General features: G+C 35.6%; 3 protein-coding genes across 16 annotated transcripts; 1 reads left to right on the top strand and 2 right to left on the bottom strand.

The window, feature by feature from the left end:
• Positions 1-35897: 35897 nt before the first annotated feature.
• On the bottom strand, positions 35898-59278 carry armc1 (armadillo repeat containing 1). The gene is made up of 7 exons (XM_056450561.1): positions 59061-59278; positions 55725-55933; positions 51010-51101; positions 43862-44051; positions 43657-43773; positions 43153-43227; positions 35898-40619 (listed from the first exon to the last, which is right to left on the bottom strand). The coding sequence occupies exons 2-7, from the start codon at positions 55884-55886 to the stop codon at positions 40428-40430; spliced, it is 828 nt and encodes a 275-aa protein (XP_056306536.1). The 5' UTR covers positions 55887-55933; positions 59061-59278; the 3' UTR covers positions 35898-40427.
• A 1556-nt stretch (positions 59279-60834) lies between these two features.
• On the top strand, positions 60835-68964 carry mtfr1 (mitochondrial fission regulator 1). 2 transcript variants are annotated; one of them, XM_056451050.1, is made up of 8 exons: positions 60835-60922; positions 61344-61442; positions 61520-61621; positions 62494-62612; positions 62701-62927; positions 66655-66910; positions 66994-67168; positions 67239-68964. In XM_056451050.1, exons 2-8 carry the CDS (start codon positions 61407-61409, stop codon positions 67284-67286), a joined length of 963 nt encoding a protein of 320 aa, XP_056307025.1. In that variant the 5' UTR covers positions 60835-60922; positions 61344-61406; the 3' UTR covers positions 67287-68964. The 2 variants fall into 2 exon arrangements, with proteins under 2 accessions (XP_056307025.1, XP_056307026.1); XM_056451051.1 differs by lacking the exon at positions 60835-60922 and adding an exon at positions 62115-62152 and having other exon boundaries at positions 61352-61442; positions 62513-62612.
• Positions 68965-69020: 56 nt separating this feature from the next.
• pde7a (phosphodiesterase 7A) lies at positions 69021-134206 on the bottom strand. Of its 13 annotated transcripts, none has more exons than XM_056451041.1 (15): positions 133160-134206; positions 87533-87593; positions 84675-84719; positions 84134-84166; positions 83502-83591; positions 78750-78901; positions 78595-78658; positions 77815-77910; positions 77180-77280; positions 76963-77094; positions 76784-76875; positions 74756-74900; positions 73945-74041; positions 73782-73862; positions 69021-70727 (listed from the first exon to the last, which is right to left on the bottom strand). In XM_056451041.1, the coding sequence occupies exons 1-15, from the start codon at positions 133295-133297 to the stop codon at positions 70504-70506; spliced, it is 1551 nt and encodes a 516-aa protein (XP_056307016.1). In that variant the 5' UTR covers positions 133298-134206; the 3' UTR covers positions 69021-70503. The 13 variants fall into 13 exon arrangements, with proteins under 13 accessions (XP_056307016.1, XP_056307021.1, XP_056307011.1 ...); XM_056451046.1 differs by lacking the exon at positions 133160-134206 and adding an exon at positions 117630-117731; XM_056451036.1 differs by lacking the exon at positions 133160-134206 and adding an exon at positions 105509-105662.
• Positions 134207-144179: the final 9973 nt, after the last annotated feature.

Below are 144179 nucleotides of genomic sequence, written 5' to 3'. Positions count from 1 at the left end.
AAGTGATGACAAAACAGGTGATTTTGCTCACATTTTAAGATTAAAATGCTGTTCACACCAGACATGGTACGCACTGATAAATTGCACAATTCGCACATAAATAGACACGTGAACATTTTCAGTTTACTCGCTTCATTTGCATGTCAAATTCACTTCACAATAGACACGGTCATAGGTGGGGCTTCTGTCTGCCCGGTGATGCTAGCTTTGTTGCTAAATGGCTAACATGGATTTTATTGAGAGAATAGCCATGTTTATGTGCTTTAGGAGGACTAAAAAACAGCATTGATTCGTTTGGAGCCGTGTCTGAGTCCACTAGATCCATTCAGAGGTGCACCCAGCACTGTGAGTTCATAAACTCCTCCAGAAACTATACCTGGATCTTGGAAGCTTTCAGCAGTGCTTCTGACTGAGCCGAGCCCAGTTTGATGAACTGTTGTCGTTGTTGGCAGGAGGATTTTCGCCAACAACAGGCGCTACGTCATAATCATGCCCCCACAAGAGCAAGCTCCTGATTGGTTAACGTGGCGCGAATGTCAGCTGAAGCTCAGTTTTTTGGACTCGGGCGTTTTGCGCGAAACATGCGATACGCGTGTTAAGCACATCAATCATGCAAAACGCTCAATTCACGCCGCCTCATCCGCCTGAATCTTGTCATTCGTGCCACCTCATTCGCACATATCGTGCCGCAGGATGTCTATTCGCGCTTTGCATTAACTTAACATGTAAATCACTCGTGCTTGATGCATCTTCCGTGTCTGGTGTGAACACTACAGAGATACAGAGATATCTCCCAGTATTTCTTTGTTGCAATCGGGAGATCACAATATTACTATGGTATAAATACAGCACTTCAACATACAAAAGAGAGAGATCGACTTAGAAAGTCATTTACCTGTTTAATAATGATTTGATCAGCTGTAGTTTGAAATTACGCTGTTTTTCTTTTAGGGCTTATTATGCGGTCTCTTTTGTCATCTTGTGGATGAACATAGTCAACCGTCTTTGCTCAAAGACAAGCTAATGGTCGCTGAGGCGCTGTCTCTCAGAAATTATAAATATTTTAAAATAGACACTAACCTCATAAACAAACTGCATAGCTGCAATCTAAACGACATTCTCGACTAAAAAAAGTCTTAAAAGTAGATTAGTGCCCAACAGCAGCAATATTTGTCAGTGTCCTCTGCTTGTTACTGTATGTGGGTGTAGTAACACACTAGGGTGAAGGGTTAAGAGGCAGTGCTGTTACTGGCAGAATATGGCACAGCTATCAGCCAATCAGATTCAAGAACCAGACAGAACTGTTGTATAAAAAATAATACAATATAATACAATATAATATAATATAATATAATATAAAATAATATAATATAATATAATATAATATAATATAATATAATATAATATAATATAATATAATATAATATAATATAATATAAAATAATATAATATAATATAATATAATATAATATAATATAATATTAATATAATATAATATAATATTAATATAATATAAAATAATATAATATAATATAATATAATATAATATAATATAATATAATATAATATAATATAAAATAATATAATATATTACAAATGAGCAATTATCTAAAATAAACAAAATCAAATAGTCAATTAAAAAAATCTTTGCACATTATACAAATTAGGACATTACATTATTACATTAATATAATATAAAAAAAAAAAACATTTTCTCATTACTTGTAATAAGGAATAGCCTGTCATGAATCTGAAATAATATTATTATTATCTCACTGCAAGCATGAGCATTTGTATTTTGCTGTGCTTTTAACCCGCCTGCTTTAATGATTTCCCCCATTGCTGTGCTCATCTGCAGTCTCTCTCAAGCATAGCGGGACCGTCTCTGTCCTGCCAATCAAAATGACATGCTTCAGATATTTCTCTCCATCTCACACCGAGCATCTGAAGCCATCAGGCCATGCTGAGAACAATCAAAAGGTCACATTTGTTACCAATAATCTCCTTTATTTGCAATCAGAAAATTAGACTTTATTTCTATTGTTTGTTTTTCAGAAATTCCAGAGTGTGTATGTTGAATGCAGAGGCACGTTTTCGCTCTTGAAGGTAATCTGTAAGCGAGTTGGGCCATGACAAATGGGGACAGCTGGCCTAATTGAATCATTTGAGCTAAGACAGCTCAACTTGGTTATCCTCTCCGCTGGCCATAGTGATATTAGCGCAGGAATCATTAGCCATGAAATCATGTCTGCGTTCTGGCTCTGCATTCTTTATGACACGACAGCCACTGGGTTTTTTTTTTTTTTTTTACACCAATGAGAGCCTTTAAGCACAAAGCGTCTGAGTAGATGAGCTGAATTCATCCATCATGCTAACAAACGAGCTATGTGATATCATGTGCACATCAAACGTGTTTTTGGAAATGTTTGCATTGCATTTACTTAGTTTGTTCGCTGGAATAAGAAGATTGAGATATATATTCTCATTTACAGCTGTTTGCATTTACATTTTTCTTTAGTATGCAGATTGACTTACATTTTATGTCTGTGGTTCTGTATATGCTGTACATGTTTGTTGTATTGTTTTTATTTGTTGACATTTTTTATTACTATTATTTTTTTAAAGCCTAACCAGGGACTAGGGCTGCAAATTAGCTTCATGCTATTTGCCCTATGTGCGTGGCATCGGCTGTCTTTGTATAACAACGACTATGTTTACATGAACATCAGCAAATTATTTTCCCTTATCTGAATATGACAATAATATGATTAAGGTGTTTACATGAGTTGCTTTATGAATGTTCCTTTCATGATTCCATTTTAAATGTTAAAGCACATAATTTGATTAACGTCATTGCGTCACCGCGCTATCCACATTTCCACTGAAATGGAACGCTGTATGGGAAAAAAACTTGCATGCATTTCATGATGCAGGTGTCTGTGGTCCTTTACTGATTCGGTAGGTGCAGAGAATAGTGTATAGACTAAAGTGTTGCAAAATGCAGTGAAAATCCTACACGACGGTAATAGTTTGATTGCGATGTTTACATGTCTGTACTGCACTTCAATAATGCGACTAAATCAACATACTCTACGTCTTAATTCTATTTCTGTTTAGTTTGATTCAAATCAAAATCCCTAATTTCAAAATCATTAACTTCATTAATCAAAATTCATTAATCAAAAATCACTGCTTATGGTAGACTCTTATTCAGATTATTGTCTTAATCGTATTAAAATCGCATTGTCAAATATAAAACTGTCAAATGTATTGTCCCTGTTAAATAAACAAACAAATAAACACACAAAAAAATTGTTATTTATTCAAAGTACTGATGTAAAATGAGCTGAGACAACATAATTCTTGATTTTATTTTGGAACAACTTAATTGAGTTATGTTCAATCCACTTAAATTTGTAAAAAAAGATTAAGCTTACTTAATACCTTCATGTTGTCTCAACACAAATCGATAGTGTGGAACCCAGAGTTTTTTACAGTGTAGAGTATCATTCTTTTAGCGGAGCCAGTTACTTAATTTGACTATTTTAGTATTGTTATATTATGTTTTAGTGAAGTTTTTGAAATTTTGTTTTAAAAAAAAATAATTTTTCAATGTGTATTTCCATTTCTAGATTAATTTAAACAAAAAAAAAGTTTAAGAAATTGATAAATTACGCAGATTTACTGATTGTAGAGTATTTATAGATTTATTATTGAAAATATTGTAAAAAATGTTTGTTAACTATATTGTGTGCTTTTGTTTTCTTAATTTTTTAAAATTAATCTGCATTTTCTACTTAAACCAAAAAAAAAATGTAGAAGTTAAATTAAGCAGATTATCTATTTCAGTAAATACAGTATATTGTGTATTGGAATTGTATTTACAGTTATTTCTATCATTCTGTATTACCACACTGTAAACAATTATGGGTTCCACACAATTTATTCATGTTGTCCCAACACAAATTGATTAGGTTAACTTAACAAATTTAAGTGGATTAAACATAAAACAATAAAGTTTTCCACAAAAAATCTCAAGAATTGTGTTGTTTCAGCTTATTTTACACAAGTAGAACAAGCAGCAAAAAAGTGAAAAAAGTGCATTTTTACATTAATTTAAACAAAAATGTAGAAATAAAAATGCTTTTGCATCAGTACACACTAAGATACATTTAGATATTTTGTCTTTATTGTAAGATTACGCAAATTAAGTATAGAACAGACTAAAATAAAACATTTTAAAAATTGAATTTACTAAAATCAACTTTTGTGAGTTAAAAGGTTCTCTTTAATTTGAAGGATTATGAAAAAAATTCAATAAATTAAACACACACACACACACACAAACACACACATACACATGCAATGAATATCATTTTACATTTTCTTTCTAATGGACCCAAAAAAAAAAAACAAGGCTGTGTTTTTGCCAATATTTGACATTTCACAGCTGCCATTAATGCTTTTTAAATTAGCAAATGTGTTATGAATTATTGTTAAAATGATGTGATTTTTAGAAATATTACAGATACTATTAATATCTGTATTACTACAACAAATAATAAATATAATTTATTTTTGATTTTACATTAAACCTTGATTGAATAATAAGAAAGGCATTCTGTGATCACAGAATTATTTGCCAAAAAGACCATTTCTCATTGCCTTGATTGATAGAATGGCTTTAGACAGAGTTGTGGATATGGGTGAAAATGTAATCTCCTTTAACCACGTCACACTCCAGAGCTCATAATGAGCTACAACTACATTGATTCCTGCAGATCATTTGCTAGTAATGTAATCAGGTGCGTTTCATATGCTGTTTCCAGACCTCTCGTATCTCCAGGCCAGCTCTCACTCAGAACACCAATAGTCTGATATTAACACGATAAAGACAATACTCTGATTAAGAATCTAACATAAAAACAGAGATTTGTGAATAACTTAATCTGGCTAAAGTCACAATTATATGTAATCATACAAAGCTGTAACCATACGAACACATTTGTGTGCCAAAAAAATGGTAAAAACAGTTTTGGCGAATAGCGTTGCTCACTAATGTCTCTCTTTGACTGCATTAGGTACCGGTGGATGTTTACTACGAGCAATATTATGCTTGCATGTTGCACTGGTGACTATAATGGCGATTAATCAGATTGCATATTAACGCCCACCATACATCCATATGAAGAGGAGAAAACATAGGCGAAAAAGTAATTTTTACTTTTACTTGAATGTTTTTGGTTCCTTTTCTAGATTTTGAATGTCTCATGACTATTATAGATGGTCAGAGAGCTCCCAGATTTCATCTAAACTATCTTAATTTGTGTTCCAAAGATGAACGAAGGTCTTGGGGGATTGGAATCAAGGTTATTTTAGCAAACTGAATCTAAAAATAAGAGTAAAACTATTGGTCAAAAACATTTTCATTAACTGAACTAACATTTTTAAAAATTACAAATTAAAAAGTAAAACTAACAGCAGTCACTGAAAAAAACTAACTGAAATAAAAAATAGTTAATAATTAGAAAAAGTAATAATCATTTTCAGAATAAATAATCACTCAAAAAAATCTAACTTATGGCAGAAGAAGTCCCTGTAAATATGCTTTTACAGCTAAACACATTTTCTTCATTTGCCTAAAAATGTCAACTAGGCATGATAAAGTACTTTACATCTTTAATTCAAAGAGGTTTATCTTTACCCTTCATTATTTTTACATTTTTTTATTTGTTCAAGTTTCATTCGTATGGTTTTGGGTTCAGTGTCTGTTTAAATGAGGTTAATGAAAGTTGTGCAAACACTAAACTTTACTTTGGTGTATTCTGGACGTGTTCTGTTAAAGGGGTGGTCCAGAGTGTATTTTTAAGGCTTGGTTGTGTTTATAAGATCCAAAGCAATGTGTGCTCATGCTTCATTTGTAAAAAAATCACGTTATTTTTTCATATATCTTACTTCAGTTATATATTGTTACTCAGCTAACATGAAAACGACATATGTCCTAGTTCCTCTGAAAGGTCTGCCCTCAAGAGGCTCTGATTGGATTAGCGAACTGCATAAAGAGACACTGCAGTGCTGGTGAAGATTATGGGTGTTTACAGCAGTTTGACTGATAAATATGAATTTGTAGCTAAATTGTTAGCAGTGCTAAACAGCATTTTCTGCTGTTTACATCCTTGTTTATGTCCTCGCTATCACATCCCATTAACGCTAGACACTGTGCATGTCATAGATCAATTTTTGTGATCTCACTAACCCGAATGTATTTTTTTTTGTCATCCCCACACTTTATTCGCTCTAGGCTTTGCTAAGCTAACTCTGTAAAACCCAACGTCTCCCTTTGCATTGAACTTTGAGCGTATTACATTCAGAGATGTTGTTTATGTTCACACAGCTACATTACACATCAACTAAAGTTTAAAATATGATATCAAAGTGGACCACCCCTTTAACTAGAATTACTAAAACTGAAAATTAATATAAAAAACTAAATTAAAATGCGTTTACAAAATAAAAACTACATCTAACAAAACTATTAGGGAAACAAACTAAAATTAAACTGAAATTTACAGGAAATTTAAATGTAGTATAAAAATAAAATACATCTAAAAATGCAAAACTATATGATGCAAAACTAAAAATAAAATCTAAAAAATGCAAATCTATAATAACCTTAATTTGAATGATAAAAGGGTGAGTAATTATTAGCAGAATTAAATTTTTTGAGTGAACTAACCCTTTAATTGTAATATTGTAAATAATTAGATTACTGATTATTCATTGGATTTACAATTTTTTTTAATTGAAAAAATAGTTGAACGTTACAAATTCGTAACAATCTGTTTAAATTCAGCCCATATAAATTGTTTGCAACCACTTTCCTTAACCTTAACACTTTCCTTTCCTTTCCTTAAAAGATTTAGTAAATCCAATGAGTAAATTTTTTTCAGTGCATGTAAATGTTCTTAATTCTTCCCTGCCTTCATTTCGGCCACAAAACTGCATCCACAGCATCTCCAATCCCCAACACACAGAGTCTGGGATCTAGCTAGTACGTCAAGAGCTACAGTGATAACTGAGGACGCACAAACCCATACAGTGTGGCCCTCAGTGGAAGTTCACTCATGACAGAGTGATTTAACGGTCCCATGTGTGGGATCCCCTGCCACGTTCAGGTCAATTTCCATTTGGAGGGTGCGACGTGACCCCAATGAGACGCCTGCTTTAGCAGCGTAGCATTAAATGATGTCCCAGATTCCCCTGAGCAGTGCTGTGCAGAGACCTCAATCTCACGGGTGAGCTTGACTGAAGACGCGGTCGACGAGGGACGCACACCAACACGCCGCCCCTGGGCACACTCAAGCAAAATTTGCCATGAGCAATTATCAAGAGTTTTAACATGACAGGTCTATTCCAGGTTTAAACCCGGGGTAAAAGCGTACTGACAGTCATGCGAAAAGAGGGAATTACAGCCATTCCTCTTTTCTATTCTCCTTCCTGCCCACTGGGCTTCAGTGTACAGTGTGACTTTTGTGTGTTTGCACATCATTACCAGCATCTCTGTCACACAGCGCTGTAAAATTCAGACGTGCACCAACAGCAGAAGAGGAATCAAGCGTGAGTGAGTGAGACTCGTGGTGTAAAGCTTGTTTATTGAAGATGATACACCGCCTGACAGAGACTCATCAGGGCGTTCAATGTCAAAGAGTCACTGCAACATTATTATAGGGTAAATCTCTGTGTACAAGGAGACGTTCAAATGTTCTGTGTCTTTTGCATGTTTAAAGGAATAGTTCACCCAAAAATGAAAAGATGTCATTATTAACTTCTTTCTTGTGAGTATCTTTCTTCTGTTTTCCCCTATATGGTCTATCCACTTGTTAAGGTGTGACATATGAAATACTGTTTCCGGCGTCAAGCCACAACTCATTTAAATTGAGAAAATATTTGTTTATGACCACTTTTTAGTCATATCACACATTAAAGTGAACTTTATATAAAATCACAATGTACACAACAGTCTCTAGACATCATAGATACCAATTTATATAAAAAAAATGAATCACTTTCTATCATGAACGCTCTCGGGATTTAGTATGGCAATGTGTATGACAATTTTGATGTATTCGGTCATAGTGGTGTAGATCTGCTGCTTTGATTATTATGGCAGAGCAAGTACCGAGACCTGTTACTGCCAGTATATACACAGACATGCCGTCTGAGAATATAACACGCTGCTGCTGCAAACATAATACATAGGTAACCCCCCGTAGCAGATCTAAACACAGGTGGAGCTATGGTGGAGGAGGGTCTCCGAAAACGTGCCTCAGCTTAACAGCGTAAAATGACACGGGGCATTTAAACTGATGAGGAGCAAGCTCATTTGCTGCCAAGGTGACCACAACACATCTCCTATATACCATGTAGTTATTGATGCAGGAGGAGATCAGGTAAACCTATCAGATCGCAGTTTTTCGATAGATCGATAGATTTTCTATCGTTACATACATACATAAACATTTATTATTGCCATTTGATCAGCCTCACCATACAGTTTGATATGGCGCTTGGACCCGGAAGTCACTTTGCGCGAAGTCACACTTAACAAGTATAATGTTTTTTTCCAACATTCTTCAGAATATCTTCCATTGTGTTCAACCGAAGAAAGACATTGCTAAAAGTTTATCCAATCATTCATTTTCTTTTCGGCTAAGTCCCTTTAGTAATCAGGGGTCGCCACAGCGGCCGCCAGCATATGTTTACGCAGCGGATGCCCTTCTAGCTGCAACCCATTACTGGAAAACACCCATACACTCTCATTCACACACATACACTATGAACAATTTAGCTTACCCAATTCACCTACAGTCTTTGGACTGTGGGGGAAACCAGAACACCCGAAGAAAACACACGCAAACGCGAGGAGAACATGCAAACTCCAGACAGAAATTGCAGCTGACCCAGCCAAGGCTTGAATCCGTGACCTTCTTGCTGTGAGGTGATAGCGCCACGGCGCCACCCATTCCTGAAAGTTTAGAACTTAAATATGAGTGAATGATAAGGATTTTTTCATTTTTGTGTTTAACTGTCAACCCAGGCTCATTGAAAAAATGTGGGTGGGGGGAGGGGTGGTGTCGTGCAGTGGTGTGGATGTCTAGGTGTCTGTACCAGTACTGTGTAGAGATTTTCCAAAGGGCATGTGCTGGAAATTCCGAAAGGCAGCCGCTGCTGTTAGATATTATACCAAAGTTGGGGATCTGGCGGTGTTATGGATTGTACCCAAAAGCGGGGTTGGGGTGGGTAAGAGGGTAAGCTGGTAAGAGGAGCGCGGTTAAGAATATTGTGGCTCAAATGGATGTCAACAGAGAGGAACCACCACTCCAAAAGTGAAAGCAAATGGTCAGATTTTGATTGAAAATTACCAAAACATTTTTTTTTTTCTGTGAATTATCTGATCAGAGCGCTAGCAAAATAAACATAGGAAATTTTAATTTCTCATGGACAAGGTCATTCTAAGGTGATGGATTTAAATATGTAAAAAAAAAAAAAAAAAAGATTTTTGCAATATATCATTAAAGACTCAAAGAAAATATTTCCCTTCAAAATATCAGAGCTGAGGAACTGAGAGAAAGACAGAGAGAGAGAAAGAGAGAGTCTGGTGGGCTGCAGACACGTTAGACAACAGTGGCAATGAAGCATTGGCAGAAAGTGATAATTATTTTAATTAATGATAATGGTTTTAATGATTCAACATTTTGGCTAATTGATTATGATTGATTGCACATTACTGAACAAGGAAAGTGAATCAGGGAGGTAATCAGGGATATGACAGCACAGGTCAACACTGCAGCATGAGAGAACATACAGTACACATGCTAATCAGGCCCACAGAGATGGCAGACACCACCACTGTCTGTCTGTCGGACTGTCTGTCTGTCTGTCTGCTCGACACCTATTCTGTCTGATCACCTGTATATTTGTTGTATATCAGTCGGCCAGGAAAATGTATGTTCAGATTATCACCACTGGGCACAACTTTAAAAAAATAATAATAAAATGATGACGATAAAAATTATAACAATTCATTCATTTTCTTTTCGGCTTAATCCCTCTAGTATTTCGGGGTTGCCACAGCAGAATGAACCGCCAACTTATCCAGCACGTTTTACGCAGTGGTTTAATCTTTCAAGGCCATTTGTACAATTTCTAAACATTTCAAGCACCAAGATTGCGCAAATTGATTATTTAAATTTGCTCCTGTTTAAAAAGTAAGACAACGACGACAGTATTGACAATTATTTGTGAATATCTGATGTCAGCGCCATGGCTGACCAATAAAAAGGCAATATTCAGTAATACATATCTGCATTATGAATTTAAACACCCATATTTGACACTACAAGTAAAATTGGTCACTTAAAATAGACTTTTACACACCTGAAACTTGTCTATAGCGCTTGTTCACTGCTGCTCTTATAGTTGTGTAAATTGCTTCCTTGTCCTCATTTGTAAGTCGCTTTGGATAAAAGCGTCTGCTAAATGACTAAATGTAAATGTAAACGTAAAATACATTCAGCTAAGTTCTAACATCTAGTTAACATCAATGTTTAATGTTTACAATGATTACTTTTATAGTTTTTTTCTCACAAATAGTTGGACTAAGAAGCAAGTACTCAAAAATCACTATGAAAGTATAGTTTGTCTACTAAAGTAAAGTATAAAGCTTTGAAGTGGGAAACCTGAACTGTTTAACACCAACAAAACAATGTTTTAACTAAAGAATATCAGTGATCCGTTTTTTCCTATTTCTCTCATAATTAGTAGGTTAAGGCAGTTCATTGCGTGATATTTTAATTGTGATCTATGCTGCCGCAGTTGGGATGCTCATTATAAAAACCTTAACACTGCTGCCACATCTCTAAGGTGTTAAAATTTAGAGTATCATAACATCTATTACAAAATATTTGTGGATAAACACACCAAAAACTGTTGGCAAACACCAGCCTCATTTTCACATTCCTTCTAATAAGACGCACATAGACTTTTTAGCATTTACTGTTTGTGCAATTTTTCTCTGCTTTGCATGAAGATATAGTTTGTTGATGTGTCGCACATGACAAAATTTAATATAATCATTTCTCATCATTTTAAACTGAGCAAATTATACATTTCTTTGTATTGCATGGACCTCTTTAAAAAAAAAAAAAACAGCCCTATGGTGTGACTGTCTCAAGCATAATAAGTAAATTACAATTTTATAATTTAAAATTAAGGGCGACACAGTGGCTCAGTGGTTAGCACTGTCACCTCACAGCAAAAAGTTCACTGGTTCAAAGGGCATCCGCTGTGTAAAACATATGCTAGATAAGTTGCCGAATGGCTAAGACGAAGGAAAATGATTGAATAATTCCAAACCAAAATAACTTTTGTAAATGTCAATCTTTTTTCATTCATAAATTTCTAGAAACATAGAAACTTGATGCTGTTACTGAAAACCATGTCCTCTGGTGTGACATTTATGCTAACTTTTTTCAGGCAAAACCATGGAAAAATTTTAATTAGTTGAAGAACCCCGTTCAAGATCATGTGACTGAAGCCCTTTGTGAAGGCCATGTTTTAACTATCTTCATCCTCTCCAGCAGCCAGCTCTCTGAAGCTAAGCAGGGCTGTGCCCGGTCAGTACCTAGATGGGAGACTAAATGGGAAAGCTTGGTTGCGGCCGGATATGGTGTTAGTGAGGTCAGCAGGTGGTGCTTAACCTGTGGACTGTGTGGGTCCTAATGCCCCAGTATATTGAAGGGGACATTTTACTGCTCAGTGAACGCTGTCTTCTGGATGAAAACCGAGGTCTCTGTGGTTGTTAAAAATCCCAAGATGTTCTTCAGGGTTTAACCCTGGCATCCTGGCCAAATTTGTCCACTGGCCTCTGTCTTTCATGGCTTCCTAACCATCCCCATATCCATCCCCTAACCACCCCCTTCATCACTTTGTCTCTGCTTGACCGATCAGCTGGTGTGCGGTGTGCAGTCTGGTGCAATATGGCTGCCGTCGCGTCATCCAGGTGGATGCTGCACACTGGTGGTGGATGAGGAAAGTCCCCGCAATGTGTAAAGTGCTTTGAGTGTCCAGAAAACGCTATATAAAATGTATGGAATTATTTTAAAGGGCTCCAATTTTGGTGTTTTTACAAGATTATTGTAAAACATAATTGAAGTCATTTGTGTCTCCAGAATGTGTCTGTAAAGTTTCAGCTCAAAATATCCATCAGATGATTTATTCTTCCCTGCTGAAAATGTCGATTTCTGGGTCAGGGGGAATCGTAGCTGTTTTGGTGCCTGTGCCTTTAAATGTAAATGAGCTGGTTTGTGAGCTGGCTATAAAAACGTAGCCCTATATACGTTTCTGGAGACTGTGAATTATGTAGTCAGAAGTATGTATGGCTGCATTTCATCTTTAAAACGAATGCTACAGGGCGGTATGACGATGTTCCTTTTCTCGCTTACCAGCTGACCGCTTACCTTCGTATGGACAGCTTGTCCGCTGTTACCAGTTTGTTAGCTCGCCTTGAGATGCAGAGAGGAGTTGACCACAACAATGGGGTTTGAGTCCGGTAAGGAACGGTTCCAGAAAGCAGGTAAGACAAAAACAGAATCCAAAAAAAATCTAATAAATAAGTAAATATCAGGGTGAGAATGTGGTAAAATTTGAAAACGTGCTAGAAATCAGACGAGGGCTTTTTGTTTTTGGATTGCTTTTGAAAATTGTTGGTTGGGTTTTTGGAAGTGGGTGGGCAGGCCAATCAATAAAATTGGTTGGCTTTAGGGGAGGAGGAGGGTGGGTCAGTCAATCGGTCAGTCTGTCAGTCAAACAGTCAGTCAACAGCGGCCTCTGGTGAATTTACGCGAGAACAGCAGGCGCGAATAGCACTCGCAAGAGAAATTAGAGATCTAAAAAAGGATACACAGCGCCCTCTAGTGAATTCGTAATAACAAAAACTGCAAAAAAAAACATACCCCCTGGAACGTATTTCACTGTCTTTTATGTTTTCAGAATGAGCCTGGGTTGTAAGTTTTTGACAACCCGATTCATTGAATATGTGCAAAAAGTCTGACAAGTCATGAATAAAAACCAAATATTATTCATAATTCCATATTATATTATTAAGAGTTATTTTATATTTGCAATGTCACAGCATATGACATATTTAAGGTACAGTTCTGGAAAAAAAAATGTGAAACCAGTAAAATAAAGTTAGTGACTTCTTATATTTTCTCAAACATCAGACTTCAAACTACATAAATATATCTATTTGTTGCATGTACAGTAGTTACCAGTGCAAAGCTAGCTGTGATAATTGCAGTTGTTTGTATACTTGAGAAAATAGCCATCTTGGTGCAATAAATGGGGGGCATTGAGGGCATTCTAGAAAGAGCCACACTTTAAGCATCCTCACATCGGTGTCCATGACAGGTACCACTCATCCAGGCCACTCTACGTTAATTTGGGGGGAAACAGAGGAGTTGTCTGAGCCTTGTTGTCCTATGTCATGGCTGACCCAGGAGGTAATTGTCCCTTCACCTGTTCCTCAGATCTGCCCGCAGTTAGAGGACTCTCATCAGGAGAGGAACCCATCAAAACCTGCCCGCCGGAGTTGCCTCAAAAGCCCTGGACATGCAAATATCGCACCCTTTTTATGTCACGTTGGAGAGCCGGGGCGACCTCTGACTTCTGCCCTCCACTTTCAACTACTTATCCCTTCCTCTTTCCCCCTCAGAGTAGCTTGACTGGGTTAGACTTTAATTAATGAAATGTATGATAATGTGATTTCTGTAATAGAATGACATAGTCTAATGGTGTTGTGTGATTATGATTAATACAGCACTTAAAACATGGGAAATCAAGCCAAGGGCTAAATGACGGCCCCTTTTGATTCCCGACCCCCGTCCCTCCGACATAACTGGACAGACTGACCCGATCAGAACGAGTCCAATAATGTTGGTTTGATATTTATGCAGTGAAACAGCACAAATGTTCATATGTATGATCACTAAAATCGCTCTCTCTTTTTTTCTCCTTTATTTTATGCGAAGGTTATGCCAAGGAGACTTGCAAACCTGCTCCAGGAGGAACGCAGAACTTTCACAGGTGTCTGCGGAGGAGCGTTAGTCACCCTCATACCTTGTGAATTTGATAATTAATACCGTAATTCAACTAAAACCACTCGGCATGAGCTGTAATGAAAACTGATGTAGCTACTCAGCACAGCGAGCATCACAGGTGGGCCCAAATTAATGTGCAAATAGAGCTAAATTGCCTGTGCTTAGTGTTTTCGTCAGCACCATTTCAGTTTGTTGGAAATATCAGTAATTAATTCTGATATAACAAAGTCGTAAATTTAAGGTTAAACACCGGCGTTACCTTCTGATGCGGCTCATTTAGGAGTCCCAGCTGGGATCCAACATCTCACCATTACTGAGAGATCAGACGAGCCCTTCGAGACAAAGAACAACTATAAGGTTGTCAGCTGTGGTTAGTGCTCTAAAATACTCAAATGCCCATGGAAATGAGCAACGGCTTTAGAAAATATCACTGCTGCCTTTAAAACCGTCTTTGGAATACGTGACATGAAAGGTTAATTGTGTTTAAGTTCTGTGCGAATGACGCGAATCAAAACATTTTTATTCTGCTTGGCCTTTTTTTTCTTTCTCGCAAGCAAAGCATCTCATTTATTGAAAATGGTGTCTGAAAACAAACCGCAGACAAATCAGAAAAATAATCACACATTTATGAATATTTAATATCACAGTCATGGCAAATAAGGCGAGTAATTAGTGGTTTCCATAAATTTGCAAATTGTTATTTCATGTTGATGAAAGAGGTTCGGTTTGGCTCATGAATTATTCATGCATCAACAAAAGTTTAGCGGAAAAGAAATGAAAAGGAATGAAAAGTGAAAATTGCAGGACTCTGTGAATGCACACACACTCACATACACATGCAAGACACTATATTTGACAATGAACGCTAATGCTAAGCTCAATGCAACAGTGTTTATCATAGAAATGCAATGCAGCAGATTTATATATTAACATTGTTTAAAGCTGTTTAATGAAGTACAACGCATAAAATGAAATTAAAATCTAGCAAAAAAAATGTACAATTACAATAAAACCTAAAATTCCCTACAAAATGGAGATCAGCTAACAGCTTTTAAGACTAAAATGTGTAGAAACAATTAAAATCTATAGCAAAAAACAAATGTACAATCACAATAAAACCTAAAATCACCTACAAATGGGGATAACAGTTTCTAAGACAAAAACCTTGTTGAAAAAATGAAAATCAAGCACAAAAATAAAAGAAAATATACAACCACAGTAAAACCTAAAATCACCTACAAAATGGGGATCAGCTAACAGCTTCTAAGACACAAATGTGTTAAAAAATGAAAATCAAGCAAAAAAATAAATGTACAACCACAGTAAAACCTCAAATGACCTACTAACATGGAGATCAGCTAACAGCTTTTAAGACTAAAATGTGTTAAAAAAATGAAAATCAAGCAAAAAAATAAATGTACAACCATAGTAAAACCTCAAATGACCTACTAAAATGGAGATCAGCTAACAGCTTCTAAGACACAAATGTGTTAAAAAATTTAAATCAAACAAAGAACAAAGTACAAGCAAAGTAAAACCTAAAAAACAAACAAAAAAACGTCAAAATCTAGAAAAGAAAGCACAAGCACCGTAAAACCTATAATCACCTACAAAATGGGGATCAGTCAACAGCTTCTAAGACACAAATGTGGTAAATAAACTGAAAATCTAGCAAAAAGTACAATCACAGTAAAACCTAAAATCACCAACAAAACGAGGACCAGCTAACAGCTTCCAAGACAAAAACATGTAAAAAAAATTTGAAAATTTAGCAAAAAAAAAAAAAAAGTACAAAAAAAAAAAAAAAAATCACCTACAAAATGGAGACCAGCCAACAGTTTCTCAGACAAAAATGTGTTTTAAAAAACTGTAAATAAACATTTAGCATCACAAAAATTGGGGAAAAAGATAACTAGCTCAATATAAAAACTCTACATATTTGGATCCAAATCTTTACATTTTCACCAGGCCAGGTTGCCAATCATCTCCACATCCTCTGCAGTAACTCATCCACAAATATGGAACACTAACAAAAAGAGGCGCTTTGTGATAATAAACGTGTGTGCGCCCGTTTAGCGGGCGGGGTGCAGGGGTTAATGTTTCGGTGGAGCCGAGAGACGCAGCGAGTCAGAAAACAAGAGCAAAACAAATCTGTGATCTGGAACTTCCCAAGCACCCACTCAGGAGGGATTAATGAGGAGTACACTGCTGTGAAATTACGTGCCCTTTGAGTCAAGAAAATGGCCTTAGTGGTGCATGACCTTGAAATGAGGTGAGACAAACCTCACCTGAACCACAATTAACAACGTTACATGGGCCGAGGTTGACATTAGCAGACAAAAGAATACAAACATCAAGATTTAACGTGGAAAATTTCTCTTTCAAGGCACATCGGGACTCATTTTCAATGGCTGAATACTTTAAAAATATCCATTCACAACAAAGACTGTAATTATAGTCATCATTCATAATATAAAAAATAGCATCGTAAAGGGGAATATGCACAAGTATGCAGAAAGACTTTTCATTTTTCTGTAACCTGGGTCAAATGCTTCTGTGTTACGAACTGTTTGCAGTTGTAAAATCTGCGCATTGACAGTCTGTTTTCTTCAAAAATCAACGATCTTCACTGCCTGATTGATATAGGATATAAAGTGGGTCTCAGAATGTACAAGTAGCACTGCAGTAAATTTTTCCAGACCATGTATTTAAAATATGAAGAATGTATTTTACTCCAGTTTTTCAGTGGAGTTTCTGCGCTAGCCTGCTAATCCTGATGGGCGTGTGCATGTAAACGGCTTTTCATCTCACTTTACACTTAAACAACTAAATAAATGCTGAAGTCTACTTAATTGATTATATTTTAATGGCATTACAACATCAATGCTGTAAAAGGAACTGTATAAAATAAAATAAAGTCACATTTACCGTTCACCAGAAGTTTATCGGTATGGGAAGAAACACTAGCTGTGCATATACCCTATTATAACGAATGCAGCATAGAAAAACAATATGTAGAAACTCCTTTTAGAACTGTTTTTTTGGTCGCAATTTAAGTTAAGGTCAATTCTTGCTTTTAACAAACCATTGACTAACACTTTTAGCTCAATAAACTACTAATTTGCTGCTTATTAATAGTTAAGACAGTATGGTTTAGGTATTTGGGCAGGAAGGGATGTAGAGTAAGACCATACATTATAAGTACCAATAAACAATCGTTTAATAGGTAGGTAATAATTCAGTAGTTTATAGTAGGAATTGGTTTTAAACTATAGTATTACATTGCATTTTTCTGTTGATGAATGATAAAACCATTGATAGCCAATAAGAATCATTTAAATAGAATTCAAAGTGGTTTAAATTTTATAAAAACTGTGGCTAAGGCTTTGTAAACAGAAAAATATTGTGTGATAGCTAGGGTTAGGTGATGTCGACCAATTTGGCATCGTACGATGTCTAATGTGAAACATCGTGATGAACGATGGCAGCGTTGACGTAAGCGGCGGTGAATTAATTATTTATGAATAATTAATGAATTCTTAACAAATTAATTATTTGTAGCCTACCGTTTTAACTACCTAACCCGCATGATCTTTGTTTTACCCATAACTAAATCATAAATAAATAAATATAAGTTACACACAAATTACCACCTGTCAATCACTTTATCCGTGGACTCTGGCATGAATAGGCAGAGTGATCAGTGTCGTTATAATGGCATCGACGAACGTGGTTGGTAAGAAAAGTGCACAACCAACAGTATCTGAGGTTTTCCCTAAAATTATCAAGTATAAGCGTGAAAGTGAAAGATTGAAGCAGCGTACTGACACTGTGACTGACTGCTGGAGCTCAGGCGCGCGCATACGCTGCAGCGTGACAGAGTGTGTGTGTGTGCGTGGTCACGTGATGTGTATTTTCAGCGGTATAGTGTGGAAGGAGGGCTTTTCAGAAATGCTAGGTGAAATGCCACTGTGGTCATGGATCGTTTTCGTTCGAAAATGCCATTTTAAGACTAAGACGTAGAAATGCAAACGGGCCTAACTGTGTATTTTTTGTGAGCGGGTTGCCACTGCGACGGGGGCGGGGCAGAGGATTGCGATGCTGGCTCAGCATCGTGATGTCTATTGGCCATCAGTGATGGATGATGGCATCGTCTATCGACACAACCCTAGTGAGAGCGTAGATGCTACAAATATTATATATCAAAGATTAATAGTGGTTACTAATGTACTGTAAAAACGCTTGGTTCTACTCAATTCCTTGCTTCCTTCCTTGCAAATCAATTAAGTTAACTTATTTTTTATTATGCAAATTTAAGTGGATTGAACATAAAAAAATTGAGTTCTTTGCTATGATGAGAGTAAATAATATTTTACTAGACATTTTTCAAGACACTTCTATACAGCTTAAAGTGATATTTAAAGGCTTAACTAGGTTAATTAGGTTAACTAGGCAGGTTAGGGTAATTAGGCAAGTTATTGTATAATGATGGTTTGTTCTGTAGACTATCAAAAAAATATAGAACTTTAAGGGGCTAATAACTTTGACCTTAAAATGGTTTTTAAAAAATTAAAAACTGCTTTTATTCTAGCCAAAATAAAACAAACAAGACTTTCTCCAGAAGAAAAATATTATCAGACATAATGTGAAAATGTCCTTGCTCTGTTAAACATCATTTGGGAAAATTTCAAAAAATGTTTAAATAATTCAAAGGGGGGCTAATAATTCTGACTTCAACTGTATGTAGTTTGAACAACCATCAAAAATCCTTTGAGTGTGCTAAACGCAGGTCGGTTCAACAACAATCAATTCTGTTCTGATGGCGCATATGAAATACACTCAAAAATCACATTGTTTTCTCATTCGAATTTGATTCTGAGTAACAATTGCCTGCACTGGCCGACATGAACCTGTCACTGATGGGATTATTACTGTTTAAGCATGACACTGGTTTTCAGATTAATTTAGTGTGTTTATACGTCTCTCTTTTTTTGTTCTTTCAAGCAGAGAGAGGTGGATTAAACCAAGTACAGAGTGTACAAAACAAATCATTTCAAATAAACAAAACAAGCAGCTGAGGTAAACAGAAATTCAAAAAACACAAGAAATATTAACTGTAAAAATGAAATGTCTCAATATTAATTACTGATAAAACAATAAAATATTCTAAAATAAAAGTAACATTCTTTATTGTATTCTGCACTCTGACAAAACTACAATAAAAAAAATAACAGAGACATGATTTTTTTTTAAAGTTCATTTATTATAAGGCTTGTTGTATTTATATTTATAAAGCTTGTTGTAAATGCTCTTATTTTGCTTATTGTTATTCTTACCATGATATAAACTGTTTAAATCAAAATAAAAAGACTTTTCTATTCCGAAGTCCATTTCATGTATAATGTGACAATGATTAAGCAATTAATATGATGATTCTGATTGGCTGATGCTTTATAAATGGAATGATGTCATCTGCTGGTCTGCAATATATATATATATATATATATATATATATATATATATATATATATATATATATATATATATATATATATATATATATATATATATATATATATATATATATATATATATATATATATATATATATATATATATATATCTTTTTAATTGATATTTTTAATAGGAAGCTATACAATATTATATCTGTGCATATATATTACATTAATCAGTACTGAAGCCAAATCTGGAGCTTACCTAACAAAATGACTTACGATAACGGTCCAAAAAAATAGTACACACAAATTTATATGTTATAGAAAAATATTAAATGCAAAATGAACAGAGGAAAAATCAAGAGAAGCAAAAAAAAAATTTATTTAGTTGAAATGGTGACTAAAATACTATTTTAATAAATATATCTGTTAAATAAATCTGTTTTGTTTAAACACACCAAAATACATTCCCTATATTCACTGAGAAATTGGTAAAAATCTTCATTTTTAAAATGGAGTGTACTCAATTTTTTTGTATACTTCTTAGTGCATTTTTTGCAACCAATAATGTGAGATGCATTATAACAGATATAACCGAATAAAAAATGAAAAGATGCATGAAATAATTCATGTAGAGATGCGGGTTTTAAAAAGTTTTTAGCCTTCTTTAAACTTGAAAGCTTTTTAGAATAGTACGTTATATCCCAAAGACCCAAGCCAGTCGATCAAGGGCATGTTTATCTAGCAAAACATTGGAGAAGTAGCGTGGTGGAGAGGAAAAGCACGTTCTGCATGTACAGCCGCTAAGACCGCGTTTGATTAAAAGGTATTATGGAATAGGAACACTTGCTCGCCAAGCGGATGTTTGTTTGCCTTTGTCGTCCGGTGGCCGCTTTTATCTTTTGTGTAATTCTCTGTCTGCTGAAATGTGTTTAAAGAGATGAATTGGGATTGGAGGAGCCGTCCTGACATGATTATGAAGGATTCATCGAGAGCCATCTGCCATCGTTATGAAAGGGGGTGAGGGTGTGGAGAGACAGCGGACCTTCTGTTCAGCAGTCTTCCTACTATCACACAATAGACGAGCCTTTAGCGTGTGGAATTAACACGCTCGCGCATCCAGCTCGCCTTCGCAAGGGACAGTTGTGGGGTCGGGCAGACGCGTTGAAGGTACGAATTCCTTCTCCAAGACGGATGCGGCCAAACGGGCAGCCAACACTGCGATGCTTTCCCAGAGCGAAGTCCAGGTAACAGAAGGACGAGGGTTCTCGCTGAACATATAGTCGACGTCATATTCACACACCAGTTGGAGGAATTTAAGGGAGCAGATGGGTTCTATTGCTCATCAAAACGTCCAGTTGCTCTTCAAAAAGGACGAGGCCGGAAACCAAGCCAGCGTGAGCCTGTTCTGATGGCACATAAGAGATATGCTTGAAAAATCACACCATTGTTTTCTCTCGCTATTTAAATTCATCTTTGGACAACGGCTGACTGCACAGGCCAATATAAACCTGTCACCAATGGGATTTTCAAGTACGATTTTCCATTTTAAAGAAACGGTACACCCAAAAATAAAGATTATCCCATCATTTACTCACCCTCAAGACATCCTAGGTGCACATGCCTGTCTTCTTTTAAACTAGCTTAACAGGTTTTAAACTACTCATTCAAATTGAATTGAAACAACACAATTCTTAAGTTTTTTGGGGGACAACTTAATTGTTTTATGTTCAAACCACTTAAATTTGTAAAAACGACTAAAGTTACCTCAATCGATTTGTGTTGGGACAACATGAGAGAACTGTGTGGAATCCAGAATTGTTTACGGTGTAGAAAAAAACATAACTTTGCTTCATGAATTAATTTATTAACCCACGGGAATTGATTGGATAACTTTTAATACTAGATGGATGGATGTTCTTTTTGGAGTAAAAAAAACCAACTTGGGTACCATTTACTGCCATTGCAAAGTTGGGAATAGAATTTATTCTAAATAGTATGAACGTGCATTAAACAGTTATATTAAGCAGTTTACATGTGTTCGTTGGCTCATTACAAACATGTGGCAAATATACACATTAAGCCAGTGCTCCCCAAACTTTTTATCACTGCAGTCAACGCCCGTCAATGCAGACCGGGGGGGTGGGGAGGGGGCGGTGGTTCATAGGTTGCTAGGCAACCATCAACAATTTTCTCAGTGAATGACAAGCAGACAAAATAATGCTGTCACTCTGATGCAAGTTTTATTTATGAAGAAATTACAAAGCACTGCAGTGTTTGGGTGTTCCGTGTTTGTCTGAGATAATAAGTCTACCGAAAGGTGTTAATTCCATACAAGCTGTAGCTGATTGGTCAGTTCTTGTCACGTGACTCGTGATTCACTAGCGGCATTCATTCAACTGGATTGATCTGGAAGGCGCAAGCATGTCACACCGCTTGTACGCGCAAGCTGCACCTTCATAGGAAATAACGAACTTGCGCAAACTCTAGAAAAGACACGATATGCGAACGGCCCCTAAAAGGCTGCCGTTATTTGCGATCTCCAGCAGTTGATCTTCTTGAACAGACATGCTGGATTCACCTGATTTGTTGACAAATGGGTTTTGGATCCATTCCTTGGCAGTTCGTGGGTCCTTCACTAGGCCTTTTCCCCTTAGCAAATAAACTTTCTAAAGACGCCTGTTTCTTACTCATTTTGCTGCTTGTGGGTTAAATTTGGGCGCTCAAGTGACCGAGATGTAAGCGAGAAAATATATTCATTTTTCAAAATAAAAGACCGTTCAAACTCAGATAAATAAAATGGAAATAATTTATGATTTCTTATGCGGCCCGGTGGTTGAGGACGACTGCGTTAAACTAACATAAGATACAATTAAAAATATCTTTTTTGGATGGGGGTGTGCTGAATAAATTTATAATCTGTATATCCCACATTTTGCCTTCTGACACACTATGAACAGATAAGACTCTATGGTCATGAATGGCTGCCATACTGTACATAGTAAGTAGAATACAAACGTAGAATAAAAAATAAGGGGGGGAATTAAAATTGTTATAATATCATTATGAAACTTTGTGGCCATCAAATGTTTTGTTCCAAATGGTTTGTTTTTCACTGAAAATTTTTAACAAAACAGTGGTGTTCGAGGTTTTCCATGTACTGTACCATGTATATGTACTGTTCCATGTTCTTTTCTATGGTACCTACAGTATAATATGACGCATGTTTTGATTGCTAAAAATCCACACTGATAGACCAGTTGCAAAATATAGATTTTAAACATCAAAACCAAGCTAGCAAGATGGATGTAGAAGCAGATTTACTTACACAATCCTTTAGAAGCATTAGTCCACAATTTTTATAGCAACTTTAGTGAACATATGAGACTCTGTGGTCATGCATGGCTGCCTACTTCACAAAACTGCTTACTCTCCCTTAAAGCCTGTCTCATTATCAAAACAAGAGTCCCACATACATAGTAAGTATAACACAAGGGGAAAAATTAGCATTGTTGTAATCTCATTATGAAACTTTGTGGTCAATCAAATGCTCAAATGCAAAAGTTTGGTCCAACTGGTTTGTTTTTCACCAAGATTTTATACTCACAGGATTTACATAAGAAAAAGGAAACAATGGCATTTAAGGCTTACCATAAAATGAATACATATTATTCATCTATGCCTAGGTATATCCAGATTTCCATTCTATGGCACCTTTGACTGTTGAAAACCCATACTGATCGATCAATCATAAAATATAGATTTTAAACATCATAACCAAACTAGCAAGACGCTGGATATAGAAGCAGATTTACTGACACAATTCTATTGAAGCAATAGACCACAACCTTTATTGCTACTTTAGTCAGTTCTCAACCGAACAGTTTCTTTTTTTACCACAGCGTTTGACTTGCCTGCGAATGCGGTGCACATAAAATCTCACTATAAAAAGATTTATATCGCTCTCTTTAAAGCTGATTTACACTACACATCTTTACACAATTTCTCCTCTAAAAAAGTCAGCGGTGTGCACACAATAGACAGGACGATCATTACCACAGTAAAAGGTAGTCGCGGCAAGTCTTTTCATCCTTGTAGGAGAATTAAATCTCACATGAGTGCGCCTTAAAAATTCAATTGAATCATATATCGTCAAGCAAGCTCTGCGTCCAAAGTGATCATAACTGTGGTGAATTGCAGCCCGTAACCTCGGTCAGAAATCTCAAAGCCATCCGGCCATCTTTTTGACAGCCCGTTAGCAAGATAAACCCGAGGAAAATCAGAAGCAAATACTCCTGAGTGAACCGCTCTCCACCCTGCATTGTTTTAACATAGTGCCGCTTTCATTCCACCTATTATAATCCTGCCATCACTTCACATTACAGGTCAAAGTTATGGTGCTTAATTACATGCCGCCTGCTCCCCGCTTCTAATAACCTGTCATTTGGGGGGAATTTGAATGTCACACCATATTGTGGAGCCGTAATGGCGTCCGGCAGATCCACTGATGGGACGTTTTAGGACAATTATAGCAGATATTCAAATCGCAGGTGGGATATTGAGTGACCCGCAGCATACACAGATTTTCTGTCACTGAAACACACACACACACACTTGACCCTGCGATCCCGCGCACTTGACATTGACAAAATGAACGCCTCCGCCGCCGAAATAGTTTAACTGTAGCCTGATCGCTTTTATTATCCTTCTAATCCAGATATCAGCTATTTCATCAGGCTGGAAGATATGCATGTCATGAATTATTTTGACACGGGGACCTTTTAATTTTCTCCAGCAATATTTCATCCCACCAATCAGCGGCTGAAGTCAGCGGTGGCGCGCGGCCGTGCCGGTGTTAGAGGACAGTGCTCTGCCGACGGCTTCAAATCATCTGGGAGCTGTAATGAGCTATGGACACAATTATTATCATCTCCGGTGCTCACACATTTCATCAGCAGCCCCGAGGGGGGGGCAGATGCAAGATCACACACACATACACACACACTGGGTGCCTAAAATATAACACAAGCTATTCTATGGATAAGGTTACTTTATACTACAGGACTTTATTACTACAGGAGTTTAATTGGCACCTTCTGTTACAGTTTGTGTTTACAGTTATGCACTATGAAAGTCTAAGGAGTGACATTTTTAGTGTAGCAATACAGTGCAGAAATGGCATTTCGTATGTGAAAATGTTATTCATTTCTTGTATAGAGAAATAAATTTTGAATAAGTGCTAAATCTTTAAAGACTGACCTGTTGAGGGTGTTATTCAATCGTCTATGCTTTGAACCCATTTGCAAAAATTATAGAATGATGTTTAATAGTACAATTTGTACAGAAAACTACATTACCCATGATGCTGTACAATTCCACCAATCAGAGAATTACCTTTTCTTTTTTTGCAGCTGTTTCACATACATAAGCCGAAATCGCATACTTCCATACTATATAGTACGCTAAAAACAATATGTGAGTCGAGTAGTATGTCCAAAATCATAGAATTCGACAGTACGCAAGAAGTACCCGGATGAGCTGCTAGAGAATTCATGAATGGGAGTGAAGCGACACCAACTGGAGTGGGTAGGTCACCTGATGACGACAAAATGGAGGATGTAATACGTCCGAGTTTCATTCATACTACTCACATTCATATGTCTGTATAAAACGTACTTTTCTGACGACCGAGTAATGTAATGTGTATTTATGTAATATGTATTTATATAGCGCATTTATTGTGTATGGCCATACACCCAAAGCGCTTCACAATCATGAGGGAGGTCTCTCCACACCACCGCCAGTAGTACATTTAAATTCAAATGCAGTACGTACTGAGTAGTAGGCGGTTTCAGACACAGCCATAGTCTTGTTCCTCTGTCTTTTTGTCTGATTTTTATTTGGGATCCTCCTCATGATTGGTAGGTTTGGTTTATGTACTATAATGCTTAAAGGTCCCATGAAATTAAAATAAAAAAATTTGATGTTAGTTTCAGTCTGTTAGTTTTAAGCACATCTATTAGCTTGTGTGCTCTAAAACAGAAACGATATTGGCATTTAGAAAATATGAAACTGATATAAACATCCAAACCTTGCAGTTTGTCACTTCAGCATAAATGGATCAATGTTTTTTTTTCACATCACTTCAAACTTTTAGTTTGTGAGATCCAGCCTGATCTCAACAGGAATCGAAACAATTTTTTTAAGTTTTGTCAGTTTAGTGGCTAATTCGTTTGGGTTCAGTCATACAAAAAATGTAAAACGGTTGTAAAAAAGAGGCTTGGCACCCAACCCTGCCCCTAAACTTAACCGTCATTGCGAGATACGCAAATCGTACAAAATTGTACGAATGAGATCATACAAATTCATACGAATAAGCCACTAAATTAAAAAGTTACGAATTGCCATGAGATTGTGTTGGTTTAGCATTAAATTTTGACCAATCGAATACTCTCTAGTATCTAACATGCCCCGCCCCCTTGTAGACATTTCTCATTTCCATTTGATGTATTTGAGCTCAATGACTCTCACTGGCAGAGCTATGATAAAAAACAAAATGCTTTTGGCTGTTTTTTAATGTTTGCTTTTTTCTCTTAATTTTTCAATTGAGATTACATTTAATTCCCATTAAGATTTTGTAATGGGAAAAAATTTCATAGACCAGCACTGCTTCAAAATCTATAAAACCAAAGACGTAATAAAAATGAGTACACCAAATCTACAAAAAAATAATAAGAAAGAAAAAAAACTCTTAGAAACCATAACATTTGGTATGCCGGTTATATAAACGTATAAAGTCCTGGCATATAGTTAAAAGTAGTGATAAACCATTTCAAAGTACTCGTGCATTTATTACATCAGTACATATTTAGTACTCCCACATTTAACAACATTTAAAATTAAACAATACAGTATTTATCTTCACCAAAGAACCTTCCCCCATATTCTATAAATAATTTTTATTTTATTTTATTTTATTTACTATTTATAATAATGCACTGTAAAACCCAATAGTTAACTTTCTCACATGAAATGAGTGTAGTTAACTCAAAATTCACTGAAAGTTAATTCTACTCATTTGAAAAGAGTTTTGAACTCAGCGTTGAAGGTAATGAGTAAATTAAATACCTTAATTAACTTAAATGGAGTAAGTTCACAGTACTCATATAGATTCGTTTTTTAACTCAAATGGTTTGTAGCAATCAGTTACCTTAAACGATTTGAGTTACCTTAACTAATTGGGTTTTACAGTACTCAGTTGGTTTAAGTTTTCTTGATTTATTGGGTTTTACTGTGCTCAAATTGCTTCGTTTACTCAAATTGATTAAGTTCACAGTACTCATTAGGATTGGTTTTTGAACTTAAATGGTTTGTTGCAGTTGGTTTCCTCAAATGGTTTGAGTCACCTTAACTTACTGGGTTTTACAGTGTAATTTTAATTATTATTAAATTAATTTATTAAATATAATATATACATAGCTTATATTCTCTTGTAGTGCTAGGCAAAAATTCATCTCATTCAAAATAGAAGTTTGTACTGTGAATATTTATTATGATGATTATATATGAACACACCCACATGGATATATTTCAGAAAAAAATTTATCTATATTTAGATATAAAATATATATGCATATAATACAAATTATATATAAATATAAGTTTTAAAAAAATGTTCATTTTTTATGTACATGTTTTATACAGTTGAAGTCAGAATTATGAAACCCCCTGAATTATTAGCCCCCTTGTTTCCCCAATTAACTAACTTTCCTCAATTTCTGTTCAATGGAGAGAAGATTTATTAACACATTTCTAAACATAATAGTTTTAATAACCCCTCTCTAATAACTGATTCATATTATCTTCGTCATGATGACAGTAAATAATTTTTTACTAGATATGTTTCTAGACACTTCTATACAGCTTAAAGTGACATTTAAAGGCTTAACTAGGTTAATTAGGCAGGTTAGGGTAATTAGGCAAGTTATTGTATAATGATGATTCTGTAGACTATTGAAAAAATATATTTAAAAAAATATTGCTTAAAGGGGCTAATAACTTTGACCTTAAAATGTTTTTTAAACAATTAAAAACTGCTTTTATTCTAGCCGAAATAAAACAAGTTAGACTTTCTCCAAAAAATATTTTCAGACATACTGTGAAAATGTCCTTACTCTGTTAAAAATCATTTGGGAAGTATTTAAAAAAAGAAAAGAAATTCAAGGGGGTTTAATTATTCTGATTTCAACTGTACCTAATAAATGTGTATATAAAACACACACATATCTTGTATCAAAACAAACTTTTATTTTGATGTGATTAATCTTTGCCCAGCACTAATAAATTGTAATATATATTGCAATTGATAGATTATTAATGAAATAATTAAGAAACAAACTGCCCACAAAAACTAGATTTACATCAAGTTTAGACCATTTGTTAAAACTAACCTCATCCATCTATCTCCAGACTTCAGGATACACTGGAAAAGCTGCTTTAATTTCTGGATCTGGAAATCTTTGACCTTCTTGTGTCCAGGTAACGACTCTAGATTTAAAACAAAACATTACAGCGCATTAAACAACAAGAAGCCATTCCATCAGCCTTTGAGGAAAAGAAAAATGTTTCAATTAAATCTCCAGTATCAGCAGCCATGCTGATTACACAGACACACACTCTCTCACATCCTCAAAAAGTTATTTGACATAAATTACGGGTGTCACATCATTTTCCTGCACATAGAATGTAATTTACGGCCGATCCCATTGACTGGGAGCTGAACCTCAAATAAAATCGTCAAACTGCCCGGGCAATAAGATGCACCTTTCTCTCCCATCAGCACACAATCAGCTTGCCGGCCGCAGGCAGATTAACAATGCAAATACTACTCATGATAGTAACGACACATTTATGCACAAATACGGAGCTGTGCTTGATATCTTTGAGCGCCAGGGAGCTTTGGAGGCATTGGCTTTATCTGCTTCCCTCTTCATATAAAATGAACTGCCTGGCGAGAAGAGGGAAGAGATGTAGATGTAATACTCAATAAATTAAAACATGTTTTAGTGGAATTCAACACATCATTGCTATTTGTCTTCAAGGTGAGTTTAAAGGTCTTCGGGGCAGTTTGATTTTCTTTCAGTGACAGTAAAATTAAAAATAGATTCATGAGTATGATGATTATGCATAGTACATGAGGAGTAAACGATTAAGATATTTCAAAGAATGTCTTGGCTTCTTTTTCGAACTTAGTATAGGGCTGCACAATATTGGAAAAATCTAACATTGCGATATTTTTTAATTTTGCGATATACATTGCAATATGAATACAATTTCACTTCGTTTTATCGCTTGTCTTATCATATTGAAGTTCAGTAACTTAATGATGAAATAAAAATAATTCAATAAAATGAATCGTAGTTAATGTTACAAATGGTACAATTTTTTAAACCTGAATGCTTTTAAAGTCATTATACAGTTACGGCATCAAAAACACATGCAAATAACAAATTATAATACAAAAATCAACATTGCTATCGATGCTTAAATGATATATATTGCAGCCCTATCTTAGTAAATCGCATTTATTAACCAAGTTCATTTACAAGGAAATTAAATAATCTGTCATTATGTGTATATTCTTTCTTTAACAAAAAAACTTAAAATATTATAAACAAATTTCTAGAATCCACATTTGTTAATTTAGCCACCTGTACTGTTTTAACACCATAAGTCTACAACATTAAATACCTTAATTTATCTGTATTCACCCAAAATACCTTATTTTTGAGCAAAATATTGATAAATACTGAATAAAATAAAATATTTTATAAATATTTTTATTTTGCAATATTGTGATATGAATACAATTTCACCATATGACTTCATATCTCTATTTGGAAAGAATTTATAATGTTAGAGTGATTGGGATGATTCTGCTGTGGGAATGCATCACCCCAAAATCTAATAAACAATCTATACAATTTTTGGGGCCCCCGACACATTTTTGTTGTTGTCTGTGCTACTTACTGTGCGATTCTGTATTTGCATGTGTTGCTTGTGAGTATTTTCATGCACATTTTTAGTCATAGACCAATTACTATTTGCCTCTCCATAAAATCTAATAAACAATCTATAAACTATTTTGGGTCTCCCGACACATTATTTTAATTAATTTATTTATTTATTTGTGGTCTGTGCTATTTGCAGTGCACTTCAGTATTTGCATGTGTTGTGAACATTTTCATTCATAATAATCTATAAATACAATTAAGAAAAAGATACAATTGAAATAAAGTGTTTTATTGTTTCCCCGAGTCTAACAGTGTTCAAATACAGTAACTGAATGATAAAAATACAAATAATTCAATAAAATAAATCATACTTAAGGTCACAAATGGTACAATTTTTCACACCTGGATGCTTTTAAAGTAAATCACAGGCATCAAAAACACATGCAAATGATAAATTATGATACAAAATCAACATTGCATTCCCTGCGATGTGATTATTGCCATAGATCACATTGCGATATTGATGTGAAATGATATATAGTGCAGTCCTATCTTAGTAAATTGCATTTATTAACCAAGTTCAGTAACAAAGAAATGTAATAATCTGTCATAATGTTTATATTATTCCATTAATAAAAAGAGATATAATACTCTAAACAAATCTCATTTGTGTATTTAGCCAGATGTGCCATGTTTTAACAACATAATTCTACAACATTAAAGGCCTTAATTTATCTGTTCACTCAAACTTTATTTTTGAGCAGTAAGCACAAAATATTGAATATAAACTATATATTCGTCAAACTCATATGTTAAATTTGTTTAAGGTTTTGAAAAATATTTAACTGTTTGTTAATGTTTATTATTTATTTAACTTAATTATTATTGTTTATTAGTGTTTAACAGTTAAAAACCTTTCATGTTTCATGGAACTTCTCTCATAATTTGAAAAATTGATATAGAGAAAACTATCCTATGGCTACCAAAAATTCTATGCAAAAATCAAATGTCTGTATATTTATCTCAATATCACATTTCTATTTACTTGTTCTAACTCACGGGTCTCCAAACTCGATCCTGGAGGGTCGATGTCCTGCACAGTTTAGTTCTAACTTTCTTCAACACACCTCCCTGTTTCTAGTATAAGTTACGTTACCTATAAAAAGCTTGATTAGCTTGTTCAGGTGTGTCTAATCGGGGTTGCAGGACTTTGCAGGACACCGGCCCTCCAGGACCGAGTTTGGACACCTTTGTCTAACTCATACAACTCATAACCTATTTTAATATGAGGTGATACAATGATATATGTCACATTAAACAACATAAGATACTAGCTCAGATATTAGATAATTTTGATGTTACCATGTTGTGAACCACATTTCAGTTTACCTGAAAAACACTTTTTCGATGCACCATCCGTCCGTTGATTCCCTTAGCACCTTTTAGGGTTATTGGTTCAAAAGTATGACAGAAAATCCATCCTTTTCCTGTTCAGAAGGTGTGTGGACGAGTCGACGTGGGTCTCCAGCGGCAGGGGCGGCGGGAGAATTTGTTTTAAATCAATCAGGGTCTCATTGAGTCTTTTGCAAACGGCCCTCACAAAGCTGTCATCAAACACTTAAGCACATGACAAGGCAAAACATGCACTTTGTCCTTAAACGTGATCGTTTAGTTAGGAAGCATCGCTTTACCCACACTGCGTAAAATACATGCGATTCAAAGCCAATCAGCGCCCCCTAGTGTCAGGACTGATATAGTCACTCTAATAAAAGTGTCAGAGATTCACCAGAGGCTTTAAAAGGTCTCACTAGGAACTTCTAGCCTTTGAAAGCCAAAATCTATAGAGTCACATCACACTAAGACAATTACCCTGAGCTAGAGCTGCCATATGAGCACAGTATGGCCACCATATGCGCGTCTTCCAGGCCTGTGGCCCAGTTGAAGTAACTGACCCACTTCACATCACTATTGTGCCATTAGGGTCTTTCAGACAGACGGATGAAGGTGTATGTTGGGTAAGGTACAGTGTGATGATTGATGAGGTTTCCTGCAGCTTTCTCTTTGCATAGGTTTCTAGAGAAGCAAAGCAGTATGACTTTGTCCTGATGTCTCCCTATATGGGCAGCATGCTAATTCGGCTACACTTGTCTTTAAGCATCTACCACTGGACTGGGAACTGGGAATCGCTGGTGTAGAATCAGAGTTGGTTGGAGGCTGGCGTCGCTCACGGCTGTTTACACCCATCATCATGAACAGATTTCTTGCCCTTGACTCTGTTTCTCTTCTGCCGCTGCTGGCTACAGCAGTTCAGCTGGCACAGTGACGCTGGCAGAGGCCCCTGGGCTGGAGGCTGGACCCTCATTTTACTACCCAGCAATCTGGATCTGCTCAGAATCTATATTGCCTGAGCATAGGGACCTTGTCTATGCATGTAACTGCATACACACATGCTAAGATCACATGACAGTAACTCAGTGCATTTAAAGATGGTCAGAATGATCTGCTTAAGTTCAAAGTGAGCATCAAAATGGAGAGGAAACATGATTCAAAAGACCTTATATGGTTGTTGGTGCGGTTCATAAACTACTGATCTACTGGGATTTGTATGCATTACCATCCCTACTCTGTAAAAATGTTACTGTAAAAAATATTTAACCTTGTTAACAGTAAGTTTACTTAATATACATATGTGGAATAACTGTAAATGAACTTTTTCAGAATTTCCTGCATGGCATTTCTATTTTTGTTGTTGTTGACATTACTATGGTTGTTTTAATTTTTTTTTTCTAATCAGTTATTTAAATTAGAGTTCAGTAATTATGATAAATAGTGTTTATTGTATTACTTTAGGGCAGCATGGTTGCGAAGTGGTTAGCACAATTGCCTCACAGGAAGAAGGTCGCTGGTTCGGTTAGTTGGAATTTCTGTGTGGAGTTTGCATGTTCTCCCCGTGTTCATATGGGTTTCCCCCACAATCCCAATACTTGCGCTATAGGAGAATTGGGTAAGCTGAAATTGTCTGTTGTGTATGTGTGTGAATGAGCGTGTACAGATGTTTCCGAGTGATGGGTTGCAGCTGGAAGGGCATCCGCTGCGTAAAATATATGCGGGATAAGCTGGCGGTTCATTCCGCTGTGGTGACCCCAGATTAATAAGGGACTAAGCCAAAAAGAAAATTAATGTATTACTTTAATTTAATGTGTATTACCGTGATAGTGTTTAATGAATGACACTGGATATATATATATATATATATATATATATATATATATATATATATATATATATATATATATATATATACCTACAAAGGTAGGCCTATGTAAATGTTACTTCAAAAACATTGGTGTATAATGCTAAAAAATGAATGAAATATGCTAGTTTACTGTAAAATATTTTATTTTTGGTTCTACCGTATTTTTAACAGCTAAATTCTGGCACCACAGTTTACAGATACATGTTTTTTTATCGTAAATTTAACAGATTTTATTTATAGTTCTGTGGTTTTAAAAATTGTTGATCTCAGAGGTCAGAGGAGAATGGCCAGACTGGTTTGAACCTCTTTTTATACAGTCTATGGTCTATTTCTCAGAAAGACATCTCAGAAAAGCATCTCTGAACACACAACATGTCCTACCTTAGCAGATGAGCTCCAACACTGGAAGAACCACACTGGTGCCAGTGTCTCAGCTACAGGAAACTAATGCAACTATTCAGACAGACTTGCTAAAATTGAAAAACAGGAAAGTGGAAAACTCTGGCCTGATGAGTCTTGATTTCGGCTGTGATGTTTGAATGGTAGAGTCAGAATTGGTGTAAACATCAGGCTTTGAAATAACAGCTCAGGCTAATGGTGGTGTCATGGCATGAGGGATTGTTTTGTTTAATTTTTTTCCACACCATTTACTCACACTCAAATGGTTCTAAACTTCTTTCAATTTCTTTCTTTTGTTGAAGAGAAGAAACTCTAACAGTTTTTGAACAAGTTAAAACTGCAAATGACAGAGTTGTCATTTTTGGGCCGACTATTCCTTTAAGTCTAATGAATCATTGTTTAAATGCCACAATCTACCTGAGTATTGTTGGAGATCATTCTTTGAACACAGTGTCTATCTTGTAAAGGCTACTTTTTAGTGGGAAAAGCATCATTGGTGTTTATCTGTTTACTAAACTAAAATGTCTTTCACAGTCATCACATATCAGTAAAATAGAGCACCTAGAGATTCACAACATGGATGTACAGCTGACAAATAATTAAAGCATTGTGATTCTGTAATGTCAACATGGACCAAAATCTCTGAGAAATGTCTTCAACACCTTGTTGAATCAATGTCACACAGAATTAAGATAATCCTGAAGCCAAAACAACTGAAAATATGTGTTTACTATTCGTTAACAAAACTGTCAGTATAACAAAGCTGTTAATAAAACACATATATGGACCAAGTAGACATTTTAGCTAATAATGTCAATCCCATAATGGACAAATATCAATTGATGAATCACCCTAGCCAACATCTTTTATTTTTGTCATAAATAATGTAATTCAAGTAGTGTAAATGCTATTTTTTTAACAAACTTAGATCAGAGTCAAACTGATTAACTGTCAATTTAAATGGATAGTTCACCCCAAAAAGTGAAACTTACCTTATCATTTACTCTCTTAAACCTTATTGAGTTTCTTTCTTCTGCTGAACACATAAAAAAAGATGTTTTGCAGAATGCTGCTGGTGTAACCCCGCTGATCCTACACCACCTAACCCGATCTTAGCTGGGATCAAAGCGGCGACTTTCCACATGGGAGTCAGTTGCTCTACCAAGGAGGCTAAAGACCATGGCCTCTAGTATCTCTCTAGCACCTTTTTTTAAAGGTCAGAGGAGTGAGGTTTACCAACACAATCTCACGGCATAACTTTTTGATTTAGTGGCTAATTCGTATGAATTCGTACAATCTAATTTGTACAATTTTGTACGATTTGCTCATCCCCCAATGACGGTTGGGTTTAGGGGTGGGGTTAGGTGCCACGTCTCCTATTTAAAAATCGTACAATTTCATACAACTGAACTTGTTTTGAATTTGTATGAATTAGCCGCTAAATAGACAAAACGTATAATACTTATGTTTTTTCGTGAGATTCAGGCTTTTACCTGCACAGCACTTCACTAGCTGGCTTCTGCTACACTCACACCCCAAACCTCACTTCCATCCGGGTCACGGCACCAATGTAACCTGCTGGTCCTACACCACCTAACCCACTCTGACCTAGGATCGAACCAGTGATTTTTCGCATGGGAGTCGGTTGCTCTACCAAGAAGGCTAAAAACCATGGCCTCTAGCATTTGTCACTAGAGCACTTTTTTTTTTTTAGGTCAGAGGAGTGAGGTTTACCTGCACAGCACTTGACTAGCTGGTCTCTGCTACATTCACCACCCTAAACCTCACTCTTATCTGGGTCACAGCACCAATTTAATCCTGCTGGTCCTACACCACCTAACCCACGGTGAGCTGGGATCAAACCAGTGACTTTCCGCATGAGAGTTGGTTGCTGTACCAAGGAGGCTAAAGACCATGACCTCTAGCATCTGTCACTAGAGCACTTTTTTTTGAGGTTAGAGGAGTGAGGTTTACCTGCACAGCACAGCTGGCTTCTGCTACACTCACCCCTCTAAACCTCACTCCCATCTGGGTCACGGCACCAACGTAACCCCCGCAGGGAGTCGGTTGCTCTACCAGGGAGGCTAAAAACCATGGCCTAAAAACGACAGCACTTCTCTAGCTGGTCTCTGCTAAACTTGTTGGTACCATCCATGTCCATAGTAGGGAAAACAATTACTCAACGGGTGGCCAGCTACTAACATTTTTCAAAATATCTTCTTTTTTGTTCAGTCTTTGGACTCTCCCTAGTGATTATTAAACCACACTGAACTGAGCTAAACTGAACTGAACTTAAACTCTGAAAACTGAATTACACTATTTCAATTTACTATGATCTTCTATGTGAAGCTGCTTTGACACAGAAGGAAGAAACTCAAACAGGTTTGGAACAAGTGAAGGACAAGTAAATGATTTGTGAACTATCTCCCTTAAACATCATTCGAAAGATATATTCTATACCATCACCCTTAATTTATAGTAAGAAACTTAATTGTCATATTTTGAGCACTTATTAGCAGCAGTCATGAACATTCAGCTCCAAAATCACAACAAAAATTAACAGAAAGCAATATTAAAAGAAACACATTTTCAGGGAAAACAAAACAAACACAAATGACATTTATTTTCTGTATTTAATAATCCTTGTCATTACTGTGAACAGCCAAGAATCGAATGTCCTAAAACTCTTCGTATATAACAGCGAATATGCACTGTACATGAGAAGCTACTAAAATCTACCACTCGCCGTGGGCTCTGACTTTGCGTTCTTAACAGTGAACAGTAGCTTAAAACGCTTCTAGGAAGGGTAAATGTACAGAAAAAGAGGAGAAAAAAAATTTTAATGACTGAAAACCTTTAGATTTTGTTCATAAATATAACACTGATGGCCTCATCTTGCACGAAGCTCGCCACTGTGTATGGTGATTCAATTTTAGTACATTTAATGTGAACGTTTTCTTTAAAAAAACAGTCTTAAAGCATTGATTAAATAGTCAAATATGAGAAAAAAAGAATACAAACACTGATGCTTTACAATGACCCATGTTTTCCAGCATGATAAAAATAATAATGTGAGAAATGAAACAGGATTTAGTAAAAGGACGTTTACTAGTTTATATATGATCGACGTGTGCAGGTCTCCTTTTGAATTAAATCACATACTGTGACGTACACCATCAAGACCATCAGTTTCGGGAAACACACACACACACACACACATCCCTGAGCATCCAGAATGTGATATGTGAGGTCAGTCGATCATCTAAACTGTTAAAAAAATAAAAATAAAATTTAAAAAAAGACACCGTTGGTCAGGGAGATCTCAGAGGAAGAGGTGAAAGGTGACGTTCATGCACATTTGACTTGTGGCAGGCATATTTCAGGCCAAAAACAGACCCGATCATGCATTTGGCTAGCAGGTGAATCCCACACTTAACGAAAAATCATCAAAAATAAAAGTAATATATGAAAGGCCCTGAACAAAACATTTAGATTAATGGTGTTCAGGAATACACAGAAGAGAGAATGTAGGTAAATAGTAAGCATGTGATAAAAGGAAATTAGTTTGGATTCTATTCTTCTCTTCTATAAAAGGAAAATTTGCTGTGAATTTATACACCCTCAGATGACATTTTGTCCTTGAGTAGAACAATAAAGAACACTGAAAAAATGATTCAAAGATGATTCCTTGGGTTTACTAATTCATTACAAAATTAAAGTGTTTGCAAACAATTTATTTGGACTGAACATCGCTTGATTTAATTTGTTGGTTTATATTCAACACACTTAAATTGTTTGCAACAATTTTGCAGAAATCAATTTTTCGTTGAAGATTTTAAGCTGAAACTGTGATGCTTGGCGATACATAAAATTCAAGTCGACCAGCACTGCAAAAATGCTTTTCTTATTCAGACATTTGGACTAGAATCAAGACAAAATAGTTTTTTAAAAATTCTTAAATCAAGAAGCATATTCTAGACAAGCAAAGCATTGTCTTGTTTTAAGATATAATCTGGCAAAATTAAGTCAGTTTTTTGCAAAACCAAGCAAAATTATCTTGTTTTGCCTTTTGACATGAGATTATTTTGCTTGTTTTAAGGAAAAACTCTTAATTTTAACATTTTATTTCCTAAAAGAAGACTATATGTTTTGTTCTTGCTTTAAGAATTTAAGATATTTGGACTAGAAATCAGAAAAAAAAATCTTTTTGAGAGATTTGAGAGCCAAAGAAGCACAAAAGAAAATAAAACAAATACTTATGAATCAAAATGGTGAGTCTGTGAATGAACAAAACTATTTTAAAAATTATTAACTTTAGTGCCAAGTCTAATCAAATTGTCTTAAGTGTCTTTATTAGTCTGGAGCCGTTTATAATGGAGGTGGCAAAATGGTGGTTGTGCTTATACTGAATACGGCAATTTTAAAAATACGGCTATTTAAAAAAATTGGGTATCACTTTATTTTGATGGTCTCTTAAACGCATTTAGTTAAATTTAAGTTAAATTGCATCTACATGCCAACTAATTCTCAACAGATTATTAGTAGACTTGGGGTTGGGGTTAGTGTAAATTGACTTGCAAAGTTTCTTATAGTCAGTTAAATGTCTGTTGAAGGAGCAGTATCAACAGATAATGCCAAGTAATTGGCATGGCACTTTTAGTCAACAAAATGTGCAATAGGGACCATCAAAAAAATGTATGTGACAGGAACTCTAGACTAGGCTGTAAATGTACACGGGATCATTTTTAGAGGCTGTGGATTAAAGGTAATAATGTTGTAAATGTTCAGTGTCACAGATAGGGAGCCAAGAGAACCTCAAATGTGCAGCAATTTAACAAAAGCAAACAGAAAAACACTAACAATTTGAGAAAACATCTACATGTGCCCGCAACTTCTCACAACACCTGCAAATAGAAAAGCGCACTGCAAATAGTGCAGACCGAAATAGAAATGTGTCGGGGACATTTTCTTCTACTATATTTACCCATATTTTTTATTTCTTCTTATTATTTATTTATTTATTTATATATTTATTTTTTAATTGGTTTATTATTTATTTATCTGCATCTTGATTCATCTTTGAATACTTACTGAAAGCCTCAGGAAATAGGGAGGGGTGGGAGATGGAAGGAATCGTGCTTAGAAGGGGGTAGAAAAGTTTAAGTTTGATTTAAGAGTTCTACAGTTTTCTAGTTTTTGTTGTTGCTGTATATTTGATGTCATCTCTTTGCTGATAGGATTTCTATTTGTCATATACATTTATGTGTTTGTATTATCTGGAAAAAACACAATAAAAATATTGAAATACAGAAATGTGTCAGGGGACAGCAAAAATTGACGAATTCGGCTGCTATTTAGAGTCAGCAGTATTGTCAGACTGACTACAAAATCTGTGTATTTTAATGCGTGTATTAATGTGTATTTTTCCTGGTTTATTGTTGTTTGTATTTTTCTTCGACCAAATAATCTGATGAATTGCATAATATTAACTGAAATGTTATTTTAATGTCATGTTAGCAGGAGTAACTCTCGGAACTAAAATATATTAAATTTGTGTGTGCGTGTTGTCAAATCGATGACGTTTTCTAGTGTTTTCCTAACTTGCAGTGCATTTTTGTACTTGCATAAGTACATAAGAGAATTTGTGCACACGTGTGTTGTCAAACTGATTATGATGTTTGTTAATCAATTTTCTTAAAATTGCAGTGAGTTTTGAGCTCTCTCAGTCACCATATATACGACCCCTTCAGATCCTAATATGTTATCAGGAGACTCAGGTAATAATTTGAGGTTTCCTTTATGTGTTTTTTTAACTCTCAAAGTTGATTGCTGGTAGCCATTGACTTGCATTTAGCATCCTTTTTTGGTCCCACTTTATTTTGATGGTCCATTTGTTCAATTTAAGTTGCATTGCATCAATATGCCAACTAATTCTCAATAGATTACAAGTAGACTGTTAGGTTGGGGTTGGGGTTAGTGTAAGTTGACATGTACTTACAAAGTTTCTTATAGTCAGTTAAATGTCTGTTGAAGAAGCAGTATCAGCAGATATCAAGCAGACAGTCTACTAATACTCAAATGGACCATCAAAATAAAGTGTTACCCTCTTTTTTTTAGTCTCCAATTGATTTTCATTGAAATGGCATACATCTTAGGCTGAGGGTGAGTAAATTAAACACAATTTTAATTTAGGGGTGAACTATCACGTTAAGGAAGGTACAAAAAAGCTAACAATATCAATTCCTAAAGGATTCAAGCTATTTTTCAACAGCATGAAGAAGGTTATCTGGTGTTTGGCACATGCTGTAACAAAAACAGGTTGGTACTACACACAAAGTAACAGCTATTCCATGGTCGCCTCACTTATCTGGAGGCATCAAACCGTTATTTATTTATCAAATTAATATTAATCGCACACCAGCCAGTGCTGGAGCGTGAACGATTTATCATATGGAATAATTTCCCTGATCCATCATCAACACATTTCAAACCTAAAACTCATGTCTTCAGTCGAAGCAGATGAAGATCATTTAAAACCAAGAAAACAAGCTACGTAATATATAAAGGCACACACAGAAGGAACGTGGTTCTCAAAAAAAAAAAAAAGAAAAAAAGAAAATAGGCATCATGCTTTGAAAAGATGAATTAATAAAGTAATATTAGGATATCAAAGGCTTTTGGGAAAGAAAAAAAAGAAATGTTGTATAAAATGTACAAGAAAGCTGAGATGAAGTGTTAGAACACATCCGAAAGCACCCCAAAAAATCGTAGAAATTTAGAAAACGTCGACCCAGCGGCGAAACCCGTTTAGTGTCAACAAACGCAGATCTTTCGAGAACCTTCTCCTGACCAAACAAGCAAACAAACAAACAAATACGGTGAGTAGGAGAGAGCAAATAGACACAAAATACTTTCTGTGAACGTCTCCCGGCTGCTCTCTGGTTTTAGTGTCTGGTGTAGTTTGTATGCAGCGCTAAATGCGAGTTTCAGGAGCAGGTTTGATCGTGTACCGTTTACTGCCGCCGCTCGTGGCGTTTTTTTGTGAAGTTGGAACAGTGTTGTAAGTTTATTGCGAGATGCACTCGGCAGTCTTGCGCGTGGAGGCAGGGTTGTAAAATGAGCGGGTCATGCGGGAGCCGTGGGGTCACCAGTAAAACGAGCGGGACAGGAAATTAGCGGCTGTGTTTAGCCAGCTCACGCCATCCTGCACGGAGCCCAGGCGCGTCACTGCCTTGTGCTGCTCCTGAGACGGGCTCTCGTCCTCCGGCAGATAATCTGGCAAATTCAGATTCTGCTCCACAACCACATCTGAGTCCTCCTGGAATGGGATTACAAGCTGGATGGGGGAAAGAATGTTGGGAACAATGAAGCATATTATTTCAATGTACAGTGCTCAGCATATATGGGTATACCCCTCACAAATCTAGATTTAAAATTCATATTTTTAATAGGAAGCTATACAATATTATTTTTGTCCATATACATTAGGTTAGTCAGTACTAAAGCCAAATCTGGAGCTTATCTTACAAAATTACTTACGGTACCGGTCCAAAAACTAGTACACCCAAATTTATGTTACAGAAAAATATTAAATACATTTTTTTTTTTTAAAAGATGGACATTTTTTTAAAAAAATTGACAAATTTTGTAGGTTGTCGTTTTTTTTTAAAATCTTTTTATTTTATGTATTATCTTTTTCAAAATTTTATTTATTATCTTTTTTTAAATGGGGTGTCCTCAATTATGCTGAGCACTGTAAATATATAAAGTACAAAAATATATATTATTATTATTATTATTATTATTTCGGGTGTATAAATATACGGTATATAAAAAAGCAATCTAACCATCTGAATAAGCATTATGATATGATGTTAAAAAGTTAAAATAATCTCAATTATTTTAAAGGTAAAAGATTCAAATATAAAGGAAATTAAGATACATTAATCTATACACAATGTTTTGGTAAAGGGATTACCATGGTTCATCAAAATGTTAAAATGATAACAGTGATAAGAGTCAACTCTTTTAACCTTCACACGCTGTGTATTATCTTAAAACTATGATGCAGCAATCTTTTTGCAGCGTCAAAAAAATTGACATTTTAATGTATTAAATCTAGGTTATAGAATAAAAAACAAAGTACTAAAAAACACAAAGTATTAAAATTATTTATTATTAATAAATTATTATTGTAGTTGATTATCATTATTGTTATTTATTTATTAGGTTCTATATGAAAGAGTAGTCCCAGTAGTAGAAGTAATAATAAAATAGTAGTAGTAGTAGTAATAATAATAATAATAATAATAAAGTTATTATTGTTGTTGTTGATTTTCATTATTGTTATTTATTTATTAGGTTCTATATTAAATAGTAGTAGAAGTAGCAGTAATAATAATATTAAAGTTGTTGTTGTTGACTTCAATAAAATAATAATAATAATAATAATAATAATAATTATTATTATTATTATTATTATTATTATTATTATTATTATTATTATTATTATTATTGTTGTTGTTGTTATTATTATTATTATTAAAGTTCTATATCAAATAGTAATAATAATAATAAAGTTCTTTATTGCGCACTAATTGTTTTAATAATTTTTTAAATATTTATAATTTCATAAACATCTTTACAAAAATATTATCAAATAAAAATAAATTTCTGTTATTGTTGTTGTTGATTTTCATTATTGTTATTTATTTATTAGGTTCTATATTAAAGAGTAGTCCTAGTAGTAGTAGTAGTAGTAGTAATAGTAAAATAGTAGTCGTAGTAGTAATAATAAAATTGTAGTAGTATTAGTGGTAGTAGTAATAATTATAATAATAATAATAAAGTTATTATTGTTGTTGTTTATCATTATTGTTATTTATTTATTAGGTTCTTTATTAAATTGTAGTAGTAGTAGTAGTAGTAGTAATAATAATAAAGTTACTGTTGATTTTTATAATAATAATAATAATAATAATAATAATAATAATGATTATTATTATTATTATTAAAGTTCTATATTAAATAGTAATAATAATATTAAAGTTATTATTGTTGTTGTTGTGGTTGATTTTCATTTTAATAATTATTATTATTATTAATATTATTATTAACTTCTACATTAAATAGCAATAATAATAATAATAATAATAATAATAAGTTATTTATTGTGCACTAATTGTGCTAAAAACTTTTAATAATTTTTTATATTTATCATCTCATTAACATCTTTACAAAAATATTGGCCAATAAAAATACATTTCTATAATTATTATTGTTCTTAATAACAATAATAATAATAATAATAATAATAATAATAATAATAATAATAATAATAATAATAATAATAATAATGCATTTTCTGCTTTTATAGTGAAAGGTATATAGTATTAAGAGGTTTTAGTATAAAAAGGTGAACAGATAATAAATATTTTTTTTTTATTGTGATTAATCTTCTACTCTTTTACAGAAGAAAAAAAACAAGCTAAGTGTTTAATGTCATCATTTCTAGTTCTTCCATTCAGCACTTTAATTCTTAGTCAATTGTGCCACCTGCTGGTCAATAATGAAAGTGTATGATAAAGAGGTGTCCCAAAGGTGTTGTTCTGCAGGCCACTACGGGTCACAACTGCACAACTTTTCAGAGGCAGGGTCCTGTCCTGAGTGATCATGTGATAGGAGGAATATGAGTAACTCTTAGCAGTGTTTAGCCATCACAGACAGCATCACATAAAACATCATCAGGTAACGGAAGTGCAGTATGTGTCAAATGGATAACTTATCTAGACTGAACAGTGTATTTCTAAATCTAGTATTTCTGGTGTGCATGCGTTTTGGTTTTGTCAATGTTTGTTTGTTTGACTGACCTCTGCTCCATCTTCCCCTTTCACAACCTGCTGTGCCTTCATGACTTTGGTTGAAGCTATAGCAGTTCCCAAGGCCTGAAGAATAAAGAAAAGATGGAAGGAGGAAAATGAGTTTCTATTAAGTATGATCTATTTAGGTATGATTTGTTGTGAAATGGTTCAATTGATTTACATTTTTTTAAATAATAAAAAAACTAAAAAACTACTGTCATCATGGCAAAGATAAAAGAAATTATTATTATTATTACAAGTTATTAAAAATAAGTTATTAAAATTATTATGCTTAGAAATGCGTTTTAAAAAAATCTTCTTCTGTTAAACAGAAATTGGGGAAACAATATAAAAATTATGAAGGCTAATCCTTTTTATATCCATTCTAATATAAATCATTCTTTAAAATGTGAAAATAGTTTAAAGTAAATTAAAATAGATGATAATAATATAAGAAATAATGAATTCTCAGATGTGTTCTTCTATATGGACTGTGTTCGATTGGGAACTGACCTCTGCCTTCAGGTCTGAGCGAATTCTGACCACGCATCTCTTCACAGCCATCTGAAAGGTAAAACTGATGACTCCTTTAATCTTCAGCAGAGCCTCCTCACAAAGACTCCTCCGAGACTGACAAAAAACACAGAGATAGGATCGTCACATTGAGCCAAAACCAAATCTCTCAATGCTCCATCACAAAGCGTTTGCCTGCACTTACCGAATCATCAAGCCCGTCGATTTGAAGCACCACCGTTTTGGCCCGTTTGTTGGTTGCACCCAGGAAAAACTGGGCTTTTCTTCTGCAGGAGGCTCCGGCTTCTGCTTGTTCAGCCTCTGCACTATTGGAGTTCTGCAGGATCTCGTAGATCTCAGAGGCCAGCAGCTTGGTTTCTCCTGGAGACGTGCCTCTGTACAAATACATCACAGGACTCAAACACTAGCCTTTATAAGCTTAAGTTGTGATGTATAGAATAGCGTTTTCAGGTTCAAACCTCTACTCGTCTGAACTGAGAAATAACACAGTAGCCATTTCTGATCACTGTTTAGTAACATCACACAGTTCCTTTCAAACCGTCATCAGTGAAATGGTTCAAATAATTCAACTTATTTTATAATACTTCTAAAATGTTTTGACACCAAACAAGGATTTTTTTTAAGTTCATTCATTCATTCATTTTCCTTCAGCTTAGTCTTTCAGAGGTCGCCACAGCAGAATGTACCACCAACTATTCTAGCATATGTTTTACGCAGCGGTTGAACTTCCAGCTGCAACCTTTTACTGGGAAACACCCATACACACTCATTCACACACAGTCTTTGGACTGTGGGGGAAACCGGAGCACCCAGAGGAAACCCACGCAAACACAGGGAGAACATGCAAACTCCACACAGATATCCCAACTGACCCAGCCAGGACTAGACCTAGCGACCTTTTTGCTGTGAGGCAACAGTGCTAACCACTGAGCCATCGTGCCACCTTTTTAAGTTTATGTTGTTCATTTATTTATTTTTTTACATTTCAAGTTAAACATTATTTAACATTTATTTATATGTAGGGTTTGCTGAATTTTTTGATAAATTTGACTGTTTGTTCAAAAGAAAGAAATACATTTTTGTTACAAGATTTTTAATAGACATAACCCTAAGCCTAACCAACCAAAAAACCAATCCATGTTCAGGTGATTTTGGACCAGTACATGTATCCTCAAAATAAATGATCTTTTCTATAAAAGATTTAAACTGCTTAATCATACGTCTTTAAATAGACATAAACATTTAAACAAACAAACTCTCAAGTTCAGGTTATTTTGAACCCAGGTATGTATCCTCAAAATACTTTTTTTCCCAGATTATCTACAGTAAATTTAAATGGTTTAATCCAATCACAAACTCAAAAAAACTGACTTTTGCTGCTTGTTTAAATTACTTATTAAAATTGTTGTTTTAACTCATTTTAAACGTGTTTTTTTAAGAGAATTTAATTGTTTTATGCTCAACTCACTTTTCCTTTAGATTATTCCCTTATTTATCAGGGGTCACCACAGCGGAATGAACCGCCAACTATTCCAGCATATGTTTTACACAGCGGATGCCCTTCCAGCTGCAACCCAGTAATGGGAAACCCCCATACACTCTCACATTCATACACATTTATACACTGCTGCCAATTTTTGTTTACCCAATTCACTCATAGCACGTCTTTGGACTGTGGGGCAAACCAGAGCAACCAGAAGCGTGAACACAGGGAGAACACAGAAATGGTGGGAGTTGAACCAGCAACCTTTTTGCTGTGAGGTGACAGTGCTAACCACTGAGCTATCATGCCACCCCCACTTAAATTGGTAAAAACAGTTAACTCATTTTGTGTTAGGACAAAATGAAGTATTTGTGTGGAACCCAGCATTTTTTACAGTGCGCTTCAATGTGAATCATGAAAAATCATGACGTTACTACAGCTTCTGCATCCCAGAAAACAATATGTTGACAACTGATAAAAGATGAACCTCTGTCTATCTGTTTATCATAAATTAGACCTGGATATAAACATTCCAATCATAATTTTCAACAGTAATACAGCACACTGTGATATATTACTACCATTAACTTGTTCTCTTTTAATATCCGATAGAAATTGTGAGGTTATTGAATGGCCACAGTGGATGAACAAAAAATTAATAGTGAAAATATGCTCATCTAAAAAGAGCATGTATTGTGCATTTCAGTGCTTGTCAGTGCTGATATCTGAAAAGGTCAGCACTCCAGCAGACACGGAGATATGAGACGGAGAGCAATCTGACAGCATGAGGTCGGAGAAAAGTCAGCCTGATGGGGCTTGAACCAACTAACCTTTAATACTGATACAATAATCTAATTCATCTAGAGCTGTGCATTTAGTATGGCTTTACATGACGATTACACATAAATCGAGTCTGGAAAGAAAAGGTTTCTGGAGAAACAGCCAAATGACAATTTACTGTTTCTAAACATTCTTTATCAGAGGCACTACAGTAATGTTAGAAAGGGAAGACAAATAGAAAAAAAAAGATGCAAATGTAACGCACTAAACATCTGCAGACAAGTTAAATGACAACACAAATGAATTAAAACAAATGAATCTGAGGCTGCTGTGACAGAAAAGCATGGCAATTTGTGAACGATAACTGAAAAACGATAACTTTATACATGCAAAAATAAATATTTAAAGCTTTTCGGTGCTGCAAATTTATATAAATAAATATATAAATAAAGCATAGGACACACAAAGTGGTTTTCAAAAAACTAGCGTTAACTCTGTTGTCACCTCGCGTCCAGTGGGTCTGGTTCGATCTGGACCAAAAGGCCAACTGAAAGGAGAACGTATGTTCTGCGTATGCTGCAGTATAGCTGCATTTGAAAATCGACTACTACTCAGTAGGTACTGCATACGAATTTAAAATGTACTTCTTGGCCGTTAACAAAGTACGGTCTATACAGTATGAATGTCAGTAGTATGAATGGAACTCGGACAAACTACAAACGCCATTTTGTCATCATCACTTGACCTACCCACATCAGTTGCTTTGCTTCACTCCCATTCATGAATTCTCTCACTGTGTATCATGGGATAGTGTAGCGTCTATCCGATGCACACTTCAGAGTCTCACTGGAAGTAGTAGGTCATCCGGGTACACTCACACCGTTTTTGGAATTTTATGAATTCTGACATACTACTTGACTTGCATACTGTTTTTAGCATGCTATATAGTATGGAATAGTATGCAATTTCAGTTGCAGCATATGTTTGATAATCTGATAATCCATATCCAGGTTTCTAATATCCAACATCCAGGTTTCTTGACTAACCGCATCTGTTTAATGTTTATTATTTTTATTTTTATTTTATTTTTTGTTCATATTTATTTTGTGTTGTCACTTGTCACTTTATGTACACTGGAAGCTTCTGTAGCCAAAACAAATTCCTTGTGTGTGTGAAGCACACTTGGCAATAAAATTGATTCTGATTCTGATATCGTTTGCAAATATTTTAGAAATACAACAAAATGACTGCTGACTTATTTGTGTTCCCTCTTGACTTTCATTTTTGCTCTTACTAATGCTGATTCTACATTACAATTTAGATAAACTCCCTCCAACGCGAACCCAACAAGAAGCGTTGTGTAAAACACACCAAACAAAATAGCCTGACAGGTGCTCATTGATGACCTAATGTTGCCCAAATGACTGTCAGCTTGGTGTGTCTTGGCCTTAAAGAGATAGTTCACCCAAAAATTAAATCTCTGTCTTCTTTTACGTTCACTTTCTCTAAACCTGTTTGAGTTTCTTTCTTCTGTTGAATGAAAAATGCTGGTTGATGGTACCCATTGACCTCTATAGTAGGAAGTCAATGCGTTTTATCAACCAGCTTTTTTTCAAAATAACTTCTACAGTGTTCAACAGTAGAAAAAAGTAAATGATAAGGTAATCGCTTTAAAAAGAATATATCAGCCAAAAAAAAAAAAAAAAAAAAAAAAAAACTCCAAGAATTTTTAAAAGTTTCAAGCGGATAAAGAAAAACTCTATTCTCATCCAAAAAAAATTAATTAATAAAAAATTTTGATGTATTTTAAGTATTTTGAGAAGAAAACCCAAAGTTTTTACCAAGGGTTCCATTAATATTGGAGGGCTCTGTATATTAACCACGTAATGTACAACTGCATAAGATCTTTGCATAAACAAAGGCCAGGAATCTCTTTAATTGGATTAAAAAAGTAAACAGATTTGTAAACACGCAAGCGTGAGTAAATTTTAATTTTTAGGTCAACTAACCCTTCAATTTGTAAGCATTAGCATAGCTTGCTTGTGAGCTCTGCCGTGTCATGAGGGGTGATGAAGGATTCCTTCACTTCCTCCAGCCATAAGACTTCACAGACTGGGGCGATGCACGACCTCTACCCAAAGTCGCGGTGCCGCAAATAGTGACGGGCAGCTTGTGGAACTGCAGGGCACTCCTTGATGGCGTCTGTGCAAACCAAAGTGACTGGTGAATTGAAGGAGGCGGGCAGAGAGTCGCCCTGAGAGAAGGATACGCTGCTCTCTGCCAACCATTGGCACTTCTGTCGGTGCGGCTCCATGTAAACAGAAGGCACTCGCCGTCTAAAAGCCTGCAGACTTTCGCACTCCAAATAAGGCCGAATTGTGGCAAATATACACACGTACGTGGATCCTGTGCCTCTATACTTAGCCTTGGGGGTGTCAAAAACAAGCAGTTGTATGAATATTTAGAGCATCAGTTGCCATCTACATAAGAGCTGTTTGACATGAGGTAAAAGAAACACCAAGGCTGGATTGTTATCAGGGATTATCCAACAAGTGCATGCAAGGATTTATTTTCTGCACTAAGACCAATGTGCCAAGCCATTATTTATTATTAATTACACTATTACATAGTGATGACTCTAGCAACAGTTATATTTTAAATAATAATAAATAGTTATATAATAATAATAATAATAATAATAATAATAATAACAATAATAATAATAATAATAATATGTATATACAGTATTTATTGTTTTATTATTAATATTTAAATAATAGTACATAACTTAAACAGTAATTTAATACTAAATTATAATTGTTCTTTAAGAAAATATCCAATAAACATTTATTACTATTTATTATAATGTTTAAATGTATAAGTATTAAATATAATAATAAAAATAATTTATTAGAAGTAGTAAGAACAACATTTCCAATAACACTATTTTTATTTGTGACAAATTTTGTTATTATTATTATTATTATTTTCCCAGAGATGGGCTGCGGCTGGAAAAGCATTCGCTGCGTAAAACATGTGCTGGATAAGTTGGTGGTTCATTCCGCTGTGGCGACCCCGGATTAATAAAGGGACTAAGCCGAAAAGAAAATGAATGAATGTATTATTGTTATGTTCTGTTTTTACATTATTGATATTTCTGATCAAACACATACATAACAACAACTACACAAACTTTGTCACATAAATATTGACATTTATATAGAATTTGTATTATATACATATTTTTATTTTGAGTTTTATAAATAAATATTTTCTCAAATTTATGCATGCACGTGTGTATTTATATATACAAAAGTAAATATACACAGCGCACATCCATATATGTAAAAAAAAACTAAAGGCTTATTTTGGATGCGATTAATCATGATATATTTTTTTACTCAGCACTACTGAAAATCTATAAAAAAAATTGACAAAAAAAATTTTAAATATTAAAAAATAGCAATATTGATTAAGTTTTTTTGTAACAAATAGTAACAATTTCAGTAAGAAATATTGTAGGTATTTTTTATTTAAATGTCATGTCAGTAACCAAGGCTGTTTTCATGGCAAGAACATTTCAATAATAAATACACAATTAAAATCAACAAGCAAATAAATACATAAATTAAATAAGATTTTTAGTATTAATACATGATAGAAATTCTACTATTTTTCCTGGTGTCACTTTGCTAAACATGTCCTTAAGAGAGTTCATTTAATAGAAAAGTCTTCTGTAATCATTAAAAGCAGGACAGTCCAGTAAAACGTGCTTTACTGTGAGAGGAATTGTGCAGAACTAACAATGAGTAGGGTCTTCACCTTTGAGCAAAGAAGCATAGGTTAATCCTACGTCCAATACGACATCTGGTAAAAATCACCTGTTCAAATCTAGTCTTAAAATGACTTTAAACTCTGTTTGAGAAAGCAGGTTGTATTTTATACAATTTATTATTTTCCAATGCATTCCACTTCACTTGCCACTTATTTAAAAAGTAAACATTGATAAAAGGTCTCATCTCTGAAGGAGGAATTTGGCATATTTACACCACTTGCTTCAAAGCATCTACTAACAAATATTACATTTGATTGAATTCATTTTATTGTAATTCTAGAGGCATTAAAAATGCCATGTTGTAACTGCATGGTAGCAAGCCAGCCTGCAAAACATATGTCAAATATACTATGCACAGAACAAAATATTTATTATCTATAAGAGTAAGAACAGGGCGAAAAAGTGGCTCAGTGCACTATAGTCTCACAGTAAGAAGGTCGCTGGTTCGAGTCCCAGCTGGATCAGTTGGCATTTCTGTGTGGAGTTTGCATGTTCTCCCTGTGTTCGTGTGGGTTTCCTCTGGGTACAGGTGAATTAAATAAACTAAATTGGCCATAGTGCATGTGTATGAATGAGTGTGTATAGATGTTTCCCAGTACTGGGTTGCAGCTGGAAGCGCATTCGCTGTGTAAAACATACGCTGGATAAGTTGGCGGTTCAATCCGCTGTGGTGACCCCTGATAAATAAAGGGACTAAGCCGAAGGAAAATGAATGAATGAAAGAGTAAGAACAGGAAACCCATCATTGTTCTGCACAGAGCAAGTCACAATGCTGTCAACTGGCCCTAAACACTGGCTATTAGGTCATCCTTTCTCTTCATGGTGTAACAGATGTCATTTGATGTCATTTCCCTGCTTGAAAGGTACTCATTTAAGAACTGCTTATTATAAACTGCATACAGATTGACCAACATGGACACTGAAGTCTCATCAGTGGTACAGCTAACTCTGACATCAAAGACTGACCTCTGCTGGACATGAACCCTCAACAGGCAAAACAAATGCAATTGTGCAAAAAAAAAAAAAAAAAATCAGGTTGCTTGACGGTTCGCATTAAGCTTGCATCATCAGACCAGTTTAGCGTCAAAACAGAGAAATCTGCATCTGACAGGACGACCTTCTCAAATCTGCCCAGCACACACATTCACTAAAGCTGCAGGATGAGGGGTTTGTTTTCTGCAGGAAAGTGCAAAGCGAGCTTGTGTTGGCTTCATGTTTTGTGGCAGCGACTTACTTCTGCATGACGTTCTGCAGGCTCAGCATCATTCCCAGCTCGCCCTTCATCTTCTCCCGGTTGGCACGGCATTCTGCCAGGTAACGCACCGCCTGTAGGACACAAAGCCATTCAGGGTCATGCAGGGCCATTACAGAGACACACCGCTGAGATAACAAAGCTGATAAATGAACCCTAAGAATTACTCGGTCAGAGTTAGAGAGAAAACGCTGTTGAGATTTTCTGCATATCTCTCCACAGGTTTGATGGCCTTCTGAAGCATGACTGAAAATCTGGGGTTCAAAATTGAAAGGAACTTTTAAAGAATCACTCCACATTTTTTTGAAAATAGGCTCATTGTACAACCCCTAGGGTTAAGTTTTACAGTTTTTTTAATTCATTCACACAATCACCGGGTCCACCGTGGAGCACTTTAAGCTTAGCTTAGCATAAATCATTGAATCAGAATAGACCATTAGCATTTGTTCAAAAATGACCAAAGACTTGAAGCAAGCAGTAAAGGCTTAATCTCTAAATGAATCTGTATTTTTGTCAATTTACAGTCTTTTCCAGCTGACAGTCTCCGCACCAGCTGGTCTGCGGACCTTAATATTGAAACAGATCAAGATACATGGGAAGCAGCTCTGGACAGGGTTTATTCCTCATCTATATGTGCACGTCACCGCCTCAGTGTAAAGTGGTTCACAGAGTACACTGGTCGAAATGTAGACCCGCATGGATCGACCCAACTATTGATCCAGAGTGTGACAGGTGTCATTCGGCTTTAGGAACCCATTAGTTTGGGACATGCCCAGCTCTTTTCTCATTTTAGGGTTCAGTATTATTTTCATTTATTTATTATTATTTTTTTTTCTATTATTATTTCTATAAGGGTTGTTTGACATGTTTGTAAAATGTAAAAATGTTAAATAAATCATAAACAAACAAACAAACAAAAAAAAGAAAAAAAGAAATAAATAAATAAAATAAAAAAATAAAATTAAAAAAAAAAAAAAAAAAAAAAAAAAAAAAAAAATCACCAAAGAGTTTTGATAATTTTTTTCTATTTACAGCTCGACTCTTCTGTAGTTACATTGTGTACTAAGACTGATGGAAAATGATGCAGCAGGCACAATGATATTGCAAATGGCCAGTAAATTATTAGTATAACTACAGTCACACTGAAAGTTGCCTAGCTGGGGACTATTTTCAGGCGCTGTGTAATAACATTTCACCTGCTACAGCCATGGTACTACAGCAAATTACTAAAAAAATTATTACATTGAATCAAAAGTATTGTTCCTAGGCATATAGGCCTTGTAAATAGCAACTTTTCATTTTCTGTTGGTCTTAGTATATAAATGTAAAAAAAGAGTCAAGCTTTAAAAATAATAATAAAATATTAGTTCATTTTTGAGTGAGATGCTAATGGTCTAATCTGACTACATCGCCTTCATTTCTCTCAAACTAGATTAAGTAAAATATTTTCAATCTGTATCTCCTAAATGTGACACATGTGGTGGGGCAGAAGGGACTTTGGCATTCATAAGGTTAGGTCCAGCATTTTTTTTTAATTGTTTTCCAGTGTTTTTGGAACTAATATCCAACCTAACTACAATTTGGCTATTTTTGGATATTCTAATATAATGGACACCTTTCCATTAACCCAACAGCAAGCCCCGATGGTTGGCATGATTGCAGCTAAAAAGATGATCTTTCTTAAAGGCTCCCTGTTATAAAAGATGGTTGAACGAGTTGCTTTATGTCATTCAAATGGAACAACATCTTGAAACTTTACAGAAAAACAGCTGAAACCACATGGAGACCTATCTTAAGACTCTTGGAAATTTTGCACTTTAAGTTTGTACATTTTCAGCTCTAACCTATACATTCATGACACTGGCTTTGTAAAAATGTGAATATTGTCATCTTCAAATATAATACTGCACATTCAAAAGATCCACAGATATGCATCTCATGATAGACAAAAATAAAGCACAAATCAGTCACTACATGGAGAAAATGTGGATATGTCAGTAATGAAATAGGGGGATCTGCGACATGTAAATCATGTACTGGGTTCTCATTTATAAAATTCTAAAAATTAACGCATGCACACCAGAATCAATTTTCATTTACTTTTACATAATTATGGCTCCCGTGATAATTCACAGTGGTTCAATTAAGTCAATATGCAAGTTTAGTATGTTTACTTAAAGGTGCGCGCATTCTCTCATTGAGTTTGTTTTCTATAAATCTCAACTTTTTGCATGGGAAGTGATGTATGCACTTTCCCCCCTATTTTGTGCATATGCCTTGTTTATAAATGAGACCCCAGATGTCTTTGTCTGTGTTGAAGAGGAACACTTTGCCATTCCTGTGGATCTTTGACTAAGCTTTGTGACAGTACTGCATGGAGATTGAGTGATCTGATGATCTGTTGAATTAAATGCAGGAAAAAATGATGCAGATAATAATAATAATAATAATAATAATAATAATAATAATTTAAAAAATGTACATACAATACCAATGACAAACCAGCTGCCCATAATTTGCCACTGTTTATTTTTGTAATTAGTAAAAATAAATACATAAGCAAGAATATCACTACTACTACTACTACTACAACTAATAATAATAATAATAATAATAATAATAGAAAACCTTTATTATATTATTAATTATAGATTTATATATTAATTAGTAATAATTGTCAATTGCAAAATAAAACTAAAAAAATCATCAAAATGGTTAATTTATTTGAATTGTGTTATTAATTATGGAATTAGTTAAGATAATCCTCTTAATATTAAAATATTTTGTAATATTACATTAATAAATTATAATAATAAATGTAATATTAATAATAATGTTTTTATTAATTATATAATAGCAATAGAAGTAATATAATGAAACTTATAATTTAGCATTTATTATTTTATTTACAAATATATTATTGTTATTATCATTTAATGGCATATTAAAAAAATATTCAAATGTTTTTTTAAAGACAAGACACCTAATATCATTTGAAAAGGAACAATTCATTAAAAATACATTATACTGAATAGCTATCATTAAAAGACATTATAAATAGTGAATATACATTTCAGTAAATGGAAAGTCTTGAATGACCAGTTAAACTCATTTACTTTTAAGATAACAATTTACTTTTAGTACTGGGGTCACCTCATACATTTTTATTGCAATTATTAATCAATCATATTCAATGATAGTTAATAACAATATCAACAATCACCATTATACATAATACCATTAGTAATTATTGTTATTATTATTATTATTATTATTATTATTATTATTATTACTAGTTACAAATATAGCAGGTGGCAATCATGTGAGATACCAAAAATATGTAAGATACAAACAGAAAAACTTTCATGTTGGAACAACATCATCATCATTTGAGTTTATAAAAGCTCCCGATTTGAACCTTTATATGAGGGGTGTCCAAACTACGGCCCGCAATCAGGTTTGTGGCGGCCCGCGAGGCTTTTTATAAATATTAATAAAATCTGGCCCGCTATACAAAAATGAACGTAATTTAATAAATGACCACCGGGTGTCGCTATGACATGCCTTCAATTAGGCAGCAGTTCCTGTTGTGAAGTAAAACGAACCAAACAAACTGAAGGAAACATAATTGATAATCACATTTTGGCGAGCCATGGCACAACCAAGAAAAACAACAGTGAGTGAAAAAAACTAAATTCATTTACTTGTTTATATATGCATGTCTGTGTGATGTATATAAAATTTGGCCCGGGACAACGTTTTGTTTTTTTGCATCTGGCCCTCGGCCCAAAAAGTTTGGACACCCCTGCTTTATATACTCTTAAACATAATAGCACACACAAGTCAGCAATTTTCCCTTCAATACAGCTATACTGCCTACCGAAACTTTAAAGGAATCCTTTATTACGATTTGTTTAACTTTAGTTAGTGTGTAATGTTGCTTTTTGAGTTACACAATACCCAAAGTTCAATGCAAAATGTAACTTTTTATGTTAATTGCAAGGGGCAACACAATGGCGCAGTGGGTAGCTTAATCGTTTCACAGTAAGAAGGTTGCTGATTCGAGCCCTGGCTGGGTCAGTTGGCGTTTGTGTGTGTGGAGTTTCCCCCACAGTCCAAAGACATGTGGTATGGGGGAATTAGGCAAGCTAAATCGACCATTGTGTATGCGAGTGTTTCCCGGTATTGGGTTGCAGTTTGAAGGGCATCCGCTGCGCATAAGCTGGATAAGTTGGCAGATCATTCCGCTGTGGTGACCCCTGATTATTAAAGGGACTAAGACGAAAAGAAAATGAATGAATGTTAATTGCAAGTACAGTTAACATTTGAAGTGGATTAAAAAAAAGATTATCTTAAAAAAAAAAACTGTCCAAAGACAAGAATTTTTTTTAATAGTTTAAGAACTTTAAACTTTGATTAAATAAAATGATTCAAATAAAATCCTTTTTTTTTTGTTCCTGGGATTGTGACCTCACGAACACCACATTTGCATAAACCACACCCCCAGGTGTGACATTTACATCATTGTGCACTAAGTGGATAGACAACCGGAAAACCCAGAGCCAACTGACCAATTATGTATTTCCGAGGAAGGGGCATCATTGAACAAGAAATAAAATCATTTTACACCCCATAAACATAACCATGTCATCAAAAATAGCTGATGGACCACCCATTTAACAGCAAATAGACCTTACCAAGAGTGCGGAGTAGACGACTTGAGGATTGGGATGGTCGAGAAAGAGGATGAGGCCGGAGAAGCAGCCCTGATCTTCAACTATAACTCTCCTGTTGAGGGGGTCGGCAGCTAAGTCCCTCAGCTGATTCACCACAGCCAAGGCATCAGGCTCCCCGCTCATGCTGCTCCCACTCCAAGGGCCATGCACAGAAAACACACCGCTCCAAGCTGAGGTGGATAAAAAAAAATTATATTATAAAACAGCTTGATTATTGCTGTAAACATGGAGTTTTTAATAATAACAGATTGCACACTAAAATTTGTCTTAAAATATACAAGTTAGTATAAACTAGTTTGCCTGAAGCATTTATCAAGTTTTTTATGATAATAATAATAATAACAAGAATAATAATATTTTAATGAAAGCCTTAAAATCAGATATCTGATGATGGTGATAATAAAATAACAGCAATAAACTGGATTGCTTTGAAATAATTATCTTATATAAATATATTAGAAAAAGATAAAGTACAAACATTCTCTTTCATTGATTTCATATGTACACTATAGGGCTGGGCAATAATTCGAAAAGTTATCGAAATTGACATTCAGAACCTATAATCGATCTAATTTTTCCTGGTCAATATTTTCAAATTACTTTTCCAAGTTCTTTTTTGGCAGTGTTTGTTTTAATTTCAGTTGTTCAACACTGATGTTCAATAACTAATCATTGATAGATAGAGTGCATTTCCTTCAGTTATTTTAAAATCAAGTAATATGTGGGCATATTTACTGTACAAAACCTGTCAGTGAACTATGAGGGCAAAAGAAATAAAATAAATAAATAAAACAATCGTTAATTAAATCATAATCGAGTTCAAATGTTCAATTAATTGAGATTTAAATTTCCAAATCATGCCAAATCGCCTAACATTTTGTTTAAAAACAGCGCTAACATAAACAAAATTATAAATGTATTTACAGGATTTATCTAACTCCAATTCACCTCCATAGAATATTTCCCAAATGTTCTCAGTTATGTTTCAAATGCAAGATAGACACTGCCAATGTATTTTGGGACTGTGACAAAATCAAAATGTACTGGAAAGAGATTCACAAAATTATTCAAAAAAATAATTGGAAAAACTTTTGCTTTGCCACCAAAAGTATACCCTTTGAATTGTACAGTGGAATTGTGTCTTGATTGTGATAAAGAATGTGTATTAATTTTTCTGTATATACTTGGCCAAAAAAATGTATATTATTATTATGGTCAACTGCTCAGATACCTTCAGTCAATACGTGGCCAAGTCAGGCGACCACACTTCTACCACAGTGTAAAACACAACAATCAACTTTATTAATAAAAAAATGTGTGTAGTTAACTCAAAATTTAATGATAGTTAATTCTACTCATTTAAAAAGAGTTTTGAACTCAGTGTTGAATGTAATAAGTTAATTAAATACTTCATTAATTCAACTCAAATGAAGCTCACAGTACTCATATAGATTACTTTTTAGCTCAAATGGTTTGTAGCAATCGGTTTCCTCAAACGGTTTGAGTTGCCTTAACTTATTGGGTTTAACAGTACTCAGTTGGTTTGAGTTCTCTTTATTCATCTGGTTTTACTGTGCTCAAATTGCTTTATTTACTCAAATGGATTAATTTCCTAGTACTCATTAGGATTAGTTTTTGAACGTAAATGGTTTGTTGCAATCGGTTTCCTCAAATGGTTTGAGTAACCTTAACGTATTGGGTTTGAAAATACTTAGATGGTTTGAGTTCTCTTCATTTATCGGGTTTTATTTTGCTCAAATTGCTTCATATAATCAACTGGATTAAGTTCACAGTACTCATTTGGATTCGTTTTTGAACTTAAATGGTTTGTTGCAATCGGTTTTCTCATACGGTTCGAGTTACCTTAACTTTTTGGGTTTTACAGAGCACTCGAAAAAATAACCTACGATTTACTTCAGAGATCTGAGGTGTTCTGGCGCATTTGGTGCTCCCTCTGGAATTTTCCTGAGGGTACTCAGTGACTGTGTCTTTCTAAATTTGGTTTTATAATTTCATTTAATTTCTGCCTTTGCTTTCAAGAATTTGTATGATGGACATAAATTGATGTACTTTGCATCACGAGATACCACAACCACTATTGTTATGTTGAAAAAAAATAATAATAATTATTATTATTATTATTATTATTAATATATATATATATATATATATATATATATATATATATATATATATATATATATATATATATATATATATATATATATATATATATATTGTATTATTTTTTTTAACAGCGCTAACCTTTTTCTTTTTTCAGGATTCTGTGATGGATAGAAAGTTGAATAACAGCATTCTGTTGAAATAGAGTTTTTAGTAATATTATTAATTATTCACTGTCACTTTACTCAATTTAATTTAATGTTCTTTCTAGTTTCACTTTGAAAAAAATGTTTTTTTAAATAAAATATGCAACTTGTCAAATTATTTTTAAGCAATTCCTTACATTATATTAATTATTAAATACACATTGTCAACAAAATGCTTGTCCAAAAACCTTAAATTAACTAAATTGTTCATCATATTAAAATGATTTCTGAAGGATCACGCGACACTGACGTCTGGAGCAAAGATTAAAATTCAGGTTTTCACCACAAGTATAAATTACATGTCATAATATACTAAATAAAATAATAATAATTTTAGTATTTCACAAATTTACGTTACCATATTTGAAAAGAAATGCATCATTGGTGCGCACAATAGAATTTTAACACCAAACATTTGCATTTATCGCCAATATTTTTGCCTGACGTCACTCAGTCAACACACATTTGTTTTCGTGTGTCCTTTCCTATCGATTGACCGCTGATCTTGAAACACGTGGCTTGTTATTGGCTTTCCTGGTAAACTGAGTGACCCATCATGGTCATGATGTCTGATTCACCCAGTACAACACAGCTAAGCGAGGCCTTTAAACGGGCCTGTGTTGCTAACCGGCTAACGTTAACACGGCATCATCAAGACAATGACAATCCGAGCTTCCATGCGAGACACTATCCAGACTATAAAAGCAAACATTCGGCATTCGTTCTCCATTCATATTTAGACCACAAAACATCAATGCACGTGATTATAAAGGTATTTCTATGAACAATAACAATGCTAGAAGACAGAAAGAGAATGTATAATCTGTTTCCATCAGAACAAATGTAAATATGTGCTATCGTCTGCTAGTAAATGTTTAGTCGGTGTGTTTAGGTTTAAAGTGATTGTCTCTATCTAGTTAACCTTGTGTGTGTTGTGACAGTGAGTGTTGTCCACGCATAACCTTACAGCAAACACGCCCAGGACGCTCCTTGCTTCGGATGATTCCTGTCCGGTTGCTGGACTCAAACCGCCGACAAACCAACTGCTGACGGAAACCAGACTGGGTGTGAGGACGACAGTAAACGAAGTTAAAATTCTGTGTGACCAGCTGTTCTGGTTAGGTTTATTTGGCCATTATACGCGGAGCTTTTTTAGCAGACCGTGTAACACTTCCTGGATTTAGACCAGCTGATTGGAGGAGGTGGGGTATGACGTCGTGCGGTTTTGACTAATCCGAATGGGTTTTACTAAAGGATACATTATATCTCATTATAAAGCTGAAAAAAAGAATAACATAAGTATAAATATATCATAAAAACAATAAGTATAAATTTGTATTATTTAACAACATGACAAATTAACGATATGCATTATGTGAAATATACTACACAATGCTACTCGACAATTCTACTGTTAGATGCATATAGATGAATGCTTTTGTTATTTTAGATTTAATTTTATCAAATAAATAGATAAATTTGCAATAGATACAATGCATTAAAATAATAAATATATATGCCTGTCGTTTAATTTTGTCATTAAATTTAATTTAATGACATTGCATTTTGTTCAGTTATATACATATATTTAATTCTAATTAATCAAGTTTTAACAAATTAGAGCTAATAGTTTCCTAAATAAATGGCTGTTTTATTTGTGTTATATAGGATAATATAAATAAATAAATAACTGTTACAAATGAATAGTACAATATATACAATTTATTAATAATTTAATGACTTCTAGGCTAGAGTACTGTAATGCTCTGTTCGCTGGTTGCCCAGCATACTCTGTTAATAAACTTCAAGTTAGTGCAAAATGCATCCAGTTTTTACCCAGGTCTAGAAAATATGACAATATCACTGCAATTTTGTCCTCCTTATACTGGCTGCCTGTTAAGTTTCGTATTGATCATAAAATATTACTTCTTACCTATAAAGTTTTAAATAATCTAGCTCCTGTTTATCTAACCAACCTTCTGTCTTGCTACAATCCAACTCGTTCTTTAAGATCTAAAAACTCAGGGCTTCTGGTAGTACCTAGAATAGCAAAGTCTACTAAAAGAGGTCAAGCCTTCTCGTGTATGGCTCCTAAACTCTGGAATATCCTTCCTGGTAATGTCCGAGGCTCAGGCACAATCTCTCAGTTCAAAACTAGATAAGTTAGAGGGGTGTTTGGGGTGGTTTCGCCCAGGGTGCCATCTAAACTAGAATCACCACTATACAGTATGTGTGTTTATTGGACTTTAGTAAAACTCATTTGCTTTATAAAATATTACAAAACGAAACAAATTCAAATAGACAAAACATAAAGATGACAACGCAGGTGTTTTCTCTTTAAACTGAAGACAAATAGTTTTAAAGTTCCCAGTTATTGAACGAAATGATGCTGACATCTGGACAAACGGGAAAAACAGATAAACGGATAAACCCCTTATATACAACAACAAACGATATAGCATCAAATCAATAAAGTACATGTGTGATACTTTTTAAAATATATACATATAATCTTTTATAAAAATATTTTAAGTCAAGCACAAGCATACCAACGCATGCCTCGTGTATGTGAGTCATAACTATGCTCTGATTGGCCAGCTGAATTGCCTATCCATCACTCTTAACCAGTGGTTTACTCGGTAATTCTAGGGCCCACCCATTTATGGAATGCCTCAGATTTCATAGGCCAATTCCAAAAATCCCGCCCCTTTTCCAAGCGACTGCTCCCGCACTGTGGGAAGAACACACGGGACACCGCTGGTCTGGATAGCTTTAGCATAGCACAGCTAGGACTCTACTAGAAAACTCTGTTACGCTACAGTTTACACGGTAAGACCTCGATTTGTCCTATTAGATATATTGTAACCAACCAAAAGCGCGATATTGCCACATTGAAACAATGGCGTCAAGGTTTTAACCTTTGTAAATTAAGTTTTGTGTAAAGTTTCAAGATCGCTGTTTGTGTTCTGACATTAATGTGTTTCAAGTTAGAAACAACTAGAAAAATGTGTAGTACCTCAGTGTTTTCTGGCAGATTTCAGTGTCAACAATATCACTTTAAACAATGGATGTTTGTCAAAGTTTTGGGAACTGGGAATGGAGACGTGCGAAATGTGAGAGTGACTAATAATAATCATAAGATTTTATGTTGAAAAGCACTGTTCGGTATAGCATTAGTTTAAAATGAATCGTGAAATTAAAAAAAAAAAAGATTATCAAGATTGGGTTCTGATACTGTTTTTTTTTTTAGGTTTTGATCTGAAGATGATCATTTATGAGCCAGATCTATGACTGAAGATACTTCAATGTCAAGATGATTGGAAATCATAGACGGATAGAAATGGACCTGGTAAATTCATATACATGCTTATTTCATAATATTCAATCCTTTGACGAAAAGAATGATCATATTTGTGTCACTCTTAGGCTGTAGGATCATCATCAAAGCATTATGGGTCATCCAGAAGTATTGTCAGAAGAATTGCCACAAATCTTCCCCTGGCCCCTTGTCCTCGTGTACATTTTCAGGTAATAGAAGCGAAATTATTTTATTATTTAAATATAAACTGATTAAAACAGGCTAATAAACCATTTTTGTCCTCTAAACACTCATATGTTTTATTGTGTTAGCCTTTAGTCTGTTCATTTTATTCTATTCATATCAATTTTATTTGTATCTAAAAACTTTTAAACACCTTCCATCTTTCACAGGATAGTTCACCCAAAACCAAAATATTGTTCAAAGTGGCATCACACAATTTAGTTCTTGAAGTGTTCGGTGCCTTCCTACCTTTCATTAACTTTCATTTCCAGTTCCACATATCCTCATTTCTGTCCTCTTCTGTTATGATTACATTAGTGTGCTGACCATAAACACTCATGAATCACGGGATGGGAATCAGCTCGTATCTAATCCAACCTTTTCCTTCAGTCTAACCTTTAAAATTAAAGTATGATGACTTTAAACCCAACTTGAAACTTTTATTGCTGTCTGTTTTCTCTTCTCTGTTCTTCCTTCCAGCTGTCCTGTATGTCAGGAATGCAGCATGTCTGCTTTAGGTCAGTCCTTCGGTTCATTCTTAAAAAATGTAGGCCAAAAGCACTATAAATAAACAATAAATAAAGCTTGCCACTAATAATGTACAATTTATAAAGAGCTGATTGACATTGTAATGTTCTAAATGTTCAAGTCATTAAACATTGGGTGAACATTTAAACTGGTTTTCCTGGTGATATTTATGTTACAGTGGCTGTGAAAACATTTGCTGCTTGCTCTGTTGTTGTAGTTCTTGAAATGCTTCCAGTGTTTGTGTGTCTGTTTGTCTTTAGACTTGTAAAGCGCCCTAAAGTCAGGTGTTGTAATTATTAACTTTCCTTCAAACTGTCTTCGGGTCACGTAGCTTCATCCGTTTGCTTCAGGAGCGAGTTTCCTCAACAGCCCAAATGGGCCAAACGTGGCCACGCTCGCTGACGTTGCCTGGATCGACAGAGAAGAGAGCGATGGTCCTAGGAGAATCAGGTGAAAAAACATTTAAAGTTCTAAAACATGAATGTGGATGTGAAGTTCGTATCATGTTTGTGTATGTTTGTATCTGTATGTTTTACAGATGTGAGGCAGATTCAGGGTTGGTTTTTCGCACTCAGGAGCGGCGGCCCCTGAGACGTCAGCGGTCATTACCCAGCATTCACCAGGTTGAACCCGCGAAACAGAGCCAGACTGTTATCAATGATGAAGCTATTCAGAAGATCAGCGTTCTGGAGACGGAGCTGGCCAAACTAAGAGCGCAAATCGCACAGATTGTCCAGGCACAGGAGCAAAGCGCTCAGTCCCCAGGTTAGCTGCTGTTACTTTACTATTGTTAATAAACTATTACAGCATTGATACTTTTTTATTTCTAGTTTTAGTGCTTTAGAAATTATTTTGATAATGATTTTCCAAAATTAACCGTTGTACCTTTTGCTTTGTATTTATGACATGTTAACGCTTAAAGAGCCACAATTATGCATTAAAAAAGGTCATATTTTGGTTTTGGGGGTATCCAACAACAGGCTGATATGCATGCAAGGTCAAAAAACACTTTTAATGTCTTATAACAGGGGTCACCAATCTCGTTCCTGGAGGTCCGGTGCCCTGCAGGGTTTAGCTCTAACTTGCCTCAACACACCTGCCTGGGTGTTTCAAGAATACCTAGTAAGACCTTGATTAGCTTGTTCAGGTGTGTTTGATTAGGGCTGGAGCTAAAATCTGCAAGACACCGGACCTCCAGGAACATGTTTGGTTATCCGTGTCTAATAATATGCATTTTTTTTAACCTAATTATCCCAACGACTTCCGTAGGATTTGTTCAGTGATTCATTTGTTCCCAAACCCCTCTTTAGCGCAATGCTAATCTGTGCTGATTGGTTCGATGACCCAGTCTGATGTGATTGGTCGACTGCGTTCAGCATAAAGCTGCGGTCACACTGGGCTTTGTATGTGCGAAATTCTGTCGTGCGGCGCTGCGAAAAGGGGCGGGATTAAACAAGATGATTACACATTTAAAAAAGCTAGCGATTGCTTCATGTTTTAAATATCTGTCCAGAGAGGTCCTGTTTTGATCCTCAATTGGTCTCACGCAGTCAAGTGATGCGATTTCTTAGGTCAGAGTCCACCAAGCTTGAACTTTGCACCGCAGCGAACTGCGAAACTTAACGCATGACCCTGCGTTTCCGGTCTGACGCATTCGCTTGCGCATGAATGGAAGTCTATGGGAGGAAAAGCCTAGTGTGACCGCAGCCTAAGACAGAGAGAAATGCCCAGATGGCTTATAAACAAGTAGTCGGAGTGCAAATGCAGCAATGCAGTTTACCACCAGCATATTGCTCTATTGTTAACCATAAGTAAAAACAGTGACACACATTCAGTATTAATCCACACACTGGCAAAAGCTGAACTGTTTTGAAACTTGACGACCGCACGTATGTAGGAACAGCTGACGGTGGCCATAGCAACGATAAACGGCAGTGAATTGCGAGCTCACAAATGCGTTTAAATCCGTAAACAAAGCGGCACACGGCGCGTTTTCAAAGTGATTTTAGACATGATATGAGAATATAATAGTTTACCAGATACACTACAAGCAGTTACAAGTAACAAAACACAATTAAATACATAATTTGCAAGCTAGAGAAAACAAGGAGGCAACCATTTTAATCATACTTATGTTAATTAAACTTGTAAAATGGAGGAAGAAACTGATCCATGAACTGTGTACTGTAAAGTTCCTGTCAAGCTATGACAGAGTCCCATACATCAATAGTCTTTTCTGATGCTTCCTTTAACAAACGGCTGATGAATCTCCCATTGTAAGCGTGTAGATTGCTGAAGCAGTCATCAGAAAAATTACGGGAATACAGCACATGGCTGGGGCTATAATGCTGAGATATTTTTGCCTTATCTTTGGGTAGGGAAAATAACACTAACTTTCCCTCACACTTCAGAGCACAGCATCTCGCTACATGATTCAGCCGGGATCTGCTGCAGTGTCTGCATTAATATAGCTGCAACAAATGGGCGGGGCTTGAGTTCCGTATCGACGTCACGCTGGCTCGGCTAAAGACTCGTTACAGCAGCGATTCATCCGAACCACTATGAGTTGACTCTTATAGATAAATTAATGGTTTTAACATGGTGGACTTTCAGATATAAGCATTAGCTGGATTTTTTTCACATAGCATAGAAGGTCATTATCAAAAACCCATCATAGGGGCTCTTTAAGGACAACACACACTATTGAACATAGACACATTGACATCACCTATATGCTATATAACTGCAGGTTAACTATATATATATATATATATATATATAACATAAACTGATAAAAGCTAGTAGTTAACTTTATTAGTTACTAAACTAGTAACTAAAACTAATTATGGTAACTAATAACTCTAACCTTTTCCGAATTTGACTGTGTGCTTAACAACGCAATAGCGTGCACCTTTTGTAAAGCTGCTTTGAAACAGTCATTGTGAAAAGCGCTATACAAATAAACTTGAAGTGAAAAAAAAAACACTTTTGAATGTTTCAGACCACATTTTGTGATGTTTCACAAATGTTGTCAGGCTTGACAAGGTGGCACCCACTTCCAAATCATCATTTCTAAACCACATGCAATTGTGTTACATTCTGAAAATGTCAGCTAGTTTAAACAGTTGCAGGTTTTAAGCTAAGAATTTTCAAGCTTACATCTCACAATTCAAAGGAAAGTAGAAATGCAGGTGAAAATGTGGGTTAATATCCAACTCTTGACTATTTTGCATGTAATTCTGTCTTTTTCCCTCTCAATTACAAGTTTATCTGTTTATCTGTTTAATCATGTTTATCTCACAGTTCAATCCTAATAGATAGCAAATGTGAGTTTGTATCATGCAGTTCTGAGGAAAAAAGGTCAGATTAAGTGCGTTGCTGCGTCCCAATTCTCATTCTATCCGTCTTAAATAGTATTTGAAAATATAATTAGCATGTCCCAAATCGTAGTATTTTGAAAAGAGTATGCCAAAGGTTCCCGGATGGTTTACTATTTCCGGTAAAAATTTTAAGTGTAGAACTGTAAACTCTAATCGCTGATATTGCCCAAAGTGTAAATAAACTACAAACATGTAGTATGACTGTTAATTAATATCTAGCCCACTGGAAAATATTTTAATCGCATTTTCTGTTACATTTCATCTGCAACAACAATACTGAACTTCTATAAAGACGTGTTTAGACATTAACATCTGAATGCAGAATTATCCAAACACCTGAGGAGATTTCTCTGCATGAAAGACTCATGAATAGCAGATTATCCTGCTGCTGCTTCTCACGTAAGGTAGAAATTAAATACGACAGAAATCTGGATGATGTGTGGATGACTGACAGAGCTCATAACTAAGCAACACAATGATCTGTTAATGAGGAAGTAGTGTGTCCTAAAGCTTGCATACTCTTCTCTTACACACTCAAAAGTATATATTTTTCCTTCACAAAAAAAGTATACTTTTAGGGTGCAGTATAAGTATGCGAATTGGGATGCAGCACATGTGTAAATGTCAATTGCAATTATGTGGAGAAAACAAGTTAATATTTACAAGTTAATATCTTTTTCTAATCTTTTTTTTAGTGGCAGAAATGGGATTTCATTGAATAATGTTGTGCAAGTATAAATTCCATGATTATGAATTAAGAGATTCATAAATAATTAAGGAATTTGCATGATGAAACTCAGGAAAAATCTTAATTTTAATGGAGCTGACTATTTTTTATTTTATTTTACATGACTATTAAACGAGCACAAACTATTCTATAGCGCCTTACTCGTTTTCATTCACTCCAACTATCAGTGAACTAACTGTGGAGACGGTTTCACCTTTAGGTATGCACAATGTGTGCTTGTCTATTAAAAAAAACTGGTCTCAAAATTATATTTAATTTCTAAATACAGTTGTAAAAATGAGCATATAGCATTCTGCAAATATTTATTTTGCCACTTTAGCAGTAAAAACTACTAATATCAATTTTGTAATTGTTTCGGCTCCAGCACCAGGTGGTCCTCCTGTACCTCCACCAATGGCTCCAGTTCCTCCTCCACCACCACCACCACCACCTCCTCCTCCTCCGTGTCCCACTCCCAGCATGCAGAGAAGCTATTCCGCTATTGACCTCATCCGAGAGCGCCGTGGAAAAAAGGCTGAGCAGAACACAGTATTGGACTCGGCCACTAAAAAGCCAGAGCTTCCCAACATGCTCGATGTGCTGAAAGACATGGGCAAAGTCAAGCTGCGCTCAGTTAAGAGGCGAGTGTGTTTCTGTGGATTATAAAAACAAAGCTTCTCTTAACACTTACCAAATAAGTGTTCATTTATCCTTTCCCTCACAGCCATCAAGAGGATGGAAATGTGAAAGCCAAACCTGTTGAACCCACAGATGCAGCGGCAATGATCGCAGAAGCCCTGAAACGCAAGTTCGCTCACCGCTTTCGAAATGACAGCGAATGTGACGGCGCTTTTACCTTCACTGCTTCTGAGAATAAACCCCATGTGGAAACACCGCTGGTAGGTGAAGTCACTTTTAAAAATATATCTGATGTATATTCTCTTATTGCAGTATAATTATCTTTTGCAGTTTGGACAGCACATGCTGAAATCGACTGGAAGGAGGAAAATGCATTAGGACGGAGTTACTCATCTAAATGGGTAAAAACCTGACGACTTCATTTTGAAACACCAGCTAACCTTTTCTGTTAGCTCTCAAAATATTGTTTTTGAATATGCCAAACGCTACGCTGTCGATCTGGTTTCTCAATTGAACATCGTTGTATTTTTGCACTTTAAATAGTTCAACTCTACCAGTACATTTCGTACCACAGCCAGTTCCACCATTAATGCCAGTTCCAGAATTGTTGGGTTTTATAATATTATGTTTGTGGTTTTAGTTGGATTTAAGCTCAAAAGTGCAGATAGTTGACCCTTCTTTCTGAAGGGATGAAGCACCAGTATATGGATTGTTGTTTTTCGGTTTTTAAATCAGTCATTTTGTGTATTTCAACACTTGTTTGTACGATTCATAGCTGCTGGAAAATCACTTTATTTTATCATGAGCATTTTTTTATAATGTTGTGAACATGAATAGTGCATAGACTGTGCTGTAGGTAGTATTTGCTCACTAATGTTGAGAGCTAATTTAAAAAGCTTTTTTTAGGTTGTAATTTATTATTTGGGGACATTTCTATTATGTGGTTTTAACCAGTTTAGCAAATCACTTGAATAATGGAGTTTTGTTTCATTTGAAATACTAACATATTTAAGGCTGCTATAGTCTGTTGCTTTTTAAAGGGATAGTTCTCCCAAAGTTGAAAATTTGCTGTTAATTCATTCAGTCTCAGGCCATACAAGTTGTAGAAAAATTGGTTTCTTCAGTAAAAAAACATAAATAAGATTTTTAGCTGAAACTGTGGTAGCAAGTCAGTGGCTGCCAGCACTTTGAGAGTCAAAAAACAGGTACAGTGAAAACAGAACTGTGGTTCCTCATTCATTTATGTCTGATGAGACCGTATTAAATGATGGATCCTGCAAGCCCTGTGATTTCAGCTAATAATCATTTTTATTGTTCTACTGAAGAAAATTTGTCATGAGGGTGTGTTAAAAGCAGTTTCTTTTTGTTGTTGTTTTGTGAACTTTCTCTCTGTTGAGTATGGTATGACAGTGTTTGTACCTTTTAAAGGTTTGTTCTTTTGCACATTGTGCAGCAGAAGCATTATATTGCAATATAGGATTTCTCATTTCAACAGTGTATACTGGAACTAATGGCCAGCACGTAGAAGCATTACCTCAGAACAAAAGGTACACTACCTGTCAAAAGTTTGGGGTCAGTTTTTTTTCCATGTTTTTTTTTTTTAAGAAAATTATTCGGTTTCTCAACGTGGCATTTATTAAATGTAAAATATTTGTTAAAATTAAGTAACTGCTTATTGTATGTAGTTTCAAATGAAATCATAACTTCAGTCATTGTTGCTTTTATTACTAATAATTAAGAGTGATTTCTGAAGGAATGTGTGACTCTGAAGCTGAAAATCTATCTTTTAAATAATAATGTATTAAATTTTAAACAACTTTCAAACAGTTATTGTGTAGTACAATAATATTTCACAATTTGTACTCTATTTTTGATTAAATAAATGCAGCTTTAGTGAGCAGGAGCTCATTTAAAAACATGTAAAAATCCTACTGATCCCAAATTTTAACCGGTAGTGTATATTTTTGTTTTAAATTCTGATCAGAATGGCCTGATTTCATCCCACTACAGAACTGTTGAATGGATTTTGAATGTCTTGAATAAACCAACTTGTGTAATGAGGTTTGTGTGTTCCATTTGGACCACAGAACAGCATGAGCTCATGCCATCCAGTAGAGAAACATTTTGTGAAGTTTTATTCATCAAAAATGCAACTGCAACAGGTATGTATCAAAAAGGTTATACGGCAAAGCCTTTACAAAATGGCTTGACACATAGGTCGTCTCCCCAAAATGGCTGTTACAACAAACTGTAAACAGTTTTTTTTTTCTTCTTAAATCAACAGTCTTACAGCACTTACAACAAAAATACAAATCACCTAAAATAAAGCACCTCTTCTCTTTTCCGAACATCAAGAGAAGCACAAAAAAAACCTCTCCAATTCTGTACAGAATCCAAAACGATACACAAAAATGGAATGTTCAATGTTAAAAATCAACTCATTAAACCAAATCTCCTCCATACTAAAACAAAAAAACCCCAAAACACTCCACGACAAAAAGGCAAAGGGTCAGACAGTGCACTAAATGGACAATGTGATGAGTTTTAAAATGAAAACGACAGCTGGTTTGGTCACTTAGCTTTGTGCATAGTTTTAAGGCATTGTGTTGCAGTCTTCCGAAGAGACGAGAGTGGCTTCGACACATTCCGAGATCTTTCTTTACAAAATACAGAAGAGAAAGACAGAGAAAAGAGAGTGTGGGCTACCTACAAAAGGCACCTTTACTTCCACGTTTCTCCAAAGAAGCAGGTTGGTGAAACCCTGAGCAAAATCCACGGAGGGTCTTGTTGAGCTACACGAAATTCCTTCTTCCATGCTCCAAAGGGTTCGTCATCTCTGCCACCTTACACTGCGCGACGTTCCTTCAAAAACGGGGAGGGGGTCTGAAATACAAGAAAGGGATGCAATGTAGAACAAATGGCGGGTTTGCAGTCCAACAAAGATTTCGTTGATCATCAGCAGTAGGCTTCCAAACAAAAATGTACAAGTGGTTCTTCACATCTGTGCTTCGAAGGCAATAAATCACAGAACTAACATGATTCGTATAGAAAAAAACGACGTGTGTAAACAGTCTTCAGAGGCAGCAAAAGGACTGGGCTCTTCACATTTTGTACACAAGGAGGAAGATTGATTTGCAGAAGCACTAGCGCACACAAACGCACTCGCTCGCAATGCATTCACACATCGTCTCTTTTTTTTGTTGATGCGGTTGTCTTATAAATACTCAAGGTGACTTTCAGAGCAATTCAATGTTTCGAAATGGCACTTTAAAGCCACAGGAGGGGTGGGATTCATCCAACCCCATTTTCCCTTACAGTCTTTATTCAAAGCATCGTTGAATTAGTAACGCCCAAAAATAAGGTTAAATAAATACATCACAATCATTAAAAGAAAGAAGAAAACAAACGAAAAACTTGCAGCAGTAGCCAAATGAGGTATCTATGTATTGCTGTATGTCGAAGGAGAAATGAGAGAGTTTAAAATGAAATAAATTAAATCAAATGAAGAGAAGAGGAGAATGATCAGTGGTTGTTTTTTTGGGGATGGGTGGCGCTGTTTGTGTGTGTGTGTGTTTGGCTGAGGGCAGTGGAGGTGTCATGACTCTGGGCTTCCCTGAGTTAAGGCTCTGGAACTGGGCTCTTCTGAGGCTCGAGCCGGATCTGATTCTCCGTCCTCTGAGCTGCCCGACGCTTCGGGCTCCATGGTGCTCCAGCTGGCCTTGTTCAGGCCCAAGTGGCCGAGCATCGTCTGAGAGAGCCGCGTGTCTGAAAAACGAGCCCACTCGGCGAACAGAGGCTCCACTACGTACGTCATGAAACCTGGTGGGAGAGAGAGAATCTTAAATGATTAACGGCAATATTTATAAATATACGCACACACATGATGACAACTAATTAAGAAACAGTTAAAGGTGAAATTAATTATTAGCCATCCTATAAATATTTATTCTTTTTAAAAATATTTTCCAAGTGCTGTTTGACAGAGCAAGGACGTTTTCAGTTTATTATTTAATATTTTTCTTCTGAAGAAAGTCTCATTTCTTTCAGTTAGGCTTTAGGGGTTTAAAAAAGCATTTTAAAGGGTCACGAAACACCAAAACACATTTTTTGAGATGTTGACAGTCATATATGTGGTGCCACTCAGCTAAAAACACTATTAGAACACACATATTTCACTAGATGAAAATGGGTTGTTTTTGCGTTATTTCGAGCCAATTTGTTCTTCGTTCTTCTTCGAAAAGAAAATGTAGAAGCTGCATCACGGTGATGAGATAGTTGTCGACTTGATGTCTGTACCGGTGGGTACGTGACGTCTTTGAGCTTTCATCATTAATTCAAGAGAGAAGACTTGGTTCGAACTGATCAGCGCGCTCTATTGTAAATGGTGTGCAAATTCATTAATATGCATGATAGCTTTGAGTGACGCCAAGTTGTGTTGCCAACTGTATTTAAAACAAGTGGAAGACGAAGAATTGTTCGGAGACATGGGTCGGCAGTGTTGCGTTTATAAATGTGCCGCAACTAAAGTTTTGTTTTCAGTTCCTCGCTATGAGAGCACAGCTGGACTCGTGTGTGGATTATCCGGATTTGCCGCTCATCTCCTTTTAAATAAGACGCGGTTTCAGTTCGCGTTGATTGTCCTGTCTCTACAGATTTGGTAAGTGTGTGATCAGTGTTCTTTGTTTATGGTTATTCAGAGGCAAAGTTGAAAGATCGGCTGTAAATGCTGCACTCCGAATGTAAACATGTAAAAACCTAAATCAAACTTACCATTGTGTAGGACATCTGCCGCATTTTGTGACAGGATAGTCTATACACAGATGGCTTTCTGATGCTACCTACCAAGTGCATCTAAGTTACCGAGAAATGCGTAGGTTTTCTTTTCTCCCACAAGGCGTGCAGTATCAAACATTCCATTAAAACTACACTCTTCCAGCAGTTCCTCGCATCCAATATCTTGTTTGTCATGAGGGGCATGATTGAAATGTACCTCAATGAAAGTGAAAGTGTCAAACTGCAGTTAAATTCGATAAATTAAGAATTTGGCAAATAATTTGATTACTGATGTCCATGTAAACGTTGTCACTGTCTTTTCTCCCCTGCGTCTGTGTGTTGTTTTGCCTCTGTGAAAATCAGCAGGTGCTCGAACTGAAACTTTTCATGCAATCCCTTCACTCTTTCGCCACTTGACACTCCCACCTAAATAAATTGGACTCACCCACTTTCCTGACTTTTTTTAAACTAGAGATGTGAAAACACAGTGCTGGCCCTTTAAGGTCAATAAGTTTTTTTTTCCTACTGGCTACAGAACAAACCTCTGATATCCAATGACTTCACTAATTTTACCTAACTTGCCTAGTAACCCTTTAACCCATTTAAAATGGCAATTAAACTAAATATTAGTATCTTGCAAAATAACCAGAAAAATCTTTTATTACGTCATATATTCATTCTTTTTTTTGGGGCTTAGTCACTTTAATCAGGGGTCGCCACAACTGAATGAACCACCAACTTATCCAGCATATGTTTTACGCAGCGGATAGGGGTGTAACAAATCACGGTTGATTCGTACAAAATCACAACCCACGGTTAGGAACACACTTGACCCTTACATTTTATTTTTACTTTCCTAATTTGCAACAAATCACAGAGAAATCGCATCTCGCATCATTCAAATCACATGCATGAAAGCATTTAGGCCGTCCTGTACAACATAATGATGATGGAAGAAGTTGTGGTGGGTTATTCACGATGTGGTGGGTTTCTTAGGTTATTAAAGGTGTTTTCTGTCACTACTTGTTTAGCCTGCATTAATGAATTCAATGTAAGCTGCACGATTAATCATTAAAAGATCGGGATCTCAAAAACCACGCAACAAGTTATAAATGATGGTGATTTGCATATATTTATTAATCTTTCGTATTACTGGATTCAAATCTGAAAACGTAAAAATCAATGAAGAGATTCAGTCTTTAGTTTACAAACAGTCAAATAACAGAGAAGTACTGTGAGAACTGTTAACAGTTTAGATAAAACCACTAATGATTATGGTAAAGATTAAAATCAACGTCATATGTGTTTAACTTGACGCTCAAAAATGAAAGTTGTATGCAGCAATTACATTACTTAATTATTAGGTGACGACAACCAGCCATCAAAAATATGCCACTAATTAATTCTTCAAAAATGATCATCCAGCAACGAAACATGAAGTTTTAATAGTGAATAACTGAATCATTTATTGAAAATAAAACTAAAAATAAATATGGGTTGTACAAATTATAATGTTAGATTTCTACATTTAGCGTTATCAGCAATAGTAGTAACAGTGAATTTTTCACAGAACTGAATATTTTAATATTTATTTAAATTCAGCTGATTATTTCTTCATTTTATTTTTCATAAAATCATAGGTTGTAAGTTCTATTTGTTAAAACCAAAAGTGTCTTGCAGAGCTGTTTTTGTAATAAACCGAAAGCGAATGACGTTTGTCTTCTCCCTTTTTATCTGATCCGAAAAATACTCTGATCTGTGACAAAAAAAAACAATGTGATCCGAACCGGGAGATTTGTGATCTGTTACACCACTAGCAGTGGATGCCCTTCCAGCCGAAACCCAGCACTGGGAAACACCCATACACTCTTGCATTGTTCTGTTATTATGACAAAGATAAAAGTTAGTTATATTAGTTATTATAAATTAGGTAAGAGTTATGAAACATTATTTATGCAATATTTTAAGCTGAAAAGTCACACACTCTAGGGACATCAGAGACTTATTTTACATCTTGTGGCAAAATAGGCCCCCTGTAATGGAGGAAAGCAAGAGAAAAGCAAATATCTAATGGACACTTATAAACAAGGATGTTCTTACCAATTTGAACACTGGCTATGGTGTTGGCTTCACTATCACACAGTGGACTGATTTCAAGTTTATGCTTCTTCTCAATGTCACCTAAATGAGAAAATGAAAGCATTCTGATCAACAGGACAAATAAAATAACATAAAATAAGCATCATACGCTGATCTGGAGTACCTTGATGGAAGAACTCCTCTGTGACTTTCTCACTCCACTGTTTGCTGAGCTCCCACGGCCGACACGGGTTACAGATATCAGCACACTTTAGCGCCATCTAGAAACAGCAATAACACACATGTGGTTGTTTTAGACTGCTCACTTCAATTACGAGTGCATTATCACAGCCCTGATCCACTTAAAGGGGTAGTACACCCAAAAATGTCAATTTCATCATTTTGTCACCCTCAAATGGTTCTAAACGTTTAGGAATGTCTTTCTTCTGTTGAACACACAACAAGAAATTTTGAAGAATGTTAGGAAAAAGCCTTGACATCCAGAGTAGGAACAAATAAAATACAATGGAAATAAATGGCAGTTTTTTACCAACATTCTTCAAAATATTGGTGTTCAACAGAACAAATGAAATCAAACTAGTTTGGAATAAGTGGAGGATGAGCTATTGATGACAGATTTTTCACTTTTGAGTGAACTATACCTTTAAAAACAGGACCTTTATGCATATAAACTGAACAGAGTGAAGAAAAAAAAATTAAGCTGAATTTAATGATATAAAAAAATAATACATTAAATATTACTGTAATAAAGGTGCTTGTTTTGACTGCTAGCTTTATTTAAAAAAAAAGCAGCCTGATTAACTTAAAAACAACTTCATGCATAATTAACTTAATATTAAGCAATATAAAAATTTGAATGACAAGCTAAATTTAGTCATTTTACTTATTAAAAAGCCACATTGTAAATAAAAGTTATAGTAGCACATAAATTGTTATTCTTATTTCCTAATTCATATTGAGTTCCAGATTTGCACCTGCAGAACGAAGTGTCGATGAGAAGCGTTTCCTAAGTTCAGGTCGTTCTCGTCCAGATGTGTCCTGAAGCGGGACAGGTACTCATTCTGTCGGCTGATATCTGTGGCCAGAATCAGGGATCCCAGCTGCCTCTCAATACTCAAACTGTCAGAGACAAAGATTCAAGCCAGCCAATCGTAGCGGAGGTCATTTACATACACAAGCCTTAAAGAAATAGTCGGGAGCCTTAACTAACATTAACTAGAGCACTTTGTAAAAATTCTAATACTTTTACAGTATAATAATAATGATAATAATAATAATTTTGACTAATAATAGTAATAAGTATTATTATTCTTTTTTTAAATTATTATCCTTAATAATACTACTAATAATAATAATATAATTATAATTATACTATTACACTATTAAGAATTATTATTAATATTGATAATACTAATATTAATAACACTAATAGTAATAATACTATTCATTGTTACATTATTATTATTATTAATACTACTTCTACTATATAAGAATATACTGCTAATAAGAATAACAACAATACTACTAGTAATAACTATTGTTGTTACTACTACTAATAATAATAATACTAAATAGTCTAATAATACAATCAATTTTACTACTACTACTGCCACTACTACTAATAATAATAATAATAATAGTAATATCTATTGTTATTGTTATTAAAATTATTCTTAATATGTCTACTACTACTACTACTAATTCTACTAAGTAGAATACTATTTATTGTTACTACTGATAATAATACTACTACTAATGATAATAATAATAATAATAATAACATTATGTAGTAGATTATTTTTATATTATATTATTATTACTATAGATACTACTAATACTTATAACACTAATAGTAATAATACTATTTGTTATTAAATTATTTTAATTCTTATTACTACCACTATTATATAAGAATATATGGCTAATAAGAATAACAATACTACTAGTAATAATAACTATTGTTGTTGTTACTACTACTAATAATAAAAATATTAAATAGAATATTTATTATTACTATCGATAATACTACTACTACTACTACTACTACTAATAATAATAATAATATTAATATGTATTATTATTGTTATTAAGATTATTCTTAATATGACTACTACTAATAATAATAATAATACTAAGTAGAATAATATTTATTATTATTACTATTGATACTACTACTACTAATAATAATAATATTGAGTAGAATATTTATTATTATTACTATTGACTATATTTTTACTATATTATTACTATTTACTATATGACTACTTCTAATATTAAAAACACTATTAGTAATAATACTATTTATTGTTATATTATTATTATTGATACTACTACAACATAAGAATATACTGCTACTAAGAATACTACTAGTAATAATAACTATTACTAATCATTATTAATACGAATAATAGTAATGTGTATTATTGTTATTAAAATTATTCTTAATTCTTCTACTAATAATATTTTAAGTAGAATAATGTTTAATATTACTATAGATAATACAACTACAACTAATAATAATTAGAACATTTATTATTATTACTATCAATACTAATAACACTAATAGTAATAATACTGTTTATTGTTATGTTACTATTATTTCTACTTAATAATATACTGCTAATAAGAATAATACTTTTAGTAATAATAACTACTGATTTTACTACTACTACTACTAACAATAATTATTATAATAATTATTATTGTTAAAAGTACCTTGAATAAATGATAAATGATGCATTTTTTTTACACTTGAAAAATTTTTTTGTCTTTTAAGAAGCAGAAAAATCTCATTTTTAGAAAATTTTTATTTTAAAATAAGTTTAATAAATATAATAAAGTATAATTAAACATTTTAAAATATTGCTTAAAGTTTCGTCCGTAATTTTTCTCTTATTTTTAAACAATTTTGACAGTCAACCTTTTTTTATATTATTATAAAAAAATAACTTATATGTGCCATAAGGGGAGTTAAACAAAAATAAAAAGCACCAGAGGCTGACCTGTCCTCAGCAGGAAGATGAGAAAAGAGTTCGGTCTCTCTGAGCAAACCCACTGCTGACCTCCAGTGATGATTCTCCAGAACTGAGGTATTCTACAAACACACACAAAACATCACACTCATCCACACCATCCCACATACAAACACACTCCTTCACCAACGTTCCCCTAAATCTCTTACCCGGTACAAAGCTGCAAGGTAATGGTTGGTTTTGATGAGGAAAGGCTGGTTGACTCCAGGATGGTCCAGGTCGTGTGTGGCCGCCGCCAGCAGCCCTAATAGGATGTCGAATGAAGTGAGGGACTGGGCGAGCTTTGGAGAAACACAAAAAGAGAGAGAGAGGGTGCAAAAGAGCTCGTTGTAAGGTAATTATGTGTCATTCCAGCTGTAATCACACCTTGGGTTCTCTCAGGTAACAGTGCATGGCCTGGGTGACATCAGCAGCATGAACTGCATTATGGTAAGGGTTCTGATTGTGGTAGTCTTCTTGAACCAGAACTAAAAAACAAATAAAAATAAAGTACAGCATTTATTCTAAAATGTAATTAGCAGTACTTTTTTTGACATTACAGCAAACTTCTGCTGTTTAAAATACAGATTTCTTTCTAACAACAGAAACAGGACTGATATGATTATTGAAAAATCTGAGAAATACATATCCATAGTATTAAATATCCATAGAATACATATCCATAGTATTAAATATCCATAGAATACATATCCATAGCATTAAATATCCATAGAATACATATCCATAGTATTAAATAGCCATAGAATACATATCCATAGTATTTCCATTTTGCAAAAAGACAAAAAAAGCATCTATAGATTTATATATACACATTTATTTAGTGTTAATGAAGTTATATTATTTCCAACTTGGAAACAATTAATAACTAATACATGAATAACAAAAACGCAAACCTTTGCAATGATTATAAAATAGATTGGATTTACATTCTGCTTCCAAATAGTAGATAAATTTGGATAAACAATACAACAACGATAATTGTATTAATGAAAACCACTTGCCTAAAAATCTCCGCACTTTAACCATGTCTAACTGGAAGAGCTCGATGAGGCCGTACTGGCTCAGCAAATGAAATGTCAAGAAGACGAGACTGTTTCCTTAAAAAAAAACAATCATCAACACAAAAGAAATGAGAACTTTGAGCAAATAGATGCTCAAACCTTCACCCTGCACATGCAGGACTCCACCAGCAGGTGGCAGCATTGACCGCAACTGCATGTAGACTATTTAACAGTAGAAGAACCAAACACAAACACACATAAGTTGCATCCCAAATGACACAATATTCTCTTATACACTCAACCATGTACCATACACACACATAGACTTGTTCCTATACACAAGTGGGGACTCAAACAATGATATTCCTACTGTACATTCTATCCCCCTACACCAACCTTCAAAGGAAACGATCTGTATAATCAAAACTGTTCATTCTGTCATTCAATTTATGTTACACAAGTCTCCATGAGCCTGTGTGCATTCAGGTTTACTTCCTTACAGTGATATAAAAACAAGTATACACAAAGGTGTAGTTTAATGTCCTTGTGAGGACTTTTGATTTTTATAAACTATACGCTATATCCTTTTCCTCTTAAACATACCCCTTACCCCTTTACGTTTAAAAAATACCCCATTCTGTTTGATTTTTAACCTCGTTTACCCATGGAGACCTCAATTAAGTCCCCATGAGTCTGTGTGCATTCAGGTTTAAGTCCCCACTGGGATGTAAACACATGCACACACACACACTGAATAGTCTTCAGAATCAAAATATTTACCATTTGTAAGTCGGTCAAAGAGGAAAATGTCAAAATTCCAGCTTCCAACCTTTTCAAGCATACACTGAGAAAAATCGACAAAAAAAAATGAACAATTGCTTTCAAAAGCACACCACACAGAGTATCGAATGCTTTGTGAGTGTGTGTGTCCACACCTTGGCCTGACCGCAGTAGTCCTCGTCCAGGATGTGGAGGGGGTTGAGGTGTGGCGCTCCTCTCAGCAGACGGGACGAGAGCAGGTGTCGCTGGAAACTGAACAGCCTCCGGATCCTCCGAGCTGGAATCGACCCTGCTGACTCAGCACGTGCTGCACACACAAACATGAGGAGGAAAAACATGGGAAATCCATAATGCAACATGCTGGAGTTAATCAGTCTGCTCACAAATTAAGCATTAGTTATTTTCAAATAACATGATTTTGTTAGTAATAAGCTTCCTCATTGGAGATCCCGCTGTTTAAAAGTTCGGTTGTTATTGATTCCACTGAGCTTCAGTTTAAGTCATGCCTAACTGAAGCACATTCATTTTACCACAATACAAACATACTATTGATTTTTCTAACTTTTTGCGCTGAATCAAATACTGTAATAATTAATTTTCCAGCTTGCTTGCTTTCCTGTTTGTTACATGAAGGCTCTGATATACTTAAACTGAATTCATAGAACAGGTGGATCATTTCAAACTAAACCAGACCGACATAAGTTTGCTACAGGAATTCACAACAGCTTGCCAAAGAAAACCTTTCAGAAAAAGTTTGCTCCAGCTGATTAACACCGTCAAGCTACCGTTGGTCCATGGTGATGACAAGTGAACATTTGAGAGCTGATTCATAGTTGTGACTTAAATTGTTACTCTAAATGAAAGTGAAAGTGCTTTCTTAAATGCTGCTTACTGTCATTTTCGTGTTTGTTCCATGCTAAGAGGTTTTTTTTTTTTTTTTACATATTCATTGAATTGGATCGTTCACCCAAAAATGAAAATTCTGTCAACATTTACTCTACCTCCACTTGTTCCAAACCCATTTCTTTCTTACACTGAATGCAAAGAAGAATATTAAAAACCTGTAGCTATTGACTTTCATAGTAATATTTACTAAACATTTCATGCTATAGATGTCAATGGCTACCTACAGTATTTACAAATTCTTCACAATATAACAAAACAAAGAAATTCAGACATGTTTAGAACCATCTAAAAATCAGTAAACAATGGGTAAATTTTAACGGTTTTATTAACAAAAATGTTATGCTAACTAAAAGTATACCAATGAACAAGTTTTTAAATTGTATCAAAGTAGAGATGCACTGAAATAAAAATTCTTTGAGCAACTTTGAACTTTGACAGCGGTATGAGGCAAGCTAGTCAACAGTGCTCTAAACTACTCGTGCTTTGGTTGGTGCAGCAACAAACCTTGCCTGGCATAAGTCATTGAACTGAATGTGTTTCAAAGCGCAGCACTTTCCACGTCCAGTGTGAAAGCTACTTCACACCACACAGTAGCTATGTTTCCATCCAAAAATGCTAATTAACTTTATGCGCAAAACCGGATTGCATAGAAGACAAATAAATAATAAATATAATAATAAGCAAATAAAGCAGCGTTTCTAAAACGAGTCAAATCGAACAAAATTGTCACTTCCTGAATATCTAGTGCCAAATATCAACAGTAAAAACAGAATTTGCTGCGGTAGAAGAAGCTGCGCGAATGTTTTCTTTATTTAATAAATGACTTGTGCCTCAGAAGCCAATCCTGACACGCAGTGAATGCGCGGTGACGTTTGAAGGCGTAAGACGCGGAGTACAGATGCACTTGATTCTAGAGGTCATTAATAATATAATAACACTAGTACTGAAATGGTTAAGGCATTTTAGAATGACCAAAACAACATTTCAGATGTTTTAAAATGTGCTCAGCCTGCTGGTTTGTCCATTCGCACGCATTTTCATCATCACATGATTTTATAACAAAATCACATGACCTTTTTTAATGCGCATACTGGAATTTGTTTAATAAAAGTGTTTCTATCGCAGCTTATGCACATCTTTTCCTTCCGAATAAAAAGTTTATCCTACTCAGTTATGCACAAACAATTTATATGCGCAATTTCTAAATTTATGCACATCTTGGCATTTTCATCAACCGTTTTTTTATGTGCAAATCCAAAATGCGCATAAAAATAGGTGGATGGAAACGGAGCTAGTGATGATGGCTGGAGGTAGAGTGAAACAGCATATTTTCAGACTTCAAAATCAAAAATGCCATTTTCAGCTGATAATTTGTAATTGACGAAATTCCAAGATGTCTTCGCTGCAGTCTGTATCACATCGACGTACTGGACCAGGTGCAATACATAGTGGACATTGTACCTGCACGGGTCCTTTTTGGTAAACCTGCACACGCAATAAGTAAAAGAACACCCGACTCGTCACCCGACAGCAGCACAAATATCATTCCGTACCCAACCCTACCCGTTTGACATACACACCCCGACCCGCAGCGCACCCACATGAGCCGTAGATGTGCATGTATTTATTTTCTCATGCCATAATAAAATAGATAAAATTATAATAATAAAAGGTAAAAATAAGATAAAATAATAAAAATAATAATAAAAAGATAAAAAAAAGAAAAAAGATAACTAATGTTACATGTCTGTGACAGACAGAATATCACATATTACATAATAATATTACATCAGAGTTTTGTTGCCGGAAATTTTATTTTATCTGCAATTAATTGCATTAATCACATCTAAAAAGCTAATAGCTACTAGCTAACAATATTGGATCATTTTTGGTTGTCTTTCTCGAAATCTGCAACATGCTAGAAGGTAAGCTGCCATCAAAGCTTAAGTGCAAAGGAAAGGAAAGGAAAGGAAAGAGACCGGTAGCACCATGATGAGCTCAACCCTTTACTGCACGCATTATGATAAATCTATTAAAACATATATTTGACTGTTTTTATTTTCTTAAAATGGCTTAACTTGAAGTGCTGTAAAAACTATTTTGGAAAAATTAATTTAAGGTACTTTATGAAATGTTGCCATATGGCAACAACGTCCAACAATGGATCTAGCTTAGAAATTTCTAATTTAAAACTTTCCTTATAATTAATAATGTTGTTTGAAATGATTTAATTCGTATTGCAGTATTATAAACTTTAACACAGAACTTATAAATGACACCTTATACATACTTTAACAACTCGTATTCCAACAGCTTTCATTTATTCCATTCTTTTTTGCTGAACATTATTGAAAACAAACATAATATTGTATTATGTATACAACACAGTAAATATAAATATTTTCTCCAGTAAATATTATAATAAATAAATAAGTCTAGTATATCCAGATGCATCAGAATAATGTAGCTACTAGCTAACAATGTTTATATATATTATACTATATACTATACTACGCCCGTCTTATCTGCCTCTGAGCTAACTTACCTGAACTGTCTCTATCAAATGTCCAGTCTGCATCATTCTCATGCTCACTAAAAACCCATTTCATCCTCTCTTTCATCTGCAGGAAAAGCCAGTTCTGTTCTTTTCTTCTTTCACTTACCATAGAACATGGTGGTGCTCGCTAATACACTGTTCCCTGTATTCATATCTATTCAAAAGTAGTATTGCCATTAAAACTAGATTTTATCCATAATGCAAATGTCATTAACATACAAGTAATCAACATAATATTACTAGCTTTTATGTTGTTATTGTTACAACTTAAAAGTTCACAGCTGACCTTGCTAGCTAGCTAACCCATTGCAATATTGCACGTTCCACTATTGCACACTGTTGTCATTTGGCAACACACATTTGATCGATTTACAAAAAACTAACTTGATTAAATTTTTTTTATTGTGAATATGTCATAATAACTTACTGGAGATGATGTCTCAGACTTTTTTGTGGATCTGACATAATTTGATTCTTTGTTTTCATTGATGTTTACATTTGCATTCAGCAACTACTCACAATAAACGTCAGTCTGTAAGAAATCGCGCTACAGAAAAACACAGCATGTCATGTGACTTAACCAAAGCACATCATTGGCTACTCTAAGGTCTTCTCTTTCCAACAAAAAAAATGTAATGTTGGTCTTTAAGGGGGAATTAACATAAGAACCATGTTGCCATATGGTGACACCATGCAGTAGTGGGTTAAATCTTTATTCAAGTTGTGATCAAAGCATAGAGTCGAGTGCTCACTGTCCATCAGATGCCACACGATTGACTACTGGACCCACCATCTGCCCTCACCTTTTTATTACTGACCCAAACCTGAACCGCAAATGACTCTTGAATAATTATTCTACCCGTTACATCCAATATTAGTGGTTAACCCAGGTGCAGGACTGTTGTTCCACCCACGCCCATAGTACAGTGACAGTTGGGTTTGGGTTGGAGAAGGTGTAGGGCAGGGGTGTCCAAACTCGGTCCTGGAGGGCCGGTGTCCTGCAGATTTTAGCTCCAACTTGCCTCAACACACCTGCACGGATGTTTCTAGAAAGCCTAGTAAGTGCTTGATTAGCTAGCCCAGGTGTGTCTGATTGGGGTTGGAACTAAACTTTGCAGGACACCGGCCCTCCAGGACCGAGCTTGGACATGCCTGGTGTAGGCAATCATCCATTACGTAGTGGACCTGGTCCAGTATGTCATCCAGTACGCAGGGTTGCAGCGAGGACTGTCTCGAAAATTCGGTGCATCCTAAAATAAAGTCCATCAAGGCCTTAAAATGTCTAGGAACTAAAGTGGAAATATCAAAAAGATAATAGTTCCTTTTTTGGGTGAATGGCTGTGTTTGTTTTGGTGCGTTCAAACATCACTGTCATTTGATAGAAATTCACCTGTACACCTTTAATAGCAAGCAATGAGTGCAAATGCTGGGTCTTATTACTTACAGTGCAAAGTGCGGAAATCGACGCCAAGGTATGGGTGCGAGCCTCTTCGTTCAGGTTCAAAGCCTACCTGACTTCTCACTCTCACATCTCCTAGAAGGCATCAACACACAAGTCCTCAAGAGATTTGTTAGCAAACGCAACGTGCGGCAAGTAGCAGCGGGACAAAGAGGCGACAGACATACACACACCGCCGATGGACAGGGAAAGGGGAGGACAGGAGACAGACCATGCATCGCCATGCCAGAGGGACTTATGCATTAGTATTCAGACGGCTAGGAGCAAAGGAGGACGCATGGAAGAAAGACAAGCTTGTGCTTCAGCCCAGGACAGAATGGAGAGGAAATCAGAGGGACTTCAACGAGGCTGGCCAAAGCTCTAAAGTCACACATCTGTTAAAAAGTCATTCAATAGGCCTTTTCATCAAACTCTGGCTGTGTATGTGAAAGTGTGTATTTGCATGAAGAGGGAGCAGGAGGAGGGGGGGGACGCATAAACTTTTTCTGAGTAATGGCAGCCTCCAACATGTCAGTCACTACTGATTGGAGTTCATGTGCAGTAAAAAAAAGTAGTCAACGTGTAGATAAGTCAATAAACAAGTAATAAAACAGCCTCCCACCAGTACATTTACTTACTTGAAAACAGCTGTTTGAATATTACACAAGCCCCTATCAAAATACCAAAACTGTGAATTACAATTACATAAAAAACACTATTGAAATGAAAATGACAGACATGAGCTTCAAAATGGACACCACCAAAAAAAAACATTATAGATTTGGATCGACCATACAAGAGTGTAGCACAATGTAACACATGCAACAAGCGTATCAGACAAAAAACCAAAATAAATAAATATAGACTGAAGCTATTCGGTCATGCAGAAGAAAAGCCGCCGAGTCGAGAAAAAAAGCAAGACCACATCCAAATTATAAAACCAAAAAGTGCGCTCTGAATGTCCTGGTCTTTCGCTCATTTACATTTGCCGCCTCTCGAAAACGCAATTCCACAAATATCATCAGAAGATATCTGAACGTGAGAAAATGCCACTGATTAGACTGTGCCCACTGATGCAGGTCTTTAAGGAGGAATGGTGTGGAAGAGTTATTAAAGGGAAAGGCCGTGAAAGCGAGTGAGCGGGTTTGGTCTCTCCTGGTGAGATGTGCTGGTTCATACCTGGTGTAAACACGAATGAGGATTTGATTGTTTTGTTTGTCACAGCTTCAAAACAAAACAAAAAAAAAAGAAATTACGAACAAATATTAGGTCAGTGTTAGCTTTACTGGGCTTTTTTGCTGGCTACATGCTTGTTTAGGAAGTGATGTTACTGAACGTGTAGAAACTCCAGGTTGTTATAATGTTCTAGCGTATTGCTTATTCATGGTACAGTGACAAAGGAAGGTAATGATACTTGGACATGATGACATTGTGTAAATGCCAATAGGATTTGAAGAACGAAACACCAAGAACGATAACTACATTAGTGTCCACACTATAGCAATTATTTAGTCCTGATTAGGCAAGGGCCGGTATAAGTTTCTGACAGAATGATAACCTTGAATAAAAAATACCATGATACATTTTCAAGGTATAACGGTATTGAGATTACTGCTCTAAAAGAACTTATTTTTAAATAAAATTTTTTGGGTAAAAAAAAAAAACAAAAGCTTCTTCCCATTGAACACAGTTTATTTTATTTTAAGAAACATTTATGATACTTTGTAACAGTAAACACGTCAGGCTAAATAGTTTAAATAAATCATTGATCTCTGCTCTATTCATTCATTTCAAAAACAAAGATTTCTTTATAACAAATAAAAAATACATTTAAAAATCCTTACATATACCTTGAAACAGTATAACAGAACATTTTAGCGGTACTAAAACCTTGACTTCTCCAAACTGCGGTAAACCTTGAAACCGGTTATCGTCCCATGCCTAGTTCTGATTGGCTTATGATTTTGTTGTTGCTGTGGTGTGGACTCTGCTATTCCTTTAAATAAAACATAATTTAAGAACTTTATCTTATTCATTGTAGTTATCATCCGTGGTGAGGACCGGTTGGTAATGAACTCATATGTGAAGGCAACCCCTTTTTTGGGACGAGTCATTACGTTGTGTAAAATTACTGACAGCACAGATCTGGGGCCTCATGTATAAAATACTCTGATTATTTCCACAATATTTGGTGCATATAAATTAAGGCTTTTCAGATTTACTAGGAATGTACCTTCATTTGAATTCTATCCAATCATGCCTGACACTGTTTTCTGATTATTTTCATGTTACACGACAAATTATATAAACAATATTGTTTATTATTTTGCAACAGCTACATTCCAACATGCTCTTTCACATTACTAGTTAAACAGGTGGAAAACGATTGGCTCTTATGTGATTGAAACACTTTTAATCAAATGTTTTTGATTCTTTCGTAAATTTAACAATGTTGCAAACCTTTAACAATCGATTTCCATAGTATTTGCTTTTCCTGCTATAAAAGTCAATAATTAAAGTTTTCCAACGTTCTTTAATTCAGTAAGTATGTTTACATGGACACCAATAATCTGATTTTAATACGATCAAGACAATACTTTGATTAATAGTCTACCACGTAAACAGTGAATTTTGATTACCTTAATCCGACTAAAGTCATAATCGAACTAAACAGAAATCGAATTAAGACATGTAAACACGGCAATCAAACAACTACCATCCAGTAGGATTTTCGCCGCATTTTGCGACATAGTCTATACACACACAGCTGTTTGACACTATTCTCTGCACCTACCATGTCACACATCACGAAATGCAGAGGTTTTTTTCCATACACCATGCAGAATCAAATTCTATTAAAACTACTCTTTTAGCAGTTTATACTCGCATCCAATATCTCATTTGTCACGGCGGGCATGCATGAAATTTTCCTGAATAGAAGTAAAAGTGCCAAACTGCAGTTAAAGTCGACAAATTAAAAATGAAACACCCAAAATTGCATGAAACTCTGAAGGAAACGTGGATAGCGCGGTGATGTTGGTGACATTAATCGAACTATGTGTTGTAACATGTAAAAGGGGTCATGAAAGGAACATTCAAAAAGCAACTCATGTAAACATCTTAATCATATTGTTGTCTTATATAGATTAAGGCAAATAATTCCATTACTGATGTCCATGTAAACGTAGTCAGTGTTTTTCAACCATGTTCCTGAAGGACCACCAGCACTGCATGTTTTGGATGTCTCCTTTGTCCGTCACACCCATTACAGGTCTTTTAGTCTCTGCTAATGAGCTGATGACCTGAATCAGGTGTGTTTAGTTAAGGAGATAATGAAAATGTACCGAGCTGATGGTCCTCCACGAACATGGTTGAGAAACACTGCACTTTAAATTATATTCCTTTGTATTCAACAGAATAATAATAATAATAATTAAAAAAACTCAACCCTCTTGAAACTGAGTAAATAACAGTATAATTGTAAATTTTGGAATAACTATCTCTTTAAAATTAGTCTTAGTGAGTTTCATTTTCATTTTAAAAACCAAACCTAAACTGCACACTAGATTAATGTGACATGACTTTGCTTTGGTTTGCTCATACACAACATTTCAACATCAGGCCCTTTCAGATCATTCGGCGCTGTCCTATGAAGTCAAAGGGTTACGGATAGAACCCAAAAAGGTCCCTGGGGTCAATAACCAGGCCAAGTCGGGGGCTTGATAAGTATTAAATCAAAGGAAATTTCAGGGAAACGCTAAGCAATTCCCAGTTGAGAAATGACTTAAGCTGTGGATGTAATGAAGAGATTATCAGAGGCTTTTTGACTGATGGTTGAGGCTCCCTATCCCCTCTGTTACACAATCTGTTGTATAATGTGCTGCGCTTGGTAACTTCCAGTGCGAAGTGCTACATCTAGCCTGTGTGTCTGTATTTGTTTGCAGGTTGAGTGTGTTTGCGTATGTTGTGTGTGTGTGTGTGTGTGTGTGTGTGTGTGTGTGTGTGTGTGTGTGTTAAGCAGGGAAGATGGTGCTTACCTAGCATGCGAATATACAGAGCGGTTTGATCAGAGCTGTCATAGGAGATTGCTCCACGTCTCTGCGGGGGAAGAGATGCATACAAACATCAGTATTTGCATTTCCTCAAACAAGCAGGAAAAAAACAACAACTCGCATACAAGCCAAATGCTCAGCAGTGTATATTCAAATAAGGCCCAGACAACACCACAACTTCAAGAAAGAAAACCAGCATGTATATGTTTTTATCGTTTATTTTCTTTTAGCATGTTTTGCTGTGCATTTTGGAGCCATCTAAAACCCAATAATAGGGAGAAAAAAATGTTAACATGCTAAACATTTTAAAGATAGAAAAGAAGAAAAAACAAAACCATTTTGCAGGTACACCAACCTACAAATTCAAACTTCCTAATTTAAAGATGTACGGTGACATATACAGTTAAAGTCAGAATTATTAGCCCCCCCTGTACATTTTTTCCCCAACTTACTGTATATTTTCCCCCCATTTCATTTTCAACAGATAGAAGATTAACACATTTTTAAACATAATAGTTTTAATAACTCATTCTTAAAAACTGATTTGGTTTAAGGTGGCAGTTGGGATTTCTGTATGGAGTTTGCATGTTCTCCCTATGTTCGTGTTTGTTTTCTCCGGGTGCTCCGGTTTCCCCCACAGTCCAAAGACATGCGGTATAGGTGAATTGAATAAACTAAATTGTCCATGGTGTATGGCTGCCCAATGTATTATTTTAGCATTGATATCGAAATGTGCTCATCCGCAATAGTCACATCGCAAAGATATGCAGTGTCCATTCTAAATTTTAGTTGACCAGGAGCTACAGAATTGTATTTAATCACAATATATATATATATATATATATATATATATATATATATATATATATATATATATATATATATATATATATATATATATATATGGAATTTATATGATTTACATTAAAAAAAAACATTGCTTACTTTGAAATGTTGATATTTGGACTAGAAACAACAACATTTCAAAGTGAAAACTATTATTTCACTAACCCCACTGGCAGATAATTTCCTTAAAACAAGCAAAAAACTCTTTTGAAGGAACTCTTTCAGATGACACTCTTATTTCTTCTGACAGTGAAAATTAAATATTTTCACTTGGTTTCAATTTTATATATATATATATATATATATATATATATATATATATATATATATATATATATATATATATATATATATATATATATATATATATATATATATATATATATATATATATATATATTTGGACTAGAAACAAGACAAAAAGTAAGAAAAGCATTTTCGGTGTCAAAATTAATTGTTTCTTTTATTAATTAATGCACCGAAATGCAGATGCGGACAATTCTGTATCGGTTCAGTAATAAGCATAACCAGTTATTATGTACTGACGTCATTTATCACATGTGTTATATGGCAGTAGCATACTATAGCGAGGGAGGCGAGCAAGAGTAATTAAAATGCTCCAACTACTTAAATACAGATAACTGTGCACAATTCACTGCTTGTGAGTTTACTGGACTGTCTTTCGCTGACAAAAAATGCAGTAAATTCTCTCGCTCTCTATGGCCCCTTTGACCTGTTGGCGGGTTCATGAGGTAACGTTTTATCTCCTCTCCCAGCTGTTACAACAATAATGTTACTTGTGGATCCAGACTAGGTATGCTCATAATAACTGATTACCCATTAACCGAAAAGGCGCAATTTTAACCGATTAATGGTATCAGTTAAATGATTTAAAAAACATTACTATATATATATTTTAAATTTGGCTGCATAAGGGGCCGATCACATCGAACGCGCTTTTTGCGTTAAGAGGGGCATCTTTTGAATTTACTAATGGCCACAAGCGTTTTGCCGTTGCTCACTGTGTGCTCGCAGTTGAAAAAAAGTCAAATCTGAGCGGAAAGCATGCTACATCAGTTGAGTATTTTTCATTCTTCAATCAAATGAAAACAGAGGCAGGGTTTCTGTTGGTAAATGCATATGTTCCGGAGTGATTGTTTTGAGGTAGCCTGCTATCTTTATTTGACAGGTAGAAAAAAAAAACATATGATTGGACAAACAGCATATGCCTGTTCTTAAAAAGGATTCAGTCAGTGTTTTCGTTTTGTAATCTAACCTTGTCGCTTGAGTGAAAAATATCTAGGGCAGGATTTTATTTATTTTATTATTTTTATTTAGTTTATTCTGTTTTTCTATGCTGTTGAAAATGTTCCAGGTGCCTGAAGATGTGCGGCGGTTAATATGTTCTGTATGTTGTTGTTTACATGTTAAAATAAAACGTGCGTATCTGCAGAGCAAGTTCTCCACCGCATCGGCGTCTATAATGGATCAACTGACCGCTGCAGCAGTTTATATTAGTGTCCGTGTCACTGTTTGTTGAGCAGTGCAATAGTTGCACTGACCGTTAAAGCCAATCGTAGCCTTTTCTGTTTAGCGTGTGATCAATCATAGGCGTCTAGAACTCGCTCAACAATTATCAAGAAGCAAGCAGGATAATATTTACGTTTGTTTATTTGCTATAAATGTTTATCTTATTCTGTGAATGTACTTTAGTTTTGTTTGATGCATTCAAAAGAGTGTTTTGAAGCAGGTAAAATTAAAGATACATTACATCTATCTGACTGCACGTTTTAAAGGACAAAGTTGATTTACAAATAATATATAAATATGCCATGATCCCAATATGCCATGATGACAGTACATAACATTTCCCCAGTTATTTTTCAACATACTAGTATAGCATACAATAGTATAGCTTATAGTGCAATTTAAAGGCGTAACCTGCGTTAATTAGGTTAACTAGGCAAGTTAGAGTATTTAGGCAAATCATTGTATAACAGTGGTTTGATTTGTAGACAATGGAAAACAAATATTGCTTGAGGGGGGCTAAAAATATTGACCTTAAAATGGTTTTGAAAAAAAAAATGCTTTTATTCTAGCCGAAATAAAACAAATAAGACTTTGTTCAGAAGAAAAAATATTATAGGAAATACTGTGAAAAATTCCTTGCTGTTAAACATCATTTGGGAAAGAATTAAAAAAAGAAAAAGCTAATGATTTTGACTTCACCTGTATATATACATCATATACATGCATGCATATATGTATAAATACACACAAACACACATACTGTCCAGTGACTTTAAAATTCAACTCCACGTGAATGACGCGAGACAAACGCACAAATGCTGGAGGGCTGAACGTGCGCTCAACTCTTTTAGCAGCGCAGTCTCTAGTGAACACAAACTCACACTGCAATTTCCCATCAGCGGGAGGAAGTGGGAGAGGAGAAGCTGCTTCACCGAATTAAACATGCATCATCTGTCCGGCGTAATCTGCTCTCCTGTCCATTACACTTTCCATACTGGGCCATTCAGAGATTAATTCAAGAACAGACACCCGCGCCGCTGCTCATTATGCTGAGGGCCGGCGTGATTGGTTGCCTAAGAGTGGTGGGGGGAGCTTTTCCATGAGCATAGCACTCGAATGAGGCCTTTGTGTTCTGAACATACTGGCAGTTTCTTAAGGCAAGACACTGCAGGCCAAAACACTGCCTACTTGTCATGCACCTGTCAATTTTAAAGAGATGGTTCACCCTGAAATGAAGATTTATTCACTATTTACACACCCTCGAGTGGTTTCAAACCTTTTGTTTCTTTGGAGTTGAACACAAAAGCAGATTCTTTTTCAGACACAAAAGCAAAATAGAGTAACAACTGACACCCATAGTAGGACAAAAAAAAAATACAAATGGAAGTCAATGGTTACTGGTTTCCAGCATTCTTCAAAATATCTTCTTCAGAAATTTTCAGTTTTATGTGATCCATCCCTTTAAAATCCTGTATTTGTACTGTTTTTTAGTCTAATGTAAAAGAAAATATACTTTTTGTGTTTCTTTTGTTACACTTTTATCATTTTGATTCATATATTTCAATTATAATACATTTTAAAGGTTGTTTTCTCCTCTACGGAGCCATAAACGTACATTTAAACAGAGCTTACATACCCCAAACTACAGAATTTTATTCATATCTATATTCTGAAGGTTTTTACAAAGGGACATATTCATAAATAACATGGATAATTATACAAAACATTTTATTTAATTATTGTTTTCATTATTTTACTGAATTATGATAGTGGTAAGAATAAATTCCTCACATCTCCTCAGTAAAATCCTTATTTTTGAATGTGTCAGAAAAGAAAATCTTGAACCTGAATGAATCCAGTGACTTTTGTGCTAAAAATGCATGCAAATTAGTGCATAATATAGCAGCATTAAACAAAATATTTGTGATTTTCTATGTTGTCCTATGATAACTATTAGTCTTTTTTAAACCCTATTCACCTGCATTGTCTTCTCTTAAAGGGATAGTTCACCAAAAAATAAAATTCTGACTTGTTTCATGGAAGGGAATACAAATCCTATGTAAGGTAATAGTTACAGGTTTCCAACATTCTTCAAAATATCTTCTTTTGTGCTCAACAAAAACAAGTATTGAGAACAGAAGTTTAATTTTTTGGGTGAACTATCCCTTTGACGCAGCACAGGTTTATTTCTAATAGATGTTACAGGCGCAGAACACGAGCACAAGGGCTTGCTACAAAATGCTTTGCAAGAGAAAAAGTCTACTTGCTCAACACGACAACCTTCATATTTTCTTTGTCTCTGGTAAGCACTCGTCCGCCATAAAGGGGATCCTGATGAGAAGAAAGTGTTCACAGTGAAAACACAGGAGCAGGCACGTCTTGTGCGCCATAAACCCAAAAAGAAGCTGTGCTCCCCCAGACAAAGACGAGCACTTGAGTGCAGATTTTCGATAGCTGGTCAGGTTGTCCCCAGATGGCATACAATTCAGTCTCTGACGTCAATGGACTGAACCAATTTGCATACTTGATTTTTATCCATTAACAGCCCTCTCGCGCCTCGAGCCTCTGCCCAATAACTGAAAATGCACAAAACTAGGCCTGTCACTACAAGGGCGAAAATTCAGCAGCTAAATAATGCCTCTAATATCTGCTGTTCTGTAGAAATAATTCATAACATATGAGTAATAATATATAATAAGAAGCTATTATAATATATTTTTTTGTATGATATTCTATAAATATGATGATATTCTTTTATAGCTATAATATTTTACAATAGATTTATATTTGTTCAAATAGGTTTTATTTTTTTTTATAAATTTATTATATTTTTATACAAACTGACAATAAAATACAAACTAATCAATTTATATATAAAGCTATTATATTTTTAAGTTATTTTTAATGATATGATGTTATTCTATTAGTTATAATAATATAAAAATAATTTATATTTTTTTAAATATGTTTTATATTTTAATAAATTGATTATATTTTTACGGAGACCCGGAAGGGAAGTGATGGTGGCTAAAAAATGTGTGGTACAAAAAAAAATGTTTTTTTTTTTAAAAGAGTGCAAGGAAGATATATTTTTTTAAAGTTTTCGGTTCCCTCGCAAAACTGTTTTTCCACAAACACTTCCTGTTCACTTCATACTTCTAACATGTCAATCTCCTAGTTTTTGCCAGGATTCTCCCATATTTTACCATTCTATCCCGCTATCATCCTATCATTAAGTATTTTCCCATAATTCTCATGTATTTGTAAACTTGAAAGCACGCTGAAATTAATATTAAAAATTTAAAAATGTCTGCATTCACTTTCCATCAAAGCTGTGCGTCCATCATCACCATTCTTATGCAACGTGACTGACCGATGTGCTCTGTATGATAAACTGATCCCAGATCAGCTTTTGAAGTGCAGGATATTTTGGGATTCGGGTGTGTTTAAACAGACAAATACACTTAATAATATGTAAACATGACCGTCCTGTGTGTTTTATTTTTAACACAACTAATTTTCTCTTAAATGTGCACAAACAGTTACTAAAGTAATGGAATGCTTTCATTAAAGATCTGTGCATTCTTACAGAGACACCTCTGCTATCAAACTAAAAACGAGAGATTCATTTGCTGCTCTTTACTAGTTTTATAATAGAGGTGTCTAATCTGCGATCAGTTTATCATATGGAGCGCCTCCGTCAGTCAGCGCTTATACATACATTATACATGATCGACGCACAGCTTTAATGGAAAGAAAGTGAATGCAGACATTGTATTAATTTCAGCGTGCTTTCAAGATTAAAAAATATGAGAAATATGGGAAAATACTTGGATGATAGCGGGATAGAATAGTAAAATATGGGAGAATCCTGGCAAAAACGGGATGGTTGACATGTTACAGGTATGAAGTGAACGGGAAGTGTTCATGAAAAAACAGTTTTGCGAGGTAACACAAAACATCTTTGCATTCCCTCGCAAAACAATTTTGCGAGATAACGCAAAACATCTTTGCGAGGGAACGCAAAAACTTTATAAAAAAATATCTTCCTATCACTCTGTTTTTTTTCTCACACCCATTTTTTTATTTATTCCACCTGTTTTTTTTCCCCACCATCACGTCCCTTCCGGGTCTCTGTATATTTTCATATAAACTGACAATGAATTACAAATTAATCCATTAATTAATCCATGTGTGTTATTGTATAATATGATATTATTCTATTTAGTTCTAATAGCTTTTTATATATTTATTTGTTGAAATGTTTTATATTTTTAAATAAATTATTTAAATTTTCAAATAAACTGACAAATTACAAACAAATCAATTTTTATATGAAGCTATTATAATATTTTGTGTTATTGTATAATATGATAATTCTATTAGTTATAATATTATAAAACGTATTTATATTTGTTATAATGTTTATATTTTAATAAACTTATTATATTTTCATATAAACATACAATAAATTACAAGTTAATACATTTTTAAATAAAAGCTATTAAAATATTTTTTGTGCTATTATTATTATTATTATTATATAATGCTATTCTATTATATAGTTATAATATTGTTAAAATAAATTTATATTTGTTCAAATGGGTTTCATATTTTTAATAAATTGATTACATTTTTTATATTAACTGACAATAAATTACAAATTAATCAATTTTTTTAATAAAGCTATTATAATATTTTTGCTTTATTTTATAATATGCTATTCTATTAATTAGTTATAATATTTTAAAATATATTTAAATTTGTTAAAATATGTTTTATATTTTTAAATGAATTGATTATATTTTCATATAAACTGACAATAAATTACAATTACTATTATTATATAATGTTGATATATTTATTGTAGACTCATTAATGCAATGTTATAAGATCTATGATCAATTTAATAAATATATCATTAGAAAGTACAACATATTATTGTATAAAAAATAGAATAACTAAAATAACTAATGTCATTTTATTACATTATTATGCTTATTAGTAAATTAATGAATGAATAACGTTTCAGATTAGGGCTGCACAATATGTAGTTTCCTCAATAATATGACCTTAGTCACATCACAGGATATGCAATGTTGAGTGAGCCTATTTATTATTATATAAGTAATCAGTTTCAGGTGTTTGAGGCCTGTGACTCTATAACAATTTTAAAAGCATTTACAAATGAGACATTTTCCCGTAACTTCAATAATGATGCATTTTATTGAATTACTTTTATTTTGATTATTTCAACAATAAATTCAATTTTATTTGATTATTTTTGTCAATTAAATATTTATTTATATTTATATTTTGTATTTTTTTTATATTTCAATTAATACGATTAATAGTATTTAACCTGAATACTGTTAAACTTGGAAAACAATAATACATTGTTTATTTCAATTGTGTCTTTTTATTTTATATTATTTGGTTTATTATGTTCTATTTAAATGTACTTCTCTATAGAATCATCCCAACCAATCTAAAATTAATTAAAGTTTTTTCAAAATAGAGATGTTTACATCAGATGCCACACTATTTCCACATACTAAATATATTTAATAACATATTACCATTATTGTAAAGTCTTAACAAGATTTCACACATCACCTTACTACAACACCTAAAATTAATACGCTAAAGGAGATTCAGTTCAACTTTAAAACTTCATAGAAATATCAACCAAACTGCAGCGATGGCCTATAGCTGTTAAAATTCCCACACATGACTGCGGAAGATGATTTTAGTGCAATACGCACATGTAATCCTGTGGCACGTGCATTTATTAAAAATGAAGGACACGGGGGTCCGCTAATCTCCAGGCGGGCATTATTCGCTCAGGGTATTAGCATTGCTGGAGGCTGGTCTGCAGTTTAAGAGGCAAACAGGCCTGAACTGATGGCAGCGTTTTGAGTAAATTAATAACCAGCAGAACAGATGACCTGTAAAACCGACAAGCAAACAGACACGTGCCAATATTCAATTACACAGTATATCATGATAATAAACAGGCATGATGTTTATTATTGTAGGCACTACGAAATAGATACATTTTTTTACTATTAGTATGCGTTAAAACTCCTAAATAGATTAAAAGAATTAAATATAAATGCTTGAACATTTTATATATATATAAATAAATAATACAATACATAAAATTCTCAATCTGACGTGACAAACACGAGGTATTGATTGAAAATATTCTCTGATTGATGGAAAATGACTCTTTATAGGACTACTGTTCGTTAACACTTTATATTAAGGACTCATCATCTATTAGCGTTAATTAATAAACTACACCGACAATGAAAACTACTTGTGAAGCATTTATTATTATTACATTATCTCAAGTTAAATTTAATAACTAAATAAAATAAGTTGAAACTATTTTATGTAATGGAGTTAATAAGTTTTATATCAGCTGTATTTTTTTAAACAAAAATTAACATAGCTCCTGTTAAGTTAATGTATCAATAATGGTATACTAATGAGACCTTACTGTAAAGCGATACCTACTGTAACTACTGTATAATCCTTTTGCAATGTAATTAGTTTGAAACAATTGTTTATTATGAACATATACAAATGATTTTTGTTAAATACAAATAAAGACTTGCATTCAGAAAATGCTGATTTTTAACCAATTCACAGAAGAAGAAAAATTATACAAATAAAATTAAGGAATAGTATATAGCATAGATTCATTATAAGTTATAAGATCTACTATAAATATGCATAAAATATTAGTAACAATTAATCATAAACTATTTTATATACCATATATCTCAGCAATTATCACCAGAAAATGTTATGAGTCATATTTCTAGAGAATATAAGTGAATTTAGCACTTTATCAGCACCATCAGGCCTCCAGTCATCCGCTACTGCCGCAGCAATATTTTAGTATCAACAAACGCAGTGTTTACACACAGTACTTGGTGTTTTTGCATGTGAGTAATTTGTACCAGGGGGCCGAATGGGGCATGATGAACCACCCCAGTCATGCCCATATGGGCTGAGCACACGAGCGGCAGCAGCGCAGCCGGACACGCAGAGCCAACAGAGGAGCTGATTCTCATGGAGACGGCAAACGCTGCTTGTGCTTCAATGAGGCGTGACGGCCTGTCCTGTTTCACTGACTTTCAGAGAGGCAGTTTAAAAGAAATATACATAAATTACTAATAATACAATCAGCAGATATGAAAAAGAGATATTTCCAGTGGGCAAATTTCAAATCTGTATCAAAGCAATTCCCTGAATTTCCCTCACAGCAGATGGAAAAATAAAAGGTCAGTAATCATTGCTTAAAAAAAAAAAAAAAGAGCATTTACAATCCACAACAGACTATAAATTCTTTTTTTTATTTTTGGAGAGACTTTAAACGACTGGCTAATTAGTTTTATAATATAATAAATAACCTTAAAGAAAAGTTTTTAAATAATTAAATTACTATTGTTTCATTTATATTTTATTTAAAAAACTGTTGTTGTTTTACTCATTTTGTTTTAGCTTTTTTATTTTTCATTTAATAAAAAATATCTTTGTTTGTTTTTATTACTATTATTATTATTATTAATTTAAAGAAACTAATTCCAGTTTTTGGTTTCAGCTTTATTTTTTCAAATATACAAATAAATAAACAAATAAATAAAATATAATATTAAAAAAGATGCATCTGGCCCTTTATCTCATTATCTAGAACGGTCTCAAAAAACTTTTAGATTTTAAATGAAGTGAGTGAGTGAGTGTGTGTGTGTGTGTGTGTGTGTGTGTGTGTGGTCTAGTCTAAATAAAAATCAACAAATGATATTTGTTTAGCAACGAGTCTATTAAATAATTAAATTACTATATAAATCTATATAATTAAATTACTATTGTTTAATTTATATTTTATTTTTTAAAATTGTTGTTTTTTTACTCAAATTGTTTTAACTTTGATTTTTTTATTTTTCTTCTAATAAAAAATATTTATTTATTTGTTTATTATTATTATTATAATTATTATTATTATTATTTAATTTAAGAAACAAAATTTCAACAAATTGTTTTTAAATAATTAAATTATTATTGTATAAATTTTATTATTTCATTTTTTAAAAACAATTTTTTTACTACTGTTATTTTAATTTTAGTTTTTGTCTAATAAAATATAATATTTTTTATTTGTTTGTTTTTATTACTACTATTATTATTATTATTATATTTTTTAATATTATTAATTTTAAGAAACAAAATTTCTGTTTTATGGTTTCAGTTCAAACCCTGATACTGAAATATCTCTAAATGATACCAGCATTCATACACAACTAATACAAAACAAAAGAAAAACACGCCCATCTGGCCCTTAATTTCACCTCATTGCCTAGTATAGTCTCAAAAACTGCTTCATATAACAACTAACTACTTTTTTGTGATAAAAAAAACACACAAACAATAGCCTTTTCAGCAATCACATATTTTTAGCAACTTTGTATCACCAGATCTAGATGACCAAATGTAAAACTTCAACTTCTCAATGTTACACGTCAGAATACATTTTAGCCACAAAAATTCAGTCGCAACTGAATTAAGTTGGGTCTCATTTCTAATTGCTCAAAATCTCACAGTCGTGTAAACACTGTTGCGTCTGTCAGACACAAGACTCTCCGTAGCCCGAGGCAAACCTGAAACTCAAACCCATCCGGTTAGTTTGCTCAACAATTCAGCCTTTTATGTGTCATTCACTGATCTCTCTTAAATACCTCATTGAGACATCATGTTCACCTAAACTATTTTAACAATCAACATCTCGCCTCTCAAAAATGCATTAGGTCACACCTGACTTGCAATTTCCAATGCAAATGAATGGCTTTAACTAGCTGAATTAAAACAGCGCATATTCTCAGGACAGGACGAGCAGTCAAGAAAATGAGATCTGAGGATGTCTGCTATTTATCTACAATTACATGAAAGCAAAACATTTTAGCATTTTATCTCTAGAATGGATCCTGGGTGTGCGACTCTCTGTTTACAAGATGGATCGTTCTGATATGTTTGCCTTCGCAATGAGGACAAACAACTGCTGTCGCCATTTACGCACATCTCATATGCAACCGTCGAATGATTGACATTCACCATTTAGGAGGAGTTTACACTTTCTGAACTGATCTGAACTCCTGCCACTGTAAATGTTTTTTCCTTTTCATGCAGGAATGTGTAATATGCTCAGACTGGGTTTTAAACCAATTGTGGTTGGTCAGGATCTGAAAGCAAATTATTAGCAGATTGACTGTTCAACTTCAAAATATCGTCTTTCACTTTGATGAAATCAGGGTAAAGTCTTAAACATGTTCAACGTCAAGCTAACGTAAGCAGTTGTGAAGGAAAATCAGATGTGTAACATTATGCTGAATTATTAATGTTTATAAAAACAAAAAATGGGAGAATTACTCATTTGATTACATTAGATTTTTATTTTATTTTTAAAATAATATATTTATATATTTATATTTTATGTTATTTTGGTTGGTCTGACAAAAAATAAACAACTGTTTTGTATTATATGTTATAAATTTTAAATCAATTATTAAAGATACAACGATTATAGATTTTGGTTGTACGATTATAGCCTGAGGAATAATCACAGTTTCAGGGTTATCACGATTATTATGCATTCATTCATTTCAAAACACTACTAGTTTAGTAAATTACATGAAATTTCCTTATATTTTAAAGTGTTTTTATTGCTGCTCAGTAACTAATTAATACAGCACAAAATTATAATAAAAACAATAGTCCATTTCTGTTTTGACTTAGAAATAAGTGAAAAACGTTTTTGCCATTTAAACAAGTAATAATTTTACACTGAAAATAAATGACAGAACTATGAATAAATAAATAAATAAATAAATAAATAAATAAATAAAAATTTGAATAAATACAAAAAAAATTTTTGTCTAATGTAAATCTAAGCTACATATTAGCCAAGTATTTCTCTTTTAAATAGAACAAATGTAGTCAATGGCTGCTGAACCCCTGTCTGAAAGTATATTATGAACTTGTTTGGTATTTTCATTTTGTATTTTTTTTTCTCTATGGTGAAATGTGTACATTAGCCAGCAGCTAGCTCTCTGCAACTCTCACATGGTCACCCACTGAAGCTAAGCAGGGATGCGCTTGGTCAGTACCTGGATGGGAGACCACATGGGAAAGCTAGGTTGTTGCCGGAAGTGGTGTTAGTGAGGCCAGAAGGGGGTGCCCCACCTGCAGTCTGTGTGGGTCCTAACGCCCCAGTATAGTGAAGGGGCCGTCTTTCAGATGAGACGATAGGTTGTTAAAAATCCCAGCATGTCCTTCGAAAAAGAGTAGGGGTTTAACTTAAATTGGCCCACTATCATCATGGCCTCCTAACCATCCCCATATCACTCGGTCTCCTCTCCACCAATCAGCTGGTGTGTGTCATCCAGGTGGATGCTACACACTGGTGGTGGATGAGGAGATTCTCCCCATTGTGTAGAACGCTTTGAGTGTCTAGAAAAGTGCTATATAAATGTAAGGAATTATTATTATTATTATTATTATTATTATATTTCATACAAAGTATGGTTCTAGTGACTCAGTGATTCTAGTGCACTAGCACCATTCTTTCAACTAGGAACATGGAAAGCGTGAGCACGTCATGCGAATCAATCTTGATATGTGCGCAAGAAAAGAAATGCCAAACTTGCACACGCAAAAGACGCAATATGTGAAGTTAATAGCCTCAGCCATATTTAATCCAGTGTGTGTGTATTAGCCTCGGTGTACAAGCTCGGAACTTTAAACTAGCGCACAGTTGGCATAACTTTGTTTAATTGCAACAGTTTTGATCCATGCAGAAATGCAGTGTTGAGAAGCCTTTACGTCTAAATAACCGTGACGAATTAAATCGGTTAATCGCTGCATCCCTACAATTAATAAGTTAATTATTACAAACAATTACTTAAATAGTTTGTTCATTTGAATTTGTTAGAAGATTTGGTCGCATATTTGATTTTAGTTAAAAAGAAATAAATTAGAAAGTAAATGCTATTGGTCCTCTCTTTTTTCCAATCTACTCCATGACTCAAAAAAAAATCTCAATTTTGATCTAAACCACGAGTTTTGTAATCATCAGTAATGGAAATTTTTTTTTTACTGGTATCAGCTGATATTAGATATAAATTTTCTTTGTATTTATGCGACATGAAGCTTGTTCCCCAGACTCTCATGAATGCACTCAAGATAAACCTGTCAACATTGGAATATAAAAATTCAGAATTCACTTTAAAAATAGACGGATCTAAAATGAAAGCATTCGATTACTTTCATCACTGTTTGTGCTCATTTAAGACAAAATTAATTGTGTTTAAAATAAAAGACACCAGGACGAACATGTTTACATATTAAGTGTATCTGTCTTTAAACAGACAGATACACTTAATAATATGTAAACATGTTCATTTACATATCCCACACACACCCAAATCCCAAAATGCCCACTTTGCGTGTACAGAAGCTGATCTGGGAACTGTATCTTTATCACTACAGAACGCGTCTGTCAGTCAGCAGTCACATGGATTGTCTGAGGTTCAGAGGTTGCATAGGAAGTGTGACGATCAACACATACCTTTAAATGGAAAGGGAGTGAATGCGGCCATTTTTATATTAATTTCAACGTTATTTCAAGCCACAATAAAGCAAAAGCATAATTAAAGCATAAATAAAAAGCATAATGTTTGAACAGCTCTTGCAACTAAATCACATTTGGGCTCGACTCTTTGACGCTACTTTCAGTTTTCATATAAAGATTAAAAATACAGGAGAAATATGGCAAAAACGGGAGGGCTGACAGGCATGACTCAAGACCATTCAGCTGTAGATTAAAGGCTATAATGTTGTAAATAATGTTCAGTCTCACTTCTGAAATTTGATTCATAAGAACTCAATGCATCACTTATTAATTTAGATTTAATTTTACCTATTGTATTTTTGCATTTTATGAATGATCAACGACCATATTTTCAGCTAAAATACATCTGAAGATGAATAAATAATAAGCTAATTGACTTTTATTTTGGTGAACTACTCTTTTCAGTGCTTTCCTCAAAATAACTGAAGCTTTAACCTATTAGCCAAACTATGTCCAACTGCAAATAATTCAATGTGTTTTGCTACAGCCAACCTAAGCCAGCTTTGATGGCGGTAAAAGGCACGATCGCCACCTTTTATGAAGCTCCTGAGGAATTTTAGAAATGCTTTGAGGGGTCTATTTGAACAGGTTAGCAGGCCTACAAGCCAATTATTGACACAGCGTTTGGATGCGAAACAAGTTAAAGGCTTGTGTGAAGAGAGACGGAGCCCAATCAATTCACCAGGAGACTTCACAGTAACACGACACAACCACAGCGCCGAGGCCTTCAGACAGGGGAAAAACACCAGCGCCACTTCCTTTTAACTAATCCAGGAAAACAGCAGTGGGAAAATTATTCTGCACTTTCTTCCTATTTGTTTACCGTAGTGAAACAAACACAAGATTAACTTTTTAATCAAATCATATTCGAATATCTATTTAGACCAGACCCACATGGGTGTATGTCTATAAATCGAGACTTCACTACATAAACGGTTTCGTTTGTTTGAAATGTTTACAGTCACAGGCCTTAAAAACCCACACAAATAATAAACCTCCAGTCTATTAGCGTAAATTTGCAATGACTCCAGGAATAACAATACTGACTCGACAAGCACATCCTGTAATGTGACTATTGCAGAAGAACACACTGCAAAGTCTATGCTTAATCTATATATTGTGCAGCCTTAGTGTGCGGTATAAATCAACTTGGCCAAAATAATGAATGATCCAATGCGGTAAATATGCTTTGAGTCAAAAACTCACCCAGTCTATTTGTAAATGCATGTTATTAACCTTATCAACCATATTTTGTGAAGTATGCAAGACATCTCCAATTATTTTACCCACTCAAAACCTGTAGCTCTTAGGAATCAACCACAAGCTCACATTCAAATATGCCTCCCATCCAATTAATAATCAATGTACATGGACTTATGCTGTGTTCACACCAGACGTGGAACGCGCGAATAAATCACACTATTCACGCATAAATAGACACATGAACATAGTGAGTTTATTTGCTTCATTCGCGTGTCAAATTCGCTTCATTCATGTGTCAAATTCACTTCACAATAGACACGGATTCAAGTCATGGGCTGGACTTCTGTCTGCCTGGTTACTCTAGCTTCGTTGCTAAATGGCTAACATGGATTTTATTGAGAGAATAGCTGTGTTTATGTGCTTTAGGAAGGTTAAAAACAGTGTAAATATTTGTTTGGTGCTGTGTCTGAGTACACTAGATCCTTTCAGAGGTGCACCCAGCTCTGTGAGTTCATAAACTCCTCCAGAAACTATACCAGGATGATGGGAGGCTTTCAGCTGTGCTTCCAACTGAGCCGAGCCCAATTTGATGAACTGTTGTCTGGTTCTATGTCATAATCATGCCCCTACAAGAGAAAGCTCCTGATTTATATTTGCATGTTAAGCGAGTCAAACTCGCAAAAGGCTCAACTTGTGCTACTTCATTCGGACAAACGGTGTCATTCGCACCGCTTTATTCGCGCATATCGTGTCGCAGGATGTCTAGACGCATCTTTGCATTGACTTAACATATAAATCACTCGTGCTTGAGGCTTCATACCCATTTGGTGTGAACGCATCATAAGCCTGGTATACTCCAAGTGGATCAAGTCAATTTATGCCAAACCACCGATATTTATGTAAATATTAAGTTTAATAATGGGGACGCTGCGTGATCTTGTAGTGAGAAACCAAATGTTAAGCTTTCAAATGGCCTCTAAAGACCTGAAATTAATTGGGTAAAAACTTTGTAATGCATTTATGCCTTTTCTTAACAAGGTTAACAGTATCATAGAATAGTACACAAAGGATCGGATTTCGACTGGTCCCTGTTTGACTGGTACCAGATCAAAATTGCACTATTAAATCACTATTAAATTGGTTTAATGTATGATATTTTCTCCTTTCTTATAGTTAGCTACAAGATGCAGTTTTGCGCACATAATAATTTAAAAAATAAATAAATTCAACAGACAAGTTGTTGCCTTCTTATGCTGGGTTCACGTCATGTCACTAGCTCTAGTTTACTTGCTGGTAGTGTTGTCACAATACTTGAATTCGATACCAATCGGTAGTGGAATTTAAAAAAACATCCATTTTCCACTAACATTTGAGCATGTTTATAAACAGCGCTGATTTGCCATTGTGTTCACGTGCTCAACAGAAATGACTGTGATTGGCCGTACAGGTAATTAGTTCACCGGACTCACCGCTGTTTATCGAATGTAACTACAGATACAGGGACACTAGAGCGTTTCAAAGTCACAAAGATCAGCTGGTCTGTTTAAAAGCTGACATACGAGCGATCCGCTGATGAATCGTCTGATCTTAACGATTTTTAAAATGCTCCAATGACCCTGTATCTGTAGTTACACTCAGTAAATTCTGTGAACTGATGACCTTCAATCACAGTCATTTCAGCTTTCAAATGTTAGCAGGAAATGGATGTTTTTAAAATTTCAGTACCGATTGGTATCGAGTTCCAGGATCGTGACAACACTAGCAGGATGTTTCCCCTTCATGCAAAATTGTAGCTTGACTTCAATTACTTGAACTTGCATGGAAGACCCAATTAAAGCGAATTTCACACATTCACAGCAAATGTGTCACACATTCCATATCATTCGCACCACAATAATTTGCCTCTAGTCATGCACAGGCATTGACTTTGTATGTAATTTACTTGTGCAAATTTCCGCGTTTGATGTCGACGCAGCAAAAAACAATGCAATATGTGATAGCATGCCAAATAAAGAATACTCAAGCATTATTACCACTTCTGAAAGTAAACAGCCACAAAAGTTACATTAGTATTAAATTGCTCATTTATTGCAAACCATTGTGGTATGTATAATCAAAATATGTACATTTGTGAACTTAGGATATTTTTGATGTATTGCACAATCCTATTGTGATCCCATTACATCCACCACATTGCAAAAGATCTATTGTGACTTCCATTTCATGATAAATTTAATCAAATTTCTCCAGAAATGATTTAATCCCAAAGCCAAAGCAGCTGCACTACCCTGAAGAACAGCTCCAGTGGGAGGTGGTCAGATTTAAATTTAAGAAGCCTAAAAAAAACCTTTAGATTGGTCCACATGGACATGAGAGCAAGTATAAACCATTCCACAACTCTAAATGAAATACTCAAACCAATCTGAAAATTAATTTACTATTCCCAAGGTGACTTAAGCAAAGGCAAGCAGTTTGTCGGGATATCCTCACTGGATCAATCACTTGACTAGTGAGTCCAACTTTCATGGTAAAGTCCTTTATAATTCAAGATCTGTATCAGATCTTAATCCATTTCCAAGACGTAACGCCAATATTAACGGGCTTAGTTTTCTCTTCGACAAAACACACGGACAGTTGTCAAGAGTTAAAGTAAAAAAAAAAGCAGAGACAACTAGTAGAAAACCTACCTTAGAAAAAATCCATCTGACTAGAATCGTGATAATAGACAAAATCAGAGCAATTCCCATTGGACCTTTGGAAAACTGCGGATCATAGTCTCTGTCGGTGTGCTTGCAGGTGTTACAGTGTATGTCAGTATGTGGGTGTATGGATTTGCGTACGTGTGTTTGCGTGTGTGTGCGACTGTAGATGGCCGGAGACCAGCTCAAGGCCCAGACAGAATGCATGCTGAGCTTAGTGCAGCTGTCTTAGTTGTACACACGCACGCACACACACTTAAAACGAGCTGGCCGTGCTGCTTCTCAATGTCTCTCTCTCACTCTTTCGCTCTCTCTCATACACACTCACACACAGCCACCTAGCAACAGCCAACCAGACCAGCAGTGCCACTGACGCAAATGGTGGGAGGGGCTGGCAGGAGGAGAGCATGCTAGAGTCTCCTTATCAGCAGTGCAGAGAGCAGACTGGATGCTTTATTTTCTAAATAAAACACTGTCAACTTCGCCGTCGCCGCCTTGTAATCAAGATGTGTGCTTACTATCATGGAGCGCATTTACTTTTCAGAGGCCGTTTTGTGACCTCAAGGACCCACTTCTTATAAGAATCTGACTCAAGAGGATTCATTGAATTCATATTTAAATCATATATTATATGTTGTATTTACATATATATTTTAAAAACATATTTTATTTAGTTATAAATACATGAAGCCCTATATAATAGACTATTTAACAAGTGTTTAACAGCACACATATTACATGTATAAAGTAAATATAGTATTATATACTATAAAATATATAAGACTATACAAGCATATAACTCAATTTATGAAATGTAACAAAATATATCAACATAACTATGAAATATGTAATTATATAGCAGATTATGATAGAGATTTTTTTTACGTGCGCTTGCAAAGAAAAACTACTTAAATATAAGATTCTCTCATCTCATTTACATGCAAGTCAGTATGAGTCTCTTTCCTATATACACACACAAACAAGAGTGAACAGTTGTTGTCCACTGCACCTGCTATTATGGTTGGACCTTCAGTGCTAGCATTTTCATTAAAAGAGACTTCAGTTTTGAAGCTTATAGTATCTAAGAACAACTGCTGTTTTTCTGTTGTTTTAGGAGGTTAGGCTTAACCTTTGAAAGTTTATTACACAGTCTCTTAATTATAAAAGTTTTACTTTTTATTATTCTATTTATTTTTGTACTAATACATCATGAGAGGCTTTTCAATTCTGTAGCTGTGACGAAACACTTCTGCTTGTTCAAATTAAACAGAAAAAGCAGGCACTGGGAATTTGCTTGTCCCAAACCTGTATCTAATGGCCCGTTTCCACTGAGTGGTATGGTACGATACGGTACGCTTTTATGCCCATTTCCCCTGTCAAAAAGTACCAAAATTGAACCATACTGTACAACTTTTTGGGTACCCTTTGCAAAGGGTCCGTAGCAAGGGGTACCAAAGGCAGAGGCAGACACGCAGCTAAATGCTATTGGTTTACAGAAAAACATTACCAGTGTGTAAACAAGCCAGGAGGATGAAAACAAAAGAGCCATTTTTAAATACACAACCGAGACATTACACTGTCATAATATATACATATAATAAGCCATGGTCAAGCCTGAGCTTAAACAAACCTTGTCATCGTCTTGATGAACAATCATAAAGCCAAGAAAGCCTAACCCTGTGCACCGTAGATGTTAACAAGGCCGTCTAAAGTGCGAGCGGTTTCTCTTTTTCCAGAGAGCTCGCTGCGTGTCTATATTTGAAATAACGAACTTTTTGAGCTGATGATAAAAACATGCGCGTTATTATTTGAAGTGCTTCTGACATCTGATCCTTTCCGAAGCTGACAAATGCGAGAGTGAAGCACGAAAAAACAAAGGAGAACAAATGATGAGAACAAGCAAATGATTTTTTTCAGCAACCTAATAGCTGAACAAACTGCCCTGTTTAACTATTATCATCACCTTTTGGACTATTATGAACTCGGAATGATGGAACTACTTTCTAACAGAGATTACATGTGCTGGTGAAGATTAAAGATACAGACGAGAGGTTTTCACTGACTGGGTTATATGTTGTGTGTTATTTTTGTACCCAAATAAGGACTAAATGTATGCTGTGTGTAGTTTTTCTGTAATTGGTAACATATTGGAGACTGTAAGGATCTGTTCATATATGTTGCATTTATTTATTTTACATAATCGCAGACGTTACGTTAGGCTATTGGTACCCATTGGTACCCTTTTGGCAGTGGAAACACAAGCCTGATAACTGAGTGGTACAGTAAAGTGACCTGTACCTTACTGTACCACTTAGTGGAAACGGGCCATAAACGAGAAACCAAAACTGAGGTACGTACCATGACTTCTGTGTACCGTTACAACCATATATAGACACACCTATATTGTATAATAGTTTAATAACAGCAAGCATGTATACTCTAAATTACAGGAGAAAAACTAAATCAAATGATCATTAAGGGCCGGGATACACCAAGTTGAAGCCAAACAACTAGCGTTGATGGACACCAACTCTTTTGACGGCTCGCATCGGGTCCTTTTTGGACCAAAAAGCTGCTCAAGAATAGAACATATGAATGGCACTCATCTAAAACAAGAGAATGTTTTCTGTGCCCGCGTAAAAGAATGCATCTTTCTGCACCTACAGGGGAGCAGTTATCAATTTTCTTATTCCACAAAGGGAAACTGGAAGATGAAATGTGCACAAAGCGTAAACAAAGCAGCATTTGGTACTATTATCACAGTACTTGTTACTCACCACTGATGCATTAACTAATGCAAAGATGTTTGTTAATCTAATAACCAAAATCGTCTGCAAGTAAAGCAGTGAAATTACAGCCGGCTTCTTTCTGTTCGTTCTTGACTTCTATCCTTGCACTCTGATTTGCTGCGGAATAACCAAACAGAGCTGATTCTACAGGTTCAATTAGGTCAACTCAATCTAATGTTACGTGACGAGAGACGACATGTGGAACACACTAGAACAACACTTACGCCCTATTCACACCGGGCGTTAGCGTCAATGCTTCCTATTCACATTGAATGGGTGACGTCAGTCGTTGCCGAATTGCATGGTGGATTCGTCGGCGCCGATTCAGTGGCTTTGCTTGCCGTAGATTGTCATTGGCTGACGCTGATGTGACGATCGTGTCAGCCCCAACGTCAGACACGCCCTCTGTCAAGCATTGACGCTGAAGCCCCGTGTGAATCGGGTGTTACCGACGACCCAACAAAGCCCAATGCCAGACCTTTGGGTTTGGCGTGTCTGGGCCTTAAAACACACCAAAAAGGTCCTACTATAAAATGACATTTGAAAATGTTTTGTCTTTTCTTTGGTATTGATCTTCAAACTCCAGTAAAACTTAATGGAAACTGAACAAAATGATGAGAATATATTTTCAAGCACAAGCCAAAGGCACAAAGATTTAGGTTTTCAGGTTTTAAGCAAGGCTTGGACTCGCTGTAGGAACAGGTGTAACACGCTCTCTCTCTCAGACCAAAGTTGGCCTCTCTTAGCAGTGACATCACCACATCTATCTGCGGAGAAGCATTTCCATAAATAGCAGAACGGCAAGTTGGATGAGCCGAACCCCCGCAAACCACAGTCATAGAAAACAAGACTTTTTTCACAACTCAGACATGACCAGCCCCATTTCGCAGAAACGCATTCGACCCTGCTGATCGCACGTTTGGAATGAGCATCGCAATCAAATATCATTCCTACTTAAACATCTTCACTTACAAGCTGGGAAAACCCCAACACTGCATCCAAAAGCCAACATCCTCTCAGCTTCAAATGTCTGTCCCAGTACAGACTTACTGGCCCTCATGCAAATGTGAGATCAGTGACATGGGAGCTGGGTCACATGTCTAATAAACAGCACAGCTGATGTGCGCATTTGCATTTGAGAGCAAAAGAGCCGAGCAGTTGAGAGAGAGGCCATCGCAGCTGTGGATTCCAGAGTCAAACACAGGAAGCGCAATGATGGAGAGCATGACGTGGTCCTCATGAGGCTCCTGTTCCTGACCTCAGCTCTCAGGCCAGGATCCAAAGACAAAAAAAAAAAAAAAACCTGACTGCACGTCATACTTTGCTTCAATGTAATACAGCCTGTTCCAACCAAGAGAGAAAAAAAAATTCGACATTGAGGCTCGATACTGGTCCAAGGTCTGCCACACAAAGTCTAAGAACAACTAGACCAAAAAACAAGGATCAGCTCTTACAACCTAACAGTGACCAGTGGAACTGACAATTGAAAACAGAACTCTCAAAAGAGCCAAATTTTTACTTGCGTTACGATTGGATTGAGGTTAACTGTATTGATTAAAGCAAGTGTAATTGATTTGTATTCAATGGGAAACATTATATTCATCATCCAACTGAAGAAAAAAACTGAACCCAAAATCTGTAAGTCAGTGAAAGTTGGAGGTAAAGTGTCATGGTTAAGAAAATGTTTTTTACAAGAGCTGATACTTGTATTAAGTTATGTGACGGGAGTAAACGCAAATGTTTATTAGAAGCTCCTTACACAACATACAATTTTTTCCAATCAGCCAACAATTTCTTTACAAAAATGAGTCCAGTCACAAGGTAGCACAGTGGGGTTGTGGGTAGCACAATCGCCAGTGGTCGCTGGTTTGAGCCTCGGCTGGGTCAGTTGGCGTTTCTGTGTGGAGTTTGCATGTTTTCCCTGCGTTTGCGTGGGTTTCCTCCGGGTGCTCTGGTTTCCCCCACAAGTCCAAAGACATGCGCTATAGGTGAATTGGGTGGGCTAAATTGTCCGTAGTTTATGTGTGTGAATGAGTGTGTATGTATGTTTCCCAGTGATGGGTTGCAGCTGGAAGGGCATCCGCTGCGTAAAGCATATGCTGGATAAGTTGGCGGTTCATTTCGCGGAGGCAACCCCAGATTAATAAAGGGACTAAGCCGAAAAGAAAATGAATTAATGAATGAGTTCAGTCACAAAACAAAATGGGTAAAGCAGTTCCTTGAAGCTGAAAACATTGAATAATGAAATGGCCTGACCAGAGTCCTGACTTAAACTTGACTAAAAATCTTTTATAAAAAGCACTACAGTTGCTGAACTTTGGTAGAAAAGAAGTGAAACAAGATCACAGCATAGTGTGAGATACTATTGCTGTCCCTTTCACTTCTTACAGCTACAACCTACAATTTTCATGTATTCTTGTGTGCTACAACCACTGCCATTTTCTAAAGTTACATCACCATGTTTTCCACAAAATTTAACCTTGGTTATTTCCTAAATCATTGCTCTACTAGCATGCAACAGCCAAAATTCAGTTTAAGAAATTTTAATCATCCTCACAATAAAACTTAGCATGAGATTTTGTAACCCAACCGGGTTCACTCAATAAACTAGGACTCAGATCATTAAGGGTGCTTTCACACTTGGTTCAATTGCCCGGACCGAACCCAAGTTCTGCTTTTACTGAATCTTTTGGCTTTGTTACCAAAACCTAAATACAGAGAGCCACTTGCATCTATCTGCCACAAAAAAACCCCATTTAAAAACGTCTTCTGAAGTAGATTGGCTGGAGACAAGCAGACATTCTCACCGTTTGCACTGGGTCAGTTTCGATTGTCACCAAGGTAGGTGATACTCAGACATACACACACAAATTGACGTTATAAAAACTAAAGTTTGTTGTACAGTTGGCGGTTCACTTCCGTTATTTGGTACACACCAGTTAACCATACCCGAGTCCAGTTGAAAGAGGTCGTCTGGGGAACAGTTCATGCAAACTCTGGTACGGTTCACGGGTGCGCACCAGAGTTCAGAAGACACGTCCACACTAGCTAAATGTACAATACTTTGACGTCAATTGAACCCGGGTGCGGACCAAAAGTGCTAGTGTGAAAGCACCCTTAATCTTAGGTTTTCACACACAGTGTGTGTAAACATACAAACTATTATGAAACGCTTTTTTCATTGCATTGCATATATTAGACTAAACACACAAAGCAAATAATTCAGAGGTTTAATTCCATATTGACTTAGTCTAAAACAAAACAAAGGCCAGCATAAGGTCATCTCGGGTGTGCCATCGGGTTGACGCGTTCTTCCCCCTTCCCAAGCACGTGTTCACTTTTTTTTTCTCCTAAAAGCGATAATGGTCAGTTTACAGTCAAGCTTCAACTTCTTCCTTGTGTCTAAATGCAGGCGAGAGAAAAAAAGGGAGTGGGTTCATGACAGAACAAGCAAACAAAAGAGGAAGCCAGACAGATTCCCATTAAACCTTATCCGACGCCGTGCTTCTAAACTCACTCAGATTAAAGGAACAGGCATCGGAGAGGGCTCATAAATTCAAAGCGTCCTCATGAGTTATAGCACCATGCTGTGAGATGCTGGATAACGGTAGTGCACATTCCTGTAAGTGCCAAGCCATAAACGCAGTTTTTACAACACAGGTTATAGAGTCAGTCAGGTCGCTGCATAAACTAACTTATTACTTAAGTACGCTCGGTTTATGCTGTTCCAAACCTGTACAACATTCTCCTTGAAATATGCATATAATGAAAGTCAATGTGGTCCAAAACTACACAAAATAAAAAAGGGTGTTCTGCATAAGAAATAATGCCCATATACGTTGGAGATGCATGGCCACGTGACTGCATATAAGCTAACTTATTACTTAATACACTCTTTTCATGTTATTACAAACTAGTCTGACTTCCTCTTTGACAATTGAATATTATGAGAGTCAGACCACTGAGGTCAAAAGTGACATGTATTCACACAGAAACACACAGACACACACATATACTTAAAAAAATGTTAGTATATGAAGTATATGAAGAAATAAATGCAAACAAGTTTGGAACGACATTGTCAGGTCACTGCATAAACTAACTTACTACTAATGCACACTTTATGTTGCCGTTACAAACCTGTATGGGTTTCCCCTTGGAATGTACACATAATAGAAGTCACTGAGGTCCAAAGTTGAATGTATCCACAAAAACATTTTTTAAAACATCTTATATGGTGTTCTGCAGAAAAAATAGAGCTAAATAGATTTGGAATGACATGGCCAGGTCACTGCAAAACCTTTTACTTACGTACATTCTCTTATCAAACTAGTTTGAGTTTCTCTTTGAAATGTACACATTTTGAAAGACAAAGAGGTCCGAAGTGATATATATACACATACACCAAAAAACATCTTTGTTCTTAAAAACATAATCTTTGGTGTACTATACAGAGGAAATAGTCATATAGGTAAGAAATGAAATGAGGGTGAGTAAAAGATGACATTTCGGTGTCAACTTTCAGGCAATACCAGTAAACGAAGATAAACAGAGTGTCAGGGCTGCGGTTGCCTTCACTCCTACAGTTAAACTTTTGAAGGCGTAGCGTATCAGAAGTCAGCGGTCTCAATGGCAGATCCGGCAGCTGGCAACACAATTTGCTGATGGCCGTTTTGTGGTGCAACAGGGATTAATGTGACAGGAAGTGAATCAGTGTTATATTGTGACATGACTTTCAACGGTCACCACATTGAGCCAACAATGGGGTCAACAAACCAAACAAGCTCAAGAGTTTTTTTTTTTTTTTTCATTTTTTTGCAGTAATAGCACCTAAACATTCACCCAAAATTAATATTATAAAATAATAATCAATTTATATTTTCATCAATTAATATCAGCATTAATATGTGTTAATACATACAATATGTTTTTCTTAAAACAAATTTAATTTACGTAATCCATCACCGGATGGATGGATGGATGGATGGATGGATGGATGGATGGATGGAAACAATGTGAAGACTTGTGCGATGTCGAATCGAGATGAGATTTTTCTCTCTCTCTCTATGTGTGTACCTATGCACATATAGGTACATTTAATTTAAACATATACACCATAAAATCACCTATGCCTCACCACACCAACAGTCAATTCAATGTATCTTAAGTCATCTTTGCACAGCCACGGCCCTAAAGTGAGCCCGTGTCTGCTTAGAATTTAGTGTAAGGATGCTATGCCGCACTAAACGTTTTACGAATATACACATTTTGGAAAGTTTTTTCCACTTTAGGCTTGGTGTCTCTGCTGTCTTTTCTGTGTAAAGGTACATTAATCTTACTATATCGCAATAAATCACAACAGAAGACATTACAAGTTAATTTCCTATAGAAGAGGTCTATGGTTTGTTCTTTTATCAAACAAACAAAACAGCCTTAATGTTAACATTTCTCTGCTCCCTGTATTCTGCACACAGTGGAATTCCGATTGAATGCGTGCAATCACACACGTGAGCACCCTCCCACTAGCTCAGAGGAAATATGATGCATCAACTAGAAAAACATGTCTGTAAATGACGACAAAAGTATAAATCCTGCTTTTAGAATGCATTTAAATATAATTTATTGCTCTAAATCTCTCGATAATTTGGCTTTAGAGAGATGGCGATAAAACTCTTGGCTTTATAGTGAAAGCTCTGTAAGTATATGCTGGGCAAAACAGTGAGCCTACAAAGCTGAATGATTGAACAAATAAACACATCATATTTGATGAATATATTTCAGCACTCTTTAGATTCTTCTAATGTTATTGTTTTAATAATTCACAATCCTTCATGAATCAAAAATGATACAGCAGACTTTATAGGGTGAAGATGTAAACAGTCACTATACTTCGGCTTAGTCCCTGATTTATCAGAGGTCACCACAGTGGAATGAACCACCAATTACTCTGGGATATTTTATGCAGTGGATGCCCATCCAGCCACAACCCAGTACTGTGAAACACCCATACACTATCTTGTTCACACATTCATACATGGTAGGGCTGCATGATTAATCGTTAAAGATCGCAAATCTCCACTCAATATTAATCCAGCATTTCTACGATTCAGCCAATTATATTTTCAAGATCAGGAGACGAGCATAAAGGCGATTGCATTGTTTATATATGCTGCTCAGCAACTGGACACAGCCAGACTCCAAAAGTGTTGAAAGAGTCAGCATACTGTATTTATAAGGTATAATTCACCCAAAATGGCCATTTCTGCCTTCATGTAATGACGTATTCGAGTCCGCGAAATCACACAGGATAAACTTAAAGTCTATTCAAGTCCACCTTTCTAATTCTATATATAACATTTTAGCCAACAGTGTACCTACACGCATCCCTGATATTATTATTTTTGACCATACGTTTCAGAAATAACAATAATAATAGCCTACTCTTATTAACCTTTATTTTACATCTACAGAATCGCGAGAAAATTGTGATCCTCATTTAATACAGTTTTATACAGCTCTACACTACGGCCAATTTAGTTTGCCCAATTCACCTATAGCACATGTCTTTGGACTGTGGGGGAAACCAGAGCACTCGGAGGAAACCCATGCGAACACTGTTAAAAAATGCAAACTTTACACAGAAATTTCTCCTAGCCCAGCCGGGATTCGAACCTGCAACCTTCTTCCTATGCAGGGCTTGCAAAATCTGGTAGCCCAAAGTCCTGAGGCTATTGTTTTTTCAGTCGGCCTACCAAAATGTATCTACATAGATTGGATATCTATGTGGATAGATTATGGTAGCTCGACTGAAAAATCAACAGCCTCGTGACTTTGGGCTTCCGGATTTTCGGAGTTTGGCCTGAGGAGAAACGGTTGTGCCCAACAGAGCCTGGTTTCTCTCAAGGTTTTTTCCCCTTCACTTTTGTCAATTGGTGGAGTTTGTTCCTCACCACTGGCTTGCTTGGTTTGGGACTTGTGAAGCTGCACATCGATGGATTTGTTCTTCAGTGTTTGGACTTTCAGCAGTGAAAATTAAACCACACTGAACTGAACTAAACTTCAGCTAGGAAAACTGGATTGACGAACTTTCAATTTACTAGAACTTCCATGTAAAGCTGCTTTGACACAATCTAGAACTAAAGATGAACTGAACTGAATATTGCGAGTCCTGCTGCGATGCGACAGTGCTCACCACCAAGTGAAATGTACCAAGTGAAAAAAATGTACATTGCAGTATATTTTTTTCTCCGCGATAAACATTACAATATCAATATAATTTCATGACTTAAATAGCTCTACGTGCATAGTAATTACTTCAGATTGGAATGATTCTGCAAGAGTGAAATATAATAATATTTTTATGTAATTTATTTTAAAGTGAAATAAACTGTGCTTCATGGTTTTCTGGATAAGTGTAACAGTATTTAGGTACAGAAATTGAATGTAAAAACAACACTGCTTAGTCTTTATCATATAAATACTTTAATGCAATGTATCTTTATTAACTTCTTTATGCGCTACTAAAATGCTTTAAACTATTAAAATGCTCACACCACAAATACCTGAATATTAATGTTTGTAATATTGGGTTATCAAGGTACATGTGTATTCTGTAGAGCCTTTTATTTATTTATTTTATATTTATTAAAATAAATAAATAAATAAATAAATAAATAAATATATATATATATATATATATATATATATATATATATATATATATATATATATATATATATATATATATATATATATATATATATATATATTTATTTATTTATTTATATTTATTTTTTTTTCTTCTCAGATAAATTTAATTTCATCTTGTTTAGAGGGTAGGGATGGGAATAATATTTGCTTAAATTTCTCTGTAAAGTTACTCTGTAAAAGTTTAATAAATAGGTAAAAAATGCTTACAGTTACAGGCCTTAAAAACACACGTTCAGATGATAAATTCTCACTATCATGGTTCAATTTTTTTCCACTAATCTCATGTGTTTTGGTTTCTGGACATCTATAATCCTAACTCAACATTGCATATCTTGTGATGTGAATATTGTGAACACACATTGCGATATTGATGCTTAAACGACATTTTGTCCAGCCCTACTACCGAGCCACTGTTTTGCCCCAAGATTAGGGTTGCCCCATTAATTGAAAAGTAATCGAAATCGACATTCAGAAACTATATTCGATCTAATATTTCCAAGTCAATTTTTTATTTACTTTCCATACCATGATTGGAGTCGCGTGACCCCACTCTGTTAACACTTCTGCGTCGAGTGCAGCGTATGGTCTGGCACAGTCTTCACGTGGTCGCATACCCCCCTCTCAAAAAAATGTAACTACACGTTGTAGTGACACATAGCGTAAGCTCTGTGATTGGTCAGCTTGGAAGCGTTGACGAGTGTGGGTGGTGCGGAGAGGGCAAAAAATAAATAAATAAATGTAAAAATCGTTCATTAATTATAATCATTTTGATTTTAGGTCAAATTGCCCAGCCCTACCCAAGATGTAAACAATTTAAGAAAACATTTTTTAAAGAATTTAAGATGTTTAAATGCATTTATTTTATCAGAAAAGATACCATAAAATCTGTAATTTCACAAGAAATCCGAAATAAAAATTAATAGAAAAATAAAACTCAAAAAAATAAAACAAAATTTACGAACACTGTGTGCTGGAGTAACATAAAACATGAATAATATTTACACACAAAAAAAACACAAGATGTAACTTGTTGTTGCAGAAATGCCACCTAAAATACCTCTGAGCCACAAAAGCAAGGGAAATGACATCACAAAAAAAATCTCTTCTGACAGAGATACTAAAGGCCTGTCAACAAGGGTGGGGAGCGTCATTTCGAAACTAACGCAATACTTTAACACACAAGATCCGCCATCCTTAAAATGTACCTCTATTCAAATGCCATCTTGCAAAAACCCATAATAGCAACAACCAAAAAAGTATAAACATATACACACACAACTGAAACATTGTCAAATGTGAAACCAAGCTTGGCAGTGCAAGGGTTACTCACACATTTACACACACCAGCAGCAAGTTGTGAAATACTGAAAACCGAACAGCTCCCTCCACATTCTTACCACATCCTGAAACTACGTCAGTCTAACAACACCGCACAAAAAAACCTTATCGCATGAGTGAGATAAACAAACTCCTTCAAAAAAACTCCTCCTCACCCTGTCTGCACCATCAAACACGGCTGATATGACCTCCAACAAATGCAATTCAAGCAAGCATGTCGGCCTTCTAGCTTCACACACACACACATATATATATACAATGGTGTGATCTACCTTTGGCTCTCCACTCGCAAACTAGATGCCAACGGTGCCAGCGAGAGCCCACAGATATGGCTTGTAACGGAGGACTGCAATTCTTCACATGGCACTCGGGAACGGGCTGCTCTGGCTAAATGGCAAAAACATGCTGTTGAGCTGCTGATAAGTCACTGACGCAGTAAAGTAATGCAGCACATGAATAAGTGTGTGATTCACAAGTGCAGGCGCATGAGAAAACATTCACATGCTCCATACATCTGCTTTAACCTGTGAAAACACGTCACGATCTGGCACAAGACAGAGATGCCTGAAAACACATGTCGCAATTGGGACTGGGAGAAAAATATCATCTTGATTTATGAATTTGTATGTTTAGATAACTAAAGTACAACATGATTTAGGGAACACTGCACTTAGTAAAGGGATAGTTCACAAAAAAATAACATTTCTGGCATAATTTACTCAAACTTTACTTGTTAAAACCCTATTCAATTGTATTTTTTCTTACAATGGAAGTCAATAGGTGCCAGCAAAATAGCATACTACAAAAATGCTTAGTTAAATAATGGGAAAGGATTAATAAAATATGAAAGCATCTATTATACAAATTTTAATGAATATATCTGATTTATTTTAAAATATTATTAAATGGTAAATATTTTAAGGCATTCAGTTAAAAAGTTGAACCCAAAAATTACTAGAACAGTAGTAGTCTATTATTAGTAAATGTAATAAATTAGTAGTAAATTAAATAAAAATGAGTAACAATATACATGTAGTAAATCCGTAAATGTTTTGCAAAAAATGTAAAAAATAATTAAATAAATAAATGTTTTTCACAGGGTTCTGCAATCCAAAGTGCAACTTTCCATAGTTGTTTTTTCCTTTATTTTTTAAACATGATTGATCAAATGTAATTGACCATTGTTACAGCTCTGTGAAGTTTTCACAAATGCCATTTCCATTTTTAAAAAAATTATTGGATTTTTTGTTGAATTTTCTGATAGTACAAACTACAGCGATTGATCGAAAAGTAATAAAAATCGACAATCAGACCTATCGATCAAAATTTTCCAAGAACGTTTTTTTTTCGATTATCTTTCTTACCGCATGTGGAGTCACGTGACCCTGCTCTGTTTATACTTTCGAGTCGAGCACACGTGTATGTTCTGGTGTGGCCTTCATGCATGGTCGCATACCCCTCGCTGTGGCTGACGCCACCTCTCAAAACATTTAACTATGCGTTGCTTCGAGGCATACAACACGCTCTGTGATTGGTCAGCTTGATAGCAGTGACAAGTGTGGGTGACGCGGAGAGCAGCAAGCCTGTTGGAGTTAGTTGGTAACTTTTGTTTTGTTTACTTTATGATTAAAATGGTTGTATGTCCATCTGCTCCCGCCTCTAAATCAGCAGGTTTGAGCTACTTGTACATTAAGGTAGGGTTCAAAAAAACAAACCATCCATGAAGATACTCGACAGAAGAACATAAAAACTTGGGCTGGGCGATTAATCGAAAAGTAATCGAAATCAACATTCAGAATCTTTAATCAATAAAATTTTTCCAGGTCAATTTTTTCTTTCCCTACCGCATGTGGAGTCACGTGACCCCGCACTGTCAAGTGCACGCGTATGGTTCGGCGAAGCCTCTGTTTGGTTGCATACTCCATGCTGTGGCGTTAGAGTGAGTGTCGAGTACCGTGCTCAATATGAAAACTTTGTTTTGCGTTTACCTTATGATTAAAGTTGTTGCATTCAGCAGGTAGCATTCAGAAAAACAAAACACTGATGAAGAAGCTCGACACAGAGGAACATAAAAACCTCACTGCCAGCTAGCGTTTAGGAAGTGTTCAGTGGACTATGAGGGCAAAAAAAAAAAAAAAATCAATAAAATAGTCGTTCATTAATCATAATAAAGTTAAAATGTACAATTAATGGAGATTCTGATTTTAGGCCAAATCACCCAGCTCTAATAAAAACCCACTGCCAGCTTTCATTTCGTAAGTGTTATTGCAGAGCAACACAAACAGCAAGCAGAAGTATAAAAGCACAACTACCCGCAAGGTGTGTTTCCTGTAATTATTTTAAAATCAAGTAGTGCACCCTTCATTCAAACATCTCTCATTTGTAATATGTGGCCATATTTACTGTACAACACTTATCCCGTGACCTATGAGGGCATAAAAATGAAATTAATAAATTAATTAATGGTTCATTAATCGTAAGAATTACGATTGTTCAATTAATGTTCAATTAATTGAGGTTTTGATTTTAGAAATCACCCAGCCCTAGTACAAACAATGAGACTAACAATCATATAGACCCCAAATCCAGAGTATTGACTCGTACAATACTTAAAAATTGACAACTCTACCTGTTCAAAAACAAAATGTATAAGGAAGGGAAAAGTTCAGTTATTTTTTAAAAGAAAAGTTCAAAATTTTTGTAAAATTAAGATATGAAATTCTTGTGATTAAGGGGGTAGATTAATTTCTCAAGAGGAGAAAAGACAGATAACTGGCATGTCCATAAAGTGACAGTAGGGAATTGGGGTGTTGACTACTTAAGTAGAATACTTTTTTGCCAAAAATGAACAGAGATTTAGTGTCGAGATAAAAAATTTATAGCAATGTCATTCCACATATTGCTTATGACATCACAGTAGGGGGAAATCTGTAAAGGCTTATTCTCACACTGCTTCTGATTTATGGTAATTATAAAAAAAAAAATAGAAGAAGTGGGTGAATTTATACCACTATAAGACAGTTGTTTACACACTCTGGATACACATAAGTGTTTAAACACCATGTCAAACTTTGGATCATAGGACCCCTTTAAAGAGCTCAAGCTATCAAACGACATCAAAATTGCAGTATGCACTTATAAAGACAATAATAATGCTAATTATCATTTATTTCTAAAAATTCTTCTTTGTGTAAACAGACATTAGCTGTCACTGTGTTACAATGGGGGAAAAAAGGAGTATGTCATGTTTTTTTCTGGGAAAATATTGTAAAGGAGCTGTTGACATGGAATTGAACCAGATTTTGGTAAAGACCCAAACAATACAAACATAAAAATAAAACAAAAAATCTGAAAAATTAGTTATGGGTAATAATGGAATGACATGTGCTGAATATCCTGTACTGTACTTCTGAATGTACTGAAATACTGAAAAGTAGTCTCATATGAAGAATGAAGTAATACATTGCTCAGGTGTGATTTTGTTTCACAGACTTCAACAGAGTGTAAAAATCTTGATGGTTCTGTGAGTCTAGTCTATCAAATTTGATCTTTATTTTGTATTTTCTATTGGCTTCAAGTCAGGTGATTGGCTGGGCCATTCTACAGCTTGATTTTTTTCTCTGAAAGCATTCTAGAGTTTCCTTGGCTGTGATTTGGATCATTGTCTTGCTGAAATGTCCACCCTGGTTTCATCATCATCCTGATAATGTAGATGTTGGACTGAAGCAGTGATATTAATTTAAAATAACAAAGAGCAGAGGGTTGCTGAATAACTACTAAGAGTTTTCAGCTGTTATCTGGGCTTTCACTGCCTTTTTACACCTCCCTTTCTTCATGTGTTCAATACGTTTTGCTTGTTTCATTTCATTTTATCACGCATAACTTGGTGATGTGTTGAATACTGTAATTTCCCCCACTGTATATATTTTTTTCAAAAAAAAAAAAGGTGAATAAAGGAAAAGCCCCCAGTTTAAAAATTTATTATAAACAACAAAGTTGTTTTTCTTTCCTAGGACTTTTTCAAGTGTGTTCAAGACACATGCATGTATAACGCTGCTAAAAAAAACATGTGACTGATAACGCAAAGCAAACACCCTAGTTTTTGGGAAGCCAAAGTTAGTTTACAAAAAGCATGTTTGAGAAAAACAAGTGTGGGAGAAGTTGAGAGGGGAAAACGAGTGAAGAGAAGAATGACGATAGAGAGCGAGAGATCCTGGCCATCTGTGATGTTGGCTGTGTCCCAAACCACTGCCCCCAGAGTCCAACTACCTCCCCTCTGCAATGGTAGCCTAACACACACACACACACACACAAAACACAGATATACACACACGCTGCAACAGTCACTTATGTTTTATGGTAGCCTGAACAGAAAAATTCAGTGTTTACAAAAAGATAATTGCACTGGCTCTACAAGTCTGCAAAGTGTGTGTGTATAACCTTCTCAAACATCAGTGCTCCAGCATCTGTGACATTCAGCAATCTGTTGAATGGTGCGCTATAAAGCTGATGCAGGGAGTTGTGTGAAATGCTTCCCCTTATCACCAAATGTGCAGAAGCGATTCTTAATTTTAGTAAAATGTGTAAAAGCTGCAGTTTAACGGTATTCAGCTTGAAAATGCTCAACACAGCAAACCTGACATAAAGGGACACTTCACCTAAAAAATGACATCACTCACTTTAACACAGTTTATATGCGTAAAATTATTACCAAACAAACTTATAGGATTCACAAGCATTTTAAAAGGCATAGTAATAAAAATACATTTAAATGTCTGTGTGAAATGACGCCATTTTAAACGATAACATCTTGTTTTTGACATTTTTATATAATTTAAGTATAAACATGCATCATTTACAACAATAATTTTTGATAATCAGACCCCCTAGTTTTTCGCAATTTTGCGATCACTGAATCCAAGGCAAAAATCAAGTCACTTTTTTTATTTCCTGCTAAATTATTAATTTTAATGCAAAAAAAATTTTAAATTAGGTATTCTCATAAAACATACAATTCTAAACCATTTTATTAAATTATATTTATTTCAGTTCGCAATAAATGGTTTTACATAACTTCTAGATGTTGCTTACGCAGCACACGTGATGTATTTAAGTGTCTCTCAAAAAATGATGTCTCACCTGCACCCACACAATCCTCACGTTACTTGAAAGTAGAGCTGCACGATTCTGGCTAAAATGAAAATCAATTTATTTTGCTTAAAATCAAGATCACGATTTTCTCACGATCCTGTAGATGTAAAATAAAGGTTCATATGAGTAGGCTATTATTATTATTATTTCTCAAACATATGGTAAAATTATGGTGTTGGTTAAAATGCAACATTTTTAATAGACTTTGAATGGTGGACTTGAACAGACTTTACATGTGCCCTGGTTGTTAATGCACAGTAAAGTGATACAACTTATAATTCTGAAGTTGAATTATTATGTTTGAGACATGCTGGCAATCTGTCATTGATAACATTAGACCATTTTTTTCTACTGGTAAAATCAGACATTTGTCATTATCAGATTCCCTCTTGCATTATATTCAACATTATATAGGCTAGAGTAGTTATACTGACACTGTTAAACATTTATTTTCATGCACAACTCTCTGTGTTCGCTATAAAAGAAAAACATATTTAACGATTGTCGTCATCATAACTCTAAAATGTGATGATTATTTAAATGATGTGCGCGCTTTCGGTTTCATTTTCATTGCTAAGTGCTTTTCATACTTCGCGGCTCCTAAACGATCACTCTGTGCCCCAAACTGAATGGTATTTACAACTTTATTAGCCGTTATTCACTGCCTATGCAGATTCTGTTTACTATCATTAAGTAGACGCACGCCCGCCCTCTCTGTGGTAACAGCTCATCGTCAGCAGCTCACGTTACCTGTGATTTCGAGGCCGCAAATACATCAGTACTTGAAGACAGAAATTACATTTTTGGGTGAATTATACCTCATAAATGCAGTATGTGATGCTTTTAACACAATTTGGAGGTGTCTATGTCGCTAAGCAATGTATGTAAAACATGTGAAGACTTGTGCAGCCGCCTTTGCTTCTCTCCTGAACTTGAAAATATGATTGGCAGAATGGTAGAAACTGTGATTTAAGATCGTGTAGGGGGTTGAATCGAGATCGGGACCTTTTTTCGATTAATCGTGCAGCTTTACTAGAAAGTGGGGAAACCTGTTTTGTAGCCTACGCAGTAAGCAGCCACATCAAGCGCAAGTGATTTACATGTGAAGTCAATGCAAAGTTACAATTAGACATCCTGTGGTGCAAATAGAGCGAATGATAACGCACGAATTGAACGTTTCCTGCATTTGACGTGCTTCAGACTGCAAAAGAAAGTGGGAGCAAACATATAACCAACGGAGCTATGGAACAGGCAGAAAAGCAAGCAGCTTACAATGATGGAGATTGGTTTAAGGATGATGGCCGCTGGACGTGACCGAATTGAAGGACATTATTTTTGCTTTAAAGGTATGGCTGGTATTATGATGTGCCTCAAATCGATAAATGATTTCATTTAACAATTTCCCTGCAGTTAACGAGAGAGAACACTTTCCTGCCATTGATGAGTTTTACGGCACTCCGTTTTTAGGTGTATTATGGTAGGGGAAGCCCTTACGCATGTCCTAAGTGAGGTACAAGATGTCAGATGCTCCTGGGAGTAATATCTGAGAAAGAGGAAGTAAGATGGTGGATAAAAATAAGAGCTATACAACCTTCCTTTGGCTTACCATTTAATAATTTGTCTTGATAGGAGACCAAAATAAAGAAGATTTATTTTTATGATTTGTGTCATGAAGATTGCACATCTTACACAGTAGGCTACCTAATATGGTAAATAAGATTTTCTGGGAAATTCCGCCACGAAATCAGTCATTTTAGATTAAAAAATAAAAATAAATTGTGAAAAACTAGGGGGTCTAGATAATTAATATTTCTATATTAATAATTGCATAAAATATAATACTATTATTGTTGCATTCAAAATATTCATACCATCGTTGTAAATAGCATAATTGTATACAAAAATATGCCATTAACAACATTATTAATAATGACTTTTTTAATTTTGATTACCCTATTTATTATTAACGGTCCTGTAAATAACATTTGTATGAGTTTATAATGTATGGATTTCAATTATGTGTTAAAATGTATTGTTGTTATAATAATATTGTTTTGATGCCAATAATTTGCAACTAGGATTTACACAATTCAAAACCGTTACCTTAGCTTGCCTGAAAGCGATGCTACACGCAGAGATCTGGCCCGTCTGATCTGTTCTTCTCGTGGTAATATTGTTCTAAATGGCTGTACTGTCCAGCTCATTCGTCACTACTGAAAGCCCAAATATGCTTCTCATCCATACGGAGGAAGCACAAAGGCCTGGACTTGTCAAGACCGAGGGCTAAGAGCCGCTCCGGGTCTATCCCACATTCCACCCACGGATGAAATTCCAGTGAAAATCCAGGCCGGTTTGAGAGCAAGCTCTCTGGGAGGCACTTAGTCAGGCATTGTGTTTTTAGAGAAGGCGCTTGTAGCTGCTGGGCTTTCATGCATGCAACATAACAGACAGAGATAAGGGACAAATGCTTTTTTGCACAAAGCAATGCCATTAAGAGAGGCAAATAGGTCTCAATGCATACTGGGTCAAACTCCCAATGGACCTCAAAATTGTATTAAAACCAAGGGAAACAATTATTCCACTGGAAAAGCACCTGTTAGAATGGAGAGTAAGTCTGAAAATCAGATAAAATCCTAATGCGCTTAATGTTTATCTTTATAATTACAATTCCAAGAGTATCATGACAATTCGTATGTATTTTATGTAAAGCATGTTCTAACAAATTATGTGGGTCTAACGCATTACTTGATTTCCCTCGACATTGAAACATACAATAGTGATATACTGATCATTTAAGAAGCTCTCAAATGAATTCTTCCGCATACTGAAATCATGCCATAACATTTTGGTTTTAATGTCTTGTCAGCTGTTATATCAAGTGGCATTGTTTTAACAACCACATTGATGTTTTCATCCACTCTGTGGTGATTTTGAGTCTTAATTTTGACACTTTCTCTGTGTTTCAGCAAATGGAATGATATTTGGTGACAAATATTATTTTGGGAAAATGCTTTTAAATTTAAAAAAATAATAATAACTCAATTCACACTGTGCAAATTTACAACCCTTAAAAATGCAATCTCCATAATTATTTTCAATATTGAATGATAACAATATATATTTCGATATAAACTGTTAATGCTTCCAGATTTAAAAGAGTACCCCAACAATGATTGAAGCCACAAAAATCAGAGGGTCCATTACATGGAGTATCATTTTCGGCCGATAAATTTTCGTTGGCCGAAAATTCAGTACATCTCTAATATAAACACACTTTGAGATTCCATTGTTGCACATTTTTGCTGTATGACTGTCTCTTAGATCAATATAGAGTAAAAAAAAGTCCAGAGCTTACCATTGTTATTGACAAACTTTATCGCAATCCGATATAATATCGTTTTATCGTTCGTGGCTGTTTTTGCCCTTATTGACTTCCATTTTTTAATTTTTTACATGCAATTCCATGACACCAATTAATCATGCATTCTTGATTGTTGCTGGTTTTCCCTGTTGGGAAGAAGCATATTTACTCATTTTTGTGTTGATCATTAGCTGCAGCGCAAAAAAAGCTTTCTGGATAAAAAACTATATTGTTATATGAAGAATAGAATGTGTGTGAGTGTGCACAAGTGTGTGAGAGACCTTTGCGCACTTACCTTGATATGTTTGAGAAAATAATAAAAAAGCAGCTTAGCTTTCAGACCATAGTAAGTGTATTTATGCAGGCACACTATAATTAGCTGTTTTACTCCATAGGACTCTATATAAAAGGGCTACCTAAAGAGTTAATGCTGCCCACTGATGATGAACAGTAAAAATGAAGTTTTACCCCTTTCCAACAGGGAAAAACACCAATAATCAAGAATGCATTATTATTCGGTTTCATGGCATTGAAATAAAAAAAATTGTTATAATGAAAGTCAATGGGTCCAAAACAGCCACGAACATAATGAAAGGGTAGTCAATTTGAACAGTACACAAGGGTTAAACATATGCTGCGTCTCAAACAGCACCCATGCTGTCAAGGTTGTTCATCAGTAGGTCGTGTGCATGGATTCAGCCACTGGTTAGGACAGCGAGTTTGGTTCACTAGACATTGGGACACATTAACTGTGACATGAGAACGTCCTCATTGTACATCATCAAAATTGGAGTTTATAAACAACATCAGAACTAATAATTTTCATTTATTAATATTATTAAGTTTTTAAAAGTATATTATGACTAAATAATTTGATTGTGTCTTATACCAGCAACATTTCAGCCATTAAACAATTACAAATGTTTGCTAGATTTTTACCAACCTTCCTGTTCATGTTACAAATAAATAAAACATCTCTCGTTTGTCATTATGTTTAACTACTTGGGTCATGTGACTCAAATTTCATGATTCCAAACTTTCATTAAGGGTGCATAGTGCGTATTGATGCATTTCAGTGCACTGGAAGAATCTGAGATTGAGACAGCATTTAAAATGGTTGGCGACTTCTGAACAAGGGTGCTGATTGAGACGCACCCATAGTCATAGTCAATTTTCTAAATGCATCATTATTCCGAGCTTAGTTTTTACCAGCAGATGGCACTCTAGGCTATTTTTAAAAATCGCAAAATCAAATACTTATAAGGAACATTGCTTGTGTATTCGGTTGAATAACTCGGTTGAAACTTGGATTTTAAGATGTCAGATTTAAGTAAACAAAGCTTACTATGAACACTCATGTAATTCACTTAAACTTTTCCGAACTTTATTAATGATTATTTTAGGTTCAAGTAGTATTTGTAAGGAATTGGATGCAAAGTTTAGCTGTTTGAAAAACTTACATCACCATCTGCTAAAAAAAAAAAAAAAATGAATAAGAAAAAAAAACTAAGCTCAGAATCGATTAAAGAGAGATCAACGATGCACTTTGAAAGTCTAATTGATTTCCTGAACATTTTTTTTTTGCCACAGCTTTACTACAAACAAAAAAATAATCACAAAATGACTCCATTAACTCGTACACTACTGGCAGGAACAAACCTAAATTTCAGCCTTATTTTAGTGACATTCCTCGTTATCCTCAGCAGCACTGACTGCAAGCATCAAACCCACACTTATTCGAAATTCACTACATTTATCAGCTTTGAAAACAAACATTCTTTGGTTGTCACCAACTACATAACATTGTGACAAGCAGTCTTTAGTGTAATGCTTGTTTAAATGAGAAACGAGTGTATCAGGATAACATTTTAGTAGGGTATTTCCTGTTTACATTTAAGCACGTTTTTAAGAACCACTGATTGGCCATTGTGATAAACAGATATGACTGTGATCAGCTCTGAAGGTCATCCCTTCACTGCAGTTCACCACCAAATGCGAATACAAATTCATGGACACTGGACAAGTTGGCGTCTATCACCTGATCCGTCAGCGAAATGCTTATTTAGGTGCTCATAGACGGATCAACAGACAATAGCAGCTTTCAAACACTCCAGTGCCCATGTTTTTGTATTTGAACTTGACGAACAGCGGCGAAGAGTGGTAAAGCGATGACTTTCATAGCCAACCACAGTCATATCTGTTGAGCATGTGAACACAACAGCCAATCAAAGGTGTTTAAGAACCTGCTTAACAGTGCTTCAATGTTAGCAGGAAACTGATGTTTTTAAAATTTTAATTGGTTTTGAAGCTGATACTTTTGACAACCCTAATATTTACTGATTAACAATTCAAAAGTTCTGCTCTGCACTTTACTCAAAACGACAGTGTTTACCCATATTGAACTGCAGTTGCAACACTTGAAAACATGTTACTACTTTAGTACTGTTTTTGATATGTTTGCCTTTTTGTGATAGTAATTGTCCATCATATATTTCTTTCCTTTGTACATAATTACGGTTTGGTTTAGAGGTAGGTGGAATGGGATTATCGACTCAAAATATTGATTTAATATTTTTTATTGCCATAGTCTTAGAAAAATAATCTTTTCGCATATTTCAATTATTATGTTTAAAATGGTTATGTTTAGGTTGAGTAAGGTTAAGTGATCGATAAATGAAAATCCTTTATCAATAAAACATCTGTACTTAAATTAAGGCATTTAACATCCTTTTTTAGCTGTTTAAGTCCGCATGAACCAGAAGCTGTGACCATTTTTTTTTCGTTTTGTGACGCAGTTCCTAGAGAAACAGAATATTAAATGAGAAAAGAGTAGGCGTGTCTCGTTTTTACTTCATTCAAACTGATTGTATGTAGTAAAGTAGATTTCATTCAAAAAGATCAGGAAGAGGGTTTTAGAAGGGTTATTTCAACCTAACAGACAACCTCCTCCTCCCCATTTCTGTTTGTTGTGAAAACTGACAGTTGGGAGAGGCGTGGTTAAATATGTTAACCACGCCCAAAACCTCAAATAAATGTAATCTGAGAATTTAACTTAAAACAAACAGGAAGTGCATTTTCAGATTTTAATTTTAGATTACAAGGGCAAACTATATTTATTTCTTAATAACATGCACAGATCAATTGTTCACCACAAAACTAGCAATGTGAGTTAACAAAAACATATGGTTAGTTTTGATTTCATTTGTACTTTAAAGACTAAATATATCCAAAGCATATGCTTCAGTGCCAATCAGAACAAAAATTAAGTACAATTTGCAGCTGTAAATGTTACGCACTCATACAAACACATAAACATTGAAACCAGTTTGACAATTCAAACATTCACTAGTTTGAATAGAAAAGCAGTAGCAAGCTCTATTTGCATATGTTTGACTTTAGAGAAGCTGATAGCAACTGGCAGACTCAGACAACCAGGGGCAGTTGAGGCAATACACTGAACAGAAGAGTTATCTAATCTAACTCCCAATACAAGCAGTTGCTTGGTGACATGAACCTTATTATTGACTGACTACATCTTAAATTCTAGGCCTCCGAGCCCTGCAGGGTTTCTTTCACTAGCTAAGCATGTTATCTCTGTCTGTGTGAGCTTGCTGCAAGACTAGTAAATTTATCACATACTTATCAAGTACAGTGAGTGACAATCCTTTGACCTAAAGATATGCATTATCTCCTATTAAAGATTGAGTACAGGCCTACGAAAGATTACGGTTGATCCTAAAAGCACCGTTTATACATGCACAGCCTTTATACTTGATATCAAGCACAATAACATTACTCAATGTGCAAGCAACTTCATTACTCATTCATTATACTCATTTTCAAAAACCAAGCTACGCTTTATAGACATGGTTGAAAGACATGCCATGCTCTTTTATCATATTTGATATACAAAAATCTAAGGGCTCTAAATTATTAAAATTATCAAAACATTTCCAAATACCCTGTTGCAAACTAATATGATTTCTGCCCACTGCAACTTAGAACAAAGAAGCAACTTGGGTTCACTTCATTACCCATTCATCATTTCTTTTTTGAAAAAATCATCCATAAATGTATGTGGGTCAAAGATGAATAGGGGTTTTCAAGCATCAAAACAATAGAAGTGTTGTATTTTTGGTACATGTTCCCTGTTTACAATGATTTACTGAGGACAGCCGTTACAATATTATTCAGAGTAACAACAGGTTATATGCAAAAAATAAAAAAAGATAGCAGTTATGACCACAAAATAATTTATCTGACAGCGTAATATGACTTTATTTAAGTGCAGTGCCAAACTACTTATTATTTGTCATTTAAACTTTTATTCTTTGGCACTGTCCTTCAAACCACTTTTTAATCCTTTCATCAATTCTTTAAAAATGTAAAAGGGCTACACAATTAATCGCAAAAAGATCACAATCTCGATATGACCCTACACACGACCTTAATTTAGCATTTCTACGATTCAGCCAATCATATTTTCAAGTTCAGAAGAGAAGCGTAAAAGCAGTCGCACAAGTCTTAACATTTTATATTCGTTGCTCAGCAACGTGGATACCTCCAAATGGTGTTAAAAGTGTTACAACATATATATATATATATATATATCACCCCAAAACGTAATTTCTGTCTAAATGTAATGATGTATTCATGGCCACGAAATCACACATGGGCTGATGCACACATGAGCTTCGTTTACTACCCGTGCATGCCCGCCAACGTAGTCTACTTCAGTGAACAGAACCTGCATACGCTGTGAATAACAGCTAATAAAGTTGTAAATAACTTTTGAAAGTAAGTTTTTTTTTTCTTTTTTCTCAAAGCCGCAGCAGCCATGACATGAATCGCACTCTGCAGTGAAAGTGAAACCGGCACGCACATCCTTTAATTCATCATATATTTTAGAGTTATGATTATGACAAGCGTTGTGTTGTGCATGAAAGTAAGTGTTAACTGGGTCAGTATAACTACTCTAGGCTATATAATGTTGAGCCTTTGCAAAAGTTTAATCTGATAATGATAAATGCCTCATTTTATCAGTGAAAAAGAAAAAGTGGTCTAATAATGTTGTCAATGACAAATGACAAGCATATGTCTCAAACATAATAATTCAACTTTAGAATTATGAATAATTGTATTGTAATGGCATCACTTTATTGCGAATTAAGATACAGGACAAATTTAAAGTCTGTTCAAGTCCACCATTCCAAGTCTATACAAAATTTAGCATTTTAAAAAACAGTAGACCTACACATAGGCCTAATATCAATTATTGTTGTTTTACCATGTATGAAAAATAACAATAACCTACTCTTATTAATCTTTATTTTACATCTACAGAATCGTGAGGAAAATCGAGATCATCATTTTAAGCAAAATTAATCTTGATTTTCATTTTAGCCAGAATTGTGCAGCCCTAATTTCAATATGTACATGTCAGAAAAGGGGTGTTGCTTTATTGTTATGCTAAATCATAATGTAACAATTTTATTCATATTTTAACAATTGTATTTTCTCTAGTTTTAATCCAAGACATTGACTCTACGTAGATTTATATGCTTTACATGTACATATAAACATCTTCAACCAATTGATCAGTTAAATTTTGCTGAATCAGTAAAAAAGAGCTTTTGCTTTTATACGCATTTTAAGAATGCAGTCTTCAATTCGGTCAAAGAGACTTGATGAGACTTTCATTCCTCTAAGGCCATATAAATAACTACACTTCACAAATGTTTCTCAGTTAGGGTCTCTGCATTTTTTCTTCCGCAAGTATGTGCACCATGTTCTGGTTATACATATAAGCTTATAAGCTATAAACCCTGATATATCCAATACCACACACAAAAACCAACATATATGTGAAAGCGTCTTGTCTGAACGTTCAATAAACATACGTTAGTTTCTATTTTATTCTGAGTACAAGTGCAGGCTTCACAGATTTAAAAGCACCAGATGAATCATTCAGCTTGTTAGAGTAGCAGTGAAACACCTAAAATCTCCCCAATGGACACTGAGTAACAAGTTGCAGGAGGGCTGTCCAAGAGAATCCCCAACAAACTCAAAACATGGTGTGTGTGTGTGTGTGTGTGTGTGTGAGGGGGAGAGCGACACACTTTCAGCCTGAAAGACTGTCAGCATGTGGCCCAAAGGGACAACAAAACATATTTTGTGTTGCCAACACCGCAGTATGACAGCGACAACAGATAATTAGGGAAAATAACGCCGTCTCTTGTCAAACCCTGACACTTGGAGACTTCTGAGTAAATAAATCAAGACCCTGAACAAGCATAAGAATAATTGAGAATGGATAGAAATTGGGCCTCGTCTCAAAACCTTGCGAGCTGCTTACCTAGTAATGATGAGAAATGAGAATATGGATGATTTTCCTTAAGTTTGGTTGCATTAACAATGTTTATTGAGGTAAAGTTGGTTTTTTATTCACTAATTCAGACGATCTCCTTAATAATTTCATAAAAGTATTCTTTGCAAATTCTAAATAGTGAAATCATATTAGTAGCCATTGTTTACCAAAGTACAACATTGTTTACAGTCAAATAAATAGTGCTAATGTTGTTTTGAAGTCATTCTTGCATGCGATTTCAGACCAAATATTCAAAGTACCATGGTAAGCAATATAGGGAGCATGTCACAAGCTGTCACTAAACGAATGTTCAAATATAAAACCAACTTTACCACAATACAATGTTTTCGGAACAAAACACAGACTAATGTAATAAGAAGTTTAGACTAATGAGCTGGTTCTGAATCAAGTGGGCTTTGAATTTATTAATCCGATTTGTATTTTGTTCACATCTGACATATGTTGTATTTAGGCCACTATGAAATGTGGTCACCGACTAATGGATTGCAGAAATGTTCTGAAAATGAATAAAATATAGAACCATTCATTAAAATGTCATTTGACACACAAAGCAACATAAAATACACTTCATTTGTCCAAACATTCCATAAATCGAATTTGGAACAAGAACCTACTACATAGAATATATGAGCATCATTTGCATGTTCCGAACATTAGGAATATGATTCGAAGCGTTGATTAATTTAACTCGGAACAAGAACTAAGTTCCTATTACATATACCCAAAACATCTAAGCACGATCCAAATAGAGCTTAGACGCTCAAAAATGATTAAACAAAGCAAACATTAGGTGTCGAGTTTACATGACATGCATTAGAAGCTCCAAAAAGATTCAGAACGTGATTCTCTGGGTAGGCAGTTCGCTAGGTTTTGACATACAGCCCAAATATTTAGTTCTTTACCTGTGACAGCTGCCTCGGGTCGGGGGCTCCAAATAAAGAGGAACTGGAGCTGAAACTAATGGCTCCCCTTCGGCTGAGAACATGTTTGGGAACCGGCCTGTCTAGAGGCAAAACCGGTAACTGATAACATAATTCCATTGAATATTATCAACGCTATGGATCCGGATCGAAAATAATTCAAAGCCGCCGAAGGAAAAGTAGTAAAATAACCATATGAATCAAAATAAGGCGGAGAGGAGAACTTGCAAGGAACTTGAGCGCCGTTTGCAACTCTCAAAAAGCACGGGAATCCCCTCTCCTGTAAGTTGCAAATAAAAAAATATATCAGTTTAAATGCTCAAGAGGCGAAGTGCTTCATTTTGTTCGGATCGATCTGGTTCTCGCGCACACCGCCGTCATTATTGATATGGTCCATATTTCCCCACGCGCGTGTCTCGTGCTCCATTTCACTCGATTTTTATTCATCAGGCTCGGGTTTTCTTCCTTTCTTCTCCCTTTTCCCATGCACAGATCACGGCCTGCGGAACGACGAGGCCTCTCCTCTATCTTTTTAGTATCTTTAGAAAAAAATGCTTCCTCATTTTTTAAACTCCGTCCAGTCGTGAATCATCATCATCGTGCAAATGGCTCCGCAGTCTCGTCTCCCAAATTAAAACAAAAGGCATGACCACTTCAAACCCCGATGCCGATGCTTGGAGGAGAAAACGGAGAGATCCTACGGATTTCTCAACAAACGTGCGTGAAGTTGCCTCCGTTTAACGGCGGATTTCATTCAAGCTCTGCGGTGCATGAACATTTATTCTCGCTGTCTCTTTTTTCTCAATGCAGACACACACGGCACCCGTAATACTCAATGCAGTACTGTATATTAACCAGAAGAAAGTGGCCTGGGTGGAATAAAAACACGCCCCGCGACCACGCCGTGCGTGTGCTGGCACATGCTGTCAAAAAGAAAATACGAAACGGGAAATAAATTACGCTGATTACAAACGGCAGTCTCAGTTCGTCCTGAACATTGCAAGCTGTTTCCGAACATGCACCACCTGCGAAAGAGATGGGGTTGTACGGAAAGGGTTCGCAAAACGTCCTCGTCTTTCTCCACCAATAGGCGCGCGGTCGAACGTGTAAGGCTGACTCCCATTGGACTACACTGCGGAGCGGTTTTGAGACGGCGGATCTCATTGGCTGTGCTTTCAAGGCTGCTTTATGCACTCGTTCGCTGACTGTACGGACCTCAACAAGGGTATTCCACTACAACGGGGTTTGCCCTGCAGCCGGTCTACATCATTGCCAGTGATTACCTTTTCTCTGTATGAGTCATTGAGTTATTCGTGAGCAACGAGCCACTGTTAACTTCTCAATAATAAAACCCATGAGTAAACCTGTTTTCTTTGTTTTTTGGAGAAGAAACATTTAACTTTTCTTGAAGTTGTCTTTATCATTGTTAAAGAGATATTTCAGCCAAAAAAAACACATGATAAATTGCTTTTTATTTACTCAGGCCATAGAAGATGAAGGTGACTTTTTTCAGTAAACAGATCTTCAGTAATGATTATGGGGGTTTATAAGATGCAAGACCTCAAAGTATCACCAGGAGCCACGGGTATTCATTCGTTTTGACTCTTAAGGCGCTGACATGTATTTATAAATCAACAAAGACAATGTTTGAGCTAAAAACATCTACAATGTTCTACTGGCATCTTGAATGAGTAAATCAACTGCAAATGTAGATTTCTGGCTTAACTACAGACTTCAGAATAATGGTGCCAGGAAGAACCAAACAGGGATTTTCACAGTGATGCCTAGAAACATTTGACATTTTAGAGAAAGGTTTTTCAAAAAACTGTTTCTTTTTTTCAGTTTGAAGAATGTTTTATTAATCTAAAATGAATCTTTTTAAATGAGGTATACGCACACAGACTTAATTTCAGCCAGCCAGCCTCAGCTCTTCTGGTGAACTGTCTTTCCTTTATAAAATTTAAGGTCTGATTTCTTTACAAGTCTTCACTGCTTGATAGATATAAGATATAAAGTAGGTCTCAAACCGGACAAGAAGCACTGCATTAAATTCCATTTCCCCCGCCATGTCTTTAAAATATCCCAGTGTTTTCAGAGATGTTTCTACGCTTGCCTGCTGATCCTGATGGCAATAGCAGTTACACACGGTCTTTCATCTTGTTTTGTCCTTGAACAACTAAATGAATGCTTTAATCTATTTAACTGAATCTATTGTAATTACATTACAACATCGATGCTGTAAGAGGAACCTTATGAAATTGAAAATAGTCACATTAAGCTTTCACCGGAAGTTTATCATTGGCTGAACAACACTAGCTGTGCATATATCCCATTGTAAAAGTTTTACAAATGTTTTATGTAAACATTTGTGTAATGGAAACATTCTAAGGTTACTGGAGTTTCTTTATGGAACCACCAATAACAAAATACAGCTGAAAACTATACAAAGGTTTGTGATCTTTAGTTTGACTACATTATAAATAAACTCATCCTTTAGCTCCAGTTTCACCTTTAATGTGTTTGTTTGCATAAGCTTAACCACAGAGAACATTACAAGTTTAAACAATAAGAGTGTTGTCAGGCATTACCAGATAATTGCATGACAACACTTAGTCAATAGCAGTTTCTAAGTATCATATTGTGTGCTGAAGTACAATTTGCATAGAAACGCATGATAATATGCACTTAAAGTAATCATCATTAACTTTTGAACGCTCTGTTCCAGTTTCAACAAAACTATTAATATGCAAAATGTGCACACAAGTTTACCAACTTCAATTCAGCCTCATGAAAAAGATGTTAAAAAATATAGTAACACTTGATATGTCATCATCTACAGCTATCCTTTCCTTGGTGTCTATTTAAAATAATCAGTGGAAGTTCAGCTCACTCTTTGGGTCACTTTAATTCTTCGATTTAGGTCATAAAGCTTTGCAACATTAGCAAATGTTTTAACTGGAGTTGCTGGAGACAATAGTGAACTGTGCCATGGCAACAGAGGCCATGTGCCAGTAGTGAGTATAATTGCCCTGACCCCCCCTCCCCACCGCACACAATACAATTCTGCAGATCCAAACCCCACAACGTGCAGTCCTAATCCGTTTCTAGTGATAAAAAATAAATGCTGCCAAATGATAGATTATAGGAGTTCTTTAGGCCAGTGAGCTTCAAAAATGTGTTGTTGTATGCTTACAATGCGAAAATAAAAAAGTTAATACACTCTGTGTCCACTTTATTAGGTACACCCTGCTAGTACTGGGTTGGAACCCTGTTCTTCCTTCATTCGTCATGGCACTGATTCAGCAAGAATCAAGGTGAACCAGAAGTTGCTGAGACTTTTCTTTCAGTGTGTTGATGTACTTCTAACTGAAATGAAATATTAAGTAGGGATGGGGCTTTCTTTTTGTGCATCATTCACTAATAGCAAACTAATGGTAAAGGGGAGTAATTAGGAATATTGTGGCTGAAGCCGCCATTAACAGAGAAGTGCCATCATGCACTCTAAAAGAGGAAGCAAATGGTCAGACTTTGATTACCAAAAACAAAAAGATTATTGAAGTAATTCTGTTGCATTGACTCAGTTAAGTTGTATTGACCTAATTCTCATCTTTACAACTTAAAATGTTAGCTGACAGAGTTATAGATAACCTAACCACTTATTTCAAGTAAACTGAACTTGCAAAGTTGAGTTTTAATAGGTTAACCTACATTTTCAAGTAAGCAGAACTTGCAAAGTGTAGTTAAAATAGATAAACTTACATTTTCAAGTTTGCTGTACTTAATCTAGAAGATTGTCTCAATAAAAATAGAATAATGAAATACATTACACATTACATTAAAGGATTTTACGCACAATTTATCAATTACACACAATTTACTTATAAAATAACTATATTTACACAAAGCCATTTTCCTTACAAAGTAATTGTCCTTATAAAGAATTTGTAAAGTAAAATTAAACTCAAGAGGAGAAAAAACAAACAACTATAAAACTCTAAAATACACAACTTACACAGGCTCTTGGATAAAAATGACACCAGAACTTATAATGTCAGAAAACCTGAACTTTAATTCAATTCACATGCAAGTCTACTCTTGCACTACAGGCTGCTCCAATGTTCATCATGTCTTGTAGTGTACGCAATCAAGATCTGAGTAATCACAAAATTGTTGAAATAGAAATTTACTGACATTTTTCAAAAGTATTTGTCTACTGTTTGCATATGAAGGGAAATATCAGTAAAATTCCACCTGTAGTAAGTCAGCCAGGCATCAGAGAATGAGCTACAAGTTAGCATGAGAAAATTACATTTACGTGAATTATTGCAATTATTCTTCTTACAAAATGTCTGTTCTATGCATATAAAGGAAGACATTTAGTGGTTAAATCTCACCTGTTGTAAGTCAATATGGCCTCTGATAATGTGCTACAACCTTTAGAATAGAAAAAAAAAACATTTAGGTAAATTATTGTACATATTTGGTCTTAAATATTTGTGTACTGGACATTTATACAAAAATAGACCAGACAATGAAATACATTACACATTTTATTGAAGGGTTTTACGCACAATTTAACAATTACACACAATTTACATATAAAATAACTATATTTACACAAAGTAATTTTCCTTACAAAGTAATTGTCTTTATAAAGAAATTGTAAAGTAAAATTAAACTCAACAGGAGAAAAAATAAATAACTATAAAACTATAAAACTTACACAGGCTCTTGGATAAAAATGACACCAGAACTTATCAGGTCATAAAACCTGAACTTTAATTCAAACGCATGTAAGTTTACTCTTGCACTGCAGGCTGCTCTAATGTTCATCAACAGTCTCTGAATCACACCAAAAGTGTACCTGATGTGTTTTGGTTAGTTTATGTTGGGATAGCTGGGGTAGTTGCTGATAGTTTGGGTAGTTTATATATGCTGTATGAAAATGTCAAAAAACAAAATCTTTCACACATACCACATTTGTTACGGAAGCAGACGGACAAACAAGGGGAGTGAGTATAAACAATGTTTATTCCAACAGTAGAGTATTAATGAATATTGATGGAGCGATGAACGGAGTTTAGTGGAACTGATGATCCTCTTGTCAGGTGGGATGACAAACACTGAAGGATGACCGAATGCACACACCAGAGGACTTGCGGGGAAGACAGACTGACGAGACACACAACGCTGACAGGACACCGGGAACACTGGACAGACTAGAAGGAAACAGAATAAAGTTAAGTATAATTGCTGAGATCGTAGGGGAGTGAAACCTAGGAAGTGGTTCACTCAGAGTCCGCTTCGTAGGAACGAGACCGGACACTGAGTGAAGTGAGGTGTGTGCTTATATAGTGAATGGGAGTGATTGGGTGCAGCTGTGCGTGGTTAATACTCAGGTGAAGGTGCTCGGTGCGTGATGTTGGTGGAAGAGCCTGGCCAATCCGTGACATTACCCCCCTCCCCAGGGCCCGCTCCTGAGGGCCTGAACCTCCGACGTCGTGGTGGTCTACCTCGTCCTCGAGGTGCTGGAAATTCTGGGTGATTGGAGTGGAACTCTTCCATAAGTGCGGGATCTAGTATATCGGATCTGGAGACCCATGACCTCTCTTCTGGACCGTATCCTTCCCAGTCGACGAGGTATTCAAGCTGACCACCACGACGCCGGGACCGTAGGATGTCCTTGACTTGGTAGATGGCCCCTTCTTCTAACATCAGGGGGGGAGGAGGTTCCTCTTCATGGCCAGGCTCTGTGGAGGGAATCAGAGGATCGTGAAAGGGTTTTAGAAGGGACACGTGGAATGTGGGGTGGATTCTGTACTGTGGTGGTAACTGTAATTTGTATGTGACGGGGTTGACCTGTTCCAGAATGGTGAAGGGACCAACAAATCTGGGACTTAATTTTCGGGAGGGCAGTCGCAACCGGATATCTCTGGTGGAGAGCCAGACCTTTTGTCCTGGAGTATAGATGGGGCCTGGAATCCTCCTCTTATCCGATACCTCCTTTGTTCTGCGTACTGCCCTCTGGAGATGATGATGAGCATCGTCCCAGACTCTCTCGCTCTCCCGGAACCAGTAATCCACTGCGGGGACATCAGATGGTGCGCCATCCCAGGGGAAGAGTGGAGGTTGGAACCCTAGGATGCACTGGAATGGCGTGAGTCCGGTGGTAGGTTGCCGCAGGGAATTCTGGGCGTATTCCGCCCAGCCCAGAAACTGGCTCCAGGAGTTTTGGTGACCGTGACAGAAGGTCCGGAGGAACCGCCCCACTTCCTGAATTTTCCTCTCTGTCTGGCCGTTGGTTTGGGGGTGATAGCCAGACGAGAGGCTTACGGTCACACCTAGGAGTCTGAAGAATGCTCTCCATAGTCTGGAGATAAATTGGGGTCCTCGATCCGAGACTATATCTTCTGGTAACCCAAAATTTCGAAAGACGTGGTTGAACAGGTTTTTCGGCGGTCTCTAGGGCTGTGGGTATACCTTTCAAAGGAATCAAACGACAGAATTTAGAGAATCGATCTATGATGACTAGAATGCAGGTGTTACCTTCAGACAATGGGAGGTCTGTCATGAAGTCAACTCCTAGGTGTGACCAGGGGCGGTTTGGGATGGGCAAGGGATGGAGTTTACCAGCAGGTAGATGGCGAGGACTCTTGCCATAGCGCATTCTCTGCAGCCCTGGACGTATCTTCTCACATCCCTCGCCATGTTCGGCCACCAAAAAGCGTTGGGATAGCAGCGAGAGGGTGTTGTTGGCCCCAGGATGTCCTGTGCCCAGAGATGTATGGCTGGAATGAATGAGATCTACCCGTTGGTTTTCAGGGATGAAGCGTCGATTGGGGGGACAGCCCGGCGGAGTTCTGGATTCTGGAGTGGCGATTACTGTAGGAGCGGACCATTGGATGGGACAGATAGTGATCTGATCGGGAAGGATCTTGGCCGGTGTCTCAATAATTTCATGCTGGTCGTGAATTCTGGAAAGTGCGTCTGCTCGGATATTCTTTGAACCTGGTCGATATGAGATAGAGAACTGAAATCTGGAGAAGAACAATGACCAACGGGCCTGACGAGGACAGAGTCTTTTAGCATCTTTTAGGTATTGGAGATTTTTATGATCTGTGATCACCTGGAACGAATGTTTGGCCCCCTCCAACCAGTGTCGCCACTCCTCCAGGGCGAGCTTGATGGCCAGAAGTTCTCGATTCCCAATGTCATAGTTCCTTTCCGCCGGGCTGAGCTTCCGGGAGAAATAGGCACATGGATGGAGTAATGAAGGAGTACGTGGGTACTGGGACAGGATGGCTCCCACTCCGGTGGTCGATGCATCCACTTCGACCACAAACGGCAAGTCAGGATCAGGATGAGTCAGCAGTGGGGCTTGAGTGAAGGATTCTTTTAGGTTTTGGAAGGCTGCGGCGGCTTCGGGAGGCCAGGGGTAGTGCTTTGGGTTATTTTTCAACAGGTTGGTGAGCGGAGCGGTGATGAGACTGTAATTCTGGATGAAACGTCGGTAGAAATTAGCAAATCCTAGGAAACGTTGGAGTTCCTTTATGGTTTTTGGTTCGGGCCAGGAGATGACGGAAGTGACCTTCCCCTCGTCCATACGAACCCCTCTTTGATCGATGATGTACCCCAAGAACTGAACAGATGGTGAATGGAAGGAGCATTTTTCAGCCTTGAGGTACAGGCGGTGTTTCCTGAGGGTTTTCAGGACCTCCGCAACGTGGTGGCGATGTTCGGCCTCACTCCGGAGTAATCAGGATATCATCTATGTATACAATGACGAAGAGATGGAGGGAACTCCCGGAGGACTTCGTGGATGAAGTTTTGGAATACGGAGGGGGCGTTAACCAGACCATAGGGCATGACCAGGTACTCGTAGTGTCCTGTAGGGGTCACAAACCCAGTCTTCCACTCGTCCCCCCTCACGTATTCTCACCAGGTTATAGGCGCTGCGGAGGTCCAACTTGGTGAAAATTTTGGCGGATCTGAGTTGTTCCAGGGCCGCAGGGACGAGAGGAAGGGGATACCGGAACTTGACTGTACCTTGATTAGGGTCTGTAATCGATACATGGCCGCAGCCCTCCATCCTTCTTAGCCACGAAGAAGAAACTTGAGGCAGCAGGTGACGTGGATGGACGGATATACCCCTGACTCAGAGCCTCATGGATGTACTCCTCCATTGCCTTGGTCTCCGGAAGGGACAACGGGTAGATCCTACCTCTGGGCATAGGAGCATCTGGAAGCAGGTCTATGGCGCAGTCCCATGGCCGATGTGGAGGTAGCTGGGAAGCTCTCTTGGGCAAAACACATCCTCGTATGAGGAGTAGATCTTCGGGATCTGAATGGATATTTTCTCGACTGGACTTTCGACAGACGTGACGTAGACGGTAAGGGGTCTTCGAATTTGTAAGGGTAGATCAGGAAAACAGCTGGATCGGCATTCTTCTCCCCATCTCTTAATTCTCCTGTGCCCCAAGAGAGGATGGGATCGTGCTTCACCAGCCACGGGCGCCCTAAGATGATATCCATCGATGCACCCTCCAGAACCAGAAATTGAATCTCCTCTTTGTGGAGCAGTCCTACTTGGAGATTGACGGGTTCACATTTTCGATGGATACGTGCCTGACAATGGATATCTTTGGTTATGGGCTGAATCTGATAGACGTGCGTCGAGGCTTCTGTGTTAAGCTGGAGTCTGCGACAGAGGGCGTGCGAGATGAATTTCCTGCTGACCCGGAGTCGATGAGGGCTGTGACTGAAACTGAGACAGAAGGGGTAGTTAACTGGACATTAGTGGTGAGAGGATGCATCTTTTCAATAGGAGAACTGAACAAACTCACCACAGAGCGTGCTGGACGAATGGGACAGTCCAGCCTGACATGTCCTTTGGCGCCACAGTACATGCACAGACCCCGGGTCAGCCTCCTCTGTCGCTCGGTGATCGTGAGTCTACCAGATTCGATGATCATGGGTTCTGGTTCTGGAGGGACGGCTGGCTCTGGCGAACGGAGGAGTGCTTGGGATATTGGTGGAGGATCATGCTGGTAGACCCTCAGACGATCGGAACAGCGCAGAGAGTGTTGGATGAACTTCTCCATCCATCGTATCGTCGAGGGCGGCCAGCTGTAACCCGGAGGCTGGGCTCTAGTCCGAACCGGTAGGTTGTGAGGAGAGATCGCTCATTCCAGCCGCTAGCAGCAGCCAGAGTTCGGAACCTGAGAGCATAATCCTGAGTGGACATGGCTCCCTGTTTGAGATGGTATAGCTGTTTCTCCAGCTGCTACTTCAGCATCCGCGCGACCAAAAACCTCCTTGAAGTACTTTGTGAATGACTGAATGGAATCCCCCCCCCCCCCAGACTGTTGCCAGATGGTTTCAGCCCACCGAAGAGCCGACCCAGAGAGGAGGGAGATGATGAAAGCGATTTTGGACCGATCTGTAGGGTATACTCGGGTTGCATAGTGAATACCAGAGAACATTGCAGGAGAAATCCATTGCACTCCTCCGCCCCGCCAGAGTAGGGCGCTGGTCGAGCCATGGGACTGGATGAGTGGATGGACGGTGAAGAAGTGCTCGGTGCTGGTGGTGCTTCGGGAAGTGGAGCAGATGGTAGTAGCACTCTCTTCAATGAATCCACCAACTCCTGAAGGGGATCGTGAGTGCTCATGCTGTGGTAGTTTAGGGTCCGGTCTTCTGTTACGGAAGCAGACGGACAAACAAGGGGAGTGAGTATAAACATGTTTATTCCAACAGTAGAGTATTAATGAATATTGATGGAGCGATGAACGGAGTTTTAGTGGAACTGATGATCCTCTTTGTCAGGTGGGATGACAAACACTGAAGGATGACCGAATGCACACACCAGAGGACTTGCGGGGAAGACAGACTGACGAGACACACAACGCTGACAGGACACCGGGAACACTGGACAGACTAGAAGGAAACAGAATAAAGTAAGTATAATTGCTGAGATCGTAGGGGAGTGAAACCTAGGAAGTGGTTCACTCAGAGTCCGCTTCGTAGGAACGAGACCGGACACTGAGTGAAGTGAGGTGTGTGCTTATATAGTGAATGGGAGTGATTGGGTGCAGCTGTGCGTGGTTAATACTCAGGTGAAGGTGCTCGGTGCGTGATGTTGGTGGAAGAGCCTGGCCAATCCGTGACAACATTAAATCTGAAAGATGTAAAACACAACATGAGCACACTAAATCTTAGTTACCAACAAATCATTACTTGCGTGATGGCAGTGCTGCAGCTTTAGATGTTCTATAAAAATGTGCTGATTGGCTGTAGTGAAATGGCAGAACTTGCAGCTCCACTTAATTCATCAAAGGCAAATGTCTTACAACTGCTTAAAAGTAATTCTATGAAGAAAAGAAATTAAAGCCAACCAACACACATTTAATCATTTAATAAATAGTGTACACAGTCAAGATCAGAGTAATCGCCAATCTTTCAAATACAAATTACTGACATTTTTCAAAATTATTTGTCTACTGTTTGCATATGAAGCGTAATACTGGTAAAATTCCACCTGTAGTAAGTCAGCCCGGCATCCGGGAATGAGCTACAAGTTTTAGAATGACAAAATTACATCTAGGTGAATTCTTCTTAAAAATGTGTCTATTCTCTACATATGAAGAAAGACATTCGGTTAAATCTCACCTGTTGTAGGTCAATCTGGCCTTGGGAATGTGCTACAACCTTTAGAAAAAAAAATACATTTAGGTGAAGAAATATTGGTGTACTGTACAATTATGAAATTGTTATTCATCTATATTATTGCATATGAAGAGAGATTTTTGGTAAAATCACACCTTTAGCAAGAAGGTGGGATTATGGGAATGTGCCATAACATTTAGAAAGAGAAAAGTACATTAAAATTAATTACTGTAAACATGCTTACTGTATATAAAAGGAAGATGATGGTGAAATCTTACCTATAGTAAGTTAATCAGAAAAATAGAAAAGTAAAATATAAACAAATAAATAATACATG

Source organism: Danio aesculapii, chromosome 24, assembly GCF_903798145.1.
Source record: "Danio aesculapii chromosome 24, fDanAes4.1, whole genome shotgun sequence".
Classification (NCBI taxonomy): Eukaryota; Metazoa; Chordata; class Actinopteri; order Cypriniformes; family Danionidae; genus Danio; species Danio aesculapii.
The sequence above is the reverse complement of the archived record's forward strand: the minus strand, read 5'-3'. Positions and strand labels throughout refer to the sequence as shown.

Bases quoted from the DNA above. Each gene is read 5' to 3' on its own strand.
- pde7a (XM_056451041.1), bottom strand. From the start codon at position 133,297: ATGGAATTATGTTATCAGTTACCGGTTTTGCCTCTAGACAGGCCGGTT. The intron at 78,902-83,501 runs GTAAGTAATAAG...TTGTGTGTGCAG, and splicing joins CGATTTCCGCACTTTGCACT to CACGTGCTGAGTCAGCAGGG. The intron at 77,911-78,594 runs GTAAATATTTTG...TTTTTTTTTAAG, and splicing joins CTTTGACCGACTTACAAATG to GAAACAGTCTCGTCTTCTTG.
- mtfr1 (XM_056451050.1), top strand. From the start codon at position 61,407: ATGATTGGAAATCATAGACGGATAGAAATGGACCTG. The intron at 61,622-62,493 runs GTAATAGAAGCG...CGGGTCACGTAG, and splicing joins GTCCTCGTGTACATTTTCAG to CTTCATCCGTTTGCTTCAGG. The intron at 66,911-66,993 runs GCGAGTGTGTTT...TTTCCCTCACAG, and splicing joins AAGCTGCGCTCAGTTAAGAG to CCATCAAGAGGATGGAAATG.
- armc1 (XM_056450561.1), bottom strand. From the start codon at position 55,886: ATGAGCGGGGAGCCTGATGCCTTGGCTGTGGTGAATCAGCTGAGGGAC. The intron at 44,052-51,009 runs GTAAGTCGCTGC...GTATTTGTACAG, and splicing joins CTGCAGAACGTCATGCAGAA to AGGCACGTCTCCAGGAGAAA. The intron at 40,620-43,152 runs GTCAGTCAAACA...TCCCCCATCCAG, and splicing joins AAGGGGAAGATGGAGCAGAG to CTTGTAATCCCATTCCAGGA.